The following is a 124,600-nucleotide window of genomic DNA, read 5'->3' as shown; positions in this document are numbered from 1 at the left end:
TCGGGTTTCGGAATTGAATTCATTATCAATTTAATTGAAGCCTTCAGTCAATAGAAAATTTCCTTCAAACATTGGCACTCAACTTCAAACTTCAACACTCAGCATCACAGCTTCCAATCCAAATACAGTGCTAGAACACTACTCTTCAATTCTCATTCTCAAAACTCAAAACTCTTGGAATTTTTAACGGCTAATTTACAACAATTATCTGACAATATCAACAATTTTCTGCTCAAGTTTCCGGTACACACAGAAAAACCTACACGTACATTAATTTTAAAAAGTCATTGTTTACGCTTTCTGAAACGTATTTTACGCTTGAAGTTGAAGCGTAAATTACACTCATTATCGCCGTAAATTACGATTACATAGACGTAATTTACAATTTCGCATTCGTAAATAACGATGATTATTTCCGTATTTTATACGTTTGCTTATCCGTAATTAACGACGAAGAAAAAAAAGTTATTTCAAGTATAAAATACCATGTTTTTTCGTAAATTAAATCGTAAAACACATTTCTATTAAGAAGACTCTACAATGAACGTAACAATCGAAAAACAGTTGAATGATTATGTTGAACAATTGCAAGCGCTGCGTTAAGCCTGCGTTGCGTTCATTGTAAAATCTTCTTTAAGATCGTAATTTACGATTTCTTGACCGTAAAATACGCTTAGTGAAATGTAAAACCCTTTGTGTGGGCGCAATTTATTTTACCGTAAAATACGCCTTTTTGAAGTCTACATTCCGATTTTTATGAGGGAAGAAAGCCACCAGATATCGAATTGGTGTTGAGCATAGATTACTTATAGCAAACCGTAATGTGATTTGATATTTGATAAAAATCTGTAAAATGAGGATAAAAAATCCAAAAAACATGTGGCATAATTAAATGAAATGGATAATTATTTTGCAGTACCAACAATTTATTGAAAAACAATTACACCTGGGTCAATTTGACCCAGTGTGCAGGTTATGGGTTAACCAATCAAGGTTACAATACCCCAATCCCAAGGAACAAGCGTCACCCCCGATTTTCCGTTCTAATGAACTCATCCCCCCTCCCCCGAAGTAAACACGAGAAACTCGCACTTTCCCCCACCCAGTAGTACAAGTCGATTGCGCACCGGCGAGTTCCCGGTGTTGTCCGCCGATCTCGTCGCTGCAATCGCATCAGCCCCATTTTACCCCACAACTTACATATCGCGCCCCCCACGGGGTGTGTGTGCGCAGTCGCTGGGGCTATCGATCTGGGGGATACCCCGGGTGACACCCTCCCGGCACCACGGCGAGCTTCACTGCTTCACCGGCAAACTAGTGAGTAGTACACGCACACGACATAGGTAAGTCGAACTGAACGGATCTCCTCCTCATCCCCAGTGTGAAAACCCGGTGTTGTCATTATTTTTCTCCCTCATCTCCATGAAAGTAGCATTGCAAAAATTTTTAAATCCCTGGAAAACAATTGCAAATAATTTTTAGTAATTAAAAAATATATTTTTACATTTTTTCAACCGGTTTTTACGGTTCTGTTTAAAAAATTTTGAACCAACATTTGCGCGATTTCGAACTCGCCGCAAAGACGCTGGCCATCATTGCTGGGGGGCAAGTGCGCAGGCCGACAACTCACAGCGACGCAGACGTATCGCGAGTACCAGTTTCACGTGATCGTTTCAACCCACTGTCGTCTCCGTCTTTTCCTCGAGCCATTCACAATTTTTTTCGTCGGTTTAAAAAGGGTGAAAGGTCAATTTTTCGAGAGAAATCATTGGGATCTTGTGGGGAATTTATTGAATCGGTGGGAGTTTGAGGTGTGGTTGTTGCTTTGGAGATTGTGAAGTATTCAGATGAGTTTTTGAGGAGTTTAGAGTGGGAGCGGATCGTGAAGGTAAGAATTTGGGAAAATGGGTGATTTCCTGAGGGCGTTTGGGGCTTTCAGAGGCTGTGAGAGGTGCATGAAATTTTTATGAGGTTCGCCGGTTTTTTTTAGATGGGGGTAACGAAGGGTTTGTGGGGCAATGGGTGTGACACCGGGGGAATATTTGTGTCAGGAGGGGAAGAATTTTTTTCCGTGGGGTTGGGTTTTTTGCAGGAGTTTTGGGGTTTGTTAATTTTTTGGCGAGGATTTTCAGGAATTCGGAGTGGGGGTTTTAGAGAGCTGAAGCATCTCGTAAGTGAGGGGATTTAAGAGAAAAAATTAGGGAGTAGTTTTGATGCTTATGAAGTTTTTTATCTTGATCTTTGATTTTGAACATCACTTATAATGAGTGATAACAGTTTTGAGAGAATTAAAAATCGACGGGTTTCCATTTTTTGGAGATTTTACAGCGGGAAACAAATCAACGAAAAATTACTATGTCATGTAGATAGTTTGATTATTGATCAGTTTTCAATTAATATCTCGGAAGCTAAGGGAAATAATCAAATTTTTGTTAAAAACTTTTTTGTAACCCTCAATTTGCTCTACAAAAATTGTGTTATCTCCCTTCCATTTGGGAAAATTTCTACATTTTCGATGAGAAAGCAAGAAAAAGATGAGTCTATTTTACGGGAGGTCCAGCGTGTTTTTACGGTACCGTTCGGTAATTTTTACTCTACTTGTCTCGTCATGTTTCGTTGATTTTTTTTCTAGTTTGGTTCAAACTCCAATTGACTTCTAGAATTGAATTACTGAGGATGCAAGCACAACTGAATTGATGAATTCAGGAAGGGAAGTCAGAAAATATTTTATAGATTATGAAATTCTCTGCAGCAAATATCCTCTGACTTTTCATTCAAAATTATTCATCGTTAAGATCATTTCATTTTTATAAAGAAAACTGGAATGATCTTCTAGACTGAGTAATTAAATCACTTGTGCCACGGAATCATTTTCTTGGGATAAGGATTCATTTTTTTGCATGACACCCTTCATTATTTTTCAATTTTTTCAAATTTGCTATTTTCTTACGTAAAATCATTTTGGAATAATTCAGCATAATTCGCTTCCAAAAAAATAAATTCTCCCAAGAAAACAATTCCTTGACAAAAGAATTTTTTTTTCTCAGTGTGCTCCTGAATTTTTAATATTGTTCCTAGGAAATATTCGCAGTAACTCTAGTTACGTGAGCTCTGATACCTCAGAAATTAATGGAGTTACGCAGGCACATGATGTTTCCCCTACAACTCGGCAGCGAAGAGATAAAACCGTTCAACTCGACTCAGCCTTTAGCTCAGTTTTCGAGAAATATCTCCTAATCTCAGGAAAATAACGAAATTTTTGTAATAACCTTTTTTGAAGAACGAATTGAGACCTGCAAAGAATGTGATGACAAAAAATTTGCTATCCCCCTTAGATTCCGAGATATTTAATGAAAACTGAGTAATATTCAAAAACGACTAAACCATTTTACCGCTTTGCTACCGGATTTTTATTTGAATAATTAAGTCTTTGAGGTTTTATCAACACTTTCATAACTTCATAATTTTTCCATCCACATTTCCCGTAAATTTATGAATTTTAATTGCTGAGGCTCTGGTTCCCCAGAAATGCATGGAGTTATTTCTCTCGCAGTTTTCCCTCGTGATCAAAGGATAATAATTTAAATTTCAATTACAAATTGCATCGAATTATGATAAATTTATCAATTTGAGCCCAAGTTAATTAACCTCTCATTAGCCCCATACCGTTATCGGTATTTTCTGCTGATTTTCACAATGACTGATGTTCCAGTTGTTGGTATCGCGTGTCCGCGTTATAAATGAAGTCATTAAAAATTAATCCAATGCTTGAGCTGAGTTTTGCGTACCTCCACCATCGATTTGATCCCGTAGAGGATAAGTAAATTCAATTTCGCGGATGTGCACATTCGTCTGGGTCCCTTCATCAGAAGACCCTCTGCATTTCTGTTTGATATATCCACGGAATTAATTGAATCTCTAATTGATTCCTCCATCTCCAGAACGTGAAACGGAACATCTGAACTATTTCTGAAATATTTGAAGACAATTTCTTCTTTCAAAGGCTTCACTTCAAAAAATTCGTGGCTTTTTTTATTTAGTGAGAGGAAAGTTTTGGACCCCTGGGCTTCACCAAAAGCGAACCAACTTTTCTGGAATAGAGTGAAAAATTCAGAACAAAAGTTGAGAGGGTACGAACTGGAGGAAGTTTGAAATTCGTCTCGGAATTTAATTCTTCATTTGATGATGAAGAAATATAGAATTTGTTGGAAAATGATATTTTCAATCTCAAATATATTTTACATTTCAGTAGCGCAGTGGTAAAACGGTACAAGTCAATTTTGACTATTGACCAGTTTTCAATGAATATCTCGGAATCTAGGGGAGATTGCTGAATATTTTTTAGAACCTTTTTTGCAGAGCCGATTGAGAGCTACAACAAATATAATTACGAAAATTTTGCCATCTCCCTTAGATTCGGAAATATTCCTCAAAAACTCACTCGGGAGATAAGTCGACTTAAACCGTTTTACCACTTCGCTACTGATTTGTATCCTTTAATTTGAAAAAAAACTTACGAAAAAACAACAGAATTTCAATCGAATTTTTCATTGAATGAGTCTTAAAATTTATTAGAACTAATGTTATTTTCCTTATCAATATTCTATTATGAATGACATTAACACAATTACATCATTATTAGGGTGTCTATTCGGGCGCCCGTTTCGGAATTTTTGACATGCCGTCCCCTCAAAAGACCCGAAATAAATTGAACAAAATCCTCTTAAAATTTCAGCTCTCTATCTCAATCCTAAAACGCCCCCAAGAGCCTTGTTTTCCCATAAGAATAATTGCACTATTGTATGATGTGAATGAAAGACGAAAAACTTTCGTCGAAGGTAGTTTTTTTTTCTTCTCGTATACCCTTTCGGGTCTTTACGATTTGTTCCCTAATGTCATCACTATTTTTCATTACTTTGCACCGAATTCTTTGGTTTTCATTGTGCGATAAACAAACAACTAAAATGCAATTAGAAGACATCTCTCCCCCAAAGACAATTGTCCCGACATTATGATGACATTTTAATCGCTGACCCCCCGTGCAACTGTTGATTTCTTCAACCACGATAACCACAGTGGAAATCACTGGAGTAGATATTCAGCTCAACGCAAATTGCGAACGAGTGAAACCTTGACTGCAAGCCAAAACTGTTGGGGGGAAAAAATGGCCCGAACAATTGCGAGTGAAATGCGGTAACGCATTCCCGTAATTTTCAATATTCCGGGATGAACTTCACAGGGTAAAATTGTATCATACCACAGTAGGAATGACAGGAAGAATATTTTCCCAATTTCTTATGCAGTCGTGAACCCCTGACATTTCGCTAAAGTTTGAAAGTTCCACCGGAATAGGTAAACGCTCCGTATACGGAATGAGGGGACAAGAAGGGGGGAATAAAAATGGGATGCTCGCAATATCTCAGATGCTCGGGATTTTAAATGTATGCAGATAAAGTTTGCGACCAATAAGTTTCATTCGATTGTGCGGAGATAGCTTTTGAACATACAGTCATCGTAAATCTTATGGGAAAATAAGTTTTAAATTTGATGCGAAGTTCAGAATAATTTTTGAATCCACAATCTTCAAGATTAACCCAATTTATTCATAACACTTGCTTTTCGAACGTAACAAATCCAATTCGCTTCATTTTTCTGACTTAATAATTCATTCATTTTTTTCAAATTTAAACTTAATTTCAATTCGTGTTTTTCACTAAAAAAAGTTGTTTTTCAGGGACATGTCACTGATTTTCAAGAATTTTCCAGGTGTCAATCAATTTTCATGAAATAATTGAACTGAAATGTACATTTTTCATTGACTTATTTATCAAATTCCAAAATATCAATGACAAAATTCCTAGAAATTCCAGTAGAACTGTCACCACGCATGAAAAAAATTAATAGAAAAACCTATCGAATTCGATTTTTCTATATAACTTACTCTTTTCATATATTTTCTGTAGAATTTGCTCGACTCGAATTTTCTAAGTTTCTTTCATTCTATTTTTCTTTTCTTCTCATCAAGAAATTCAAACGAAAAAACTTAGAAAATTTGAGCTGAGGAAATTCTATAGAAATTATCTCAATAGAATAAGTTATATAGAAAAATTGAATTTCATTGACTTTTTCTACTGAATATTTTCTATTGAACATTCCAATAGAATCGGCTCAAAAATAATAGAACAGTTCAATAGAAATTCAATAGAATTTCCTAACGAATTCGATAGGTTTTCCTATTAATTTTTTTTGTCCGTGACTTGATTAGACCTAAAAAATGTACACTGTCAGAAATTTCTTGAAATTTCAGTCACACTGTGATTTGAATTTTGAATGTTGTGAGTTTGAATTCAATTTCAAATGAACACCTTCATAAAATTTCCCATTCATCTTGAAACTTCAAGGAAATTGGGTTCTTCATGTTAAAGAATCATTGATTTTTCAATGAAAGCTCGAATTTCCAAATTCATCATGAAAATTGAACATCATATACAACTCAATTTTCAATAGATTGAAGATTCAGACGAGTTATTATCTGAATTTTCAAAATTTTCAAGGTTTTCATGGACCTGAAAATCGAGAATTACTTGAATATTCAAGAAATTAACTGATTCGTCCATGAAGAATTCTCCAGAAATTTCATGTAACTTTGTTGTTGTTAAAAATTTCAAGCGTGTTCACTTGAAATTTCAAGAGTAATTGTCCAACAGTGTACCAGAAATTTCAGCAAAAAATTTTCAACAAATTCATTTTCGATACACTGACAGACTAATAAATGCTTTATTACATCGAAAACTCTTCTCAAATGATGAATTTCACGTTAAACTTTAGACTTTCACTATTGAGCATGCAGCCATCGTAAATCTTATGGGAGAAGTTTTAAATTCCTTGCGGAATTCTGCATGATTTCTGAAACCACATTCTTCAAGATTCACCTGATTTAAACATTACCCCTGGTTTTCCACTTGAAAAAATTAATTCAATTAATTTTTTTAACTCGATAATTCATTTATTTCATTCAATCTGAAACTTTACTTCAAAAGAGAAAAAACGATTGTTTTTCAGGGACGTGTCACTGATTCTCAAGAATTTTCCAGATTTCTATTAAATTTTCTGCAATAATTGAACTGAACTGGATATTTTGACAAAATACCTGGCAATTCCAGTGGATCTGTCACCTGATCAAAATCTCAACAAATTTTCAGTAGTTTCGTTTCCGAGACACTTACAGAATAATAAATGCTTTATTCTACCGAAAACACTTTTTAAATGACATTTTCTCCATATTCCAACGAATTTCACTTTATTACCGTCTTCTCGAGTGACACAACAGCCCCCAAAGTTTCTCCAGCCTGATAAAACCCTCATTTTTTAGCTTCCATTCATTCTGGCGTTATTGCCAGTGACAACAGGCTTCGAGTTACCTAACGAACTTTTCCACCCGACCGAGCTTGCTGCACTGCGCCCCATTATGATAGTTTACAAACTCGTGGCTCACGTTTAACCTTTCAGTGAGGCAAAAAAGTGCAGAACACGCAGTACCTCTCGTCCCGTGGAAATTAAAACAAATACCCGAGTCCCTCTCTCCTACTTAACAATGCGGAATATCAATTAATTTCCGGGATTCTCATTCCACTTTTTGTGATAAACCTCGGGTGATAATGATTACGACGAAACCATTCGCTTGGAAATTATGCAGTGGAATTACCATATTTCAAGAATTGAATGAACAGATGATTTTTAATTAAATGAGTTCTTAATTTGAGGAAAATTCGCCTTTTCTGTGTAAGAAGATGTCGATAATTGAATAGAAAAGATTCAATGGATTTTTATTTTCCTGTAAAATTTGTTCTATTGAAATATTTTCTGTGGACATTTGTTGAAATTCGTAAAAGTTTCATTCGCTTCTGGTTTTTTATTCAATTTTTTCGTTTGTGTTTCATTCCACTTTTTTACAATAATACTCAGAAATGAATAAAATGGTTAAATGAAAATAAATATCTAAATGTAGTCATTTAAAAGGATGAACAAAACTAGAAAAGTTTAATAGAACTGTTTAACTTTAAATCACACAATAGAACGCAAATATTTTAAGAATTAAACAAACTGAGATTTTCAATTCAGTAGTTTCTCATTTGAAGAAAAAAAGTCATCCTCTCTCGTTTCAGAAGTTGAAAGAAATTGAACAGAAAAGAATTCATGAATTTAAATTTTTTTATTTAATTAATTCTCTGGGAAGATTTTTCATCAAAATCCCTCAGCGAATAAATTTCCCCGAGTTTTCACATTGAAAACTAATTTGTAAGACATTTTTCTTTCCGTCAAATCAAAACAAAATTAATATCTAGTAGGAGAGCAAAAGTCAAGTTTTCAAATTCAATGAAAACATTTTTTCCATCATGAGGAATTCTCATTTCCCCGGGTGAAATTCCGTAAGAGATACTACAAAATGCCTCCATTTCCAAATACCCACAGTGTCTTTTTACTCTGCGATATACCCAGATACATAAATCTTGGAGTAAGGCCATTGAAGTGCGTCCCGAAGTGGGAACCTCAATCCCAAGGGGGATTGATTTTTCCGTGGCAATAAGAGCCCCATACACTGCCATTTGTTCCGACCCAAGAACCCTTCGCCTTTTGTTTCCGACATTTTATTTCGCTATTGATCCCGAAAGATACAAAACAGCGCCGTAAAAATTCATAAAGCTTTTGGAATAGAAAATACCAATCCCGAGAATTTCAACGTGAAGAATGCAATTCTCTCATTCTTTCAATGTTTTTCTTATTTTAAAATCACACTGGATTGACGGAGAATAATGTCGGAGGATTTTTTTATTCTAAAAATTGTAATTCTCTGAATGTCTAGATAATTTTCCCTGAGCCTTTCCATGCCCGAGATATCCCGAAGATAATCTGCGTCCTAATATCTTCATCATTCATAATTAATTTCCTAATCATCTCGTTGAGGAATGATTTTACGATAAGAACCCCTTACACTGTCAATTTGTTCTGACCCAAGGACCCTTCTGGTTCCGACGTTTACTTCTGCCATTGATCCCGAAAGACACAAAACGGCGCCGTGAAAATTCATAAAGCTTCAGGAACAGAAAATTCCCACGTAAGAAATGCAATTCCCCCATTTCTTCATTGTTTTTCTTATTTTAAAATAATATTAGAGGATTTTTTTCTATAAATTTCAGTTCTCTTAATATCTAGATAATTTTCCCTGAGCCTTTCCATGCCCGAGATATCCCGAAGATAATCTGCGTCCTAATATCTTCATCATTCATAATTAATTTCCTAATCATCTCGTTGAGGAATGATTTTACGATAAGAACCCCTTACAGTGTTAATTTGTTCTGATCCAAGAACCCTTCGCCCTCTGTTTCCGCCATTTAATTCTGCCATTGATCCCACAAGACATAAAACAGTGCCGTAAAAATTCATAAAGCTTCAGGAACAGAAAATTCCCACGTAAGGAATGCAATTCCCTCATTCCTTCATTGTTTTTCTTATCTTAAAATAACAACCGAGGTTTTTCTTCTATAAATTTCAGTTCTAAAGAATAACGTCAGCGGATTTGAAAATAATTTCTTTATAATCTGTTATAATTTTTCTTGAGTTCTTCATTCCCAAGAGAACCCCACGATAATCTGCACCCTAATATCTTCATCATTTATAATTAATTTCCTAAAATTTTTAACAATGATGCTTTATACACTGTTAAAGAAATTTGACTGAAGTTTCCAGAAAAAGATTTTGAATTCGATTTAAGGGGAAGAAGTCAATGGAGTTCCAAGTTTCTCTGAAAATTCAAGTAAAATCCCATTTTTTCTGCGGCTGGAAGACAGAAATTTCACAATTTACATGAATTTTCAAGTGAAAATGAATATTTGCTGCCAAATCCCCTTGAATTTTCATGGAATTTCTTTAAAATTCTTGGAATTCAAGAATTTTTGAAGCAATTCCCCGAAAATTCACAGGAATCTGTATTGCAATGAGAAATTCCTCTGACGTTTCCTGATATTTCATCAATTTTCCCTGAATAATGAATGCTGAAATTTGCAGTTCCCACGGATTTTTCCATGAAATTATAAAATTTCAATGACAAAATTCAGTGGAAATGGTAGTTCTTAGAAATTTCGACGAGTCTTACCTGAGAATTCAGTGAAAAATTTACAACAAAGTAACACCTCCACCAAAATTTCCCAGTGGATCCCCCTGCTAATCAATTCCAAAAAAACTCGTCTGAAAGCCTCAAAAATGGACTCCGCCAAATCCCCATTATGCCTCCCCCAATCCTCCTAGAATAACCCCCAAACGACACATTGATCACCTGCACATCACCATCTCCTCCACGAATCCTCCAACCTCTGGCCCTCATCACGTAATACTCCCAATCCCCAACTCTCCCCGGGGATTTCCCAGATTACTTGAAAAGTTCGTTACCACCCTCATCAAGAACCCCCCTTTCTCCGCGTCCCAAAAACTTTAACCCCATTCCCCTCCCAAAAGGGACAAACCAAAAGGAAGAAAAAAGTTCAACTTTTGATCGTGTATTAATAGCTCTTCCTCCGGCAGCGGGCAATTTCGTGTAGTTCACAAGTCTTGGATTGTAAAAAAAAATCTCAAAGAAAAACATCACGTGATAGCTTGGGAATCTAGATGTGGCTTGAGGCGATTCATATCGAAATGCTGAAAGAGTGAGAAAGTCGCCGAGTGTGTGGGTCGATACGAGCCGGGGCAATTCCACGTGAGAAAGTGAGACAGAGTCCAATATATGCTTTTCAAAGGAATTGGAAGGGGGCCGAGGGATGGGGGTGAGTGAGGATTAGTGACGTTGCGGGCGTTGGCTTCTACCATTTCCGTGTCCTTTTTTCACTCTGAACTAGTGGCCCCTTGAAACGCTTACATTTCAACGTTACTATATACAACGAGGGTGGAGTTTTCACTTGGTCGGTACATTTGCTCCTTTATGTGTACAGTGTACATACCAGACATCGCGTTCTCCACCGCTACCTGAGTGCACTTACTGGTGCAATGAGGGTTGATGCACCCGAGGAGTCAAGGAGGAAGACGAAAGGGGGAGGTTCAAGATTTGGGGATAAATCTCGCGTGTGGGGGGAATTGGGGGGCGGAACCAAAACAAAATTCCACTGGGGTGTTGGTCGCTCGCTTCCATTGGGGGTGGGTTCAAGTGGGGGTGATCCATTACGCCTCGAACCAATAACTTCTCGACCAACTTTTGTTTTTGTGTTTATTAGAAACAGGGATCGTTCATCTTCCGACTCTTCTCTGTTTTGACTGAAATTTCCGGTACACCTTTCGGAAATTTTTGTCGAATTTAATTACCACTGAAATTTTAAGGAATGTCGCCATTGAAAATTCTGAATTTTGGGGAAAAATCAAAGAGATCCGTAAATTTCAGTTCCATTTTTCCCTGAAAATTAATAGAAAACCAGAAAATTCTGGTAAATGTATTCTTGAATTTTCAGGACAGTGATACTGAATGCGATTTAGAGGGAAAATAATTTGGCACTGAATATTCACTTGATTCATTTGATTGGAAATTCAAATAAGTTAAGGAATTCTCGCCCTTATGCTGCTTAAAATTCTGGAAGTTTACTGAATTTCCAGTAAAACCTGAAATTTCATGATTTTTTTTCCCCTAAATCGCATTCAGTGTCACTGTCCTGAAAATTAGTAGTCGACTGTCCATGAAATTTCATTTTTTAAATAGTATCCAATATGAAAAGAATTTCCGACTTACATTGATCAAGATTTAAATATACCAATCAAAATTTAAAAATACTAAAATAATTGATAATCTAAATTTCCAATTAATGGTGAGTAAAATATTTAATAATATGGATTTGTACATTTTCCATTGAGTTAATAATACTAAATTTCTCATAAGGGATTAATAAGTAATTCGGTATTTGAAGACTTAAATTGATGATGACTTCGATATTCAAAATTTAAGAGTGATATTAACTAATTGACTACCTAATAATTTAACCGTAATTATAATTTATGGATATGGCTATCCGTGATAGAAAAAAAAATGCAAATTTGAACTCAGTAATTATGTTTCAATTAAAACAATGTTAAAAAAACTTATTTTGTACTAAAATTCTCTACAAAAAATTCATGACATTTTCTCCAAAACCGCTCCCCTCAGGAGATCCCTCTAAATTAAAGAGCAAATTCAACGTAAACTCATCTACCTAAACCCAAATTGTTCACAATTTCATGATCTTTTTACTCGGAAACGTGAGATTGCATCATTGGAAAGAGTCCACAGGCATTGAAATTCTCGCCGCGGAAAATTTACTGCAATTTCTTTATTCCCGCAATAAATCCCAGGAAATTAAAGTAGAAGAGTTTAGTAGCACTTGGCTTGGTGGCTTCGTTTTATTGAGGACATTTGTCACAGACACTGCATACGGCAAAAAGGGTTGTTTGCTGTGGCCGCCCTCCACTCGACTGCGTTAACGAACCAGCGGGGCTTCTTCCTGGTTAAGTGAGCAGCCAAAGTTGTCAGAAATTATGGGTGGGTTTGTGAACAATCCGGGGGCTCGTGGAGGTGTTGATGCGTGAGAAAAATTGGCTCACCGGGGTTAAACGAAGGGGGTCGATGGCGAGAAAGAAGGGTGTAAGGAGCTCACATGCACATTCAGGACACGTAGGCTGCTGTTCCAATATCGAGTCAGCACAATCGAAAATAGAAATTCTCTTCTCAAAATAATAATCGTTATATTGAATGTTGCGGGCTTAGGTGGGATATCAAGTCGAAGGGCGGCGCTGGGATGCTGCGTGGAGAGAAAACTTTGATAAAAATTATCTGGAAAATCGTGGCAAATTTATAATACACATTAAAACCTAAATGTAAATTGCGTTCTAGTGAGCGTAGTTTACGGTTTCGTTAACGTAACTTACCCTTAACAGCAGTACGATGTCTGGCGGCTTTTTTCCGTCATGAAAATCATTAGTTATATCGTTATTTTTTACTTTGCTGTCAAAATAAAAACTAAAATTACGCCCAAACAACACAATAAGTAAAGGAACGTTCCGGAATTTATTCTTGATATACTCGAGGTGATACGTTTTCACAGAACGTTTTAAATATGTTCCAGGGATTATTTCCACAAATATGTATCGAAAATTCGTAGACGACCCATCTCAAAAATGTATAATAACAGAGCTATGGGATTATTCTCCTCAAGAACGTTCCATGAATAAAATTGAATAAAAACTGACATATTTTGCCATGTGTCAGGAAAAATTCACTATTCATCTCACGCTTTTTCCCCGATATCGAGTGAAAAAGTACTGAAAATCGAGTTCGGTGTTTAATTAAACTCCGACGAACTCGCGAACATAATGAAAATAATCTAATGAAATTTTCGTTGTCTTTCTGTTTCAGATTTCAAGTTGGATTATTTATTTTCTCCTTCTTCACCTCTCTTAGTTCACCCTTTGATTTACAGTTAATTTACGTTCAAGTTTATTCAACGACTTTTCAACGAGTATAAAAAATTCAGCAGCAACAAGAAACAAGTTGAAGTGTCAAACATCCGACGAACAAAAGTAACTCAGAGAAGACCGACGAAGCCAACATAAACTCAAAAGCTCCAGCAAGGGATAAAACAGGAGGGACCTAGTCAACATTGTAAAGCTAAAGAGCACTTTGAGAAATTTTCATTGGGACAACTGAGACATCCACCAGCAAGATTACCGGCCGCGGCGGCTGCGCCAAGTATTGTGGGACTGCTCCATCACCCGGCAACATTTCATTCTCCAGCTTCCGCCAATCCTTCACCACCAATGTCAACTACCTGAAACGGAGGTAAATTTTTATCTTGAAATCTTGTCACCTTATTCATAGAAATCCCTCGACTCCTCACAATCTCAGCGTGAATTCTCTCGATAATGAGTGATTTCGAGAGAAAAACTTGTCAGATATTTTTCGTCAGCCATTTCCTTCCGCAGATCGCTCGCTTCTGAAATAATTGCGTTATTTTATACACTTCACGTGACTGATGACTGGAGTTTTGAATGTCTTAAAATGAATGAATGAAGTTTTTCAGTCTAAAAGCAACACGTTTCATAGACAAGCCATTTTCACAATGTCTTGAATGAGAAGTCACCAAATTGAAGCCATTCTCTCTGCCTCAATTCATGACACTTGAAGACTATTCTTTCACTAGTCATTTGTGCCGGCCCTATGACAAGACATCGACCTCATTAAGAAGTAGAATCATTACAATAGACATTCGTGGTGACTTATCTCTTTTCTTCCAATTAATTGAAGTTCTGAATTCGTTTGTCTTACAGTTTTTATTTGAGACACTAAAAATGACTTAAATTTGAGGCCACAAACGTCTTCAAAAAGACGCAAAAGTGTCTTAATTTCAGACACTAGCTTTCCTAATGTACAAGTTGAATCGACTTCGCTCATACCATCAATTCATCACTCACCCAATTCAATTCCCGGGAACTGCTTTACCAAATTCATTTAACCTACCCCAGAAGATCTTCATGTGCCCTCGTCATTCCCAAAAAGCGGAATCAAAATCGGTGACTTATTTCTTTTCTTTCAATTATTTGAAGTTCTGAATTCGTTTGTCCTAACGTTCTTATTTGTGCAAGTTGAATCGACTTCGCTCATACCATCAACTAATCACTCACACAATTCAATTCCCGGGAACTACTTCACCAAATTCATTAGACCTACCCCAGAAGTTCTTAATGTGCCCTCGTCATCCCCAAAAAGGGGAATCCAAACTTCCTTTGAATCGCAAAAAATTCGATTCCTCAGAAACGACTGAAATATTTTTAATGAGCACCATTCCCATCAACCTCGACTCGCTTCAATTTTTCCCGATTCATCCGCTCGAAAAGAGCGTTTTGAGTCACGTCTCAAAACTCCCGGCAATGCTGTATATCCAAGATGCCGAGAATTCTTGAACTAGTTGGCGAACTGCCACAGAAATACTTCATGCAGAACGTACGATAGAGTCATCTCGACATTCATCAACGCTGTGTAATCTTATGAGGCGTGGATTAAAGTTTTTTCTTCCCATCTGTCTCCTATATAATGAAATTACAGAGCGATGACTGACGCTTGTTGGATAACGACTGACGCTTCTGAGCTAGCCTTGTCACATAATGGGGCTTTTGTTGTGCATTAAAGCCGGACTTTAAGCGAAAATGTCGATTACGAGAGAAATGTCGGCGTCGGAACTTCAGACGTGCACATGTCTTTCCCAAAATCCATAAGACGGTTTGTTGTCTTTCCTTTCATGAAGGAAATGGCCGTCTGTTGTGTTGGAATCTAATCCAACGATGAGTGCGAAGCGCCCGTTCGCTAGCGAATTCTTGAACAATTAAAGTAAAAAACAAGTTAAGGGGAGACTACTATGAGTTTTAAAAGTCGTGGGTTATTGGAGTGAGACTTTTCATACGTTGAAGATCAATTATACAGATCTGACCACGAATAATTAATGCAAAAAAACAATTTTTTTATTGTTCGTTTGCCCGAAAACGCTTCAAATGCCAAAAACAGTCCAGGGCCTCCAATTTTTGAGCTACGAAGAATTTTTTTTTCAAAATTCTCGGAAAAATATGCGGAATAACGATTACGCGTTAGTTTTTTTTTAATTCGCCTCTTACATGGTTGAATTCGATTTTTTTGTATTTTTTTTACACAAATAGTGAATTTTTTTATATGAAAAAACCGAAATCACCTGTGTAGGAGGTGAATTCCAAAAAAACTGACTCGTAATTGTTATTCCACCCATTTTTCCGAAAATTTTGAAAAAAAAATCTTTTTTAGCTTAAAATTTGAAGGCCCTTGACTGTTTTTAGCATTTCAAGCGTTTTCGGGCAAACGAACAATAAAAAAAATTATTTTTTGCACTAATTATTCGTTTTCAGATCTATATAATCGATCTTCAACGTAACGTTAACTTTAAAACTCATAGTAGTCTCCCCTTAAGCGAAATGACTTCCTGTCCTTTGATAAGATGATAGCATTCCTCCTCCATGATAGGTGTCGGCATGTAGCCGTTCCCCACCCCTTCCGCATTTCCGCTTGACCATAAATCCACGGAATTTCCACGAGACGAATACCAGAGCAAGCATCCACCAACCCATCAAACAGCACTGGATGTCTCGATTAAGGGCCTTTGAACTCTTGATCACTTAATCCGTAATCGATAGACCATCGTCATACCGCAGAGAAAGAGTTTCTGGCTTCCAGTGGCAGTTTCTGATTAAGTGGGCAACCTCCTCCCCTCTGGTCCCAAATTGTCACAAAGAGCAGAACCTCCGCTCCTCCTCAATCATGTGACGCAATATTTGAATGTCCACAACGATTCTTATTTTGAGAACCCACACTGATAGAAGAGGTGAGACGATTTACTTTCTGTTAAGAAGTCTTGTTAATAGCAACTAAATCCTTCTACGCTGAGAAAGAAAAACTTTCGTCAAGAGATATTGTACTTGTCCCAAAGACGAGGATAATTGGTTTATGACAGGAAGATGATTTATCAAACCAAGACTTGTTGAATCGATTTATTCCATAATTTTTCAGCCCCAAATCGAAACACACTGTAAAAAAAAGAATGAAATTTCTTAGACAGTTGACACTGAATACGATTTAGGGAAAAAAATCATGAAATTTCAGGTTTCACTGGAAATTCAGTAAAATTCCAGAATTTTCTGCGGCATAAAGACGAGAATTGCGTAATTTATTTGAATTTCCAATCTAATATGAATATTCAGTGTCAAATTACATTGAATTTTCAGTGAAATCTGAAATTTCATGATTTTTCCTCCCTAAATCGCATTCAGTGTCACTTTCCTAAAAATTCAAGAATGCATTTCTCAGAATTTTTTGATTTTCTATTCATTATCAGGGAAAAATGGGACGGCAATTTACAGTTCTCTTAGATTTTTCCTTGAAATTCTGGATTTGCAATGACAAAACTTCTTGAAATTTCTGTGGAACTTGAACACGATAAAAATTTCCGGAATTTAGCACGGAAAATTCAGACAACAATTTTCAAGTGTGTTTTGATGCAAAAACCACTTGACTTGGTTCGAGAAGTCCTTTTCTTGTTGTGAATAAATCGCCACTCATCTTTCGAATGAGTACAAAAACCATTGGTGAAAATTTTCTCATTTCAGTGTGAGATATTTTCTTCTTATCAATTTTCGAGTCATTAGTTTTTTGATAAAGGTAAAGACGAGATTTTCAAAAAAGTTTTTTCTCAGTGTATCAGTGCAGGATTCTTGATTTCGGTGCCCAACGGTTCTTGATTCCGGTACCGTGATGCTGGAATCCGGAAACTTTTTTCTCTGTGACCATGTTACATCCATTTCACTCGATCCCTTGGACACTTGATGCACAATATAACCCGAGGTCCAGTCGTCAGGATCACAGCAGCCACTGTAGTTTGCCTTCCAGGTTCTCCTCGGGGGACTTGAGCTCAGAGCTTGACGATGAGCCTAGCGTTGAGCCCGGGATGGCCTCCGTGGTCCGGCAGGACTCCAGTCAGCCGTATCAAGGGGCCCCTGATCGTCCACTCCAGTGTCAACCAGCGCCCATACCACCGCCATCGCAACCACCGGTTCCTGGGGCACCACCTGGAGGTGACCTGAGTCTCAATCTGAGGCCGAGCTCTAGGACTACAAGCGCCCCCTCGTCACCGGCGAAGACGAGGGAGAGTCTGCTGCAGAGAGTTCAGAGTCTCACGGGAGCTGCACGGGATCAGGTATGTTTGGTTCTGTATTTGTAGTTAATTATCAATTGGTGGAGGAACGGGGGAATTCATGGCAGATGAGACTAAAATTGTCAGTTGTAGTAGACGATTACCGCGCGACCTTCGAAATTATTGGATATTTCTGGAAAGCTTCGTTGTTAACCAATGAAGGTGGCGAGTTTTGCAGGATTTTTTATTATTTTTCTGCAAGACGGCAAAGGATGCAAATAAAAAACCATCTGAATTGAGTATAAAATATACTTAATTCACGTTTATTTTATACTCAATTGATGGGTGGGTATTTCAATTCGAAGATGATTCTTTTGTATCAGGGCGGGTTGTAGCAAGCCCTCTTAAGTGTAATATAAGGATCAGGCTGTAAGTGTCAGAATATAAGGGTCAAAAAGTGGGGGTTAAAAAATGAGGGCCAGAATATTAGGGTCAAAACTTTAGGGTCAGAATATAAAAGTGAAAAAAGTGGGTGTCAGGCGATGAGGGTCTAAATATAAGTCATATATTATGCTTGATCACCATTTTTAGCCCTTATATGACCCTCATTGCCTGACACCTACTTTTTTTACTTTTATATTCTGACCCTAATTCTTTGATCCTAATATGCTGACCCTTTTTTATTCTAACATTCTGACCCTCATTCCTTCATCTTTACATTCAGGCCCTCAGTTTTTGACTCTAATATTCCGACCCTCATTTTTTAACCTCCACTTTATGACCCTTATATTCTCACACTTAGTGTCTGACCCTTATATTACACTTGAGAGCGCTTGGTACAACCCGGACTGATACGAAATAATCAGCCTCGAATTGAAGCACCCATCTCCCATTCGAGTATAAAATATACTTGAATCAAGTTTTTTTTCCGTGTATTGGAATGCATCTATCAATTCATCAAATATTCTTCATCTTCACAACCAAATAAAAACACATACTTATTAGCACAGTAGTTATGACAAAATTGGCAGAAATTTTCGGTGCACTTCAGAAATTTTGATCCAGTAACAGTTTTACTGAAATTCTAAAGAATATCGTCTTTAGAAATTGATAATTTGATGAAAACATCAATGGAAACTACAAATTTTCGCTCAATTATTCTACGAAAATTAATTAGTTAATAATATAATGAATGATATTGACAGTATCCATCTCCAAAATTTATGAAATCAACCAGCTGTTCAAAGGAATTGCGGAGAAATAAGTACGCGACATCGATTAAATTATGAAGCCTCTAGAGGGGAGACTACTTAATTATCTGCACATAAACTGTCTACTCCTTTTCCTCTACCACTTGATGAGGTAATTGCACCCGATGTTCTTCTCTGATAGAAAAAGAAAACAGTGGAAAGCTGTAGAAATTCGCAGAATTCTGCAACAACAAACGAGTCAACATTCTGATAAGACTAGAACAAATAACCCATTCGTGTCAAGCTCCTCTCAATTTTTCACAGCTATACTAAAATTCGTAAACCCCTCTGATCATATCACTGATGATAGCCCTTTTAACTGCCCCCAACTGTTCACCTCCCCTGGAAGACACGCGATTCCTCAAACTGCCGAAGTTACGATGTTTACCGAGAACACAATCCTAGTCTCCATCGATCTGCCAAATACCTCTGTTTAGCTCGGTAATATCAACAGGACGGGCTTCAACACGGCAAAGGCGACAAGCGGTTATCGGAAACCATTGAAGCCCACACCTCCACTCATAAAAAAAAAGTCAAATCGGATAGAACAGGTCCATTAAAACTGAGATAAAATACCAAATAAATTTCCCTAGTTTATTTTCAAATTCTTTCAGCTCGCGCGTTATCATTATGGAAAATCTGAATAACGGGCGGGGGTGGAGATAAAGCTCAATAATTTTATTTATTCATTTATTTGTCCGAGACCAATAGCCCTCAAGCCAATTATAGGATTCCATGTATAATACTTGCACTACATGGAATTTCATGCACGGAGAAAAATTCTACTGCGAAATGCAATAACTTTCGGCTGTGAAGCCATGAAAAGTTGGGACAGTAGGCAGTAAAAATTATGGTGGTGGCACACGAAGTTTTCCAGCTCCATCAAAATGAACCATTTTCTGAATTTTCCGGAAAAAGGTTTTGCAATAAATTAAGTCATTTATGATTTTTCTAGAAAAAAATATAAATGATTTAATTTATCACATTCTCACGAGTTATTGAGTTTTTATATCCTCATATGTTATTGACGAAAGCAACAATAATTGTTTGAATTGAATACGAAATTATTTGTTAATTAACTGAATGAATCAAATAAAAAATGATTTCACGAAATTCCCATTTTTTACAGTTGAATATCGCAGAAACTGTGCTCTATAAGGGTTTACAAAATATTCACTATATTCGGGATTTATCAATCTATCACGGATTCGTTTTTTGAGAACCTTGTAAGAACCGTTTTCTCATAAGATGAAAAATTGAGCTAGTTGGAATTTTTTTCAATAGTTGAGGAATATTATAAACTTTTTTTTATGCAAAACATGGAGACAATCGTAAGAAAAACTATCGTCTTCTCTACGGATATCCATTAAGTGGAAAAAGTCAACGAAATTTCCACAATTTACATGAATTTTTAAGTGAAAATGAATATTCATTACCAAATTCCCTTGAACTTTCAGGGGATCCCTTTAAAATTCTCGGAATTCCAGAATTTTCCATTTTTTTCCTTAATTTTCCCGGAACAATTAAACTGAAATTTCCACTTCCCGCAGATTTTTCCACGAAATTATGAATTTTCAATAACAAAATTCCTTGGAATTTCAGTGGAGATGTTACTTGTTAGAAACTTCCAAGACTTCCCAGAAATTTCAGTGCAAAACTTTCCGTCTAGTCTTCAAGATTGTCAAGCCTCTGCCTTCAAAATTCTCGTATCCAACCATTTACCCCGAAATTAATCTCTCCCTGCATCAGCACGTCAAATTCTCCATATACTAAATTACCCCGTCATGCACTATTTCAATCCCGATATGCACAGACTAGCCGCTGAATACAGACACAAGTGTAATACGCTCGTTATGCGGCCACAAGAGTGTTTGCAGGAACCCTACCACCGGCTAAATCCCCGTTATGTCAAAGGAGTTTAATTATAAGTGAACCCATCAGCGAGAGCGAAATTCACTAACAAATCACATGAACCTCTAATCCATTCAATAATTCAGGAGTATTTTACCAAAACTATTGCACTACATACCCCCCTCCACTCGATCTCAACCAGTCCTATGCACCCATTTCTTTCATATTCATTTCAGTAGATAATCCTTCAAATTGGCGCAGTTTCAATAGACATGCACTTGTGTGATTTCCATTCCATCTTTTATTCGAAGTTTTTTCTCGTTCGCTTAATGAAGCAAAAAATTTCTGTTACTGAATCCAATAAGCTGCTGTTATAAAGAACTATTTGGGCATAGTGCTACATGGAAAAAATCACTTGGTGAATTTCCACAACTAGTTGTTGAATGTCAGCAACTAATTGGTGAATTTCAATAAATAGTCGGTGAAATTTAATAACTGTTTGCTTAAAATTCAGAAAAAGATATTTCAATTTCATTCGACAACGATTTGTTTAATTTTCAATAAACGTTGGGCGATTTATTTGATCCATCAAATTTAACAAGGAATTGTAGATTATGTCGAAAATATCTTCTAGGGGAGACATTGATCGTTTGTCAAGATATAAATGATTACGGGATTGTTCCAAATGTATACATGCCCTCACCAGCTAGTTTGCTGGCAAAATTGATTGAATGAAATGAAAAAATATTTTCTGAATTTTAATTAATTAGTGATTGAATTTCACCAACTAGTTGTACCATTATAACAGTCAAAGGGAAGAGGATTTTAAACCAATTATAAGGGTCAAATGGAAATGGAGACAATTATAAAATTCAAACGGGAAGCAAATCCACAGGGAGATTAAATATTGAAAACGACTAATAGGAATGTAGGTTTCAAAAATGTGTATTTTACAATGAAAATAAAAATGTAAATTACGCCTAAATAAAGCGTTTTTACGTTTCACTAAGCGTAATTCACGCTTAAGAAATCGAAAATGACAATCTCAATAGAAACGTATTTTACGATTTACTTATGCGTAATTTATGAAAAAAACTCCGTATTTTACGCTTGGAATAACTTTTTTTCTCTTCGTCGTTAATTACGGGTAAGTAAATGTAAAAGACGAAAAAAATCATCTCAATTTACGAATACGAGACCGTAAATTACGTTTATGTAATCGTAATTCACGGCAATGTTGAGCGCAATGTATTTCAACTTCAAGCCTAAAAGACGGCGTCTTAACCAGAATTTACGTTTCGGTTTTTCCGTATGAAGAATGGCCCAAATCGATCATAATCCTCAAACAAACGTATTTTACGATTCACTTATACGTAATTTACGAAGAAAACTTCATATTTTACGCTTGGAATAACTTTTTTTCTCTTCGTCGTTAATTACGGGTAAGTAAATGTAAAAGACGAAAAAAATCATCTCAATTTACGAATACGAAACCGTAAATTGCGCTTATGTAATCGTAATTCACGGCAATGTTGAGCACAATGTATTTCAACTTCAAGCCTAAAAGACGGCGTCTTAACCATAATTTACGTTTCGGTTTTCCCGTATGAAGAATAGCCCAAATCGATCATAAGGCTCAAACAAACGTATTTTACGATTCACTTATACGTAATTGACGAAGAAAACTTCGTATTTTACGCTTGGAATAACTTTTTTTCTCTTCGTCGTTAATTACGGATAAGTAAATGTAAAAGACGAAAAAAATCATCTCAATTTACGAATACGAGACCGTAAATTACGTTTATGTAATCGTAATTCACGGCAATGTTGAGCGCAATGTATTTCAGCTTCAAGCGTGAAAGACGACGTCTTAACCATAATTTACGTTTCGGTTTTTCCGTATGAAGAATGGCCCAAATCGATCATGTCTCAAACAAAAAATCCCCCACCGCATGTTATCAATCACCTAGACTGCATCACCCCATATTCTCAGTTATTTGACTATTCAACTGCCGAACAGTGCACCTCCACTCTCATTCTAAAATTTAACCCACCACACAACACACATGCCCCCTCAACCCATTTGTTGCGTATTCCCTCCGATAAATAATTCCCCAAATTGGTGCAGTTCCAATTCCCCTTCCAAAAACCCATAATAATACATTTGAACCTCTCTCTCCCCCTCAGGGCGCATCAATACTCGGTGCAGCTGTGGGCGGTGCAACTCGTGGCTCATCGTACAACAAGGATCGTTGTTTTACTCTACTAGTGATAGATGATCAGAATACAGACTGGAGCAAGTACTTCCGTGGACGTAGAATTCATGGTGATTACGAGATACGTGTTGAACAGGCTGAGTTCCGGGAGTTGTCTCTCACGGCTTGTGAGGCAGGCGCCACAGTGTCCATGGCTGTCTTCCGCAATGGGACCAAGGTCATCAGGTAAGAAGAGAGGAGTCTCGTTAGGGAGTTGTCTTATCGTTGTTGATGTTTTTTTGTGGCAATCGTATAAGGAATTTATTCACCGGATATTCTCGTTCGGGGGAAATACAACGAGATGAGAGATGAGATTATAGGGTGGGCAGGAGGCGGGGGGGAGAGGGGGGCAATGGTAAATTATTCATGGTTGTGACGCTAGTCAGTGGAGGCCTTTGTCGGGACACAAAANGGGGGGGGGGGCGGAGGCTTTTACCTGCGGTATAATTAATAATCGTAAAACGGAATGATGAGGGCGGGACCTACTCAACTTCCAGGTTCCGCTTCATTTTTCCGTGCGGAGAAGAAAAATACGGGAAGTTTTCTCTGCAAATCCGCACGAAAAGGTTTTTACTGCTTTTTTCATGATGGGGTAAATAGGCAGAATGAGATTAGTCAGGTGCAGGTGAAGGCAAAGAGGTTTTGATGAGACATTTTTTACTTTGAAAATACTGATGTTGGAGAGAGGTGAAAATGGAAAAAATGACGTTAGTTTTTTTTATTAGTAGGGGAGGGTGGGGTAAAATGGACACTTTAGACTCTTTTTTCATTATTCATAAGTCAGAAACAAATTTATCAATTGAGCTCAGTTTAGGCTCGTCACAAAGGGAAATAATTATTCTTTTTTTTTAAATGAAATAATTGTTCTTTGTATTAAGAAAAAAATTATTAACTTTTATCAACATTTCAACCCCTCATTAACATTTTAAAAAAAGTCAAAAGTGTCCGTTTTACCCCAATATCCCCTATTCCTGTCAGATTCGATATTCCGGTTTTCATCCGATTGCTTATTATTATTCTCATTGCAAAAAGCAATATGATGTTAAATCTTCATATTACAATAAATGATAATTACAATTGAATTCCTTCTGAAACACACTTTAGAGTGTGAATTTCTGGAATTCAATGTTTGTTGATACTCTAATAAAAGGGCGTGTCCACACTGTGATTGATTTTTAGTTAGTTCACACGGCAATTCAATTAATATGTTGTTCATCTCATCAATATAATTTCGTGCTTCGAATATTGTCGTCTCGTGTTTTCAGCACCAAATTAAAAATTAAAACGTCATTTGAAATATTGAGTCACAGCTTTTTTTATTCACATCAGAAATTTTGTATTTGAATATTAATGTTATTTGTTCAAAGTGACTAAATCGGTCGTCATTTTCATTATAGTGCATTCAGATTCTCCTATCCTTCTTGATGAATCATCGTAATTCAGTTGGCCATTTGCTCGTGTCTTATAATCTGTTCAATGCACTTGCTTATTCTCTAGCCTCTTGTCTTAATTTTTTTGCTTCATCTCTTGCTTTGTTTTATTTTACTGCTTCTTATATAAGTATGTAATTTTCAATGTAATCACTTTGTTCAATTATCCGAACAATAAACATCTAATCTAATCTAATCTAATCCTTAACGTAAAAAATGTGAGATAATCTCATAATACTAGCTATTAATTCTGATCAACTTTGTTCGAAGAAAACCTTAGTAAACGCAATATTAAGAAAGTAGAATTATTCTATTTTCCTCCGTCCTAAATTATAATTCGCAATTATAGCTCGTTCGCATTTTCAATTCGTTTACTCATGTGTGCGGGCTTTATGAAAATTCGACGCAAGACGATTGTTCTCATGAAAACCGCCTTTCTCCATTAGTTCGAGATATCCGCCATATTCGAGCTCTCACTGTCGATTCGAGACGTTGCCCGCGCTTTTTTTAGAAAGGATTATCTGTTTGTCAGATCCTTCAAGCCCGATTTTGCCCTGGTGCGGCAAAACCTCCGGGACGCTGGGGAAGACAATAGAAACCTCCTCCTTGGACTCATGTACGGCAGCATTCCGAGTGTTAATAATCTCACGGCGATATACAATTTCCAGGTAAGCAACCGCAAATGATACTTCATTATCTTGATATGCTGATCATTAATTTGAACGCTGCAGGACAAACCATGGGTATTTGCCCACCTGCTGGGTCTACAGCGTCGTCTCGGCAAGGATAATTTCCCCCTCATAGATCAGACGTACTATCCGAATCATCGGGAGATGGTGAGTCATATTTTTCACTGATTTCCTTACTGAAAATACTATTCTCTCCCAAGAATTTTCGAACTTTACGGACGTTAAAGAAGAAGCGTCTAAATGTTTGTCTCAAATTCTCATCTAAATGGGAATAAATGGGAATATTTAGGAAAAATGTCCTCAAGAAATAGATTAAAACGACATCAAATAATTCGGAACAAAAAAATTACTGAAAATTCATTTTAATTATCTCCATTAAATTACAAATTTCGGTCGTACAAAGTAAGATGATTTAAATAATTTTAAATTACATGAGTAATAGGAACTCCGACGTAACGTGGGAACATAAATATCGTGACACAACATTAAGATAATATTGAAGAACTAAAGTGAAGCGTTTGTATTCCACACAAAGGGAAAAAATTCTTCTCCTTTCTCAATGTTTTCTCTTGAAAAACTCCCCTTTACCTTCTCCTCTGAGTAGGATGTGGATTCTGAGTTGAACGCCTATCGGAAATCGAAGGGAAAGTCGCGGAGAATAGTGCAGAGTTGGGAGAAAAAACGAGGAGGTTGATGTCGTTGGATAATAAAAGAAGTTGGTGGGCGTCTTTGGAAGGGTGGTTTCATCAGAGGATAGCGCACAGAATATCTGTCATCCTCAGGGGCGACCCATTTCACTGGAATCATTCACGCGTCGCGAAATTCCACACGGAATAGAATGATAATACCACACGTGATCCACTAATCAATGTATTCGCATGATAATTCTGTTTTCAAATTCACGATTAATCATTTTGTTGAGGAAAATCGATGAAATTTTCTGTTCTACTGAAATTTCAAGGAATTTCACTACACGGAGAGAAATATTCAATAAAAATTACGTATCTTTTCTGTAATTCCGGAGGGAAATGGGGTTGTAGGAAATTTTACGGAACTGCCACGGAATTTTTCCGGAGCGTTTCGTAATTTTTCACAGGAGATTCGGATAAAAATTACGATACCGTCACTTAAATTTTTTGAGTCGATTCCGTAATCGGTGAGTGAATTGTGAGTTCCGTAATTTTTACTGAACAGTTGTCTCCGTGTAGCGAAGCGGTAAAAGAATTTCAGTCGACTTAGCTCTTCGCTGCGTTCTCGGAGAATATCTCCGAATCTAAGGGAAATAGATGAATTATCGTGATAACCTTTTTGTAAATCTCAATTCATGTAATTCTTACTCTATAAAAAAAGGTTTTAATACAAATTTTGCTATCTGCCTTAGATCTCGAGATATTTGTTGAAAACCGACCAATAGTCAAAATTAATTTGACCGTTTTACCGCTTCGTTATCGATTTCGTAATTGAAAATAAAAAATTTATGAAAAAATCAATGAAAACCGTAAATTTCTGTTCCATCATTCCGCGAAAATGAATAGAAACCAGGAAAATTTGGGTGAATAAAATGAAACGTCTGCGTAATTTGGTAGGGGAGGGTGGGGCAAAACGGCCCCCCTTCAATTGTCAATAACTTGTGAATGACATTGTGAAAATTCCCAGTTTCAACTTCATTTTGAAGATAATTTTTCATTCTTCAAAACGAGCTCTAACTCATCCCAATCGGATTATTGAATCGGAAAATATTGACAATTGAAGGGGGACCGTTTTGCCCCATCCTCCCCTATGAAATATTCGCGTTTAGATTGGAAATTGGAATTGGAAAAGTGATTTCGGTACCTCTCGTCCTCCTGCTGGTCAAAAATTCGAAATTTCATTGAATTTTCACTGAAATCTGACATTTTGATTTTTATCCCCCGTTGATAGAATTTGACGTCTCTCTTCTGAAAATTCTCCGTCAAATATCCATGAAATTTCAATTTCATTTTTCCAACGGTGCAATTGTACAAAATTGAAACTTTGAAATTGAAATTTTTTTGGTGTGTTCGAATATATGTCTGTTACCAACCCCCTCTAAAGCATCAAATTCTGAGACAAAATGTGAAAACCCTTTTTAAAATCATAAATTTCCCCTCATCAATCAAAACATTGAATTTTCACTCCTTCACTAAAAAACCAAACACCTCACGATTATTAATAACTTAAAACCTACTCGTTACCGGGTAGAATAATTTAAATACTCAATATACATCGAAAATAATAATAACCAAAAAAAAAAATCTTAAATATTTACAGTGCGAAATAAGCTGAGCTTTATTTCGCAGAAATACTTGTATGCATCACGCCTTCATCTCCCCAGATAATAGAACCTTGCGCTCTGATTACACTAATTCCCCATTCGTTCATGATTTTAACATTCAGTGAATATCTCCGAAACTGATGAATTCAAGAAAATTCTCGGGACATCTTTTCGTCTGTGGAATTTAACCGAAAAAGCTCTGTGATATTATTCTCAGAGGCAAGTAGTTTCCAGAGCTATCCAAAGAAAATGGGAACTTCATCAATGATCTGTGCAATTAATCAACTCTCCCGACTCCCCGCAGTAAAAAAATCTCTTCATTAAATAAAATAACGATCTTAAGCAGAATTAAGACAATTCCATTCACGATCCGTCGGTACATTAAGGCTCTCTAGCGAGTTGCTGGTCCCTGTCGCGTTGATGTTTGTCAACACACTTTTTGTATGCATAGCAAAGTTCCCATGAGCAGCCAGCTTTTCCCACCTTGCATATGCCATATCTCTCTTGGCAGTCTGTTGGTCCTGGTGCACTCTCCCACAGACATTCTTTACCACCGGTAGAATTGAAGACGGCGCCTTTGTTCCGCCATTCAGTATACAAGATCTAAAGACGAGCAGGAACAAAGAGAAAGTTCTTGTTTCGAGTGATTTTCATTAAGAAAATGGAAGATTAAAGGGGTAGTGGTATTGTTGAATTGAAGGTGATGATGGGAGTGATTGACTGAAAGTCGGAAAAAGTGGAATTTGGTAGGGAAGTGGTAAAACTTTGTCACTGGAGGCGTGCGAATATTCGTGAAGGATTTTATACGAATTATGACTTCATAAGAACAAAAATTCATAAATGATGTGAAGAATGGGTTTATTTTATGCTGTTCAAACGCATTGTTGGAAATCTTTTGACAATTGAGCAATAGCTGCGTTTGAATTCTCAATTTTGTGGACTTGAATTCAATTTAAGAACAAATTGTATTCAGCTTGGAAATTCAAGTAGACTCCGCGAATCGATTCAAATCGAATGAAAGAGTAGTCTTTTTCAGTGCAATGAGAGAAAAAATTAATTCTGCCGAAAAACGGTATCTGAATCTTGCCACTTGAATCATGCGTTTTTCGACTTGCATAAAGTCATTAATTTTTTGTAACGACTTGAGACATTTCTCCTTCAAATAACTCAATTTTCCGAGCAATTGAATTTGAAACAACTTCCATTTAACTATTCGATAAAAACATAGAAACCTTTTCCGCGTAAAAAAATTCTCCACATGTTTCCTAAAATTACTTCTGAACCCGACTCATTATCGACATAGTCCACCATCTAATTTGATGGCCAATCGATCCGCAACGTTTTACCGCTTCACTAGTGAATCAGAGTTTTGGGAATCGATTAAAATTTCCGATTAGATGGGGAAATTTGATGAGGGTAAATTATGGAAACTTTGTTGTGCCGATGTACTCACGTGGCAAACGCAGCCATGATTGTAGAACTGCCGGAAGCCTTTCCGTTGTCTGCCGGTAACTTCCGCCCAGCGCATTGCCAGGTTGCACAGTGAGATATGGGGCTTTCCACCACTCATCCTACCACCAACAACCCAAGTTTCCCCTGGCTCCATATTCACACGTCCACACAGACTGTCCACAGACGGTGTCCACAGCATTAGATGTTGCTTTAAAGCGTGTTCTGCTTTCGGAGTAGCCTGTGACATTGATGCATAAAAGATTTTTAGAGCTGTTGGGGTGAGGTGACCCTGCTTTCAAACGATTTTCGGATTAAAGGAATATGAGAGTGGTGGAATGAATTTTTTGTTGTCCTCCGAGGGCGACAGGTGGGAATTAAATTTTAAGGGAAAATCTGGGATTCAGAGTCGTATTTTACATTCCATTTTGGAGAAAGTGTCAGGGGAAAATGTGAAGCGAATTAACACGTACAGTTATTGTAGGATGAGAAGGGGAGAAAAATCATGAATATCACTCTCAAGTACTTTTGATCAGCACCAAGTATTCAATCCAAGTATGGAAAGTACTTTTACACGAAAATACTTTTAGTCTCCCTCCGCGAACTCTTCGTCCTGCGTCATGACTGCTTTTTCTAGCATAATCCGGGATATAAAAGCAAAAATGATTTTTCCTTTTTATGCAATAAAGCCAACTATTAGGATGGAGAATTGCATATTCGCAAAATTAAATGAGATATCGTGACTCCAAAACATGACTCCTAAAATTTCTTGAATGCATATTTTAATTTCAATACTATTTTTCGTTATGTATATGTTATGTATTTTTTTAATGTCTACTATCAATCGCCATTAATTAATATTTAATTCATCGATTGATTTTTTCAATTTTCGGGTTTTTTCGAAACCAACCCACGATAACTAAAAAAAATGTTCTGAACTGGTTGAATGATGGCTTAAAAAGTTTGCTGGGATGTCCTTTTGACCGAGTTCGAAGATAAAGGCGCTAACAACAATTCAGTAGCGAAGCGGTAAACCGGGTTAAGTCGATTTTTACATTTTGCTAGTTTTTGATGAATATCTCGGAATCTAAGAGAGATAGCAAAATTTTTTTTCCCCTCCATGATGGACCGACTCCAATTAAAAATTTTTTTTCCCGAGTCACGAACATTAGAAAACAAGTCCAAAGCATCCATTCTACCCCGGCCTCCCCACACACTCTTTCTTCGATTATAAAATCACTCATCAGCAAAACGCGTGCAAAAATAATGGGAAAAGTAACAAGCTTTTTCCCCATCCGGGGCATAGAAAATCTTCACTGTTTTATCATTTCCGAAGAAGAATTGAGTCAATCACCTAAACAATACGCAGCCCACGTCCTCATTGTGGGAACCCCCCGATTCTCTCCACCTAATACAATTCACGTTTGTAGTCCTTCCATAACGATTTGAAACCAATCTCGTTTGCTCTCACGGGAGTCGCTCGAGTACTCTCGTATCGTCGATAAATTCCAATGGTCCCATCGGTGGTACACGTATCAAAATCAAATGGGAACACACGACCATGGGTACGTACACTCTGGCAACTTTCACAAGACGGTATTCAAGCACAAAAAGAGAAGGTGGCAATGTACATATAACGCATCTGATAACCGATGAACGGAAGTTGCTGGACAGGGCCCCGAATATGTATTGAGGACATGATGCCATGTTTGAAGAGGTTCACCAGAGTCTGATTGCAATCAATGGAGAGACCTCATCCTATACTACTTTGAATGGAGTTGTATTCGAGAGTATTTCTCTGATGTTTGTATCAAGATGTTGCATTTGGAGAGATATTTGCGGGAAGAAAGTTTAGGCTCATGTTTTTCTTCTATTGTTGGATAGGGAGAACAAATGGGGAAAAAGTTGTTCAGACTATTTTGTATTTTGTGGTGTGAAGAAGTGGATTTAGGGGGGTGTGACAAATGGTTTTTTGCATTAAGAAGGTTTTGCCCCCGAATTGAAGTTATTCTATGAGGGGAAAAAGTTTTTGGTGTCCAGTAACAGCTTCTGAATTCCGACGAAATTTCTGAGAAAATGAATGAATGAATGATGAAGCTAACAATAAATTTAAATGAAATAATAATTAACTGTGGAGCTAATAATTACGCTCACTCAGGAAAATTGACGAGTAATATGAGATGATTGTTTATTTAGTATTAGGGGAGGGTGGGGCAAAACGGCCCCCCTTCAATTGTCAATAACTTGTGAATGACATTGTGAAAATTCCCAGTTTCAACTTCATTTTGAAGATAATTTTTCATTCTTCAAAACGAGCTCTAACTCATCCCAATCGGATTATTGAATCGGAAAATATTGACGATTGAAGGGGGACCGTTTTGCCCCATCCTCCCCTAATTTGGAGAGAATTGAAAGATTCATTCTCGCTTTCGTGATTAATAGCTTACAATTAGTTTTGTTATTATTCTTTAGTTGTTTTAAAGTAGCTCTACCCTTCGACCGGGCTACGCTGTACTTTTGGATATTTTCAGTTTTAAAATTTTTCAACTAAATTGCAGGGAAAAAATTTGAAAAAATTCGTACCCTGTCAGTATTATCTAAATTAAATTTCGCAAAATATTGGCATTTTTTCAAACATTTCCCCCTTATAAATAAATAATAAAACTTGTTTACAAAACGGTGGATTATTTTTACGAGGTGTCAAAAAAATTCTTGATTTTTTCACATCTAATGAACAAAAATTTAGATTTTAATCTTTGATTACAATGGAAATATTGATTTTCACATAAGACACTGGGTCAAATCCTGATTTTTAAACATTTCTTCTTTGAAAAACCAAAACCATAATTAAATTGAGAAAAAATTAGAATTCCGAATCTAATCGAGTTGTCTGCAATTTTTTTGCAGTTTTTAATAATCTTGGAATTTACCGTAGGGGTAGAGCTACTTTAAATAGTCATTTTAAGTTTGGAGTTCCAGTGAAAACTAGCGCGATAAATTGATTCAGTCACAATAATAATTTGGAATGCAACGACGCGGAATAAATGTTTGATATAAATTTGAGTTGAATTGAGGTTGACTCACTTGAATATTTACCGAGACCGAGCAATTGATTTAAATTTTAGATGGATTGAATGTTATGATGCGTCCACACTGATGGTCAACGTGAAGTGTCCTTTTCCCATGATATTTGTTGAAAATTAACAATTTGGAATATTTCGTGAATACTTCCAACATAATTAATTCACTATTCTGTCCATATGTGTTTACTTATTTATTTTTTACTTTTTCCTTTTTGTATATATTTCTTTTTCTGTAAACAGTCGCTAATTAACTCACTGTAGAGGCGACTGAATAGATTATTAAATAAAAAAAATATTACATGTCTTAAAGGGGTCGATGTCGTGAGACGCATTTTTTGGTCTTAATTCTCACAGTATTTACTCTGCTATTTATCCCATGGCTAGGCTCATCTCAAGATAAATTTTCAATTGAAGGGAGAGTGTATTTACCTTGAAAATCCTCTGAAGCTTGATCTTATAAGCAGCCTCATGATCATTGAACTCCACGAATTTGTTGATCCTGACAACAGCAACTGCAATAGACCGGAGAAATAGAATTTAATAATTGATTCCAGTGATATCCTTCATCTCTTGAAAATTACACATTACAAAGTCCCCCAACGTATTTCTTTCAGCTCCGAGGAAATAGAGGAGTTTACCGAGAAAAGAAATATCCTTCCGGAGATAGTAATCTCCGGTTCCAAGTGAAGCTCTTGAGAGCACTATAGAACTAAAAAAAAAATCTTCCATCTAGTTTTTCCAATGATTTTGTTTCTTTACTTTCCTCAACGCTCGAGTTTTTCCAACTGGAAATGTATTTATTTTCGGTTGTTACATAAATGCTCGGACTTGTTGAGGGGTAATAAATTCACCGATGGAGTTGGAAAGCAATTTCCGGTCAGCGATTCCGGTACGATAATTAGTCGAATCGCACTGGATTTCTTCGTGGGTAGTCGGAATTGATTGTAGTGCATTAATTTGGAGGTATCTCTGAAATTAGTTTCTTCGCAATTTTTATTTAGCTTTAATGGAAATTCTCTCGTCATTCTTTGCGTTCAAATTCTTTTCAACATTTGTAATAAAACTTCAGAACTCGTTTAGTTCTCATTTCATCCTGAGTTACTAGACATTTTACAGTCATGTTGTTAATTAAACCGCGACGTTTTCCACTCCATTATCTACTTTAAACTATTGAGAGGTATCTAAACTATCTGAAGAAATTGGACAGACTATTGAGATTATTTTTATTTTTATTTATAAAACAATAAAAAATAAACAATCAATTACCCATCAATTGTGCTAGAGTTTCAATTCAAATTTCTAATCCAAATTCAAATTAATGAAGCGTTTGAGAGCGTAAAAATTTTTTCTCTATTCATTTATTCTAAGGAAATGTTCATTCAGTGAATGTGATTTGAGAAGAGCTCATTAATCATGAATTTTTTTCACAATTTTTACAGGTAAATTAATTAAAAAGTGGTAATTATTGTGCAATTATCTCGAAAATGAACGGATTTGCGAGAAAATGTCTCGAAAGTGTTCCGTAAATCTTGAAATTTTCTGTAAAAAATATCTCAAATCACTTGTCCTCCAAATCCATCCTCAGAATAATCGAACGAACCATCTGCCTTGGCCAATGAAATTCGATACCAATTTCCGGCCAGCGATTCGTTACGATAATGACCCGATGCTTCTCGAATATCCCACTTTTCCGTTGATTCAATTATCGTATTTTCCGTATATCACGACCAGTGGCATCGTGAATCCAACAATAGACTCGAAATTACCATATTAGTTAGGTTTATCACTACGAGGAGTCATGGTCGTGCCAAGGAAACTCATTCATGACCTCCGGAGAGTTAGCAAACACTCGTGAACCTCTGGGCACATAATTCAAGGACGGCGCACAGCGAAAAAGGACTCTTGTGTCTTTTAATTTTTCACTTGTCCTCGAGAGGGATGGGAACGGAAGGCTCTTGCCTCTTTAACACAATTGGGTTGTTACAGGCATTTTTTTATCGAGGAAAATAATGATGAAACATGAAAAACGGATAAAAGATATGAGATAATGTTTTGTTTTATTTAGAAAGTTTCAGACACTTGAAAAAAATAAATCTACATTACGATGTCATATTGAAGACATTTTACAGCGTCTACACTTTATTTATTATTGATTATTTATCGGAATGAAAAAGCACGTCTCGAATTTTCTAATGCAATTTTCGTGCTTAGAAATAATTAAGGAGAGAAAATCATTGTGGAAATTTATTTCTGAAGTCTAAAAATTGTGAAGTGTATTGGCCTTGCAGCCATTTTTACAAACATTCTGGTGATAAAGTATTCCCAGGGGAGTGAAGCAATTTTCAAGTAAATAAAATTCTTTAATTCGAATTTTCTATTAAATGCAATTTAAAAAAAGCAAATTCTATTCATTTTAACAGTATTTGCATTGGAAATGGATAAAATCATGAATTTATTCCAAAGAGACTGTTTGAATTACATGAAATTAATAATCCGTTCATTCCAAATGAATGATTATTACGTGTTCATACATTCAATTCATCCGTTATTTGAGCAATTATTTTATTTTTACCTAGAAAACTTCATCTGGATTGACGAAACATTTATGGAAAAAGGAATATTTATTTGATGTGAATAGAAATGCAAATATAAATCAAATCCATTTAATTCAAATGAATAATTCCTCAGGGTTTAATTAGTCTAATAAAAATTATGATATTTCGGGTAAAAATTCTACAAAAATATTGCATTTTGTGTTATAATTCTGGAAAAAAATGCTGAAAGGTGATTTTAGGGGTAAATTTTCATAGACATTTTTCTCTTATATGAAAACCATTTTGAAATGGCCAAACGGAATGATTTTCATAATTACCCCAGTCTGATTGACAAAATTGGGTCTGTGGGTGGGACATTGTGCAGGAGCAGGCCTCAGCATCCTCGATCCTGTACGCTGATAAGAGGAGAATTATCAGGGGACTCCAAAAAGTTAACCGCCGCATCTGAAACCAAAACAATTCCGGAAATTACGAGAGATTTTCGACGAAAATGTAGAGTGTTGAAAATTCCGAGCGTTCTCAAAAAATTTAAAGCAATGCGGCATTACGGCTCTTCAAAAATACAGCGGCTTGCAGATTTTTATAGAAAATTTTCTGCTTCAACAGCAGTCTCTTGATATTTTACAAAACTAATAATACTTAATTAAATATTCACGGGTGATCTCAATTGTGTCATCACTCCACTGCTCGAGTAAATAGATACAGCGAGGATATAAAGCACATAAATGTCATTGAATATGTAAATTGGGAAACATGCAGCAGCATGAGTAAATATCAATTACCCCCGTTGATTTAGCAAGAGCAAATGTATTGATTCTTCCTTCTAAATGAATATTTATATGCGCTCATCTCCGGAACAAGGGATTTCAGTGGAAAATTGCCGACGAGCTTTGAAATTTTCTGCCGAAGCCACAGTCACAACAAATCAGAAATTATTTGAACAATTACAGACTGAAATTCGCTATTAGCAATGACTTTCAATCGGCAAGTTGAAAAAAACATCGCCAAGAACAAGTCCGTGAGTTGACAAAACAAAATAGATGAATAGGACTCCCCCTCGAATTGATAATCCGTCGTAAATCGACTCTCCCTCTCCATTCGGTAAAAAGACACATCGATTTTTCGCCCCAAATTTCATATGAACAGCTCCACAGTTTAAAGACCCAACGAATTCATCGCTCTCACGTTAGATATCCATGTTAATCCGTCCGAGTTTATTGACGCCAGCTGTTACATTCTCGCATCATCCTAAACATAGACCCATGAGAGTATAAACGAATTGAAAACCTCATGCTCCACTTACAACGGAACCCAGGGGATCGAATGCGCTGTCCCATTGATGCGTAACCACTGTTTTTGTTTTCTCAGTCGTGATAAATTACGCTTAAACAATGGAAAAATCGCGATTGGTCTTTTTGAAAGGTTTTTATTTGTTATGGATAATTAATTTAATAATGGCATTTTTAGCAGACATTGTTTTTTGTAGAAACAATATTACGAAAAGGTACACTGTTAAAAATTTTTGTTTGAATTTTCCGTGTCAAATCCCAGAAATTTTTATCGTGTTTAATTTTCACTGGAATTTATGGAAATCTTGTTATTGAAAAATCAAATATTCCATTGATTTTCTTTTTGAATTATCTGAAATCAATAAAATACTTGATTTTTCAGTCTAAGTATTATGTGAAAATTCAGGGAAAAATTACAAAATCATGTCATTTTGTTTCTGAATATTCATGTTCCCTTGAAAATTCAATCAAGTTATGATATTTTCAGCTCACTGCCACTGAAAACTAATGAATTTCCTTGAATTCTACCTAAAATTTGAAATTTCATAGCCATTTTCCCCCTGAATCAGATTCAATGTCCCTCTTACGAGAATTATTATCATATTTTCCATGAAATTTCGAAAAATTTCTAACGGTATATCAGTAGCGCAGCGATAAAACAGTTTAACGACATCTTTGGCTATTTTTTCTCCAGTGAAATACTTTTCTACTTTTGCAGTCGAACAAATTCTTGTCTGAAACAAATTCGATTGGCAGAATTATTTGTTACGCAATAATAATTGAAACAAAATTTCCATTAATATCACAATTGAATTGAAATACACGGAGAGAAATGTTCAGTAACAATTACGGAACTCACAGTTCCCTCACCGATTACGGAATCGACTCTGAAAATTTAAGTGACGGTATCATAATTTTCACAGGAAATTCCGGTAAAAATTACGGAACGCTCTGGAAAAATTCCGTGATTTTAGGTAAAAATTACGTGACAGTTTCGTAAAATTTCCTACAACCACATTGCATTCCGAAATTACGGGAGAGATGCGTAATTTTTATTGAATATTTCTCTCCATGTATCGATTAAAATTAAAATGATTGAAAGGACTTGGAAGAAAAATTTCATCAACACAATAGTTATGCCATTAAAGTAATTTATTGAAATCATTTTTATTGCAAACATCAAATGACTACATATAACATTAACATTCGTATTAATTCATGAATTAATAATCCGAAATTCATCACATGTATCGTACAACATTACACTGCACCGTTGAGAGTTTCATCAAATCTCCGATAGTAAAAAAAAAATCCGATCTCTAAGGACGAAAGACTGCGTAAATTTCCGTAAGCGTTATTAAGGATCGGCGCTTACCCACCGGTTAGCAGTATAAATAACGATAGTTCGGCCATAAATCCCGAGTGATATATCCAGGGAATCCGTTTGCACGCATGGGGTCGCTGTGAAGCACGAGGTGGAGATACTTCAGAAGAGGAGGAAGATTGAACCGATCGTTAAAGACGATTGGGTTCAGCATCCGTCTATAAATCGCGAGACTCAAAATGCTGTTTCGTTGCCTTATATACACCTGTGTTGTTATCTGTGCGTAAATAATAATACAAGATGAGGATCCGGAGTGTGATTATGGCGGTTGTAACCGATAATCATCATTTATTATATATATTCATACGGTTTTATCACCTGCTAGTATCGCAGCCTTGAATTATAAGCGGTAAAAACAAGTACGTGACGAGTGAAAATTATTCTGATGATTATGTTGGCTTTTTCGTTTTCTTTTTCTTTCCGGGGAGAATTATGGACTTCGTCGACTTGATTGGATTCTTTTTCATGATGTGTTTCATGGAGAAAAAATAATTGGTCAATGAATTTCCTGATTATTAGCTGAGGAAGTAGAGGAATCGGTGTCGTGACATTTTTCTGTTAGACTCAATTATAATATTGGAAATATTTGTGGAATGATTGGCCTGGAATTACTTCTGGTCAGTGAATACCGTGAACGTGACTGTTAGAGATCATTCGAATAATCATTTCACAATTTCAGATATGGGTACAAGCTTATAATTAAGTTTACTCAATTGGTGTTTGATGGAACACGAAAGTTATTTGGTGAATTCCAACTACTAGCTGTTGAAATTTGACTATTAATTTTGGATTGTTGCGAAACCATTCTCGAGGCGAGATTTTAATCGATTATCAAGATACAGATGATTGCGGGATTGGTAGGCAAACTTGATTGAATACGAACGTTTATTGAAGATTTAACGGATGGTTTTCGAATGGAATTGAAAAGGCTTTTCTGAATTTTAATTGATTAGTTTTTAAATTTCATCAACCAGTCGTTGAAATTCACCTAATAATTTTCTCCGTGAAGATCTGTATGATTTACAATTGAATTAGCTTCCTACATTTATTTTGATCATTCACGATTCGTCGGTTTGGTGTAAAGTACAATGTGAGATTTTTGTTGAATCGAAGAGAAGTATTTGTTCTTGTCAGGTTGAATTCCCAGTTTAAACTAACGTGACAAGTTGATTTGTAATAACAAATGAGAATTGGTTAATTAATTTTCTGATTATTATCTGAGGGAAATGGAGGCATGGGTGTCGAGACATAATTTTTCTAGAATCAATAATTTCAGAAATATTTGTTGAATCCCCTCCCTGAATTTTTAATGTTCTGTTTCTATTAATTTTGATGGGATAATTCAACTGAAATTCACAGATTCGATTGATTTTTCCGTAAAATTATTACGGAATTCTTTTTATTTTCTCAATGACGAATTTCCTCCGAATGTCATTGGAATTACAATCTAATAAAAATTCCAAAAAGCGAGTAAAAAAATCCAAAATTTGCCAAGAATGTTTCACAGTATAATACAAATTTTCAACAAATTCTCCAGAATAATTGAACCAATATTTAATTTTGCGAGAAAACAGAATGTTTCAAATCCATAACGTCGAACTTTCTGACATTTTCCAGATTAAACCGGAGAATTTATCAACTTTTATTGTGCTGGGAGAGAACAGTGAGAAATATTAAAATTGAGCATAGTTTTATAAAAAGTCTTTTATGCCCGAGATTGAATTTTTTTCTGCATTCGTTTTTTCCAAGCCCAACTAATCAGATTTTACATGCAAACCGTAAAAAACTCGGGCACTGCGTTGAATGATGAATGTTGAATTGTGAGCGTCCACAGACTGGGAGATTTGAGAATGCTTCCCTCATTCAGTCACGATTTTTCACTTGGTCGCTAACGTTTTTCCCTCTCCACTTCTGGCGCTTTTCATTCTCACCCAGCGGAGAAATAACTACGCTGAAAAGTTTTTCCACGTCATGAAAAAATCTATACCCTCGAATATGCGTCCGGTGTATAGGCTATTTTGTTTCCACAGTTCCGCGGCGGGGTGGGGGGGCCTGGACTCGCGCCGAATGGAAATGGTAAACAGTTTCATACTTTTCTTTTTCACCCATCAGGGAGTGAATAGACTCCTGGGAAATTTTTCCGCTATTCTGGGGAAATGGATTTCAAAACATTGAAACTTGTGGTGAAATAGGAGAAGGGGCATGGTTTCCTTGTGTACCTTTTTGTGAATATCTCGGAAACTAGTGGATTTATCGGAAAATGTCACACGATATTTTATGTAGTTGGACAGATTCTATACAGCAATCTTTTGTCCCCTTTTAATAGTTTTGTGTTAACAAATTTCAGTCATTTTTAGTGTTTTCGATGAAGACGTTATGGATATCCAAGCACTTTAGCTATTTTTTCTCCAGTGAAATGGTTTTCTACTTTTGTAATCGAACAACAGAGCTTTCATTTGAGCCCCAACTGATTCCCAGTATCCGGACATTTTATAATGATTTTAATATTTAAACTTTGGCCGTATGAATTTGAATCTCGATGTTGAACCGTTAGAAAACATTTTAAAGATCTGAATAAGAATGAGAAAGTTTACTTTTGGAGGAAAATTGATGAAATAATAAAAAAATTGCCATTTTTGATAATTAAGAGCTTTTCTATAAATAATTCATACGGAATCAATTTTCCCCTATAAAAATCATTTGTTTGAAACCGCAACAAATTTATTCGTACACGGTTAAATTTTTTTTTAAATTTCATGGAAGATATGATAGTAAATCTCATGAGAGTGATATTGAATCGGATTTAGGGAAAAAATGGCGATGAAATTCCAAGTTTTAAGTAGAATTCACGGAAGTTCATGAGTTTTCAGCGGCAGTAATATGGAAATTTCACAACTTGATTGAATCTTCAGTGGAACATGAATATTCATAAATAAAATGATATGAATTGTCAATTTATCCCTGAATTTTCCTAATTTTTCTGAATTTTCACGGAATAATTGAACTGAAAAATCAAGTATTTCATTCATTTCCAGATCGTTTGAACTGAAAATCAATGGAATAGTTGATTTTTCAATGACAAGATTTTCTCAAATTTCTGTGGAACCTGAACACGACAAAAATTTCCGGAATTCGATACGGAAAATTCAGACAAAAATTTTTAACTCAATAACATTCACTTGATAAAACCGGAGCCTCCCATAATTCTCTGTCTAACGAATGTATTTATCCGAACGACATGAATGTCTCACGAGAACAATTGCTCCTCCAAAAATTATCATGTGTTGGAAGAAACTTTCTGCTTTGTCAGTAAATTGATTTCACGCGCCAAAAGATCTCTTCACGGGACCATATACCTTTTCGCCGAACTAATTTCATCTCTCACTGCATTATCCCCATAATCCCAGAATTACCAACATCCGAAACGCCCCAACAAAAATCCAAAGCAAAACACCTTTCCAATCTCCTCAAAAGACCGGAAATGACGAAAAAACCGTTCAACTTCTGAGAAATAAAATGTCCCTCGGTCGGGCTTTTATCGTCACCGAAGTGAATTTCCTCCACTTAACTCAACCCAGTCTTCCCCAGCAATTTCTTCGTGTCCAAACGGAAGAGCCGAGGGAGTCGGAGGGAAAATATGGGTGGAGACTCAGTGTTATCGTCCGAGAATTATTCTCAGTATCGATTTCACGACTGCACGCAAGGGAAATCCTGCCCCACTATTTTTTCCTCTCCCCCCCTTTCTCTCTTTATCTTCACTCTCAATACCTCTTCTGCACCCTGAGATAAAGAATTTTAGTATTTCACGGTGGGTAAATTGCAGGAATTGAGTTGGCGGTCATCACACCGTGAAACTTATACCCGAGATGAACATTTAGGGAGTCCCGGGGAGTTGTAAGCCAAATAAGGGTCTACCGTTGGGCCTCAGTATGTCAGGGCTTATCTTTATTACACGTTCGTTCACAGTCTGGTATTATTGGACTACCGTCGGATGCTGTTATTTTCACCTCTCTTATTTTTATTTTCTCTCTTGTTCGGTTTTTTATTCATCCGCTTTTTTTATAACTCGCTTCTCTCTTTAACCCACGTACCACTTTTTTTTTAATAGCAGAGTGGTGTCTCGCTTGTTGCACACCTGGGAGTGCAAAATTACAGGAGCAATGGAGTCCCTGGTGGGTCCGGCCTGAGCGTGACGAACGTAACACGGTTTATCGGCGAGCAATGCAATGGAGTATTACTAGAGGTTACATTGACAGTATGACGGTCTTTTAGTGCAGCATTTTGTAGAGTTAAATGTCAGAAATTGGAGGTCGAGGGGAATGGACTTGTCACGGGAAATTTATCGTACTTTTTTTAGCGATTGGAGGATTTCGGAGTTGTGGATGTTTGTTCTGTTTTTGGAGGAAATGCTGAACACTTGAGAATTTTGCATTGAAATTTCCGGTCAGGATCTTGAAAATTTTAGACGAGTAACGGGTCCACTGGAATTTCCAGGGATTTTATCATTGAAAATTCATAATTTCGTGGAAAAATTAGTAGGAATTGTATATTTTAGGTTAATTATTTTACAACAATTAAGGAAAAATCAGGAAAATTCAGAGAAATTCCTCCTTGAATTCCAGATTACCCGGAAATTTCAGGGAGTTCCTTTAAATTTGGCAGAGAATATTCATTTTCAGTGGAAAATTCACGTATTATAAATTGGGGAATTTTAGTCTTTCTGCTAAAGAATTGGGACTTTACTTGAATTTTCAGAAAAATTTGAAATTCCATTGACTTTTTCTTCTTAAGTCGAATTCAAAGTTTTTTCCCGGAAAATTCAGCTAAATTTTTCCAACAGTAAAGGGTCTTTTGATATTTTGAAACGGAGGTTAAGAGATGTTTCCAAAGTATTTTTCCGTTGTGATTGTCACTTTTACGAGTTTGGAGATTGCCAGCAGCCCTTCTCTGAACTCGTAAAGGTGACAATCACTACGGAAAATATCGTTCACGACTATACTATTTCAAAGGGTTTTTATTTGCCAGCAAAAATTGAGTTGGGCGTATTCTTCTCTGGATGTAGTACGAGAAATCGTGTCTTAATCTGTGTATGACGTCTTAATTTAAGACATGAGATACAGAGATATGTCTTAATGATCAACTTTGGTATTGAATAATATTGAATTTGAGTTAGGGGCAGAGAAATAGCGAAATTTCAGATTTCAAGAAGACGAGAATTCCCCAAATTGCGCTGTACTTCCAACTAACTGAAAATTGTTGAAGAATGTATTTACCTGAATTTTCCGGATTTCTATTACTTTTCATGGAATAATTGAACTAAAATTGAAAGTTTCCATTGATTTTTCCATAGAATTTTGAATTTTCACTTACGGAATTCCTTGAAATTTCAGTGGGGCTATAAATTGATATTTTGCAAGAAGTGCATCAAAAATTTCAGTCAAACATTTTCAACAATGTTGGCCATGATTGAAATTGCGAATGTCTTACAATGAGTCATTTTTTTAGACAAGACTGGCATGTCTTGAAATTCAAGTCACCAAATTTAAGACATTCGTTCTCCAAAGATTCGAGATATTGAAGACTGATAAATCTCTCTCTCCACTTCCTTTCAGTCCTACTACACAACTGCTATTTCTTCCGTAAGAAAAATTCTGATTGCAAGGATGATTCATTTTTCCACGTAATAAAATCAACCACTGAGGGATAAAATTGAGTACTTGGAGAGATTTAAGTTAATGAAAATGTATTTTTCACTCTACTCTCATAAATCCAATATTTCTGAAAATTTCCATAAAAAATATCGCTATTTTGACTGGAGTTATGCAATGTTTCGTCCATTAAAAGTCAAACAAAACAATATTGTCAATAAAAATCGTAACAATATCTCCATCCGACAATTGTCAACCTCACGAGACAATGCGAGAAATCCGATCCAATCGATACCGTAACGTATCTCCGCTAATCGATACGTGGAATGCAGATGTATTGCTTGTGCACACATACATTTAACAACGTGAAATGCATCGACAATGAAAAACCCGTTGGGTACATGCACAAACTCGGCCAGTGATATCACGCTGACATGAGCGTTTGCTCCGCTCATTTATATTTCCAACCAATTCGCCCATTGGCGATGACAAACGTTTGGCATGTGTGCTTGAAAACGTGTACACAAACATTAGCATCGTACAAACTCCACTCCCTATATCTTCTCGTGACGCATCGACGAGTTCCTCTACCTTAGTGAACAATTTTCTACCGGGTATTTTGCTTTCGTTATTTTACTTTCGCATCGATGAGGTCATTTTGGATTTGTCAATTGTGCAGACGGGAAGATAAATAAATGGGGGTTCTATTTTCGTTGCATTGGGAATGATGAAAGGAATTGGAGAGGATTTTATTCATTAGTTTCTTTGGGGGAAATCAATTTTTAGTTTTTATTGATTGGAAATCTTTGTGATTTATAGTTGAATCAGTTTTCTATATTTGTTTCTATCATTCACAGTTCTTGGGTTTTTTGTCTAGTACAATTTGAGGTATTTTCTGAATCAAAGAAAGGGATTTGTTCTTGGAAGGTTGATTCTGCAGGTTAATTAACACGAAGTTGATTTGTCATCGCAAATGATAATTAGTCAATGAATTTTGTGGTCATTATCGGAGAGAAATGGGAAAATGGGTGTCGTGATATTTATCGTTGGATTATTGAGTCAAATTTATAGAATTTAACTAAGAAATGACGGTTCTAAAAACGAATCGACTTGGAGGGCACCAGAGTCGCCTAAGATTTTACATAAACATAAACAATAATTTCGTGGGGAGAAAGAACAGAGAGTTCTTTCATTAGGTGGTGAATATTCTTTTGGTCTTTGTGACTAGTATTTAGTCTCCTAAATAAATAAACGAAGTTAAAGTTCAATCCACTGCATTTAATATTTATTTATATATCCCATATGCAATATCAACGAAGTTCCAAATTTTTCACCGGCAAGAAGATGAGAATTCTCTAACTTTCTCGCATTTTTAATCAAAATATGAATATTCAGAACCAAATTACTCAGATTTTTCCTGATGTCTCTCAATTTTCAGGGAATAATTGCGCTGAAATTTGCAGTTTCGCAGAATTTCTGTATAAGAGATCTATGAAAAAGAAGTAAAATATCGCAACTATAAAAATAAATACTTTGTACACGGAGAGAAATATTCAGTAAAAATTACGGAACAATTCACGTAGCCCGGTGGCTTGGCGAAAGGTTCCAAATTCAAATCCCGGCCGGGTAGAATGGTGCGATCTAACCATTTAAAGTCTTGATCACACTGAGAGAAAAATATAATTCTTCTGACTATATTCCATCACCATCGAATTATAGTCAAAAAGTCCTCAACAATTTTTTATGGGTTACGGTAACTGTGGCCGGAGAAGTAATTACTACAATGGAATGTAGTCATTGCAACTATTTTATAGTTCTACTCACAATAGATTTGTCGTGGTTACTTTTGAACTTTGGTTAGTTTAACTGCATTTTGATTTGCAAAAATTACGCTTGTGAAGTTACTGTAATGTTATGAGCCGCATACAAAAAAAAATCGTATCGTTCACCAAAACTGCCTCAACTATTTTCTTATTGTAAATCGGACTTCAGATTTTTCTCTCAGTGCATCATCGCAGTATACCCTAACCGGGTCGAAGCGATGTAAAATAACGATAATAAAAAAAAAGGAACAATCCAAGTAATCCGCAGTGGGGAATCGTTTTCCGGCAATTTTTATAGGAATGGAAGAGAAGAAATCTGAAACGTTCACTGAATTTTCAAGTTTATCACAAAATAAAATAAAAAATTCTCACGTAATTTTTTCCGCAGAAGTAAAATTTTACAGAAACGTCCAAGCCTCAAAAATAAAAAATTCTTGAAATTCTTGAACGAAGCTGGTGAGTTATTTCTACGTTCCGTTCCGTAAAATTTGTCAATTGTTGGGGAAAAATTACGGAACGACCTGTTGTCCCCACAGCGCCGAGTCATCAGACAGGTGGTTAATTTTTACGGAACAAATTGTAGAATTTCCGTGGCGATTCGTACAATTTCAGTTCCGACTCACACTTTTTATTGAATTTTCTTCGCTCGCGGATTACATTTCGAAACGTAATTTTTACGTTTTTTTTTCTCGTAATTTTTATTGAATTTTTCTCTCCGTGTAAACCAATGAAAAGCAAATCAAATGATTCACTCATTCATATTGAATAAGTGACCCATTCATCATGTCATTACAATTGTCTCCAAAGAATAATTTTGCCCTCACAGCATCACAAATTCCAAAATACTCGCCAAACAATATTTTCATCAATTACCCTTCACCTTCGCTCCGCCAACCCATCTAGGCCTTTAACGCGAGTGCGTTAAATTTATGTTGATTCGTCTGTAGCATTTAGTCTGGAGGTAGCGCATACCGCATGACTGCACAAAGGGAAAGATCCGCCCGAATGAAGAAAACAAATCGAAAAAATGAAAAAAAAAAGAACATAAGACGGGTAACATTCAAAAGAGGATGCTACTCGAGATGATCTTGCAAGGATATTTCATGGGGTGTTGAGCATGAATGACGCAGGTGAAATTGCTTTGCATAAAAAGCCTCGAGTTTGAATATATCTGAAGTGAGTGCATGCCTCGGTCATATTGCGAGTCTCGAAATATCCTTGTACTCCATCAAATTTCAGGAATACCCAGGGTATTTCTCACAGTCTCGTGAATATGTTCCTCGAAGGCTGACGAAAAAACGAGAATAAAGAATTGAAATTCACTTTTATTTCCATTTCTTTCTTCTATTTTTACAGCAAAACACGAACATGGGAAATGAAAATTCATTTTTATTTCGATTTCTTTCTTCAGTTTTATTTTGAATACCAAGTGAAAGCTACAAAGTAAAGGGCCGAACATTGCACAGCACTGAGGGCTCATATTTATGCTAATGTGATGACTAGAATTTCAGAATGACAAATAACATTGGCAACACCTGCATTACCCGCATATTTTTTTTTTGCTGGTCGTGGGGGGAAAAAGAGTGTAAAGAAAATAAACTCTGCGTTTCGTTGATGTATTTTCTTTTTTGTTGACTGACAGAACAATGAACCATTGTCAGCGATTTTAATAAACGCGAGAAAGAATTTCCGTTAGTGACAAGTGAAGTTTTAACGCTTGAAGAGGAGAAAAAACGGAAAATAAAGAGTTGGGTATGAGTGGTGCATTTGTCGAGTCGAGCTGCGGTGGAAAAACTCGAGCGAATAGCACCACGGTGACCGAGCTGAGCATCATGACAACATGAAATTTATCACTCAGGGGCAGGGGGTAATGAGAAGAGGATAATTGTGTTCTTCGGTTGTTAGCATTGTTTTTTTTCCGGGGACCGGAATAAATCTTGTTTCGGATATTCCTGCCGATAGACAGGGAAACTACTGAGAAACATGACGTGACTATTTTTTTCAATCGATTGGTTCTGGAGATATCGGAGAAATCGATTTTCATCATGACGTTGGTCTTTAAAATTTGAAATCGGGCTTTTCACTTGCTTTTTCCTGTACCATATTTATTCTAATCTCAAAACATTATGTTTACACAATAAGGATGCCCATGAAGTTACATATGAGGACAAACCAGAGGGCTGAAACCATGTAAAATAGCTGTAGGTTAATAATATAAAATCTTTAAAAGTGAAAAAATCTCCAAAATATCTGAAGATGTGATTCTTGAAAGCAGGTCGTCATATTCAGTTTTCAAGTGTAATTTTCCTTGATCTTTTGATAATGTTTTCTAAGCCTAGAACAGGCGGAAATGCTTACCTTTATCGAATTGGCTGAGTAATATTATCATTTTTAATAATTTTTTTTATTAGTTGGGTATGAATGGTGCATTTGTTGAGTCGAGCTGCGGTGGAAAAACTCGGGCGAATAGCACCGAGGTGACCGGACTCGACGTCATAACAACATGAAATTTATCACTCACATCAGGGACGGGGGATAATGAGAAGAAGATAATTGTGTTCTTTGGTTGTTAGCATTGTTTTTTTTCCGGGGACCGGAATAAATTTTGTTTCGGATGTTCCCGCGGATAGACAGGGAAACTTCTCCTGAGAAATATGACGTGACGATATTTTTCAATCGATTGGTTCTGGAGATAGCGGAGAAATCGATTTTCATCATGACGTTGGTCATTAAAATTTGAAATCGGGCTTTTCACTTGTTTTTCTCTCTACCATATTTATTCCAATCTCAAAACCTTATGTTTACACTACCAATTTAGTATCCAAATTTGACGAAATTAGATTCATTCAAAAAGATCGTCATACTTTGTTTTCCAACGGTATTTTCCTAAATTAAATTTTTATAATATAAAAAGGCGGAAGTTTTTCAAATTTGCTGCATCACATTATTCTCAGCAATTTCACCGAACGGCGTTCAATTACATGGGCGTCGTGACATGAATTCAATTCTGGGTATTCGGTCGAATGGTCACAGAAATTTCACCTGATTTATTCACAAGATATCGAATAAATCGATTTCTATTATGAAATTTAGCATTCAGATATCCAGAAAATGGATTCATTCAAAAAGATCCTCACTTTATTTTCCAGCGGTAATTCTCCGTACTCTTCACTAACATTTTCACAATCTTACAAAGGCGGAAGCTTTCATTGCTCAAATTTGCAGCACCGTATGATTCTCAGCGATTTGATCGACCGGTGTTCAATTAGATGGGTGTCGTGACATGAATTGAATTCTGGGTATTCCATCGAATAGCCAGAGAAATTTCACTTGATTTATTCACAAGATATCGAATGAGTCGATTACTATTGTGAAAAATCGACGAATAAAATCTCAACACTCCGTTAATCGCGCCGTAAGCGCCGCACCAGCATAAATCGACATATAATGATAAATTTTAAAGCTCTAGGAAAAATTTAAAAAAAATCAAGAGTATCTAGATCCCACTTGAAGAACTCCCGTGAGGTTTTTTATGCTCAGTGCACTGATAGAATGATTCATTTATTCCAAACAAGATTCGTTAACTATTAACGAATGAACATTTGGTGGGACCGAATAGACCCTAACCTCCAATCAAAATCCATTCATTAACAATAACTAATCCGTTCTATCAGTGTGTTACCCTTAATTATATATTCAATCTCAAAGTTCCCACGTTTTTCTGAAAATTCGCCATATACACGTTGCACGACCCGGAGTTTCGGAATAAAAATTTAAAAACCCAACTACGTATGATATTTTTGACAGATATTTCCATTGATAGGGTTTCTAGGCAGTTCAAAATGAGCTGTCAAATTTTTTCAAATTTTTCCGAGGTTTTACCGCAGTGTCATTCAACAAATCGGAAAAAGCGCTCATGGCGCAAGCAACGAAGTGTTGAAAAGACGCATGTTTTCATTTTTCAAATTTGCAATTTGATCGAACGGTGTTCAATTACACGTTAATACACCCCGAGCCCATAAATTCGCTGCCCTATCTAATCAAGAATCTCCAGAATCTGAAATTCAAACGAGTTCCACGGAGGTGTGAACATATTACACTTTACGACTATCCAATCACGACTTAAATTCCGCTCTAGCAATCACCCGTGCGAATAAAACCCAATCACCACGTGCTATCGTAGACACTGAGCATATCTCAATGATTATAACTTAATTATCAATTAGCCCAGGGCGAGTCTCGCCGGTTCTAATGACCGCTTCAAACACGAGTGGGTGTTCCCAGAATAATCTCAGCAATCGAAGAAAATCGGATTTATAGCGCGAGTCGTTCCATAAATTGTCGTGAATTATTCCCCCGACTGAACGTGTCATTTTATTCGTACATTACATGGAAATACAATTGAGCGATAAATTCACACGGACCAATTGAGGTGTTAATGGTCGGGATCGTGATCGTAAGATATCACATATTTATCTCTCTCGGTTTATTCCGTGCGACGGAGGTGGGCGCGAGTGTTACGTGTAAGTGCATCTGGTAATTATCGCCCGATACGGGAAGTAACGCTTATCAGCTTACGACGCATATTCACCTGTTCCCGTAAGTTTAATTGGATTAGAATGATTAGAATGGTGATGGATTATCATGGGATGAATAAAACATGTTCCCCCCAAAAAAATTAGTATTTGAAATTAAGACGGTTTTGTCCCCTTTTAAGGAGTTTGTGTAACTGCGTTAAAGTCGTTTTTAGTATCTTCAATTTAAAACATTAAGGTATGCATTCCAGACATTCTAGGTTCACTCGAGGATTTCTATTCACAAACTTATGATGTCTCATTTGTTTTCCTAATAACTTCATTCATTTTTCTGAGTCATAATTAAGGACAAAAAACTTTTGTTATTAAACATATTAATACATTTTTGTGTGTACTGTCTTGAATTAAGACGTCCTGAAGACATTTTTTGTGTCTAGTGCTTTAACTTAAGACTAGCTCCTACAGTGCTGGCATATGAGAAAATTTTTCAATTAATTTTTCCTCAATTTTTTACGGCCTAATTTTTATTGAATAAGAATTGGTCCTAAACTGAAAATTAACTAAAAGTAAACTTTCAGTTTAGAATCAATTCTTTTTCAATAAACTCATGGCACCAAATTTTTTGTAGTTCATGAATTTTTCGGAGAAAAAACTCAAATCAGTCCCACAACAATGAAAACGGCCGATTTCATTGTAGACCTCAACCACTGATCGCATCAATTACCGGCGTCTGCAGCGGCCGATTAAATTCCCTTCCTCGAATCATCCGAAACAGATCAATGTCATCGTCTGACTGGCACTCAAGCACTCGAAAGTGCCCTCAAACGTTACGAAGTTACGTCAGAAAATTTTATCACGCCATGGACTATTCATTTAGGAACAGACCCCCTTTACCCCACATCCGCGGGCGCAACGTATAACAGTGAAAGCCCGAAGAAATTCTATTTCGAGAGTTGCGGATGTGCAGCTTGTGAAGTTTTGCGGTGATAATAGTAACGGCCTCGAGGTTAAATCGCAATCATCGTTGAATTGCCGCTGTGACATCACACGCGGTAATATCATCCTGGATATCCGAGATATTTTGAGTCATTCCTCCGTCACTTTTATCTGCACGTTTTATTACTTTCATTATGTAATACAACAATAAATTCATTCTTTTTTCAGTCATTGAATAATGATTTTTATATACTTTATTTCGTCGTATTTCGTCGAATATTGCATTAATTATCTTGAAAGAATTCACAAAATGTTACAATTGAGTATTTACCGTCTCCAACTCAAGAGAAAAATTATACCGTATCCTTCTGTTCGTGGAAATTGCTGCTAAAAACAGAAAACTTGAAAATGCGCCTGCAGTGAGACCCTTATACCCGGGTTCTACTACCTGAAGACTGTCCTGGCAATACGCAAAGAGAAAGGACATTTCACGTTGAGCCGTCAGTGCAGACGCATAACATTTAATCTATCCAAAATTTAAATTAATTGCTCGGTCTCGGTAAATACTCAAGTCAATCAACCTCAATTCAACTCAGATTTATATCAAGCATTTATTCTGCGTCATTGTATTCCAAACTATTATCGTTACTAAATCAAATTCAGTAGCGAAGCGGTAAACCGGGTCAAGTCGATTTTGACTTTTGGCCAGTTTTTGATGAAGATCTCCAAATCTAATACAGATAGCGAAATTTTTCTTCTGACCTTTTTTGTAGCCCTCAATTGGCTCTACAAAAAACGTTATAACAAAAAATTTTCTATCTCTTTTAGATTCCGAGATATTCGTCAAAAACTGGCCAGTAGTCAAAATCGGCTTGACCCGGTTTACCACTTCGTTACTAAATTGTCGCGCTAGTTTTCACTTGAAATTCAAACTTGAAATGATAAATATCCTCGTTCTTTTCATCAAATAATGCCTCAAATTATATTTAAAACAACTAAAGAATAGTAACAATATCAAACCACATTCAGATAATTAATCCAATTGAAAATTATATAAATCTTGAATTAAACAAGCTATTAATCACGGAAACAAGAATGAATCGTTCAATTTCTTCCAAGTTAATGATAAATAAACAATCATCTTATATTAGTCGTCAATTTTCCTGAGTGAGCTTAATCGTTAGCTCGGGAATATCGCCGGGTCGATGCCCATTTTGCGATGTTTTATTGTGAATTTTTTATTTTTCATCCATCAAAAATTAAAAACAGACATCATTTCATTGTTTAAAGGAAATAGTTGTGTTAAATATGCAGTAAAATTATCAGTAATACGCCAATTTATTGAGTAGTCTGAATTACTTCGATTAATATAAATAATACTATTTTAATCGACATTTATTTAAATGAATATAAATGATATAATCATATTCCAATAAATGATATAATCATAAATTATTTTGAATTTACTAAACATTTAATAGTCCTAGAAATTGATGTAACGTTAAATCTCATAAATTTTTTTCATGTTCCCCAGTAAATGTTATGAATATCTTCATGTCCATAAATATTACTGAAATATATTCTTCACCATGAAAATACACGATAAAGCGATAAATATTCTCGCAAATATGTTAAAGCGACGCTAAACGTGCGAATAGAGCCATCGAAATCAGTAGAGTTTTTGAAATAGCCTTTCCGATAAAAAACGATTCACGACGTTATCTCCGGATCGCATCAGCCACTGCATCTCCGATATCGCGTAGCATTACAAACGCGAGTGTCTGTCGTTCGCACATGTATATAAACACGCAAGTAATGGCTGGCAAACGCGCGAGTAAACACCTGTGGGTGCAATCCAGAATTGGATAGGCTTGAAGGCTCCTAATGTCAAGTGGTGGCACGATTTCCGATAAATCAATTTTACCGGCATTTCGTTCGTAACTGACGTGATCGCATTAACTCGTAGGAGGGATGTTCTTCACGATATTCAATTTGAGGAATTAGTTCTCGGGGCGGCGGAGAGAGGAACGGTGAGAGATGCATCGGAATGGGTAAAAAAAGAAATCAATTGCACTCAACGGTTGGAAATTTTTTGAGTTTTCCGGTACATTTCTTGGGAATTTTCATCACATGACAATGTGTCAGTGGACAGATGTTTATTTGTTTTCATCGCATGACATGTCAATGTTTTTTGGAAACTGTACTTTTATTTGATGATGAGAATGGGCATGGTTACAGTTTCACAGAAATTTTTAGGAATTTTCTCATCGAAAATTCAATGGAACTGCTCAGAAATTTGGAAATTCATTACATTTTCATTGAAATCTGATATTTTATGATTTTTTTTTCGTTAAATTGAATTTAATGTCACTATCCTGAAATTTACTAGTCAAATATGGATAGAACTTTAATGTTCTTTCACATTTTATTATTCGCTGGAAAAAATTTCAAAGAATTTCGTCGTAGAAAATTCAAAACTGTGAAAAATCGATGGAAGCTGTTAATTTCAATTCAATTATTTCATGGTAATTAATGAAAGTTTAATTAAGTTAGGGATGTCTCGTTTTTCTGCTGTTCGAAAACTTCGAATTTAATTGAGTTTTCATTGAACTCTAAAATTGCATGAATTTTTCCTGATCTAAATCGAATTCAATGTTACTCTCCCCAAAATTACTAGACAACTCTCCATGCGATTCAATGTTTTTTTACAGTATTTCAATTTTTCCGAATATGAGAATGGGATTTTTTTGGTTGAAATTTCCCTCATTAATATTGTTTTCCAAATGCCTCATTTTTGGATGCTTTATTTCACAAAATGTTTTATTCCACTCATTAAATTCTTCTTTATAAATAGTGATGACTTAATACAGAATTATCGGGATTACGAGTGCCTTTGGCACAAAATGTCAGAAGATATTTTTCACCCCAAATTTCAGATGACTCGATTTTTTTATCAGTCATTTTCGCGATTAATGCAATCAACTAAAATATCCAATTCCCCTCATTGCATTTTACTCCAGAAAAATTCTCATGGAATTATCGTAGACATATTTGCTTTCAGAATAAAATATCAAAAAACCTGTTTATAGCCAATAAAATATCCACCGCAACATGTTTTGCCTCGATTTGTTATGGAAATAATTTCCCATTTACCTGCATTTAAAAACTTATCGAAAGAAAACTTTCTTTTAGTTTTTACTCAACACAAAAACAAGAGTAAAATGGCAAACAATTTAGTTCAAATCTTGCAGAAAACCTTGACAACTCAAAAATAAGCCCCCCACAACTCACATTAAAATCCAAGAAAGTAATCCAAGGTCAGCGCATAAAAACTCCAAATAAATAACTGCACCAGAGCCCGGTTATATCACTGAATATGTAACAACTTTTCTCTCCGTTGGGGATTAGTCAGGTGGAGTAATGCCGCTGAGACGCGCGTCAAAGCAAGACTGGCCCAGTTCCATCGTATTACCCCGTGCTATTATATTCCGGGCCAGCACTAGCATCCCGGTCTGCCCGCGAGCCGACTGCGTGCACAATTCCACCTCTCTTTTTTTCGACGTTCGCATACATAAGTGAAGCTAAGACGCACACTTGCGTCCCATTGCACACCTCCGAGATTCTCCGAGTTGCCCTCCTCCCGGCAAATGCATAAATGAGAAATGCACGGAAGAGGAGAAACTGCGTTCTGGCGAGACGGGCTAAATAGTAACTGAATGGACCTCGGGCAATGTGACGTAACATCATTGACAGACATGTCGCTAATTAAAACATTAAGACGCACATGATGTCCCATTTATCTTTCCAAACGTTAAGACGAATATGGTATCTCATTTGTCTTTAAAAAAAGTGTTTAATTTCACTCTAGTATTGATGGCAGGAATAAAACTGGAAAGCTCCTTCTGTTATTACAAATGAGCAATTCTGTGCAGTGGCTTTTCCAGTTAATCGGGGAAAGCAATCCCAAAATTTCAGATCTTACTGCAAATTCAATGGAATTCCAAATTTTTGAGGAGGAAGACGAGATATTTATCTAAATTCTCTTGATTTCTACCCAATCCCATAGAATAATTGAACTGAAATCTATAGTTTCCATTGATTTTTATAATGTGATGAGAATTTCCAAGAATTCACCCATAAATTTCAGCCAAAATTTTTTAACAATGTATTATTTTTAATAAATGACCTGAGTGAATTAATGGAGAATGTTATCATTCACAATTTAATGTCATCATGACATTTATAAAATTTGAATTTTCAGAAAAATGACGTTGAATTCCATTTGAATATTCACTGAAATTCCAATTTTTCGAGAAGCAGAAAGAGGAAATCGTAAACTCGCTTCAATCTTCAATTAATAAAAAATTCAAGAATATATTTGCCTGAATTTTCTTTATTTCCATCAATTAGGTGCAATTATTGAGTTGAAATTTTCTAGGGGGAAAACAATCCCAAAATTTCAGTTTGAATTAAAATTTTCAGAAAAATGACGTTGAATTCCATTTGAAAATTCACTGAAATTCCAATTTTTCGAGAAGCAGAAAGAGGAAATCGTAAACTCGCTTCAATCTTCAATTAATTAAAAATTCAAGAAAACAATCGCCTGAATTTTCTTCATTTCCATCAATTTATGTGCAATTATTGAGCTGAAATTTACAGCTTTCATGGATTCCTCCACAAAATATCAAATGTTCACCGACTAGAATTCTCAAAAATTACTTTTCGTTTTCTATTTCGTCCATTTAATTTTACTTCCATACATCCCATTCATCACATTTCGCAAGAACAAAAATAAATGAAATTTATATCATCCATCATACATTTTATTACTCCTAGGCCACGAGATGATGATAAAACAAGAATCGCAAAACAAAAATAAATTGTAATGATTTAATGAATAGATTTGATGCTTATGCTTTTCACTGACTATTTGTTTTGCTGAATGAGCCACTTGAGTGTTTATGCGCTTGAGGTCTGAGGTCTATTATACACGTCCTCAACTCCGGTGGTCGACTCGTATTCATACCGATAATCACTGGGTTTAGGATCTAGGAGGCTGGCGATAGCAGCAAATAAAATAAGTAATGTCGGATGAATTTTAATCTGGTATCTGCCACTATTCATCATGTCATTCCTGACTCCATTGATCCCCCGACCATTTACTAGTTGAATGGAAGTATAGGGACGAGGGGGAGAGCTGTGGTGTGCCACACGTCAGTCACAATCGACCTCCACATCCGCTCGATTTAGGGTTTCGTTCATTTTTTTTTCTGTTTATCATGCATTTAGAACTTCAGTGGCGGGAGGGGCCGGGGGTTATTGGTGAGTCATGGGCCTGTGGAATTTTCCGATTGTTGAGTGATGGCGGGCGATAAAACGCTGTATTTTATTGGGGAAAGATGATTAATGAATAACGGGAGTCAAGAGCAGGAAATGGCTTGACAAATTCACGGGGATTGTGCTGGGGATGAATGAGAAGGAAATTCCGGAAATAAATCCGGTACACGGAGAGGAAGAATTAGTTCTGCCGAAAAATTGTGGGTTCCCCTGAAGAGATCTTTTGTCGTGTTGAATCAATTTACTTGTGGACAAAAAGAAAATTTCCAGCAAAACACGATAATTTTCGTGGTAGCAATTGTTCTCGTGAGACATTTACGTCTTTCGGTGGAATATATATCCGAAATAATGTAGATCCGCATGATTCATGATTCAATTTGTCTTGGACATTAGTTACAATTCTTAGATTTGTTGGCAAGTTTTATTCATCAAGAGAATTGTGATCTCCATCATGCGAAGAAGGTCGTGACCCGTCCGTGAGAGCTCTTATAAGGTCTTTCAGATACGATCAAACTGGAAATATGCAAGTTAATATGCGTTATTACTTCTTGGAACAGTGAATTGGTTTGGAAAATTGTTTTCCTCCAAACGTTTTCTCGAGTCGCAATATGGCATATATAAATGTTGTCATTAATGGGCTCGTTCCATTGAAAAATGCTTCATGAATTTCTGGGTGAATCAGTCTACCATGCACTATTTATTTCAGATTACGTCGCCTGACGGGCGCAGAAAAATTTCAGTGAATTCAAAGTTACAAGTAATTTTTCATTCATGAACGAATTATTTGACAAGAATATTCGATGAGAGCCAATCTTTGAGATGATTTAATAGAAAATCGTAACGCTCTCCCCTATTTTTTTAAATCCAAAATCCAAGAGAGAAAAATCAGCTATTGATTTGTTTCTATCAAATATCTATTTAAAAAAAAACACAAAGTTACAGAATTTGCTTACGACGCCGATTAAAAAAAATTTAATTTCGAATAGAATTTGTCGGAAAAAGCAATAATTTTTCTATTCAATTTATTGCAAAAACGTCGATGACCCTCAAGAAACCAATGGGATCATTTTCACTAACTCAGAAAATTCCCAACAAAATCCATCTCTTGACATTTCCCCCCAAATTCCCCCGATAACCCCCAATTACCAAGAATCACTCAAGAATTCAATTAATTCAGCTAGAACCTTGATTTAATTCAATTCGTCGATTACACGATAAAAAAAATGAATGAAAATATCCTCGCACTCTGGGAGGTCTTAATTAAAGTCTGATGGGTTTAGACACACCTTTGAGCGTGTCTGCGAACGACGGAAAAAGTCGCCAAGTGGAGGGGGAGAACTGGTGAAGCCGTAACGGCGTTACGGTTAACTCGCCCAGGGGGAAAATCGATATTTCGTTTCTAAAACAGGAACAGAGCCCCGGGGTTATGATCCACCTACGGTGTCCGACAGCTATCGCAGAGAGGTGAAATCACACTCGGGCGAATTGTGCGTTGCAACGTGTGGGCGACTCTGTTTATGCGTTTGTACGACCGGTAACACGAATTTTCGGATTGACGCACGCTGCGGATTTTACTCCGTGACCTCATCTCTCTCTTCCATTAGCATTTCGCTTGGTTCGTTGGACAATGCCGGGGTATCGACTATTTTTCGTGGGGAGAAAAAGTTTGGGGAATTTTTTTTATTCATGGTCGTGATGCGAAGGTAAACACGAGCTTTGATGTATTGACATTCCCCGGATTTTTTCATTTTTGTTATGACATGCGTTTATTTACGTAGGGCTTCGGGAGAAATTTAATTACAATGGCGGGGGAATTCTTTGATGTGGCACTTTGTTTCGGGACTTTTTTTTTCAGTGGTTCAGTTTTAGTTGAGTGTTCCTGGCTGATGGGTTGGGGGAGGAAAACTCAATTCCAGGGGTTTAATTTTTTTACCAAATTTAACTCTGGGAAAGGGTGAGGTAGCAGTTTTTTGAGGGATTTTTTGGGGTTTTTAAAAGGTAAAAATGTAAGACGAGAGATAGTGCAGTGATTTACCAAAAATCATGAAATTTTAAAATTCACTGAAAATTCTATAGAATTCCAAAATATTCCACAGCCGGAAGACGAGGGGTTTCTCAGTTGTTTGGATTTTCAAACAAAACATGAATATTTCGCTGCAAAATGCCCTAAATTATTGAAAATTCAATCATCTATTTACTTGAATTTCCTCATTTCTATTGAGCTCTGAGGAATGCATCAAGTGAAATTTACAGTTTTATTTGATTTTTCCATTAAGTTGTGGATTTGTAAGGAGGAAATGCCTTGAAATTTCAGTGGATTTATCACTTGATAACAATTCACAAAAAGTTTACTCGAAATTCCAGCAAAAATTTTCACCATTGCACGTGTAATTTCTAATAGAATGGCAGGATATATTAACGATCTCATAAACAGTCATAAAAAATAAGTATTCTATAAACACTTCAGTTATAGTTTTCAGAAAAGCGACATTAAATTTAAACGAATCTAAATTGCAAATTTGAGCAGCAAGAAGATGAAAATTGTTAAATTGGCTTGATACTTCAATAAAACCATAAATATTCAGTGGCAAAATAAATTCTATAAATTTTCATGGAATAATCGAAAGGAAACACACCATTTCCATTTATTATTTCATAAATCTGCGAATTATTAATGATAAAATTCTTTGAAATTTGAGTCTAACTGTCACTTGATGGAAATTAACAAAATAAATAAATAAGTAAATGAGTAAAAAATTTCATTTGAGACGTTTTAAGTGTAAAAAAAGTCTCCTGGCATTATCTCCGAAGCCCGCTACATCCCCATATTCATAAAACAATGAGCATTCACCGATAATAAAATCGAAATATGCACATTCAGCAAAATTTTCATTCATCCCACCATTGCGAATTACACTGCTCTCGTGAATGAAATAGTTTATCGCTGACTCACCCGTGGAAGTTGTGGTGGATCGTTGTATCTCCAGCTAGATCATATGGGACTTAAAAATACGTGGGTGGATAAAATTGTGGAATGCGAACAGAGTTTGATTCACGACCTCGAGACATACACCTAATATACACATGTAAATAAATTCCCGAGGGCTTTAACATCGCCGGCGAGGGAGTATCCACGAGAATTTACTCGTCTTCGAGACACTGACATTAAAACGCCTTCGATTTTTTTTCTCACAGATATCTGTTTATTTCTCCATTTCATTGCCGTGAATCGATGAATAAAAACGAGTCTTAACATCCACGTGGAGACCATAAAACACTCTGGATTACCAGTGATCATGTCAAGCATTAGAATTCTCGGAAGATTTCTATTATTGCATCATTATAAAACTATCATAGCATTTATTACAAAATAATAAGGGAAACGGTCAGGAAGAAAATTTTTCTAGAATTGTCAATATAAACACACATAAAATTATGAAATGAATTTGCAGATCATCCGACCAATGAAGAGATTATAGAGGAAAAGGTCAGAGAAACTTTTTTGTAAAAAAATGGAAGTTCGTGCGAAAAATGTCTGACCTTTTTTTCCAAATCTACTTGCTCCTAAAATACTGATAGAATATTCAGTGAGACTATTGCATTCATTAATGCTTCTTAAATTGGAATATTTTGCATTAGAATTCTTGAACGATTTCTATTATTGCACGATTATAAAATTATTATAATATTTATTACAAATTAATAGAGAAACAGGGGCGGAAGAAAATTTTGCTAAAGTTACGAAAATGAACAAACATGAAATTATGAAATGAATTCGCAGATCATCCTACTAGTGAAGAGATTTAGAAGAAAGAATCAGAGAAACTTTTTTGCCGAAAATTGAATTTTGTGGGAAAAATATTGTCTGACCTTTTCTTTCCAAATCTACTTGTTCCAAAAATCAGCGAAGATTTTAGTTCATTAGATTCATTGATGCTTATTAAATTAACATATTCAGCATTAGAATTCTTGAACGATTCTTATTATTACACTATTATAAATCTATCATGATATTTATTACAAATTAATAGAGAAATAGGGGCGGAAGAAAATTTTGATAAAGTTGCGAAAATGAACAAACATAAAATTATGAAATAAATTTGCAGATCATGCTACTAATGAAGAGATTTAGAGGAAAGAATCAGAGAAACTTTTTTGCTGAAAATTGAATTTTGTGGGAAAAATATTGTCTGACCTTTTCTTTCCAAATCTACTTGTTCCCAAAATCAGTGAATATTTTAGTTCATTAGATTCGTTGATGCTTATTAAATTAACATATTCAGCATTAGAATTCTTGAACGATTCTTATTATTACACTATTATAAATCTATCATGATATTTATTACAAATTAATAGAGAAATAGGGGCGGAAGAAAATTTTGCTAAAGTTACGAAAATGAACAAACATGAAATTATGAAATGAATTCGCAGATCATCCTACTAGTGAAGAGATTTAGAAGAAAGAATCAGAGAAACTTTTTTGCCGAAAATTGAATTTTGTGGGAAAAATATTGTCTGACCTTTTCTTTCCAAATCTACTTGTTCCAAAAATCAGTGAAGATTTTAGTTCATTAGATTCTTTGATGCTTATTAAATTAACATATTCAGGATTAGAATTCTTGAACGATTTTTATTATAGCACTATTATAAATCTATCATGATATTTATTACAAATTAATAGAGAAACAGGGGCGGAAGAAAATTTTGCTAAAGTTGCGAAAATGAACAAACATGAAATTATGAAATAAATTTGCAGATCATGCTACTAATGAAGAGATTTAGAGGAAAGAATCAGAGAAACTTTTTTGCTGAAAATTGAATTTTGTGGGAAAAATGTTGTCTGACCTTTTCTTTCCAAATCTACTTGTTCCAAAAATCAGTGAAGACCATTAGATTCGTTGATGTTTATTAAATTAACATATTCCGCATTGGAATTCTTGAACGATTTTTATTATTGCACTATTATAAATCTATCATAATATTTATTACAAATTAATAGAGAAATAGGGGCGAAAAAAAATTTTGCTAAAATTCCGAACATAAGCGAACATAAAATTTTGAAATCAATTTGCAGATCATTCGATCAACGCAGAGATTATAGAGGAAAAATCAGAGAAACTTTTTTGCCGAAAATTGAATTTTGTGGAAAATAGTTGTCTGACCTTTTTTTCCAAATCTACTTGCTCCGAAGATACTGCCGGAAAAATCAGTACATAACCTCATATTTGGTTCCTCAGTACTCATTTGGCAATTATTAAATTAGCTTATCAAGCATTAGACTTTTTAGAAAGGTTCTATCATTGCATCATTATAAATCTGTTATAATATTTGTCACAAAACAATAAAGGAAATGGTCTGAACGAAAATTCATTAAAAATTGAAAACATAAAATTATGGAATAGATTTACACACTATTCTCCCAACGATTTCAGAATGAATAGGTTCAAAGAAAAATGCCAATGAAATGTTCTCATATCATTTTTTTTGTGAAAAAAAAATTGTCTGACTTTTTTTTCTGTATCTACTTATTCCAAAGGTGCTGGCGGAATGGTGAGACAAGTATTTTCGGATTCATCTTTCTTCTCCTTATGAAATTATTTTCATAAATGTCGACTCCAGGATGATACATCAAAACACCTTTTAAGTAGAGAATTTAATAAACTACAATAAACATTTATTGACTTTTCTCATCATGACTTTTAAAATCCCGAGGAGACTATAAAAAATCTCGGTTACCGATGATCACACCAAGTAGCGAAATTCTGGGGAATATTTCCATCATTACATGAACTAAAATATAAACTTCTCGACATTTTTCAATCACGACACTTAAAACCACAGGGAAGAAACCATAAAAAAACTCTTGATTAGCACTGATCCAAGATATTTGAATTCCCAGGTAATTTCCATTAATTCATCACCATAAATCCCTGAGGATATTTATTATGAAGCAACGCCGTAGGAAAATCGGAGAAATTACTCAAACAAAAAATAAAATTGCAATAAACATTTGAATTGCAATGACGGCTGATTAAAAGCAGTACATAACGAAATACACATTTAAAGAAAGATGCCAGGAAAATTTTCTTGTAGAATTTTTTTCTGCAAAAAATTGTCTGACTTTTTGGTCTGTATCTACTTGTTCCAAAGGTGCGGACGGAATAATATCTTTCTTCTCATTATGAAATACATCGACTCTAGGAGGACACATCAAAACACCTTTTAAGTAGAGAATTTAATAAACCACAATAAAGATTTATTTACTTTTCTCATCGTGACTCTTAAAACCCCGAGGAGACTATAAAAAAACTCAAGTCACCAATGATCACACCAAGTATCGAAATTCTGAGAAATATTTCCATCATTTTATGAACTAAAATATAGACTTCTTGACATTTTTCAATCACGACACTTAAAACCACAGGGAAGAGACCATAAAAAAAACTCTTGATTAGCACTGATCCAAGACATTTGAATTCTCAGGTAATTTCCATTAATTCATCACCATAAATCCCTGAGGATATTTATTATGAAATAATGCCGCAGGAAAATCGGAGAAATTACTCAAATAAAGAATAAAATTGCAATAAACATTTGAATTGCAATGACGGATGATTAAAAGCGGTACATAACGAAATATACATTTTCCATAGTTTATTACGGTTTATTACAGATGCGGTTTATAGATGCGGCGAGCTCGGCGAAACACAACCGCTCTGTGGTTATAAATTTTAATACCAAGTACTGTAACTGCATCGTCTAAAGAACCTCGTTATTCGCATTCCCTCTTGTTTATTTTCTCTACACTTCTGGAGCAAAGTGATGAAGAGCGGGAGATAACTCCGAAAAATTCATACGGATTATGTCGCTGATAACTCGGGAAGTGATGGGTTTACAGGAAAATGTCAAATAAAACTTTTTGTAGGCCATGAAATTCTGCGCGGAAAAGTCTTATGATGTTTTCTGCTACGAACCGTCATTATTGGGATAATTACATTAGAGTTGAAATAAGGAGCATAAATTTGTGAGGAAATGTTTCGCGAATGCCTAGATAGCAAAAAGGTTTGGGGGAAAAAATATTGTAGAACCTTATTTGCAGAGAATTTAATATCCGATATAGAAAATTCATTTGAATAATTTTGAGGAAACCATTCTTGTAGAGAATTTAATTCTCTATAACAAAGATTTGTTTGTGAAATAATTAATTCAGAATAAAATATTCAACTTTTTTGTAGAGAATTCAATTTCCGCCAAAAAATGGTTCTTTGTAAGTTGCCCCGAATCTAATCATAACAAAGATATTCATGAAATACTCAATTAACATGTTCCCCTCACGTGTGACGACAAAATGTGGTTAAAAATTTCGAGCACCCGAGGAATTCCCGGCGCTTCCACAAACGCTCTGGCATTACGTAACGGGAGAAACCACAGAGGATCCTCAGGCTCAACAGACCCGTTCGCCTCTGCAATTTCGTAATCTCCGTCTCTCGTATTTCGTCGCTCTCATATTCACTCAAAATAAGAAATAAACCATTGAACGTTCGCGAAGGGAACTCCGTAAATTATTTGCGCCCGTTACTGAAATTATTTTGGCACAGACACGGTTATTTATTTTTCTGTCCCCGTTACTATTCCTATTTTCAGTCCTTCCCCTGCTTCATTTCACGATCGGATTGACCTCGGCCTTGGGAAACAAACGTCATTCGAATCACTGGAAATTGAGATCCGATATCGTGAGGTAAATAAATAAATTTCTGGTGATCGTCGGTAAATAAATCAGTTCGGTTAATGGGGGAATTTATTATTTTTGAATTTTTAGTGAAAATTTACGGTTTTTTGATAATTTCACTGCATATAAGTGGTTTTCAGTCGAGAAGAAACATATCCACAGATTATTTACTGGATAAGTTTCGAAAATAACAGGTCATTATTACTAGATTGACAATTGGACACTCAAAATTCACAATAAAAATTTCCAGAATTTGAAACGTCAAATTCTGGAAATTTTTATCATGTTTAATTTTTACTAAAATTTCAGGAAATCTCGTCATTGATAAATCAAATATTCCATTGATTTTATGTTTGAAGGATCAGAAAATCAATAAAATACTTGATTCTTCAGTTCAATTATTCCGTAACAATTTCGGAAAATGCAAGAAAATTCAGGGAAAAATTGAAAATTCATACCCTTTTGTTTCTGAATGTTCACTTCCATCTCATTCCCAATGAGAACCCATGAATTTCCTTGAATTCTACCTAATACTTGAAATCCCATAACTATTTTTTACGAAGGGTAGAAAGCAGAGCAATTATTCATGTATGAGACTTTCAAATTCGAACCAAACAGTTATTTTTTTGGTAATTTTCAACCAACTATTTTGTTCGCCCAAACAAGGTTTGTTTGAGAACTTGTTCGTTTTTGTCTCAGTGAAATGTAATAAACGAAATGCACCAAATTTTTTATTAAAGTCGCTGAGAACATTGTTGTTGACGCCACCTTGAATAAATAAGTAAAAAAAAACTCTGGAAGAAAGTGTTTTTACCTTTTTTAAAATAAAAATGATTATTAAATCATTGATAATGTCTTCGACCTTTCCTCAAATGAATTCCGATCAGGTTTCAGTAAACAAATCAATCCCCTGGACGGAGAAGTTAATCGTCGTTATTTTCTCCTAAAACGCAAATTCATACCCTTGAACTTCAACCCAATGACGCCGATGAGACGAAAATAATACGTAACCATAAAGAACCAAAATGATCAAGACGCGAAGGAAATTGGAGCGTAACAAATTTACGGTTGACCAACGCTGGAATCGTCGGAATGGAATTTGGCACGAATGTTCGGCACGTACTACCTTCAATTCGTGCTGTTGAATCGTCAAAAACTTCGTTGGATGTCAGTGCGGTGTATATGTGTGTGCAACGAGCCACTGGCACGGAGATGGGTTCAACGTATTATCCTGAGTGAGTCTTTGGGTTTGCCGGAAAGTTTTCGGGACTCCGTTGAGAGTGACGATAACGAGAAAGCCATTAGTCGCGGAGGGTAATCAAGATGAGAGGAATCGGTGAATTGTAATTGGTCCCGTTGACCTCTAACTGGGGACCTGGTCGGATCCATCGTCTTGGAGTCATTCAGATTTTAATTGAACACGAATATTCAGAAAAAAGAATTTTAATCGAAAATTTACACACGTAATCGTCAGGAAATGAGACCTGCTCTACACTGTAAAAACTAGTGTCTTCGAGACGTAATTTAAGACTCAATGTAAGACATTAGACATAAAAATTGGTCTCGTTGATCGTTAACTGGGGACCCGGCCGGATCCATCATCTTGGAGTCATTTACATTTTCATTGAACACGAATATTCAGAAAAAAGAATTTTAATCGAAAATTTGCACGCGTAATCGTCAGGAAATGAGACTAATGAGTTAATGAGTTAATAGTTAACGAATGTATATTTGAGGCGCCTTGTTTGACTTGACTTTCGCCATTCAAGTGAACCATTCGTTAACTATTAACGAATATTCTTTTGGTCATATTCAACTCTACCATTCGTTAATAGTTAACGAATCTCGTTTGGAATAAATGAATCATTCTATCAGTGCAATCTCCATAAATTATTTTTCCAGCAATTTAATTTCCATCAACTTAAGATGATTAAAATCCCTAATCTCGGAATTTTCCCGGAGCAAGTCACGTACACCATTTCAAATGAAATAACGCATACATTTATTCAGTTAAAAAAAAATCAGTGTTATGTACCCAGAAGAGGAGGTAAGAAAGGAAGAGGAGAACGGAGGGCGGTTGAATCTACACTTTGCTCTTCAGACTCTCTCTGTGTGGCGCCATAGAGTGCTTTCCACATGGGTATTAACCAACGGTAATATCACGTAAACGTAATATTATACGGGGATTCCATAACGCTGCTGAGTACATGAGATGACACTGACATTAATGCGTAAAATCTTCGACAGGAGAAAAAATATAAACCGGGAGCTCATCGATTTATTCGTTGGGAAAAGAAAGTTCAAGGAATGGGAAATTATCGTCAGGTCTCCGGTGTTTACGGATAAAAACACTCGTCTGCATTTGTAAATAGAGAATATTAAAGGCCAAGCGAGCGAGTGTAAATACAGAGAAGAAAAATAGCGGAGATGAGCGTAAGTTCTAGCAGTCGTAACTCATTTTTAAGCCCTCAGTATTTGTTTCCGAGGATTTTGAATTTGAGATGCTGTTGCAACATAAAAATTAGGGCCCTCATAATGGCTGAATTCGGAAAAAAATGAGGCGTTATAAGTCTGACTAAAGGATCCTCGATAAGACAGAATAATCCTCGATAAGTCTAGAGTGCATGTCTGAACACACTGTTAGAATTTTTTTGAAATTTCGTTGAAAATATGATAGAAATGCTCGTGAGCGACATTGAATAGGATTTGGGGAAAAATGGTTATGAAATTTCAAGTTTTAGGTAGAATTAAAAGAAATTCATGCACTGTTGGAAATTTTTTGAAATTCCATGGAAGACATAGTGTAATTTCATGGGAGTGACATTGAATCGAATTTAGGGACAAAATGGTTATGAAATTTCAAGGTTTAAGTAGAATTCACGGAAATTCATGAGTTTTCAGTTGGAGTGAGATGGAAATTTCACAACTTCATTGAAGTTTCAATTGAACATGAATATTCAGAAACAAATGATATGAACTTTTAATTTTTCCGTGAGGTTTCCTGATTTTTCAGAATTTTCTCGGAATAATTTAACTGAAAAATCAAGTATTTTATTGATTTCCAGATCATTTGAACAGAAAATTAATGGAATATTTGATTTTTCCCAACTTGATTGAAATTTCACAACCTGATTGAATATGCAATGGAACATGAATATGCAGAAACAAAATGATATGAATTTTTCATTGTTCCCTGAAGTTTCCTGATTTTCCTGAATCTTCACAGAATAATTGAACTGAAAGATCAAGTATTTTATATTGATTTTCAGACCATTTGAACCGAAAATTAACGGAATATTTGATTTTTCAATGACAAGATTTCCTGAAACGTCAGTGGAAATTAAACACGATAAAAGTTGCCGGTATTTGGCACGGAAAATTCAAAAGAATATTTTTAACAGCGTATCTCAATTTGAGACACTAAAAAGAACTTAAATTTGGGAACACGAACTTCTTTAAAAAAGGGGACAAAAGTACCCTAATTTCTAGAAAATTGTTCAACAGTCGAGTGCTGCTGATAGTTCTTGTGCAGCTAATTAACTCGCCGGATGTTGTGTACGAGGGGAGGAAGGGATGTGCGTCCTTCCCTCGGGTCAGATCGATCATTGCGTCCGTTCGTTGGTAATTTCAGTTGGGAGGGTGTCAGTCATAATTATTTGATGCTTTGTTTCATGCAACAATTGTCTCCGCGATATTTGCAATATAGTCTTCATAGCGCTGAGACTTCCGATTTTTCCAAGTTTTCTGTTCGATTTTTTCAATGAAGAGAGATGAACAATAAAATAGAAAAAACTTAGAAAATACGTATCACCGAATTTCTACAGAAAATGTCTCAATTTTAAAAAGTTTTATTGAAAGATAAAATTTCGTCGATTTTTTCTATGAAAAAACACACTAAAAACCCATATAGTATTTTCAAAACAGTTCAATAAAAATCCCGTAGAATTTTCGAACGAAATTGCGACATTTTTCGATGAAAGTTTTTCGTTCGTGCGTGAACCGGAAGTCTTAGTCGAACATTTCTAACAGTGTTCTTTCACTCAGGGACAGCCAGACCCACAAATTATAATTACTGTTAAATTATCAAGTAGTCAATTAGTTGATATCACTCTTTAATTTTAATTATTGACGTAACAGCAATTTAAATAGTAAAATTTTGAATTATTCATTAATCAGTAATTGAGTTGGGAATATTGACGATTATTTGGGCAACCGGAAATCCCTTATAATAATTTTAGTATCATTTACTTAATAGAAAAATTATAGATCAATATGTTAAAATATTTAATTTATCATCAATTGGAAAATTCGATTATCAATTATTTTACTTTTTTAAAATTTCGATTAGTATATTTAAACTTTGATCAATGTAACGCGGAAATTCCTTTATGTATTTTAATTGAAGAATCGGATCATTCAAATACACGAATCGATTGCACCGGTTCAGCTTGAATAATGTTAAAAATAAATTTTGAATGATTGTTCAATGTTCTCCAGCCAAACGGATGTTTATACCCAGTAAATACTGTTGTGGTTTCTCCCACTGGTCTACGTGATTTCTCGGTAATGCCACCGAAAAATTCCAGGTTCGTGATTCTCGAGCTTATTTGAGTGTAGCACACAAGCCACTTCTGCCAAATAATTTTCACTCGCGGTTCACGTGGATTCTTGGAAAGCCCTCGTAGACGAGGCAAAACGACTAGACCCCTCCCCCCCCCCTCCCCCGCCCGCGCGTTTCGCCGTATTGTACATATACGTATGAAAAGCGACGAGACATCCCAGTGAAAATCTTGGGGAAAGTTTATTGCGCACTGACGTATATTTTCGGTGGTGAAGTAGCGGAGGTTTATACGTCGAGTCTCATATATGGAATACCCGTTTGCTCAGTCGCTTTGTGGGAGGAAATTATTTCACAAATATGAACTAAGTAAATTCAACTCCACTCTGTAAACCTGACTGGGTAACTACGGGATTTTGCGGATATTACGTTCATAAACACGGGAACGTTTTCTGGAATTTCCCGCAGATCAAAGAGTTCTCTAGGCGCTTTGCATTGAGGGAAATGAAAATGTGAGGAAAATTCAGATGACGGAGTTCTTGGGAATTGTTTTTAGCATCGGGACATGTGGAATGGTTTGTAACGTTTATTGACAAAGAGTTGTTCAGATGAAACTCCTCAATTGTTGGAAAATTACTGGTGTTATTTCATGTGAATTTTCAAGGTGAGTAAGAAATTCTGAATTGAATATTCTGAATTTCTTATTTAATGGTTGAATGAGGACTTTCAAATTGAACATTTTTTGAGAATGTTAGATTCATACAGACAAAAACGTTTTCGAATATTTCGCTCAGATCAAATTGAGAAGTGTTTTCTAGAAGTTTCACATTGAGGGAAATTAAAAAAGGAGGGAAATTCATATAAGAGAATTCTTGAGATTTGCTTCTATCATCAGGACATATTAAATAGTTTATAAAGTTCTTTGAGAAAGAATTTAGTAGTTAAAACTTCTCAACTGTTAGAAAATAATTGTTGTTATTTCATGTGAATTTTTAAGATAAGAAATTTTGAATTGAACATTCAGAATTTTTTATGCAGTGGTTGCATAAGGAATTCCAAATTGAACATTTTTTGCGAATATTACATTCATAAATACAAAAACGTTTTCTAAAATCTTTTCTAACGTTTTTTCTAGAAGCTCTAGTTTAAGGAAAATTAAAATGTGAGGAAAAATCATATACGATAATTTTCGAGAATGGTTTCTATTGTCAGGACATACGGAATTGTTAGTAAAGTTTATTGACCCAAACTTTTACAGATAAAACTCCTCAACTGTTGGAAAATTATTGCTGTTACCTCGTGTAAATTTTCACAATGCGCTTGAAAATCCAAATTGTCATTAAAATATATCAATGATCGGCGGAACGCGAGGAATGTAATCTCGTTAAATTTCCAATGTGAATAAGTAATTCTGAGTTTAATACTCAGAATTCCTCACTGAATGGTTGCACGAGGAATTTTGAATTGAATATTCGAATGCAGCTGTCACTTGCATGCCAAAAAGAGTAAAAAATAAACAAACTCTGAAATCGAATGGATTGACATAAAAACAGCGCACGAGGTCTCTCAATAACTCTCGACCGAACAAAATGAAACAGTTGATTGGAAGCGTGATATCAACTCAAATAATTTAATTCCAAAGCGAATATTCGCAAAAAACTAGAAAATTTGGATCCATCAGCATTACGAAAATAAAACCTGTTCCAGTGAATAACCGGAGAAATTTGTGTTTCAAAAACAAAATTACCCCAACATTTTATCTCATGGAGCAGTTTTTTGCTGTATATTTCAATAGTGAGAAAAGCATTTCAATTTAACCTTTATTAATATAAGAATAAACTCCTAAAGTTTTCTGGAGAGAAATGTAAAGTTGAATAATTCTCTTGTTTTATTAAATCTTTAGTCAACTGTCGTCAAGAGTGAATACTCAATTTTTCACAAAATCGAAAACTGAAATAAAACAGTTTAATGGGAGCGTGATACCTCCTCAAATGAAAAATAATCAATAATTTTCATAAAAAGAAACATCTGAAACACAATCATTTCTCTTTCATCCGTCGTACAAACGCAATTGAATTACGTTCAACCGAATACATTAGAACATTTTCGTACCTCTCGTCTGCACTCCAAAGCACTCACGACTTTCACGGAAAAAATTCGTGAAAATGGAACACAATATTGAGAGGGGAGTGAAATGCCAGAGACAAGAGGGATTATTCTATTTATTAAAATGTAGAATGATAGAAAAATCGCGGGGATTATTCCACTGAAAAGCGAGGAGAATCTTCACTTCAAAGTACCCATTTCACCTCTGGAGTCTACGATAAAAATTCAGGTTTGAGTATCCCGAGAGCTATTCGAGATATTCAGCCAATTGATTTGTATTCCGAATCGGAAATTCCTTTCCAATGAAGTTTTCCAATGAACGAATTTCCTATTTCCAATTCCCTACACAGAAGCCCTTGATAAACTCTCATAAATCCTTTGTCTCAAATTATTCCGCAACTTCCTAAAAAAAACTGAAGAGTTTAGAAATCTCATGTGAATCACTTTACTAATATCTCTGTAACTACCAGGTTTAGAGAGAAAAATCAAAGGACCTTTTTTGTGGCCGATGAAATTCGAGCAAGAAATCTCTTGATAAATTCGCCTAAACCCCTCCCGTTCCAAGGCATCCACAAAGTAATCAACAAACTCATTTCAAAGTTTCAAGACTTCCCTCTCTTCAAATATACTCGGAAGAATTGAATTAAAAAAAATCGCTTCTGTGCTGATTTTTACTCCTGACCACAAATTATTTTCTAGAACAGATTTTTAATCCTCAGCTTTTCTCAAAATTTTCTTGAATGAATGCATCAAATCTCCTCAATTAATTAAGTAATTATCTCAGCAATGAAGCATTCTCCGAAACGCTGTCAAAAGAATTATTTTGTACTCCCCGAATTTCTCTGCAAAAATCTCTTGTGACGAATGTCCTTAAATCAACGATATCTCCGAAATGAGAAAACGGGAAAATAAATGAAATGTGAATTAAACAGCCTAGAGAAATTCTCCGCTCATTATCTCGATTCGCAGAAGCTGAATTTAATTCCATAATCATCGGATTAATCAACTCAGAGACATACCCAGAGATAACGCATCTGCGGTGTTAAACATCCGTTAGAGAGCGTGCGAGAAAGTGCAGGCGAGAGGAGTCCAAGCCCCCCACCAACAATATCCATAATGTCCCACCGGAACTAATGAGAGCGATGATAATAACAAGCATAAGCGGCTTCCTGAATTTTCGAGAGTTCCTTGCACACCCGGGGACATGCTTTATTTCAATTCAATAAACTTGATTCGAGTGACATGAATGGGTTTATTCAATAGCTCGTTGTGAAATTCTTTTTCAAGTCTAAACTTAGCTGCTATTTGCATTTTTATTCACATAAAATAAATAGCTTTTCAAGTATAAACGAATGTTTTTTTATTGTAAATGAATAATTTAATAGTGAAAAAATGAAAATATTGTTTGGAAGGCCGAGAGAACGAATTTATTTATTTATTTTTATTAATGCTGTAGAAAACCATTTTCGGTTTAATTGGAGCGAGCATACGGACGGAAATGAAGAATAGAAATTTACTAAATGGTAAATTAATAATTCTTCGTGTCATTTTCAAGGAACGAAATGGAAAAGGAATGAAGAAGAGAGAAGAATTTATCTTTTATTCTACATTCCTCACTCTTTCCTAGACTCACTGTTAGAACATAAAAAAATGAAATTTCATGAATAGTTGACTAATAGTTTCCAAAAAAGTGACGTAGAATCTGATTTAAGAACAAAAAGTAATGTAATTACCCATTTCATTGAAAATTCAATGAAATTCCAAAATTTTGAGCAGTAAGAAGAGGAATTTTCAATTTAAACATGAATGTCCAGTACCAAATTCCACAGAATTTCTATTTAATTCAAATTACAAGAAAATATTTGCCTAAATAGTTTCATTTTTTTGCAAAATAATTGGATTGAAATTACAGTTTCATTGAATTTTCCATGAAATGTTGAAATTTCAATAACGAAATTTCTTCAAATTTCAGCCAAAATATTAAACAGCATTAGTAGTTTCCAAGGGAGTGACAGTGAATCTAATTTAAATGAAAAAAGATCATTAAATTCCACACTTCACTCAAAATTCAATGAAATTTCGAAATTTTCGGCAGTAGGAAGAGGAATTTTTAATTAAAACCTGAATATTCAGTACCAAATTACACAGAATTTTCAATTAATTTAACCTACAAGAATATATTTACCTAAATTGTCCCATTTTTTACGGAACAATTGGACCGAAATTCACAGTTTCAGACGAAATTCCGTGAAATATCAGTCGAAATGATAAAAAGCGTTAAAAATTGCTCAAAAACGCATTCAGTCCCACGTTTGCCAACCGCATGAAGTTAATTTTTACTACATTTTCCTCTCCATGCATTAGAACCGAGAATAAAGCACTCCAAGCCCATTAAACAGTTGTCTGCCTCTGAAATACTTGGCTACTCAACGAATACCTCGAATACCACACTTTGAACTCTTCGTTTTTCCGCAGAAATCCGAGTGATGAGATAATACGGTCCACAAAAGCAGAAGATCAATATTATCCATCTCGTCAAATTCCTAGAATTTCATTGATGTTCCAGATGTAAAGTGCCTCATTACTCCAATGATAATTAAGTGAGGCGGTAAACATAGAATTACATCATCACGAACACTTCTCGCGGGACAAATCTCTCCAAGTCAACGGCATTATAATAAACATGAAAGTAGAAATAAAAATTGCGGGAGAAGTGAGGGAGTCGCTCTCGTAAAAACGGTGTCACGTACCTAATAAAATCCTTTCGGCGAAAAGCTGTTAAAGCGACAAATTGCCAGCCAAGATCATTGGAGAATTCCGAAGCCATTCGTTCACGTATGAAAACAAAATCCCTATCGTATTACGTGATCGTTGGATCATACCCCTATTATGACTTCATGAAAACAAGACGAATGAAATATGAAACATGTTTTATGATGACTCTCCGAAAATGAAGAAATTCGTGGGAAAATTAATGTAATCAACGACAAAGAAGTGATGAAAATAGAGAAAATAACAAAATTGAAGTAATAAATTGTAGATAATAAAATCTGCAGCTATTTTTTTAAATTTTCATAGGTTTAATTGAATCGACTCAATCAAGTTTTCTATGTAAAAAACTGGTAAACAATCGAAAACTTCTGAAACTCTTTCATTTAAAAAAATTTTTCAGGTTTCTTAAATTTATCTCAAAGCGTAACACAAAATTTGAGGCAATTTTAAAAATTTGTTAAGTCTTTCTGATATGACATTCATAGTGTCTACAATAAAATGAAATGAATCGACTAACATTTGAAAAGAATAAATGAAAATATATTTGATCCTCGCCGGTATCTCTTTTTCTCAAGCTTTTTAGCAAATGTTTTTCCAACACTTTAAAAAAACCTTCACCTCAACTCCAATTCTCATTTTATCGTAAATAATCCATTTACAATACAAAAATCAAGTTCCAAAACAAAATAATAAATTCACAAAGAAAATCTACGGCAAATTAAAAAAATTTTCAGAAATAAAATTGAACTGAATCAATCAATTCCCAATTTGTATTTTTCACAAATTAATAAACAATTTAATATCGTTGCAGAAAAACCCCGAAACTCATCAATTTTAACTACTCTGCAATATTAATTCCGATAGGAATCGAGGAAATAAAAAAGCGAATAAAATCAATGAGAAAATACAACAATCAACCACCAAAACAGAATAATAAATTCACAATCAAAAACCTGCAATAATTTTTAAAAATTTTCACAAATTGATGAACAAGTAAATATCGTGGCACAGAAAACCCCGAAACTCATCAAGTTTGTTTACTCTGCAATATTAATTACGATAGAACCCGAATAAATAAAAAAGCGAATAAAATAAAAAAAAAATACCTTTGATCCTACACGATCTCTCCCTCAACCTATGTATCAGCTGTTTTTCCGACGCTCCAAAAAATCCTTTACCGTAACTCCAATTCCCACTTTATCTCTAATAATCCATCAACAATCCAAAAATCAACCAATAAAACAGATTAATAAATTCACAATCAAAAACCTGCAATAATTTTTAAAAATTTTCACAAATTGATGAACAAGTAAATATCGTGGCACAGAAAACCCCGAAACTCATCAATTTTCTTTACTCTGCAATATTAATTACGATAGAACCCGAACAAATAAAAAAGCGAATAAAATCAAAAAAAAAATACCTTTGATCCTACACGATCTCTCCCTCAACCTATGTATCAGCTGTTTTTCCGACGCTCCAAAAAATCCTTTACCGTAACTCCAATTCCCACTTTATCTCTAATAATCCATCAACAATCCAAAAATCAACCAATAAAACAGATTAATAAATTCACAATCAAAAACCTGCAATAATTTTTAAAAATTTTCACAAATTGATGAACAAGTAAATATCGTGGCACAGAAAACCCCGAAACTCATCAATTTTCTTTACTCTGCAATATTAATTACGATAGAACCCGAACAAATAAAAAAGCGAATAAAATCAAAGAAAAAATACCTTTGATCCTACACGATCTCTCCCTCAACCTATGTATCAGCTGTTTTTCCGACGCTCCAAAAAATCCTTTACCGTAACTCCAATTCCCACTTTATCTCTAATAATCCATCAACAATCCAAAAATCAACCAACAAAACAGATTAATAAATTCACAACAAAAAACCTGCAACAATTTCTAAAATTTTTTACAAATAAAATTGAACCGAATCATTCAATTCTCCCGTGTTTTTCACAAATTAAAGAACACCTAAACCGCGCCGATTTCTTTTCAACTCTGCGACTTCTTGAAACGTCCGCCGAGACGTAATACAAAGAGAATAACCGTTCGCGCGCGAGCTTCGAAAAGCAATGGCCAGAGTCAGAGACGGACACTGGTGCGGTTGTTCCTTCCCTCACCGGGTTATGCTGACTCGGGGGCATACACTCTCGTGTGCCGAGCAAGAGCCACACACGATATCTTATTATCGCTCTTTCACTTCTCCTCCCGCGCGAACGTAGACGACAGCCTCCTTGTCCAACCGGTGCGTCTTATCTCTCACCGTCGAGTGCCACCCGGGATCCCTCCGTCTCGCTCCCTCGGAGCGGTTCAAGTCAGCGCCACGCGTCCGCACCGGTGATCAGAAGCCCGAAGGTCCACTACACCCACGTGCCCCAGGAACTTGAGAACCGAGTAATGGGAATTATAGGCGGTTTTATAGGGAGATATTGAAAACCGGTATGTGGAGCGATGTTAATCGGCCACTGCGCCACCCGTGATCTATGATATTCTGCACGAAGGACGAACGGAAAAACCGCGGTGAAGGAGGGGAGAGGGTTTTTGGGGCTGATGGAGAGACGATATCTCATTATCACACCTTTAAGGATGTTCGACACCCTTTTAGCCAAAATTGACGTTGTTTTCATTTTTCTGGCAAATTATCGATGGGAGTGACGTGAAAAAGTATAACGATTTTGTGGTTTGTCATTCTTTAATGGCTCACGAAGTTGCGTAGTGGTGCGATAATTTTCATGCGTTTTTTCTACGGTTTTGTGATTCTTTTTAAAAGTTTAGAGAAATCGCAGGAAAATGTTCGCACCAACTTAAAATTTCGTCAGTCATTAAATAATGACAAAACGCAAAAACGTTATATTTTTTCACGTCAATTTCATCATAAGTTTGCCAGAAAAATTAAAAAAACGTGAATTTTGGAAGAAAGGGTGTAGAACATCCTTAAGGATTTCCCACCAACTAGTTATTGAAATTCACCAAATAATCATCTCCGTGTGAATAATCACTCATATCGGGGGTTAACAAACGCCTCTCGATCCGAGGCACTCCGAAAAAAACTGGAGCGAAGTAAAACTTGATGCGAAGCCTTTTAATGCTCACAATTAGGGCACTATTAACCCATGATATCTACCCCCAGGGCACATCAAACAATGGACTCGTAGTTGAACTAATGTCAGAATCGTGTTGTCACAACAGAGGTGTGCAAAATTATCTTATCCACATTTAGGTCACGTATCTCAGCTGTGTTACATGATTGGTGTATATTTGTGGGCAGAGTCATTACGGAGCTGATGGAACATGCATTAGGTATTGCTCTTTGATGTCGTGTGCAGGCGTCGATAATGGGCTCGAGACATTTATGAAATTGTAATTGATTTACGATCAATGCAATCAAAGAACGATCAGATTTCCGAATTGTTAAACAGTTTTCGTTGCAATTCCCGGTACACATCCTGGAAATTTTTATCAAGTGACATTTCCACTGAAATTTCGTGCAATTTTGGGGAGTGGGGTTTCTACGATGATGTATTTTAAACAATTATTCTGTGTATTCAATTTAGAAAAAAAAGAAAATTCTGGGAAAAATGGAAAATTTATGTCATTTTGTTTCTGAATATTCCTGTTCCACTGAAAATGCAATCAAATTGTAAAATTTCAATCTCACTTCCATTGAATTAGTTGATAGTTGATAATTTTCATCAACTACTTGTTGACATTCACCAAATAATTTTCTTCGTGCACATGTTTATTGACTTGTCATGATGTTGATTCGCGGATTACAAGACATCGGAATTGACAATGTAAGGAGGAAGCTGAATTGAATTGCAGATTAAGAATTTCAACAGTTTTATTCAGATTAAGAGGCGGTGTGTTGTGGGGGGGGGGGCGACATTTGTGGGGTCTTTATGGATATTCAAGACTCACGCAATTGAACAGATTTGGCCGCAGACTCGGGCTCCCAGCGGTGGCAGTTCAATTCGCTTCAATTAGAATGGAGAGAAAAAAATCGGACGACTATCGGGACTTTCTCGCGTGCCACTGAACCATGAATCATGTCATGCCTAGACACATTTATAGCGACCAAACACATTTTTAACTCGGGTGAAACACGGCGCCACGTATTGTATAATGCAAACTCCATTGATGGATTGCATTTGGAAAATGTAAATTTTTTCATGGGAGACTGTTTGAATCTGCATGTGGGACGGAGTTGAGTGAATGACGGGAGATAAATGAAGTTAATTTTTTTTGTTTTTGTACTTTTTTTGGAACAAGGGAGTTTGGAGGTGAATTGAAAATAATTAGAGTTTTTCATGTTGAGTGATTGAAAAACTTTCAGGGAATTCTCTATTTTTTGTTGGAAATTCGAGACAATTTTAGCTTTCAAACGCCCGAGATTTCATTAAACAAAATTCCATTATAAATTTCCAACAATAACTTCTTTTATAATTGATAAAATCCTATGCAAAAAGAATTTTTTTGGAACAAGTGAGTTTGAAGGTGAATTGAAAACAATTAGTGTGGAAGTGTTTTTCATGGTTGAGTGATTAAAAAACTTTGCGGGAATTCTACAGCTTTTTATTGGAAATTCGAGGCAATTTTTGCTTTGAAACTTCCAGCGAGAGATTTTAATTTCATTTTAAAAATTTGCCATCGTTAATTTTCAACAACTTTGTCCATAATTACAGAAATTTAAGAAAAGTATATTTTGACAAATTCTCCAAAACCCCTTACTTCCAGAAATATTAACAAAACACTCTGCAACTTCTCATAAATTTCATGCAAATTATTCTCCAAATATCTTCGAAACTACTATAGTTAGAGAAAAATATCAGAAGACTTCTTCATAGGCCATGAAATTTCCCACAAAAAAGTATTTAAAATAATTTCTAAACCTCCTACCTTCCAAAGATATTCACAAAACACTTAATTGTACAAATATCTTCTAAATTAACCCTAAAAAATCTCTCAAAAATTTTTCCTCAGTTCCTCCCGGCTCCACATATCCGCGAAATAATCAACCACAAACTCATTTCAAAGATTTAAGACTCCTCTCTCCTCAAATATAAATTCCGAAGGGAATTTATTCCGAGGGAATAAATTCCGAAAAAATCGCTTCTGTGCTGAGTTCTACTCCCGACAAAATACCCTGCGATTTCGTAACACAAGATGAACTTTAACAAATTTCATGCCGATTATTCTTCAAATATCAGAGAAAATAGAGAAAAATATCACTTCTTTTATAGCCAATGAAATTTCCCACGAAAAAGTATTTAAAATAATTTCCAAAAGCCCCTTCCTACCAAAGATATTCACAAAACATTTAATTTTACAATTATCTCTAAATTTACCCTAAAGAATCTCTCAAAAACTTTTCCTAAGCCCCTTGTGGCTCCACATGTCCGCGAAATAATCAACCATAACGATTTAAGACTCCCCTCTCCTCAACTATAAATCCAACCGAGAGAATAAATTCCACAAAAATCGTTTCTGTGCCGAGTTTTGCTCCCGACAACCTGGGCGTTCTCATCCATAATCACCCGAAGGAGGTAGCATTCCCCAGGTGAAGTCCCATTGAATCATCCACTTACCCTCTTTTTACATGCCCACCCACGCACAGCATCATTCCACTGCATTTTCCCCCGTAATTCTCTCTCTTTTCTTTGAAAACCAAATGAAACGAATTTGTCCCGAACACGTACTCCCTATTCTTCGATGGATTTCTCCATTGAGAAACCTGAAGAGCCACCAACCAAATGATGTGGCTCCAGTTCCTGTGGTTGAATGCACAATGCCCCTTTCCCCTTTTCGGTTTCATCACGTGAAACGAGCCGGAGGGTTCGGGGGGCGATTGTGGCATACTCACGCGCATCATCAGCAGACCTAGGTGCCCGGGTGGGTTCGCTATAATTCCAACCAGAAATCAACCTGAATGGCTGCTGACACGAAACACGACATAATACATATATCCCGAGAGAATTGAGATATACCGCAATTGGATCTGCGCTCCAAATGGATTGGAACTTCTACGACGGTTCAGAGGTATTTCTCGGGATAATTTGAGTGGATGGAAATGTTTTGATGAAAACAAAACGAAATTGATAAGGAGTTGATGCTGCGCTATTACTCTTAGAAGATTGAAAAAGAAAACTGAAGAGTTCACGGAGAAACAAATTTTTTGTGAGTTCAGTTCACTGAGAAAAAAATTTACTTGTGCCAAGGAATCATTTTCTTAGGAGAAGAATTAATTTTTTTGGGAGCGGATTTCTCCAGACCAGTCGGTCCCAGGTGGTTCATGTCCATCACCAAACATTACAGTTATGTTGAGTTATAAGATGATTACGCTAGATGTTACCTTGAATAAAGACCCTTCATTATGTTTAAATTTTTTCAAATGTTTGATTTTCTTACGTAACATAATTTGGAATAATTCTAAATGTTAATAATTGTCAATAGAATTCATTGAGGGTCATATGTAGCATTATCATTCCACAACTCAACATAATTGTAATATTTGGAGATGGACTTGCACCACCTGGGAATGATTGCCCTGGAGAAAAACGCTATTAAAAAATAAATTCTTCTCCCAAGAAAATAATTCCTTGGCAAAAATAATTTTCCTTCTCAGTGTTGAAATTTCAAGTGAAAAAGTTTGAAATTTTTAACAGCGAGAAAGTTACATAAAATTTCTGCATTTCTTCGGTGACGAATCAGTTAATTTCTTGAATATTCAAGTGTTCTCAATTTTCAAGTCCATATGGCACTGAAAAGCTTTGAAAATGTTGACAATTCAGGTGCTGCAAAATTTATGGGGAGTTGATGCAACACGGTTACGAAAAAAGCGAATTTTCGTGGAGAATTTACGGGTAATCTATCGGAGATCGAGATTAAATTCGATTCAAGGGAAAAAATGATGGAATTTCACATTTTACAAGAAATTCAATGGAATTCAAAATTAGTTTCAACAGCATAAAGATGGAAATTCCTGAATTCATTTGAATTTTCCGGATTTAATTGAATTTAGAAATTTTTATGGAATAATTGATCTGAAATTCAGTTTTTATTGATTTTCCCATTCAATTGTGAATTCCCAATGACGAAATTAATTGAAATTTCAGCCAAGAATTCAATAATTATGAATTCTATTAGAATTCTATCGAAAATTTCATTCATTTTTCATTTCAACAAAAATGTTTAACAGAAAATATTATACGTTATTTTAAAAAATCCACAGAATTTTGTCATTCCCTAAAACCTATTTTATTTAGATTTGTTCTATAGTAATCTTACATGTTTTTCTAGTTGATTTTTCTCCGATAAGAGAAATAAAATGCAGTAGGAACAACTATGAAAATTTGTATCAAAAAATTTCTAAAGGAACTATTAATGAATAAGTTGTATATATTAATTTTAATCCATCAAGATCTTGAAATTTGTCATAATATTATGCACTCTGTCGTAAACATCTTAAAAAATACGAGATTCAGAGGAAAACATCGTAATTCCAGTGACATTTGCTGAATAAATCAGCTGAAATTTCACATTTGGCTACAAATTTTATCCTTCTCCTCCATTCACATCCATAAAATAAAAAAACTCTCATATTTTATGGCTAGACAAGACACTGCCTCGATACTTTACCAATCTTCCCACATTTTCCCATCATTCAGTTCCACCGCAAAATTTATAGTCTCTTTAAAAAAAACCTACAGACAGCGTTTTTCCCCCCGGGATTTACTATTTTTCAAAAAAACCCAGTGTGTCACGCTGATTTGAAATTCATGGTACAGAGTTCAGCTAGAAGGCTTTGCAATTGGAGAGGGCTTCCTCGAGTAATCAAACCACGAGGCCAGAATATACGATCGTTTTATAGTTGCGATGCAACGAGTGAGTGTTCACCATTCAGTTTAACGTTGGAATACTCCACTGCTTCTGTGTCATGTAAATCGCAGTGGGAGCTCCTCCAATCCTTTCCAGAGGTAGTCAAAATGCAAGAGGCGGAGCTCGGGGTTTTTGTGGGGAATCTTTCACACGTAATCCCGGAAAACAAAAGGAGTAGTCGTGTTCTTTTATCATTTAATCTGCCGGTTCATGAAGAATTGAGTATTTTTCGTGGTGCATTCAAGTTGAGTTGGAAATTCATAGCCAAAGTTATTGTTGGGGAGTATCTCTGGAATGGAGGTGTATCGAACAAGCGATATTCCGCAAAATTTACGACTAATATGGGATGATTGTTTATTTATTATTAATTTGGAAAGAATGAAAAGATTCATTCTTTGTTTTGTGATAAATGGCTTCAATTTCAATTCGATTTATTATTTGAATTTGGTTTGATTTTGTTATTATTCTTCATTCGTTTTAAATATACTTTGAGGCATTATTTGATGAGAAGAACGAGGATACTTGTCATTTTAAGTTTGGATTTCCAGTGAAAACTAGGGCGATAATTTGATTTAGTAACAACAATAGTTTAGAATACAATGACGCGGAATAAATGTTTGATATGTGAGGATCTCACAAATTACAGAATTGAAGAATAAATAATTTATTACGAAAAGTTCGAAAATTGATGAAAATACAAGTTGAGAATCGTAAAGGAAGAAAATTTACGAAAAATAAGTTTTGGAAAATAATTTAATAAGTTTAAAATTTAAAAAGTTCGTTACAAATATAAATTTTAGTTGAATTGAGGTTGATTCACTTGAGTATTTACCGAGACCGAGCAATTAATTTAAATTTAGGATAGATTGAATGTTTTGATGCGTCCACACTGACGGCTCAACGTAAAGTGTCCTTTTCTCTTTGCGTATGGCTGCGACAGCCTTCAGGTAGTAGGACCCGGGTATAAGGGTCTCATTGCGGACGCATTTTCAATTTTCTGTTTTTAGCTGTAGTTTCCAGGAATATAAGAATACACTACAGTTTTCCTCTTGAGTTGGAGGCGGTAAATACTCAAATGTAACATTTGAGTAATTTTACTGGGTTTAGACAGTTTAGAGAAACAACATCAAAGATGCTTTTTTAACCGATGAAATTCTCTGCAAGAAATCTCTTGATAAATTTCCTAAACTCCTTTTGTCTCAAGATATCCGCAAGATAATCAATAAGCTAATTTCAACGTTTTGAAACTCCTCGCGCGTCAAATACATTCACATGAAGGACAAAATTCGCCTTTGTGCTGAATATTACTCTCCCGATGATCCTAGCGTTCTCATCCATAATCGCTCGAAGGAGGTAACGTTTTTCGAAGGAAATATTATCCAACAAACTTCAAACTTTCGGTTTTTAATTACTTAATTCTCTCAGAACTGAGGGAATTAAGTAATTGAAAACCGAGAGAACTGAATATCTAAAAATCTTTCTTGTACTTCATAAAATTCTCGACAAAAAATGTTCTTTGATAAGTTTAGATGAACCCTTTCTTTGCAACGTATTCACAGAACGCTCTGCAAGGCCGTAACACCAGATGAGTTCACGAATTTCATGCAAATTATTCTCCAAATATCTTTGAAACTACTACGAAAAAAATATCAAATATCAAAGAACCTCTTTTACATGAAGTTCCCCACAAAAAATTTGTTTTGACAAATTTCCCAATTTACCCCTTGCTTTCAAAGATATTCATAAAACACTTTGCAACTTCCGGAATAGAAATGGAAGAATTTAGTAATTTCAGGCTAATTATTTCGCAAACACCTCTAAAACTAGTGAATTCCGAGGAAAACATTGAAAAATTTTCACAGCCGACGAAATTCTACACAAAATGACCACAAAATGGCCAACAAAACTCATTTAAAATGAGACAATGCATTTTAAAACACCGCCTGTGTGCTGAATGTTGAGCTTTTTCCACTGTAGATGAATTTTACGGTACCACAAACCGTATCATAAAACTCCATGATATTGATATGTACAAAGCTAATAGACAGGCAGAATGAAAGCTTCAAAAAACGTTACGCCGGTATTTCAAAAGGGTAAAATACCAGCAATATTCCACAAATAAAAAAATGATTTGTGGTAAATGGAGCCATTCATTAAATCGCAAAACCTCTCCCGACATTTGTTAACAATTCTCGATAATTGAATTTGTCAGAGTTAATTGGCCAGAAAATAAAACGCTCGTTCGCTACTACATATGATCACCCAACTGCCTACACATTCCACCATTACACGATGTTCAACAGATCGCAACACTGATAGTTCCTGTCAGGTGACAATTTTATCGTGTCAATCTCAGGTAATTATCCGTCAACTGCGCGAGCCATCAATCTCCCCTCGACTGATTTTTATAATTTCCCTGGAACTGAGGAGTAAAAGACAATTTGAAGAAAAAAAATTGAACACGCGATTTTCTTGGAGCGATATACACTGAGTACGCCCATCATACTTTCCACAGCAGTTGAAGACATCGGTGAGTAAGAGCTATGGAAGGCCATGGCCCTGTGGCCTACGGGGTTTTTCTGGAGAGATATACGACGCGGTCGAGTTGAACGTTACGACATTTTTTATGTTCCTGCGTGTACTGAGATTGTGTGTAAGATTCTTGGCTCAAGATATTTCTTTTGTGTTTTCTGTTTTAACAGGAGTGGAAGAGAGAAAAAATTTATATTATTTTGCGGACGGGAATATTTGATAGAAAAACAAAGACATTTCGCTAAAAAGTTATGTAGAAAGTATTCGAGAAAATTCTATGTAGATCTTGATCTTTTGTAGAATTTATTTTGGAATTTTTCTGCAAGAATTTTTGGACAAGAGTTTTTTCCTTTTTGTGAATTTTATAATGCGAGAATAGAAAGCGGAAAAAGGGGAGGTTGAGGAATTTTTATAATGAAAAATCTTGAGAGAATAATAGAATTCATGCCAAGAAGTCCAATTTTCAGTAGCAATCTATTCAAAAACATAGAATTTTAGAACTCCAATAGAATTTATGATAAGTTCTTTTAAATTACCTCTTTCACTAAATATGTGACAGAAAATAATCAATGAATTATGATTTTTTTAGATACTTTATTTCGCTAGCATTTTCCTATAATAATCCTCGGGTGTGGATTTTTCAAGTTTTTTTATTAGATTTTTTAATAGACAATAAAAGCAAGTGGGAAATAAATTAGCAATACGCTTCCAAATGCTTATTTTGCACATTATTTCTCTCTATCACATATAATTCATTGCTTACTTCATATTATTAAATTGAAAAAGATTTCTTTTCAACTATTCATCATCATTATTCTTATCATCCCTTTTTTCGATACAACCGACTGACTTTTGTCTCAGCCCTTCGATAAAATGTTAATAGAAAAATTTTATCTACGCATAATTGAATGAATTTGAAACATGACATTTGAAGAAACCACCAGAAAGCTTCCATTCAGGGAAATTCATGAAAAACTCAAAATTTTCAACAATCATCATGAAAATCAAATCAACCAATATATTTACCAACCAATATATGTTTTTTAGTTATCGTGAGACAACTGATCTTCGAAAAGATTCGAAAATGGAAAAAACTAATCGATGAATTGAATTTCAATTAATGACGATCGATAGGACTCGACAATACCTACATTAAAAAAAGAGATTCAATTCCATCCATTCATTAGGGAACAATTGAAGAAAAACTTCGTTACATTCGTACACACGTACGGACGAGGTCTAAAAGTGGCATTTTCAGACTTTTTGAATCACAGTGGGTCGATGTAAGATAAAAAATTCAAAACCTAAATTTGAACGGTTATAAAAATTCTATTCGGAAGTAACAACAATACTGAAAATCAGGTTCGTTCCACGATTACTCGACTTGTTCGGTAATTTCTCTCAAACTTTTTCCTCCGCTTACGCGCCAACAATAAAAATCATCAACCTCTCGACATTCAATAATAACCCTCCTTTCACCGCAAGCCACAATCTCCCTGATCCAGGACCTAGATGAGCCAATTACGGTAACTCCTCGATGCTCTCCACGTACTCCTCCGCATCATCGTCAAGTAGCTTATTAAGTCCTCATAGCTGATCGATGAGAGTCACGACTATTGTTGCCACGAGAGGAGTTAAAAAAATGTCAGTTTACAACAAAGCGCGTGGGACTGACGCCGTGAGCCAGTCAATGCCATTCTTGAGGAAGTGTTAGACTCCAGAGTGGAGGGCTTCAGCCAGCCTCTAAGTGGCTAGAATCGTTCCAGTAGCTTATGCGCTAGCGGAAAGTGGTTCGTGTAGGCGCACACTCGGGGCAGACTAACGAGTTTCTAGAAGCCGAGATAGTGCCTCTCGATAATATTGGGTGTATTGATAGGTGGTAACGAGAGTGAGAATCGTAGGCAATCCAACGAGACCACAACGTTCACTTGTCACTCTGCTGGTGCTATTATGTGCCCTCCTGTCTTGATAACTTGTTGTTAAGACGTGGAAACGGTTAAGTGCTCATAAATGGCCGATGTTTGAATATCATTAGAGGGAGACATTCGTCTTGGAGGGTGACAACTAAATTGAGGGGAGAAACGTGAATTATTACATGTATTGAAAAATTCCATTGAAAAATCTCACGTTTAATTTTCTAAGAGGTTTTACCGGTCTTCAGTCAGAATTGTTAGACAATTATATTTTTTGTGTCCATTTTTGGAAAGATACGCAACTCTATTCGGCGTGTTTTGAGTCAATAGATGTTGTTTTTTCTGTATAAATTATCCTGTTGTTTTCTTGTTTTGCATTTTGTTGAGAGAAACAAATACACTGTTACAAAAATTTGGTTGCATTTTCCGGAGAAAGATCTTGAAGTCGATTTAAGGGGGAAAAGTCGATGGGATTTCACGTTTTTCTGAAAATTTAGACGAAGATTCGACAATTTAGATAAATTTTTGAGTGAAAATGAATATTCACTACCGAAATTCTTTGATTCCGAGAATTTTAAAGGAATTCCACGAATTTTTGGAAGAATTCACTGGAAATTCAGAGCAATGTGGAATTCAAGGACAGATTTGTCTCAATTTTCCTAATTTTTATAATTCTCGCAGAATAATTTACTTGAAATTTGCAGTTTCCCCGGATGATTCTGTGAAATTTTGAATTTTCAATTACAAAATTGCTTGAAATTTCAGTGGACAATTTTTAAGCGTAAAAATAAAGCGGAAAAAACTCGCGAATGCCGTTAATTTTTATATAAAAAATCTCAGGAGAACAAGTTACATAGAAAAATCTATGGACAGATTTATAGAAAATATTTTGATTATCAATTGACCTTTTTGTATCAAATATCTATTGAAAATAGAACGGCAAAACAAAAAGAGAATTCTTCAATGCAATTCTAATAGAACGGCAATAGGATTCCATAAAGGAAGCGCTACGTTCTTCTGTTAAATTTGCTACATACTAATAAAAAACTACTTTTCTTGGTATTTTACCAACACATCTTTTTTTTAGAAAATTGAGGAGTTAATTTACTCATTATTATTGCGCGGTTCATTCGTATTTGTTTATGATTACATTTATCAATAATTGCTATTGGATATTCGTTTCGCAGTATCAGCAAACGAAAATATCATCCTCCAGATTGATTATATCAAGAAATGACTGCAAAAATGAAATTTTCCAATCTATTTTCATTAATTGGGTCAATTTTTGCACTGGAAAAGTGAGGAGTTATTTTACGAACGGTAAAAAATAATAAAATAAACACAGCGCATTCGTCCAGAAAAAAACACTGGAAATTCCCCCAGTTTTCCGCGCATTTTTCCAGTGGAAATATCGAATAAAAGGAAATTGATAGATTTTCATTTTTCCATTTGAGTTACTCCACTGAGGTCTCTTCCGTATTTTTTCGTATTCTTCCATGCATCATCAATATTTGATATCGGATATTCGTTTCGCAGGATTCCAGAAAGAAAATATGAGTTGGTAATATCATCCAGTTTGATTACATCAATAATTGATGGAGAAAATGAAATGCGATATTTCCTTTCCCTTTTTTTCTCTTCATTATAACAGAGGAGAGAGGTTTTAACAAGGGGCTTACCCCCTTTGTTCTTTCTCTATCCTCAATGCTCCTCTCGCCTGCATTATCTATGATCATGTTTAAAAGTCTCGTTCGCTCGTAAAAGTACCATCATTTATTCGAACGTTAAAAAGCCTTTCAGAGGATCAAAACATAAAAAGGGACTGTACCATCTATTTCACTCTCATGTTTATATCCTCTTAACGGTATGTGGAATAATGAATGATGCGATTTTCGGGGCCTAATTCTTACGATTCAGAGTGCAGGCAGACCAATTGATTTATGAATTATGAGAGCTGAATTTTTAAATATTTCTCGCAGACTGCTGGATGGATATTGTTTTGAATATTTGGCCGACATTTCAGATTCACTTTTTAAAAAATTTATAAAGTGAAATATTTACTGAATTTTTAGAATTTCGTCATTGAGAATCCCCGATTTGATGGGATTAATCAATGGAAGATGTAAATTTTAATTCATTTACTCCACGAAAATTGATAGAAATCAGGAAAATTTAACGAATTGAATATTCAGTGAAATTTGGAATTTTATGAATCTTTTCCCCTCGAATCGAATTAAATATCGCTCTCCTGAAAATTACTCTAACAATATGAAGAGAATTTGTTAAATCCTTTTCCATTGAAGATATTCAATATATTAAATGAAATTTCAATATAACATAAAATATCGAGCAGTCTCTTTCTATTTTCAAAGCCAGTTCCAATTAATTGCGAAGGGGTAAAACGGTTCAAGTCGATTTTTGGCTGAATAATTTGAAATTTGAATATTTAATTGATGATTAATTTCGGTTTAAATGTTTGGCCGGCATTTCAGATTCACTTTTAAAAAAATTTATGAAGTGAAATATTTACTGAATTTTTAAAATTTCATCAATGAGAATTCACGATTTGATGAGATTAATTAATGGAAGATGTAAATTTTAATTCATTTACTCCACGAAAATTGACAGAAATCAGGAAAATTCAACGAATTGAATATTCAGTGAAATTTGGAATTTTATGAATGTTTTCTCCTCGAATCGAATTAAATATCGCTCTCCTGAAAATGACTATAACAATATCAAGAGAATTTGTTAAACCCCTTTCCTTTGAAAATATTCAATATATTAAACGAAATTTTCCTACAACATAAAATATATAGAGCAGTCTCTTTCTATTTTGAAAGCAGGATTTAATTAATTGCGAAGCGGTAAACCAATTTAAGTTGACTTTGGGCTGAATAATTTGAAATTTGAATATTCAATTGATGATTAAATTTATAATTAAAAAATTGTTGGGTAATATTAACCGATTAACTAATTAAAAATTCAACGCAATTAAAAATTTATGATTATACCGATGTCTACATAGATGCGTGGAATACCGTACGTTTCAATTTTGCACGGATATTCTTCTCAACAATTTCCTATATACTATTTCGAAATATCTCCCAAGGTGCTCGGTTTAGTGGAAAATGAAAAAAAAATACTTCGTCAATTTTTTTGTTGACGGAATTAAATAAAACTTCAACATAAAATTAAATCTATGCAGCACTTTCCTTCCACTTCTGCTCTCAATTTATTTCTCCTCATATATGTCCCTACTTTGTTTGAAACTAAAGGATGGAAGCAGGAACTACTACATTTCAATTCTACATGCACATTCCCGGGTAGCAATTGGAACTGAAATGCAATTAGAATTTCAAAGAGTCCTGTTTGTACAATATTTCCACCAAACAGAACAATTGATTTATTATTGGTGGAAATTCAATAGTAGACGGTGCCCTGTGTCACTGTTAATTAACTTTGTCGCTTGCACGTTCGTAGCAAAGTGAATTCTTCGTTTACAACGCGCACCAATCGATGTGCAACAATGGATGAGTTATAAACGAAGTTGAAGAGCAGCGGATTGGAGTACATAATTTTCCGGAAAACAATTAACTTTGATTATTGAAGTGGAAGGAAAGAGAATTGAAGATTAAATGGAATTCAAAGGGGGAATCAATTTGCTTCGTACGGTTGGGAGAGACGAGCGGAGGTAGGATAATAATAATTCACACGACCACACGTCACAGATCAATACCGGGTAACATTCAAATGGTAAAACTTTCTGTTGGCCGAATGCGTGACTGGCGCAAGTGATCAAGATAATTGGCTTAAAAATGTATTTTTATTGGGTTCGATAGCTCCCCGGGCACGATTTCGCGAATTGTCATCCACTGGTATCGATGCTATTGTACTCGTGGGGAACAATCAAATGGATAACATTTTTTTTAAGAATTAACGGAGTTGGAGAGCTTTTAGTGGATTAAAATTTTAAAATGGGTCTTCTGATTTCATCTTAAAATTATGTCTCTTTGTATTATAAAAATTTAAATTGACTTCTGGTGATGAAAATTTTGTACTCGAAATTAAGACTCGAAAATTAAGGGTTACAAGGGTCAAAATAAGGGTCACAGGAGTCAACATCATGGTCATGAGAGTGAGAATAGAGGTCATACGGGTTACAAGGGTCAAAATTAGGATCATGAGGATCACGAGGGTAAGATTAAGGGTCACAAGGGTCACAAGGATCACATTAACCGTTAAGATTATGGGGGTTGGCGAGCGGAGCGAGCAGAGGGCGCAGCGTAATTTTAAATAAGTGAATAGAATTCAATAAAAAAAAATCTATTCGTTTTACCGTGCAATCATTCTCTTGAGACTTTTCTCTATCAAAATTCCCGGGTATTCACTTTCCATTTTTTTCGCTGTGTTTCATTCACTCTTCATTACGAAATCGAAGGAGAAGAAATGTAAAATTCATGCCCAAGAATTCTCGTAAAATGCCAACAAAGTTATATGAAAAAAGGGGTGCAAGAAGACTTAAATTTTCCGCAGTCTTTCGATAGAATTGTAAAAAAAACCGTCAGATTTTTCTCTTAAATTTTTTGTTCCGCGAAACCCACTGGTTCCAGAGACACGTTCAAAATAATGTTAATCAAATTTATGAACTTCTTTCGGATTCCCATGCCGCATGCAACAATGAAGAAATGTGATAAATCTTTTATGGATGATGAAAGAATCCTTTTATCTTATGCTTCAGGTCTCAGCACCTCGTTACCCGGCAGTCGTAAAACTTGGTCATGCACACGGTGGGGTTGGCAAAGCTCGTGCCGAGAACAACCAGGAATTCCAAGATTTAGCATCGCTTGCAGCCCTAACAACTACATACTGCACATCGGAGCCTTACATCGACACCAAATACGATGTTCACGTGCAAAAGATCGGAAACAATTACAAAGCATTCATGTGAGTAGTTTCGGAAATATCATTTGCAGTTCAATTGCTCGATTTCATTATCGGCGAATCTTAATCCCTAATTGTTTCCTAATTATTGTAATTAATTCCACTAGGCGAAAGAGTATCAGTGGTAATTGGAAATCCAACACGGGCTCGGCTATGCTGGAGCAAGCGTCGATGACGGAGAGATATCGAGCCTGGGTCGACCATGTTTCTAATTTATTCGGGGGTCTTGATATTTGTGCGATTGAGTTATTGGTGGGGAAGGATGGCAGGGAATATATCATTGAGGTTAATGATAGTGCATTGTCGTTGATGGGAGACTCGCAGGAAGAGGACAGACGTCAAATTGCTGATCTGGTTACTGCCAAGATGCAAGTGAGTGACAAATTTAACGAAATTATGCAAAATTTAGTGCGAACAATCTAGTGGTCGCTCTAATAGTACAGAATTCTACTGAATTTCTATTGGAACTTTACAAGAATTCGCAGTGAATTCTATTGGACCTTAAAATTGAAATCTCCCTCATTCCAGGCCATACTGCGGTCATAATTGCAATAAACTAACATTAATTCAGGCGGGAGAAGCCTTATGTTTACGTTAAAAACTCAATGTAGTTAACAATTGATAGGGAAATCAAACTATTGGGATAGTTGAGTAATCGGGATGGTTTGTTCAATGAACTATAGGGATAGTTGAACTATTATTTATATTTTTTCAATACCCGGAATCGAATAATTGGACCTGGCAAGTTCTACCTTTCTATCTCGGGTTATGTCCCATTTCAGCACTCGTTAAGTGTAAGCAGGACTTGTATTCAGACTTTCCAAATCCTTGCCGGTCCCCTTGATTCTATGGGCCTATATTAAGTCCGGGTTCATATCCCTCTTTACGCATGCATTATTGAAATAAAAAATGAAATTATTACATTTTTTTTTAATCTCGAAAATCGACATTTTACGAGAGGGTGGAGGGGAGACGCATGTATGCGGAGGCTTGAAATTTTTACTCAACAAGGGGAGAAGGTTGCAGAATCGATTCTAGCCACCCTTGTCCCTCCGCTTGCATGCGTTGTCTAAATAAAAAATTTCTAGCGTCTCCGAGGGTTTCATTGGCATTAGGGGGGCCAATAAATACAGAATCAACCTTCACTTGGCGAAAAAATTCGACTTTGGCGAAAGTCGACTTTCCCCCTGGAAAAATCCAAGATCTGACACTTTGGCCCCCGGTCAAAACATTTTTTTTTCAGTTTTCACTTTATCCACATACTTTTGAGAGTTCTGAATAGCTCAACGCTTAAATAGTTGGAATCAACGTTCACTTGGCCAAAAAATTCGATTTTGGCGAAAGTCGACTTTCCCCCTGGAAAAACGAAAAATCTGACTCTTTGAAAATTTGAAAAAAAAAACTTTTTCAGATTTCACTTTTTCCACATACTTTTGAGAGTTCTGAATAGCTCAACGCTTAAATAGTTGGAATCAACGTTCACTTGGCCAAAAAATTCGATTTTGGCGAAAGTCGACTTTCCCCCTGGAAAAACGAAAAATCTGACTCTTTGAAAATTTGAAAAAAAAAACTTTTTCAGTTTTCACTTTTTCCACATACTTTTGAGAGTTCTGAATAGCTCGTCGCTTAAATAGTAGGAATCAACGTTCACTCGGTTAAAAAATTTGATTTTGGCGAAAGTCGACTTTCTCCCTGGAAAAACGAAAAATCTGACTCTTTGCAAATTTGAAAAAAAAAACTTTTTCAGTTTCCACTTTTTCCACATACTTTTGAGAGTTCTGAATAGCTCGTCGCTTAAATAGTTGGAATCAACGTTCACTTGGCCAAAAAATTCGATTTTGGCGAAAGTCGACTTTCTCCCTGGAAAAACGAAAAATCTGACTCTTTGCAAATTTGAAAAAAAAAACTTTTTCAGATTTCACTTTTTCCACATACTTTTGAGAGTTCTGAATAGCCCGTCGCTTAAATAGTAGGAATCAACGTTCACTCGGCTAAAAAATTTGATTTTGGCGAAAGTCGACTTTCCCCCTAGAAAAATCCAAGATCTGACACTTTGGCCCTCGTGACCCTTGTGACCCTTTGACCGACTTTCCCCCGGAAAAAATCGAAGATCTGACACTTTGGCCCCCGGTGAAAATTTTTTTTTTCAGTTTTCAGTTTTTCCACATACTTTTGAGAGTTCTGAAAAGCCCGTCGCTTAAATATTTGGAATCAACGTTCACCTGGCTGAAAAATTCGATTTTGGGGAAAGTTGATTTTCCCCTGGAAAACGGAAAATCTGACCCTTTGAAAATTTCTATCGAATTTTTTCATGTTTAATTAAAAATATCCAAGTACTTTATTTTTTTCTTTGCAATTCCCCTCAACATTTGCAGTGGAATCAGTTGAAGGTTTAAATTGAATGTCTGAAAATTCATCGAGACAAATAGAATGGCTTTTACTCAAGTCTCCACGCCTTGCAATTCAGACAAAAATGTCAGAACATTAATGTCACAATTCGCCGGAGGAAAGTCTCCCAATGCATTTGGTAAACGCATTTTATTTATTCTCAAAGGCTTGCTGTAGACCGCACAGTGTCTTAACCAAGACAGCATCCAGAGGATCAATGTCAGGTGCGAGTCAAGCAACGAGTCCTGCGGAGGAGCGTGGACCACCATCTGGGCCGCCGCCTGGACCGGCGCCAGTGTTGGGTGCTCATCCACCCATTGGCTCAATGGGCTCCATAAGTAGCATAGGCTCGAGCATGGGTGCGACCACCGGCGCTGATGTTACGAAATCTGATAGCCATGGACAACTCGTACGACGGGATTCCCAAGGTAGAGATGATCTTTATCCTTTCGAAACTGACAATGAGAAAAAAATCGATGATACTGTTACGAAGTATTAATTTTCACCTCATTATCACCTGCATTTTCCCTCATTTTTGTGAAAATTTCTCGGTGCTTTTGTTCAAGTAATTGTATAGGTTTGACTCGCGAGGAATATTTTACTCACAGACCGAAAAAACGCATGTAAATAAAGAAAATGTCAAAATTGTATTCAATTTTTATTAACAATTCGCTTTCTTTCCACGTCAAATTTTTATTGCAAATAGGGCGCCTTTGTCATGAACTTTTTAAGAGATTATTTATTGAAAAAGTCGAAAGATGTTGGTTTTTCATTGTTTATTCTTTTCGCCATGAGAAACAAAAAAAATATAGAAGGAAGGACTTCAAACATTTATTTCTATGTATTTCTACAGAAAAAGTTTTAAGAGAATAACTCATATAAAGGATCAAAATCTATCGGTTTTTCTTCTATCACAAATTGGTAAAAAATAGACACAAAAAACAAATAGCCAATTTTAACAGAATTATTATAGAATTCTAACAGTGATGACATTCATCTGAATTGATGACATTCACGTCTATAATTATGGTTGGATTATCTATATTTTTTTTCGAATTTTTCCACATTTCCTCGATTTCTACAAAATCGCGATAACATTCGATGTACAAGGAATTAAATTGGTTGTGAATAATTTGTAACAAAATCTACAAAAACTCTAAAAAAAATACGCATTACCTAACTACGCTGAACGTTCTATAAAAATTTCAAATCAATGTCATCATTTTTTTCAGAGATAAGACACCTTAAGTAGAATTTTTTTAAACGCGCCTGCATATAAATCCTTTTACGAAATCTTATAAAACTTCATTTTTACAGCCGTCACCCCTAAAGTCACATCTGCTATAAAAACTGTAGCATTGAGCTTTCTAACCGGATTTTCCCCAGAGAATCTCATAAAAAAATTCCTCTGAAACTTCGCCATTGCCATGCATTTTCCTTCATAATTATAAGAGAAGGAGTCCTTTGATCAGTGATTTCACCCTCGAATATTATAAGTTTGAACGCGAAATCTCAAGCCAAATTGACTTAAACATTAGCCGGGAAATGCAGCCCGGTAAATCCCACCGGTTTACATCAAGCACACCAACTCGTTCTGATTCAATAAACAGGACACAGAAGTCTGCAGCCGCAGTTTGTTAGTAATTGACTATCGACCACACCGATAGTTCTTCAAACTATCCCCACACATATTCATAACTGAATCCACGATGGACATGAGCCGTCCTGTCTGAATTGGGCGTGTCCTGCAGACAATTACCCACGAGTAATTGCCCAGGTTTCTCCCCCTCTTCTGGGTGGCTGTTGCCAGGAGTTATGTTGCTCGCTTATCAAGCACTGGCCAACGGGTTTTTCCTACATGAATAGTTTGATCTTTGCGAGATTATTCAAATCCGGTGGAGTAAAAAATGCATTAAATCCGCGCGAATTTAATCCTTTTAATAGAGTCTTTTCATGATTTTTTTAGCATGATTCCTCAGATAAGAGTAGGGGTTGTGCACCATGTGTTCAATCCACTTAAGCCGGAATTTGATTGATATTGCTGATGATTTTTTCAGTAATCATGAAAAAATGGATTTTTCATCACTTGTGCATAAAGTGAAATTTTATGCACTTTTGAGAAGGTATCGCCAAAAACACTTTTATGATACTAGGAACGAAAACCACGATTCTTACTTCGCTTTGCTCGCTTGAATCGCGTTTTTCGGGCCTAGTTACATAAAATATTGTATGTCAGACGGCGATAAAAGTATTTTTCAGCCCTTGTACGAAATTTGAAATTCCAGTTTCCACATATCGTGATGAAAAATAGGATTCGATACTCGTGGGAAAATTGTACTTTGTACGACCCTTGGGAGGGTAGCACTCCCAAGCGCTACACATTTTTCACGCGTCAAAAAATACTTTTTCGCCACGGTGGACGGAAAGGACACATTTTCCTCCCGCTTCGCGGGGGGGAAATCTGCTTTTTCGCCTACGCCGTGACGAAAAATAACGTTCTCACCACGGAAGGTAAAATAAAGGACCCTTACCCACATGCTCACCCTCACCTTCGGCTCGGGTGGTAATTCTGCACGTAGGCACGACTCCTTTCTTTTTCTGTTCCGGCGGGAGCAAAGTTCCCGCTTCACGGGAGGGAAATCTGACTTTGCTCCTACGCCGGAACAGAAAAATCGCGTTCTAACGGAAGTCCACGGAAGGTAAAATAAAAGACCCTTGCCCACGTGCAGAATTATCAGCCGAGCCGAAGGCGAGGTTGATAAGCACCTGGGCAAGGGTCTTTTATTTTATGCCTCTAGGGACGGAAAACCGCGATTCTAACCTCGCTTCGCTCGGTTAAGTCGCGGTTTCCAGTCCTCGAGGCATAAAATATCGTGTGCCACACGGCAGTAAAAGTATTTTCTGACTCATGTGATTATAACCCTCGCCTTCGGCTTGGGTTATAACATCACATTCGTCAAAAAATACTTTTACTCCCTAGGGGCACAATATACTATTACCTCCCTAGGTTAGAAATATACTATTCCCTCCCTTGGTAGAAAATATACTTTTCCGTCCCGGCGGGAGGAAAGTTACATTTCCCTCCCGCTTCGCGGGAGGGAACTCTGACTTTGCGCCTACGCCGAGACGGAAAATCGCGTTCTAACCACGGGAAGTAAAATAAAGGACCCTCAGCCGCCAGTGCAATTACCAGAAGAGCCGAAGGCGAGGTCCTTTATTTTCCTTTATTTTCCCTCCCTAGGTTAGAAATATACTATTTCCCGTACAGAAATATACTATTATGACACAAGCCCTGAAAACCGCGATTCTAACTTCGCTTTGCTCGTTTGAATCGCGGTTTTCGGGCCCAGTGACATAAAATATTGTATGTCAGACGGCCATAAAAGTATTTTTCAGCATTTGTGCGTAATCCAATTTAAACACGTAAACACATTGAATTTGAACTGGTGGTAATGGATAGAGCATATTGAAGTCTACATTCAGGAAAAAATTAACGAATGTAGCTATATTTTGTTCTGGTTTGCATTACAAGATGTAAGTGACAATGACTTAGAATATTCATACCCAAGTAGTTTTATATAAAAAATTCCAAGAGAATATTCATGTAGAAAAATCAAAATCTACTAACTTTGTCTTATGAAATATCTCACAGAATGAGCGCAAAAAAATAAATAGAATTTTGACGAGAATTCCCTACAATTTTAATAGAATCCCAATAGAGTTTCTAGAGAATTCCGATAGAATTTTCTAGCGAATTCGCTCAGCCCAGTTTTTTTATTGCATTTTTTAATATCTGTTGCCACGATGGTCGACGTAATTTTTATCCAACTTTTCTCTCCGTATACTCGCCAAATAATCCGCATGAGGCTTCCCCTAATACCGTATTTCCCTGTTTTTAATTACAGCATCTCAATCGAGCACAGTGAGCAGTGCCCCGTCAACAGGACGTCGTAGCGACGAGCCACCGCCCCTTCCCCCATCCCGAGTGCCATTTCATCGTCAAGGAAGTCAATCGCAGCCGTCGACTGGGGAAGACAGCGAGGACACCATGAAAAATCTCCGGAAGACATTTGCCGGTATATTCGGAGAAATGTAGAATGGGTAAAAAAAACTTTAAATTATTCATAATCCTGGCTGATGCGACGATAAAGCTAAGTATTGGGCATTAAAATATAATGAAGAGATAATTAAAAACGAGAGGAAGAATGAAAAATAATAATTAAACCGGTATTCTAATGAGGGGCAATGAGAATGAGAGAAAGAATCATGGCGTCTGGGCGAGTTGCGATCAGCTCGACGTGAAACATTAAACCCTGGGAGATTAAAGCTCACTCGTCCGACAGTACTTACTTATACATTCGCAGATTATACCGGAATTGTTAATGGCCATTCAGTTTTCACGTATGAAAATATTTTGATGGAAAAATTAATGCACTCGGTAGAAAATCATGGTGGATTCATAGACGTTCATTTTTCTATGCAATTTATTCTGTTGAAATTTTTTATAGAAAAACTCTAGGGGATATGTTCTCTAATTTTTAAGAATACTTGGGAAATTTAGGGCCAAGAGTTTTGTAGAATAAATTGAAATAGGCAAAAGACCAATTGAATTTCAATACGAAAAATTTTCTTCATACGTCAATTCGTCATCGGACAGAGTGAAAAATCTACTGGAAATTACCTCTGAATTTTGTAAATCTAGTAAATCCAGTGAAAATTCGAAATTTTTATGAAAAATTTCACAAACATATTGTAATTTTTACCAGAGTTCTGATAAAAATTATCTAAACGCCCGATTACTAAAATCCGAGTGTAATTTTCAACATATTCTTTCCTCCCTAAATATTGCCATAACGTTTGATGGCAATGACATGGCTATTTCAGCGAGATTGATTCCTATAGAAATTCTATTGAATTTTCTCCTGCAACTTTTAAATGAATTGATTCAAAAAAGTTAATCGATGTTAATTTCTCTACACAATTTATTCTGTGGCAACGTTTTCCTATGAAAATTCTTGGGAATTGATCCTCTAAATTTCTGGAATTCTCATTTCTAAGAGTTTTTGTAGAAAAAATGTCTTGCGAATAGGTCCCAGAGAAATGGAGATCTGTTTTCCGTACTGACCTTCACTTTTCTTCCTCCGGGGATTGGCATGAGCCGTTCCCGAAACTCGTGGAAGTGAAAATCACTATGGAAAAATATCTTTTATGACTAATGCCGTGGGGTTTTTCTACTGACGCGGTTGGCTAGTCCTCGCCCTCGGCTCAGACGCCAACTCCACACGAGTAAAAACCCCGCGGCACTCGCTCTGAAATACCCTATTACTTGATACAGGCAAACAATGAATGAATTTCTGACAAAAATCAATAAAATCGATTTTCCTATTGATCCATCATCGAACCGAGTGAACCTGTTATAAATTACCCTAGAATTTCAGTAATCGTGCAGCCTTTCAGCAATTTCCACCAAAATTCTGGTAAAGAAGGCAGAACAATTGCAAAAATATTTTAATTTGCGCCCAAAAAACATTCTAATTTTCACTAGAATTCTGATAAAAATTGTATCAACGCCCGATTGCTAAAATACAAGAGTAATTTTCGACGTATTTTTTCCTCCGTAAATATTACGATAACATTTAATGGCAATAGCACGTGTATTTCACCGCGATTCGGCCGTCGCCTCAATACACCGGAAATTCTGGATAAGATCGTGATGATGAATTGAATCCAATGAGCAATGATAAACACGATCGATGCAAGTCATTGTCCCCGTTATTTTGTAAAATACCAATATTATCGGATATATTAGGAAGTACTGACGAGGAGGTACTGCAAACGCACAAGTAGTTGTTAAGCACTTTTGGATACCAAAAATGTCAAAATTCGCATTGCCATTGAAATAATAAATAAATCACCCGAGCAACTTGAAACAACAATTGGCGAATTTTAATCGTATTCTTTAATCACAATCGATATGATCTGCGGATTGCATGATAAGTGGTACACAGGACGGTACAAAAGAATAATATCAGTAATAAATAGTGAAACACTTTGGCCTATGCACAATAATTGGATTTAAAAATAAAACCAAAGTGAATTGGAAGGAAATGAACGGAGATGAGTCGAGATAATCAAAATGAATGGAGAGGAAATTCGAGGAGGTTGTTGAAAATGAGGATGAAGGATCGATGAATGCAAGCGCGCAGCCTCGGTTAATGATAAGAAAAATCTCAGGGGTGCTATTCAATGCACTAGGTAAAACGTTAAGAAAATAAACACAAAAAAAAAAAATTCTAAAAAAAAGAACAGATGATTAAAATAGACCAGCCAATTGTGTTGTAGTTGAATGAGATCTTTCTACGTAATAGAGGCCGATAAGACAAAAAAGAGATTAACAAACGCAAAAGGAGCGCTGAATAGAAGTCATTAAGAACCTGATGAAAATTTCCCTTCGAACCAAAAAAAAAATACAAAGAATTAGCAGAATGAAGTGCGAATAAAAGTGACCTAAGAAGACATATAAAAATAGTTGAAGTATCAAAAAAGAGGAACATATAAAACAGAAAAAAACTTAAAGGAAAAAAAAATACAAAAAGCCCACAGTGCCATGTTGCTTAGATGAATGAAAAATTGTTAACTCCTCCAAATTCTCGTGTTACGTGCTACAATCATTTATCCACTAAATGATTAACAACAAATCTACCTGAATAATCACTAGACACAAAGGGAAGAGCACAAGCACGCGGAGTTGGATTTATAAATGGCTGAAGTTTGAAGGCATGGAGTTGAAATAACTCTAGTGTTACCATAATTCATAACTTAATGAGAAAAGTTGTTGAAAAAAAATCGTGTATCACAATTTTTATAAATAATTTCGTTAAGTTTACTCCCAAAGCCGCATTTAGCAACACTTCAACAATTGTTTCCTCACCCCAATAGACCGAAAAAAAGATGAAAAAATGAAATATTGGTAACAATAATAAAACTTAGCAATATCGTTGACACATACTCAATTATAATAATTGTTAATTATCGAATAGTAAAAGTTTTCTACGCGTCGCGGCTCTAATACGAATAATTGTTACAGTTACCTTGTGATCATTTTCATGAATAACTCATGAATATTTTGCTCATTTCTCCCTCTTGAGATTATTTTCACCTTCATTATTAATTCTTATCTATGATCGTGATGTCAAATATAATTAATTTAAACCTCCTTCTCCCAATCCCCCACCCTGATATCCTCGAAACTAATTTTCCCTGGTAATTAAGGGTGCTTGTGAAGTATATAATGATTTTATGAGCCTCATATACATAGAAATTAGATTACCTGAGAATGGAGGTGAGGGAGGTTGCCGCGACACAGATTTCATTATCTGTGGTCTCTCCATCTTTATTTTCAATTTATTCATCATCTTCTCCAGTACTTCGTCCTGCAACGAAACTACTTATAGAGAAAAAACGAAGAATTTAGGGATAGACTTTCAATGTCGACTGAATAATCTCATCTGTTACTGCATTTAATGATACTCGAGGGATGAATCTCTTGTGGCACGACGCATCTGAAGTACTGCACAATTGTCGGAAGACGTTCAATCCCCGAGTTAATAGATTCTAACTTCTTGTGCATGTATCTCAACGCTATAATAATCTTACGATTATTAGTTTCTACGTGGAAACTAATGAAATTTCAAAAAGACAAATAACAAATAGTAACAGTAGACGGATTTGGGCGTGATACATTGCGCACAATAACCGTGAAATGTTACCCTCTTGATTTCAAGCGCGTGCTAGTCACATACATATATTAACAATAAAACACGATATGAGAATGGTTATTGCATTGTAAAGCGCCATTCTCATTTATTATCATGATATATGTGTCATATGTGTGTTATTTAATCTAGTAGCTACGTGTCGATCGTTCAAATGCGCCGATTAAATTGAAATTTTAAAAATTGAACGCATAAAAAATCACAAAATTATCGTTTGCCGATTGAAAATTGATACTGCATATTCATGAAAAGGAAATATCAAAAAAATTAAAATTGCGGTGTTGCTGGCGCGGCAGGCATGACTCCCAAATAATTTCACCATTCAGCATTAATTCAGTGTAAAATTAACAACGAAATTTGCATCACAGGATGCTGTTCAATAATCAACTAGACGATGGGAGATGAGATTGGGGGAAAAAATCGTGGAAATGGATTCAATCGATTGATATTGGCCAGCAGCCTGTTTATTAATCGTTCACATAGCTTATCAGCGATACAAAACTCTTAATTATGTGATTATTGATAAATACAGTAGCTGCAGGCACACTAATTACTTAATAACCCAGAATAACCACTGACTAACTGATTAAAAAACGAAAATACCAAAGAAGAAAAATATAGTTAAGAGGAACGTAAGTTGAGGGAAGGATTAAATCATACTTAAAATGCGAGTTCTATCTGTCATCGTTATTATTAAGAATTATCGGAGTTTGGAAAAACTCTAAAATTAGGATTAATTAAGTGCTAGGAGCATAAACATTTAGCGTGGGGGCGTAGAACAATACTTATGGATAGTGAAAAGAGAAATTCGATAACAAAAATGGGTGTAACTGAATAAAGGACTATGTAATGGGCCCAGTAGAGATATTTCAAGGTGCTTGATACTTGGACTTTCTGATGAATGACCAAATTTCCCTGTTTGGCATACCAACGGATTCTGGTGAATTAGGCTTGGAGATTAATCTCCCCCGGGGGCACAACCTCGAGTGTCACAATTACGGCCAAACTCCAGCGCATCATCAGAAACGTGAAATTGTTCATTTGTGATTTCAATCTCACGTGGGCATGAGCCACTGGAAGTCTGATAAATCGTTGATATCCTCAATTTGGAGAGACACTCGAGTCATCAGATAGATATGTTGAAGCACGCTCGTGCGCTCCAGTTCTCATCTCATGGGGAAATTGATGATTTATTTGCTGTCGCGATACTGTCCACGATTATCACCTTGCAATTACGTTAGAAATTAAAATGATTATAAAAGGAAAAAAAAACACTGAGGAAAAATAGATGTGGAGAAAAATAATTCATCAAACACGACGGAGGAAAGTCTATTATTTACGAATCGACGTTAAATTTTAAACCCAAGAAATAAATAGATACTTAATGGTCATTGGTAAATCGATATGTATTGTATAATTACCGAAATTATGGGGGAATTTTAACTGTTGGTAATCAGTCTACGTTGATTAGATGAAAAATGAAAGAAGTATTATTTGAAACGGGTGTTTCGCATACGGTATACTTACTGAAAAATGAATAATTAAAACTCACGAATGTGTATTATTTTTATCAATTTTGAGGAAAGACAAAAATGATAAGTAATTATTAATCAAATTAATGACGTTACCGGCTGTCGTAATAATAAACAAATATATATAATGCTATCTATAGACGATTAACATACGTTTACATATTGATAAACGATTTATTTGTAAAAAACTCACTGTAATGGCAAGATACTTGAAGTGTAATTTAAACGGTCATTTCTGTGTACGATGAGAGAGGTTGTGCCACTCTGATCTCCTTCGGTATATCGCTGAGAAAAAAATCGAGAGATTATTGGGATTATCGGGGGGTTTGCGAGTGGGGCATCCTCAGACCGAATTTAGAGTCGGCACGTTATATATTAAGATGCCCATTAGATTGATCTGTTAAATTATTATTGATATATTAATATACCATAAGGTAATGTGTAACAGCAGAATAAAAAACATGGGGTCGCAACAATATCAGATGTGTAATTACTTTTCCTTGGTTGTTTGATTACATGAGAATGAGGGGTGATTAGGTCTTGTTGATTGGAATCACTCGCTTTGGCGCTTTGGAAAGTTCATTTGGAGTTTGTTGTGTTGATATCGCTGGGCGTTCACGGGATTTTCCATCAGAAAAATGTCTTATCGAGCTCGGTGTTCAGGGAACAGTTGCGATACATCCCACCGCGACTTAGTTGATTGCTGAAGGTGGTGTTGCGTGGGTAGAAGGTCGTTGGAACCGTGTGAATTGTTGGGGTGTACCAGCCGTAGTCCATTGATGTACTGCGGTAGCAGGGGTGGGGTTTGGATGTTTCTGTTTGTCGGTAGCCTTTGAAAACACCTGAAATTTAATGGGGAAATTTAGATGAGTTGAGTTTAATTGGAGTTCAACCATTCAACGGGGCTCTTTCGTTTGAAAGCGCATTGTGTGCTTCATACCTCTCAAATTTGATCATTTCTGATGAACGGGGAATTGTAAAAACGATATGCAAGTGAGAGTAAAGTACCCCGCTTCCGATGTTCATAGTGATTATACTATTCCTCATGGTTAATGTGCTAGTGGTTAAGCCATAGGTCGGTAGGACATACCGAGCGCGTCCCTGAGGGCTTATATTTTGTATCTTCGAGTGGAAGAGAAAACTCCACTGGGAATTCTATTACTTTCTTCCGATGATTGCTATTGGGAATTACGCGGCCTCACCGTGTGTTTTTTAATAGATATTTGAGTCCAAAAAGTTGATTAATGCTGTTGTTTTTTATATCTTTAGTGGGTTAGAATATTTCTTTTAAGAATTCTTCGGCATGAATTTTTGAAGTTTTCTGCTTGGATTTGGTAATGAACTCATGTTTCTTTTATGAAATGTCTATCACAAAATCGCTCGGTAAAGTTGCATAATTTTCAGTGGAAATTGATACTTTTCTGAAAGAAGACGCTATATTTTTTTCCGTCCCGGCGGGCGCAAAGTTACTTTTCCCTCCCGCTTCGCGGGAGGGAACTCTGACTTTGCGCCTACGCCGAGACGGAAAATCACGTTCTAACTACGGGAAGTAAAATAAAGGACCCTCAGCCGCTGGTAATTGCACTGGCGGCTGAGGATCCTTTATTTTCCCTCCATAGGTTAGAGATATACTATTACTAAATTCTTCCAACGTGCACTGGTTTAAGGAAAATGTATTCATGCCACTCAAGATTTAGGATTTAAAGATTTATTGCTTCCACAGTTGAGGTTTATACTTTTTATAGCCACCCACTCCTTAAAACCCTCCCGTAGCAATACGCAAAGGGAAAAGGACACTTCACGTTGAGCCGTCTGTGTGGACGCATCATAACATTCACTCTACACAAAATTTAAATCAATTGCTCGGTCTCGATAAATATTCAAGTGAATCAACCCCAATTCAACTGAAATTTATTCCAAACATTTATTCCGCGTCATTGCATTCCAAAATTATTATTGCTACTAAATCAATTTATCGCGCTAGTTTTCACTGAAAATCCACGCTTTAAATGACAAGTATCCTCGTTCTTTTCATCAAATAATGCCTCACATTATATTTGAAACAACTAATGAAGAATAATAAAATTTAATCAAATTCAAATAATAAATCCCATTGAAAATGATATAAATCTTGAATTCAACCACGCTATTTATCACAAAAACCGTAATGAATCTTTCTCCCAAATTTCTCCCAAATTAATAATGAATAAACAATCATCTCATATTAGTCGTAAATTTTCCTGAGTGAGTTTAATTGTTAGTTCGGGAGTATCGCCTGTTCGATACACAACTATAGGGGAGGGTGTGCCTGTACCGCTCAGCGGGTAATACCGCTCACCCGATTTTCTCCACAACCATCAACTTGAAAATTTCTTCTTGTTCCTGATCATGAAGAATGTGATGATAGGATGCGATTGTCGGAAAAATTTCACTTTATTTACCACTTTAAATATGAAAAAACACGTAACGAAGTTTTGAGGTCTTTACAGTGCAAAATTTGTGGACTTGATTCCCCGTCATTGCATTCCAAAACGATTACTGCTACTAAATCAATTTATCATGCTAGTTTTCAAATCGTACTTAAAACAACTAAAGAAGAATAAAAAAGTTAAATCCAATTGAAATAATAAATCGAATTGAAAATTATATAAATCTTGAATTAAACCACGTTATTTATCACAAAAACCATAATGAATCTTTCAATTCCTTCCAAATTAGTAATGAATAAACAATAATCTCATATTAGTCGCAAATTTCCCTGAGTGAATTTAATAGTTATCTCGGAAGTGCCGCCTGTTTGATACAGTACCTAAAAACACATCAATTCCCACCGATTAAACTTCTTCACAGCTGTAAGGCTCCTCACACCCGGTGCTCTCACACCTCACCATTCCCTTGACAACCGTCAAATTAACACTCAAAGTTCCGTCAATGATAAACCCGGGCTCAATCGAAACTTTCCTCATCATCTCGAAAATTGACATATCAACAGACTCAAGTTCATTTCCACTGAGAAACAGGAACGACAAACACTCGAGTCCATCGAAGCATCCAGTCTGAAGTGAAGCAATGCGATTTGCATTGAGCCACAATGAATGCAATGAAGCCATATTCCGGAAGAGTCCGCTGGGAATCGTGACAATACGATTCCTGGATAAATCGAGTTCATTGAGCTCTGTCAGCCCGCGAAATACGTCCTGATGGAGCGAGACTATCTCATTTCGGGAGAGATAGAGGAGATCCATGTGTGGAAGACCGTTGAAAGTGCCAGTGGGTACTTCGGCAATCTCATTAGCATCTAGGGCCAATGTCTCCAGTTGTCTCAGACCTCTGAATATATTTTTCCTCAGGACAATTGAGTTATTGGTGGCGTAGAGCTCCCTCAGGGATGTCAATCCCTTCCAGACAGTCGGACCCAATCTCGTTATGCGATTGCCATCGAGAAGAAGTGTCTCGAGGCTCGACAGTCTCACAAATGCGCCGTCCTCAATTTCATTGATATCATTGTTTTTGAGATCGAGATACGTCAGTTGATCGAGTGCATGGAAATAGTACTTTCTGATGACTCGCAGCTGATTGTCAGACATGTAGAGGGCTGTGGAATTTCTCACGTCGTAGAATGATCTCTCTGACGTATCAGCGATATCGAGGGACTCGATGTGCAACTCGATGTCGTCGATTGTTTGCACTGCATTGGCGTCCTCGAATGCCAGGTTTTGGAGGTGATTGAGGTCGTTCAGGCAGACGTAGAGGTGATTGTGAACACGACAGTCTGTTGTGCCTACTGGGTTCGGTGAGACGGCGGTGAGGATGCGGAGGAGAATGAGGAGAATTGCCGAGAGATTCATGACGCGGTAATCACTTCGGACACACTGATTCTGCACTGGGGGAACTTAATGACTTGAGATGGAATAAGTCATCGAAGTGGGAGAGGGATATCACAATGTTGGCTGTGGCGGATTGATAATTTCAGAGTTGAGGTCGGCAATTGGGGGACCGACGAGAGGGGGTCTAGGGTTTGATGGGATTCAGGGGTAGTGCATTACATATTTTGAGAATTGTGAGTTTATTTAGTGGGCGTCGATAAATTCAAGAGAATAGCTTTGTTTTTCTTAAGAAATTGTTTTGTAGCGAGAGAAAAGTCAATTGAACTTTATTTTACTATAGAATTGTTCCTGCTTGAATTTTTCAACATTTTTCTTAGATTTCATAATGAAACATGAAAAATATAGTAAACACCGCTGAAAAAATCAACTTCTATTGCCTCTTCTAGTAAATATTGAGTGAAAGAGAGAATAGGAAAATTGCACAGAGAGAAACTGGAAATTTTATTGAGTAGCACATGAATTTTTCCAGTTTTTTCAATGGAAATCCTTAGAAATTTTACCCTAACAGCACTAGAATCTAAAGAATTCTCCTTGTAGGTTTAGAGACAAATGTGAGGAGAGGGTAATTATCGGCCGTTGGAACCCGATGAACATTCAATTGAAGTTCGATTATAATTCTCCTCAAAATCAATCGAAAATTCTACTCATTTGTTAACTTCGCCTTGCGCTGTTTTGACAGATATTCACTAGAAAAAAGTCAGTAGATGAATTATTCCCTTGGGATTTTATCTGCATAAATGCTTGCGCTGAAATTTCCCATGTATTTTATTTTCCCCTATTTTATTTTGCTTCTCACAACAAAGTTGAAGAAAAAAACACGAAATCTCACCATTAATTCTTGTCTGAAGCAAATTCGATTAGTAGAATTATATTCCTTTCTCAGTGTAATGGTGTATCGAATATTATGAGAAAAATTAATACTCAATTGATTAGATAATTTCAAATTCCTCATTGTTGATATTTGTTTTACTTACAAGACTTATAATTAGATAAAAAAATTATGAGAGCGGATAAGAGTCGGGGCATTGCTCGTTACGCTCCCGTGCATACCACTATCACTGAAAAACGCGAAAAAAGTGATAGAGCACATGGAAATTATAGAACACAGTGCAGTTAACACTTTCCACAAATTATAGGGAGTACGTGGAGGGGGGGGGGAGTTTCCATATTCATGGGAAACTGTGACAACTTACGTGGATACATAAATCTCAGTGGGAGATTGGTTGTGCGATAAGTCTCGTCTGTACGTGGACCCGGAGGCTGATAACTTTCTTCGCTCGTGTATGCTGTCTTGGTTTCACCACATGAGCACGGAATCTCAAGCATTTTTTTTTATGTACACGAGTTCAACTGAAATTGTTTATTCTTTTGGATGGGAATTCTGGGGAGGTGCTGCGTGGGAATTGTCGAAATGTGTTTGTTTCGTTTCCATGGAAATCATCGCGGGCTTTCGAATGCTCGCGTTTGTTCTGGCATATACCAGAAGAATTCTTCTCGAAATAATTCTTTCGCCGCAGTTCTTAGGCAGATTTGTTTATTGTTGAATGAGAGAAATGCGGAAAATTTATTATTGAAGTTGGAAACATTCATTTCATTTCACTTCATTTTTATTTTATACTGACCCAATATTTTATTGATGAAATTAATGAAATGAACAGTTCAAAGTTATACTCATGACGGAAAGGACTATTCATGTTGGTTATATTATGAAATTACTAGACTACCTAATCTATTTTAATGTCTTAGGAATACATAAACTCAATTCTTTTTTGTTTTGCTTTTTTTTCAGTTAATTACACCAGTTACTTTTAGTATTTTTTATGAATTGATAAATGTATAAGGAAATCGAATGGAAGAATCTAGCGCTTTTTTTTACACTGATGGAAAAGGTTTGAGACATAGAATTTTGGTTTTCACCTGAATGTCTTCAACAGGTTTTTTATTTTAGCAAAAAAATGGGGGTAGAGAATACAAACTCAAAAATTATTCTATGAATTTTATTGCTCGTATTCGGACAGATCTTGTCTTTAGAAAAATTGAGGTGATATGATGATTAGAATTCAAGATTCATCAAATTCAAGATTTATACAATTAGCAAGATTTGTTTACTATTGGACGAGAAAATGGTGGAACATTGATGATTAAATTTTCCGAAAAGCATTCAGCATTTGTTATAAATTGATACTTTTATAGAAATGCCATGGAATTTCTCTCGGAACTCTACGAGAACTTTATTGGAATTCTCTTGAAAGTCCTTTTTTCGAGTTTTTGTACAAAAATTCTTGCTCATTAATTTTTCATGATTTTTCCACTGGATTGATTTTGTTTTTCATTGCAAAATCCGACATTTGTATGGAAGAATCCCAATAAAATAAATTCCATACGAAGATCAAATATAATGACGTCTATATTTTTCATTAAACACTTCTATTTCAAAAAATGCACAAGAAAGTTGCAGTATTTTCCGATAAAAATTTTAAACACCAGAATTTCCACGAGGAATCGAATAGAATTTCGAAGAACATGCCCTATTCCACGGCTTCCTCGTTTCTCATTCATTTTGAGAATTCATTAATGCATTATTTATTTAAACACAAGGAGTTTCCAAAATAATTATTTTATCATCACCCCTACGGGGCTAGCGCGCTGCGGTGGCGGGAAAGTTTACCTTTGAAAAATTAAGTAGTGCTGAGCGCGGTCACTAGATGGATGGGTGACCGCGCGGGAACACCTCAGAAAAGAAACATTACCTGGATAAACTCGAAATCTGGAAGAACTGGAAGCATTGGGAAAAACAAATATGCGGCAGAAGCGGGTTTTGAAGGAATGAGAAACCGTAAAAACCGAAAGGTACTATTCTATCATCGAAGACTATTGAAAAAAATAGTAAAAAAATCCCCACAATGATTTCTAGTTTGGATTTTAGACAAATTCAAATTGTCCTTTTACCATGAGAAAAAATATGGGAAAAGTTCTCCAAAGCTCCGCGAGATTTCACTCCCATTCAATCCAACTCGTGCCCCCATCTCTCGTAAATCCCCCGTACCACGACTCCACAAAAGGTTAAAGAATTCCTGGATCGAATGTTTACATTCTGAGCTATTTCATCAGCAGGCCTACATCGACTACTCCAAAAGTTGCCCAACGAAAGCCCTCGGTTTCCCTCAACATTTTCCGAAAAAAACTCGACAAAAACCCAGTAAGCATCGTCTCTACGATGTCGTGTCACGATAACGGTGTGAAAAGTGTCGAGGAGACTTGTTACGGATGTTTACACACGCCGAGTTAAGAATTAAATACAACACAGTGTTGATTGTGTGCCCATTGCGCTTTGGAAAGGAGTAAATAATTTTTCTGCGTTGAATAACAACATCAGGAGAGTTAACAATTGGCAGGATGCAACAGGAGGGAACACCTAAGTTCCTGAAGTATCATCAGGGCAGCGTGAGGAGCGTCGCATTCAGTCCAAGGGTATTTTAAGAAATGAAAATGTTTATTTTTAGAATTATTAAGAAAAAAACAAGTTCCAGGTGGAGTGGATAAACCAGTAACCAGTTTATTTTTTTATGTTTCGGTGGAAGTCTAATTATTTCGATAATTACTGACTCTGCGGTAAAATGACAGAAGATGTTTTTTACTCATAATTTTATCAGTCGCAAAAAAGTCTTGACATTTTCTCCTGAAATGAGCGGTTCTCAAGATGATTGTATGGCTGCACTGGAAGATAAAATTTACATTTTAGGAAAATTCAGTAGAATTTCATATTTTTAAGCGCGAGAAGACGAGAATTCTTTAATTTGCTTGAATTTGTAATAACACAATCAATATTCATTTGCAAATTACGATGAATTGTCAATTAGGTAAAAATTAAAAAATGTAATTACCTGTATTCTCTAATTTCCATTAATTTGCATGGAATAATTTAACTGAAATTTACACTTTGAATTGATTTTTTTTAATCAATTTGCTATCAGTAAATATCTATTGAAGAACGCAGACCAAAGTTGAATTTTCCATGCAAATTCAAGAGAATTTTAATAGAACTTCAATTGATTTCTCATAGAGTTCCAGCAAAAAACCATCAAATTTCTTGGAAAAAATGTTATTTGTTTCTCTTAACTATTCCCATACGTGGGAAGAAACCTGGAAAATTTATTCATGAGAATTTCTTTCGAATTACTAGAGAAGTGTTATATTCAATTTAAGAAAAAAAACAATGAACTTTTAAACTTTAGTAGAACTTCAATGGCATTCCAAATTTGTCAGTAGCAAGAAGACAATGCTTCTCCAAATTACGTGAATTTGCAATCAAAACATCAATACTCATTAAAAAATTACGCTGTATTTTAAATTAATTAAAAATTTAAGAATATATTTACCTAAATTCTCTCATTTCAATTAAATAATCTCTATTAAAATAATTGAACTGAAGTACACACTTGTAATTGATCTATTTAACGACTTGTGAATATTCTATCAGAAAATAACTATTCCATAGGATTTCAAAAGAATTCTAATAGAAATCCAATAGACTTCTTATGGACTTCCAGTACAAAATCAATAGAAATTCTTAGAGATAGCAATAGGTTCCTCTCTAAAAAATATTTTCATACACTTTATTTAAAAAATCTCAATAGAATAATTCTCACGTGATACGTGATTTATTACTGTTTGAATTCCTCCAGGAGAGATACCTATTTTGCTCCGGAGGTTACGATGGAAAAATTATCTTCTACTCTGCCCTGCGAATGGAGTCACTCATGCACTATCAGATAACACCGCATTACATCACGCAGGCCAAGAATGTTAATGCTGTTAAATTCACCTCAGATGGATCCAAAGTACGAATTCCTGGTTATTTCCCAAAAGAAATTGCACATTTACCCACTACTAATGTATTTTCACTCAATCATTAGGTAATTGCAGTTACCAATGCTCGTAGATTAGTGGTGATTGATGTGGAGAGAGGGGCACAACTGTTGAGCTACGACAATTGTGCATTCGGGGGGAAGGATCGCACTGGATTGGCCACTGATCCTGCTAGACCGAATTTAGCTATTTCTGTTGCTGTTAATGGAAAGGGATTGACACTGGTTGATCTCAGGATGCCTCTACCATTAGATTTTATTTATGACGTAAGGTTCATGCTTTTGAAAGGCTATTTGTGGAAGACTTTAAAAACTTCCTAAAATTTATTTTGACCTCTTCAAGGGTTGAGAGAAATTTGAAAACTCACTTCAGAATTTGATGAATTAATCTCTGAGGAAAATTTCCATGTTTTGTTTTATTCATTTTAAAAATATTCAATCGTCTGAATAGCGAGTGATTCTAGAAGAAAATGTCAAGGATCGTATTTTACTGGAAATTTCGTCTGCTTTAAAAAATCTGACATGTTCACTCCTTCAAGTTCACTCCTTCTTGAAATAATGTTTAATTAACGAATATGGAGTGTTCGATTCTTCATTTTCACAGGAATTTGTAACAATAACTTCTTTATAGCCCTTGATATGTCCATCACAAGGATATTTGTGAAACAGTGAATGAGGAATTTTTAATTTTTTTCATTAGTCTGTTCAGTTTTTTAATTTGTTTGAATGGCTTGATTTTACGAGTGTCTGTCCTTCGCAGCTACATGGCTCTGTCATAAGGGACATATGTTTTTTGCCATCCTCATGGCCATGGCAAAATTCAATATTGACGGGCGGTACCGATGGTACGTGTAAAGTGTCATCCCCCGATGGACGGGTGTTGCATTCTTTCCAGCCTGGACACAGCGTCAACACTGTGTGTGTCACACCAGAGCCTTTCAGCAGAACCGCTGAAGATGGATACTACAGTATGTTTGCTAATCAATATTAACTTGACATGTGACAGGGAAATTGCATACAAATTCCGATATTTTTATGGTTTAACAATATTCATTTGTCAAATGAAATTTACTAATTTAATAACGTATTTAATCCATGAATTTGATTAAATTTTCCATTCATTAGGATTTTCCATTCATTAATTCTACTTGACCACTTTGATAGACAACTAGGGGAGGGTCGGGCAAAACGGCCCCCCTTCAATTGTCAATAACTTGTGAATGACATTGTGAAAATTCCCAGTTTCAACTTCATTTTGAAGATAATTTTTCATTCTTCAAAACGAGCTCTAACTCATCCCAATCGGATTATTGAATCGGAAAATATTGACGATTGAAGGGGGACCGTTTTGCCCCATCCTCCCCTATTTGCATTAAACATTCAATTATTCAATACAAAATTAAATGAATTGTGTCCGCGTAATTATTTGATATTTTATCTTCTCAAAATCCAAATGATCTCAGTAACGAATGATTTTGCGGGAAATATTTTCTTTAGAATTTTCTCGGCTTGAAAAATGCATGACATTGAGTGTAAGCTCTTCATAAATTGTAAAATTTATCATAAAATCTCTTGAGAAAGTAATTGAACTAATTTCCTTTCCTAAGAATACCTCATGAAAATGAATAACATTTTGTTCTTCTCCTTTCAGGTTTGATAATGAGTGGCGGTGATCTAGTATCTGCTTACGTACCAAACACTGGTATCCAGCAATTGCTCAAGGAACACAAAGATTCACCAGTGTGGAAGTTGCGTTATACTTCCAATGGAAGTACTTTATATTCTGTCTGTGACGGAGGAATTCTGAGGCGTTACAGGAGGTATCCTGATCACCACGAGCACATTGGCGAGGTTTATCGTCACAAGGGGGATATCCAGGATCTCGATGTCTCTGCCTGGGACGAATGTATCCTTTCGAAAGCATTAAAATCTCTATTTACATTGAAAAAGATACACGTATTGTTATTTTCATGAATACTAAAGAATTAATGGAATGAACTTTGTTGGATTTTCATTATTTCCTGATCCAATGGCGCAAAAACTATTTTGTACTATGTCCCAGTGAGAATTCTAGTAGAATTTTCATAGAATCTCAATAAATTTTCTAAGAAAAACCCATTTCTTTCAAAATAACAAAATGGAAAATTTTACTCTGTCGTGATCAAGTTATTGACTATTCTATGAATCGAATGAATTTACACCGATTTTTCCTTAACAATAGAAATTAGATGTGATTACAGCTTCCAAAGATCGCAGCGTCGGAATTCTCCTGCTTGGCTCGCCGAATCACGGCTTCACAGAGTACACTGAACTCACCTGATGTCCAAGAACAATAAATTCCGTCCTATTCACCGATGTCGGCCTAACAAGCCCGGAATTAATATTAAGGATATTATTCATGTTGAATATAAATTTTTGTAACTTAATATTAAAGATAAGACGTTGTTATTTTGGTATATAAGGAATTTATTGAGACATTGTACAGTAACGGGAATTGGAAGGAAATAAAAGGGGAGATGAGTCCAGAAGGGCGGGTTTTTATTATTCTTGGAATATCTCCGGAGGCAAGACATGCACGAAGAAATGTCAAAACACTTTGTGGAGAATTTCGGGAGCAAAAAGCAAAAAGGTCTGCCGTCTTCTCCTGAACTTCATAATTTCAGAGATATCTACGGGATGATCTGAATCTAATTTTTGAATTCATCTCCTCCTAAACTAATATTTTATTGTTGATTATTAAATTATTCCAGAAAGCATTGAATGATAATAATGATAAGTATGAGTGGAAAATGAAAAAAAATTGAGAATTTCATGTGCAGTTTTTTTTACAAATATATCCTAAATATGTATGAAGTTCTTGAGAATATCAAGAACTCAGCCATGAGACCGTTATTTTTATAACTTTGTAAATTGAATAGTTTTTTTTTTCATAGAAAAAACTATTGTGACCTGAATTGCAAAAGTAAATTGCAGAATTTTCGATAGAATTGACGGAAAAACACATCCAATTTTTACCGGATTTGAATAGAACTTCATTACACAAGGAATCATTTTCGTACAGAATTTTATGTACCAAAACAATCTCTTATCATTCATTCCCTCCTTTATTTTCATCTTCTTCCCTATATTAATAAGAAGAAATTGATGACAACTGAAGACAGTCTAAGTTCTTGTTTTCACTGTATTTTTCTTTGTTTCTTATAATAAAATTTAAGGAAACCTTTAAATTTTATGGCCCAAAATTCTTATAGAAAAATCCCTACTTCAGTTCCTCCACTCCTTTATTTTCGTTTCTGTTCCCTATATCAATAAACGAAATTGTTTACAATTGAAGGCAGCCTAAGTTTTTGTTTTCTTAGACCAAAAAATTTTTAGACTGTTCAATCAAAAACAAATGCAATTGTTACTAGAATTTTAATAAAATTTCTGCAAGAAAGCGCTAGGCTTCTCTATTTAATTTTTTCATACGTATAACTCCAGTACCCACTCGTCAATTATTGACCATCTCGATCACGAGGAATTCTCTGAGAAAACATCGAACAAGAAATAATTTTCGTAAAGAATTTTATGAGCCAAAAAAAAGTTTCTTATCATTCATTTTTATCGCAAACGACTTTAGTTTCTCCACTTCTTTATTTTCATTTATATTCCCTATATCAACAAAAGAAATTGTTGATAATTGAAGGCAGTTAATCACTCCACCACAAAAGTAAAAAACGTTTACGAGTGTCCCCGAGTGGTTATCGCATTCGAAATAAGAAATGTGTTAGATACGGGTTGCCTTCCTTTTCCTTGCCGATCCAAAAGGGGTCAATGAGCCAATGGTAACGAGCGAACCGCTGTTGACTATTGTACCACCTGCATAGAAGTTTTGGTAGGTGACAATTGTCAGTGTGCCAACACGAGGTGTTCACGTTCGATTAAACTCCAAAACCATTTTGAAAAATTTCATTGGGTGAGCATAACACATGCGAACACATGTGATATCAATTTTAAACCCATTTTCACTGATCCGCCTTCATTTGACAGTGGAAATTAAGTGTTTGTTCGGAGGTGAGTGTTGTTCTTATTTTTTCTTCAAGCCTCCCCACTACTTGTTCAACAGCACAACGTGTGTGTAAGGCTTAATCAAATGTATTATTATCAACGCGTCCAGTTGCGGTCTGGACACTAAGAAAGAATTCATTGTTTCGTACTGTGAGAGTTTAACAATTTTCATTTTCAACTTGTGGTAATTCAATAGTGAGAAAATGATTTAATAATTATGGAAATTGTTAGTGCATGGGTGTTCATTTTTTAAGCTAATTTCGGATGAAAAGATGTTTGAAAACATGTCAAAATGCATTTTTGTGGTCAATTCCATGAGGGAAGAAATAGAATTTGATATTTTCCTCTAAACGCAGGGTTTTTGGGAATAGTTTGTGAATATTTTTTCTAATTGCGTCGTTTCGCCGCGGAAACAACGAAATAACGAATCATAATAAGACTTCCAACCAGTTCTGTTTCAATTTGCGTTCTCAAAAAGTGAAGAGAATCGAATAATAATAAAAATCATTCGTCAACTGATAGATAAAGACAATTCAGAAATTAATGGTCAGATCTTCACGCAAATATTTTCCGAAAGAAAAGATTGAGAAAATGAAGAACATCTCTCGACGTGTTATAAATTACGACGTGTTATAGATTTTTTCTACCTGCTTCATTTTACAATTTTGCCAGAGTAATAATTAAACAATTAAAATATTCATCGGGGAATAATCAATTATCCCGAGTTATGGCAGACTTTCAATGATTATTATTTGAATGTGTCTTTGAAAATTTGAAAAACAAGAGATAATAATGATAATCAGTAATGAACTCGTGGAAAAAGGCGATTGTAGAATTCTTGTGCAGTTTTTCCCCCCAAATATCTTTTGAAAGAAGAGATGCAAAAAATAATGTCACTAGAAATTTTTTGTCGCAAATTTCGTGAGGTACAAAAAACATTTTATAACATTTTTCGCTGAATCCAATACTTCCCGAAGATATTTAAGAAATAAGACGCTTAACCATTTCTGTATAAATTTCCGTTCTTACAAAGTAAAGAGAATTGAATAATTATAAAAATCATTCGTCAACTGACAAAAGCAGACAATTCAGAAATTAATGTTTAGATATTTATGGAAATATGTTCCGTAAAAAAAGATTGAGGGAACGAAGAACATCTTTCAATGTTTTATATTTTTTTCCGCTTCCTTCATTTTACAATTTGGCCAGAGCAATAATTAAACAATAAAATTATACGGGAATAATTAATTATCCCGAGTTTTTGCAGACTTTTGATGATTATTATTTGAATGTGTCTTTGAGAATTTAAAAAACATGAGATAATAATGATAATCAGTAATGAACTAGTGGAAAAAGACAGTTGTACAATTCGTGTGCAGTATTTCCTACCAAATATCTTTTGAAAGAAGAGATGCAAAAAATAATGTCACAAGAAATTTTTTGTCGCAAATTTCGTGAGGTACAAAAAATAATTTATGACATTTTCCTCTCAATCTACTATTTCTCTAAATATTTACGGAATAACCCCTGAGAAATATCTATAAACATTTCCCTAGAAAGTATTAAAATACAACAAAGTTATAAAGATATTTTTTCTTCTTGTCTCCAGTGATTCACAACGATGAATAATTCAATGTTATATGTAACAAGTGCATAATTCTGGTTTATGTTCCCGTATGCAGGGCAAACCGATCGTAAAACTTCATTAAATTGTTCCAGCAGATAAAATTCATACTCTATAATTTTTTGTTCGAAATAAATCCAATCACCTGGGATTTTTACACTCCTGATAAATCAGTGGAACAATAGGGGGGAACGAGACTCGTAAATGCGCTAGGAGGGTTGATGTTTCAGTATGATGGACGATCATAAAGTAAATGCAATGATGAAGTGAAAGATCAAGGTTTCATCCTGCAGCATATCAAGTTCATCGGAGTGGGTGGCGTTTCCGTTTGATCTTCACTGTTTACTGTCTCATCAACTTATTCAATTAACACCTCTCGGGTGGAAGATAATGTCAATTACAATAATCAACGGTTTATTTCTGGGTTCAGGATACTACGTCATTTGTTTTTAGCCACGTGTCAGAAGGACGTTTGATACTAAGTGGTTATTAATGTTTGATGGCTTTTTTTCCTTGAAATAAACCGAAATAAAATCCATAGAAAATCGGTACGTCTTTATGAGCTACGGAATCAGTGCGTGGAAGTGGAAAAATTAATGGTTTATATTGTTTAATATTAATTTATTATTGATTAAAAACAGACAAATAGTGAAGAGTGAAGATATCAGTCAACGTGATATAATAAATATTTTTACGAATTTAAAACATTGCATTGTAAATTTTCCGCGTACGGAATAGATTAAAATAAAATAAAAATTATCTAAATATTTTTATGAACTGAGAAAACTTTTTTATGCATTAAAAATAATTATCCCTAGCTGTGGTAATTTTATAAAACTTTCCTCGTTCGGAATTAACTAAAATAAATCAATAAAACGGATTTAACTATCTTTGCGAACTGCGGAGGGTGTGCGGTGCATTGAAAAATATTGAAATTCATCCGAACTATAAAAGAATAATAAAAATGATCCAGTGGGTTTTACGTATTCAAAACATTTTTCATTTCGACAAAATTTGAAAAATAGTGTTTATCAGTGTTCAATTGCGTAAATGCGATTGCAGCTGAGAACAGGAAACATTCAATGGTGATGATGATTCAGAAGGAGGACATTTTAATATAGTTTTAATTGTCTGAATACAAAATAAAAAAGTAATGAAAAGTGAAACTTTACTCGCTTAAAATTAATTAAAATTCCCCAATAAAGCGGACTTAACTATCTTTACAAACTCAGGAGAGTGTGCGGTGCATTAAAAAAATATTGAAATTCATCCAAACGGTGAGAGAATAATAAAAATAATCCAGAGGTTTTTATGCATTATGTAATACAAAATGAAACAGTTCTCGTTCAGAATTAATTAAAATACACCATTAAAACGGAATTAACTATCTTAACAAACTCAGGAGGGTGTGTGCTACATTAAAAAAATATTGAAATTCATCCAAACGATAAAAGAATAATGAAAATAATCCAAAGTTTTTCGTGCATTCAAAACCTTTTCATTGCGACAAAAATTTTTAAAATTCAAATAAAAAAATTCAATCATGATAACGATCCAGAAAAGAGCCACTTTAATTCAATTTCAATTACCTAAATAAAAAATAAAGAAGGTAATTTAAAATGAGACTGTTCACGTTCAGAATTAATTAAAATAAACCACTAAAACTGACTTAACAATCTTTACAAACTCAGAATGCCGCACCGTGCCCTGGAAAAATATTGCAATTCGCCCATTTTACCTTATTAAAACCATTTTTTACTGTGAAAAAGATTACATCAAATTGCATTTGTCAGTTACCCACTGCGTAAATGCAGTTGCAACTAGTGAAACGTCAAAATTCAATAGTGATAATGCCTCAGAAACGGGACGTTGAACTGACATACAGAATGAAATGTTACACAGTGGAGAATGAGAAACTGTTCGGTGACATAATTGTGACCCATCAGACAGTGGATCGTATCTGTCTACCAGAAAATTGGCGAAGTACGGCTGTTTATAAACGCCGACGACGCAACTTGACGCAAGAAACACTAGAGACGCCAGACTTCATGGCACTCAACAGAAAAACCGGGAGAAATAGTCAGACGTGCAGAGCTGCTGAGGGCGAAGCCGATTTTTACGCTATTGAGTACGAGAAGAAGGATTGTCATCGGGATGAGGAGGCGGATGGTGTGCGGAAGCTGAGGGTAATGATTTAATCGTCCACTCTGGGCTTTTTTCCTTTTTTCCGGGGTTTATTGGGGGTAATTGATACTTTGCAGAGCTACCCCTTGCCCATGGTGAGGGAGTTGACTCAGGAAGGAGCAATTTCATCGTTAGTTGATCAATTACTTCTGGACATCTACGGGTTCCCCCGGGGCGATCGCTCTAGGTCTGAGAGCGAGTCCACTGTGTCGTCCTTTAGGCCTAGACCGCAGCATCGATATCTGCAGAGGGCTCGGTTGCAGCTGAAGAGTGAGTGCAGTAATTGGTTCATGTTAAAACTAATAACACATGTGCACAAAAAAAAAATCGTAAAAGAATAGCGAATTCGCTAGGAAATTCTTTTTAATTTTTGTTGAAATTTTATGTTTTTGGCTGATACAATTTATTTATTTATTTATGTATTTAGTTATTTATTTATTTAATAGGGAGCTACGCTCCCTGCTTGTTCCGCTCGCCAACCCCCATATGACCCCCATCATTCTTATTCTGACCCTTGTGACCCTTAATCTGACCCTTGTAACCCTCATTATACCCCTCGTAACCCTTAATTTGATGCTTGCGACCCTTAATCGTCCCTTGTAACCCTTAATCTGGCCCTTGTGACCCTTATTTTGACTCTCATGACCCTTAATCGGACACCTGTGACCATTAATCTGACCCTGGTGATCCCTTTCTGACCCTCACGACCATTATTTTGAACCTTGTGACCTTTAATTGTGGAGTCTTAATTTCGAGCACCAAATTTTTATCACCAGCAGTCGATTTCGATTTTTATAATATAGAGAGAGCATAGCAATTATTTATTGTATATGAACTCTACAGGATGGAGCCAATCACAAGGTTAAATTAAACACATTAAACCAGTCCTCATTTTATCCAGAATAAAAGAATCTTATTAAGAAACCTAGTGCATACACTGGGAACTTTCATTGGAATTTTATTGATTCTCCGTGGAATCTATCTGTTGAACAATTCCGCACGTTTTCCTAATAAAAATATTCAAAAAATTTGTAGATTTGAATTTTTCTATTCAACTCATTCTATCCTCATATTTTTCGTAGCACTTTCTCAGCATAATTTTCCCAATTTTTTTCATCAGGACATCGAATATTTTATTTTTTTATCATTAATAGTTCTAGAGAAATAATTGTAATGAGAAAATAACGCAACGTAGAAATGATTCACATCTCAAGGGTTATCTCAGTCATATTTATTCTCAATATGTCAGATCTATTTTTACTGTATTTTCAAGAGATATTGGAAGACCAAAATGTCGATCATGCCTCGTATTTTCGCCATTTCTGACCTAGTTCATTGAAAGCCCCCCGATAATTCATGCAGAAGAATATTTTGGATAAAATTTAATTGTGAAAACAGTTCACTGAGAAAAAAAATATAATTCTGCTGATGAAAATTGGTTTCAGACGAGGAGTTATATCGAAATTTTCATGGGAATTACAGGTATTTGCTTCTCTGAAACAAATTGGATTGGCAGAATCATATTTTTCTCTCAGTAAGTCATAAACGAGATGAAATCCACTGTTTTAGGGCTATAACTCACCCTTGACCTTCTTAGCTCCCGCAAAATGTATTCCCACGCTCTTTCTGGTAGCTTTGAAAATTCCCGACACTAACTCACAGCCAACGGAAGCCAGCCTCTGGCTTATCAAGCCACACAGACATGTATCACCTCCTCAATTTCCGCTACCAATCTCTCCCTCGGAAATTGAGAGTCACCTTGATTGAAATAATAATCCATACTTCGCGAAAATATAATCGAAAATTCATTGATTAATTTTCTTTGGAGAGCAGTTAACTTTCTCCTGCACTGAGAGAAAAATATAATTCTTCTGACTATATTTCATCACCATCGAATTATAGTCAAAAAGTCCTCAACAATTTTTCATGGGTTATGGTAACTATGGCCGGAAAAGTAATTACTACAATGGAATGTAGTCATTGCAACTATTTTATAGTTCTCCTCACGATAGATTTGTCGTGGTTACTTTTGAACATTGGTTAGTTTAACTGCATTTTGATTTGAAAAAATTACGCTTGTGAAGTTACTATAATGTTATGTGCCGCATACAAAAAAAATCGTATCGTTCACCAAAATGCCTCAACTATTTTCTTATTGTAAATCGAACTTCAGATTTTTCTCTCAGTGTGCGTACGCGCCACGGGTACTTGATGTCTGCAGGAGGAAAGATTATGCATTGAGCGCCCACGGGCATCTACGCGAGTTGATAATGCCCTGTCAAGCTCATTCAACGATATTGTTATTACTGCGTCTACGTGACGCACGTTTTCACCTCGTGCACGTAAATGTAAAACTATAAATTTCACCTTTTCTTCGAGAAATAAAAATGACTGTTTCATTTTATGATGGAGTTCTTGTGTACTGAGATAAATCAAATTCACTGAGAAATTTTTTATATTCTTGAGTTATGAGAGGAGAAATTGGGGGAATGAGCAGCTGTGGAATTAGGTTGGGGGGGGAAATATTGCGATTATCTGATGAGATTATTGATTTTTCTCTGGGAATTATTGGCTTCGAAATTTTTTCTGGGGAAGTTCCTGAATTTCTATAGATTTCTAGATTGTTCTTCGCAGTTTTTTTTTGTTTCTCATAATGAAATCCAAGAGATAGAACTTGGAAAATTCATGGTCGAGATTTGGGAATAGAAATTCATCAACTAGAAGAACTTTCCTCAAATTTTGTAGTAAAATGATTGATTTCTCCTATGAATTCTTATTGGCACTCCTTTAGAATTCTTATTTGTCGTATGTTTCGCCGATTCATAGGCGAAACATACGACAAATTAATAGGTTCTGATGCTTCAATAGAGTTAACTTTATTGGGATATTTCCAAAATTGTTAAAAACTTTAACTGGAATTTGTCCATTGAACGTGTCCACTGAAAATTTCAAGGAATTTCGTCATTGAAAATTCATAATTTCATAGAACAATCCGTGGAAACTGTGAATTTCAGTTTAATTATTCTATGAAAATTCGAAAAATCAGGAAAAAGCAGGGAAAAATTAAAAATTTACTTCATTTTGTTTCTGAATATTCATGTTCTATTGAAAATGCAATTCCAAAGTGTGAAATTTCCGTCTCACTCCCACTGAAAACTCATGAATCTCCTTGAATTTTATCTAAAACTTGAAATCGTAAAATTTCTAACAGTGTATCTCTGAAATTGAATTATTTTTTCCAACAGTGTATGCAAATTCCTCGACTTTAATTTTCCATTAGAAAAAATCTCAATAGAATGCATTGTATCGAAAAATAAAAATTGCTCTTCTGTGGAGTACGACAACCTCTGAGACTTATCTCCTCTTCCACCTGTCCTCATTTTATCGAGAATAAAAAACCCAAATAAAAGGTAGAAACCCGATACCTTTAAAGTCACAATGCATCTCCACGTGTTTCAGGTACTGAAGAACTGACCATAGTGCTGGAAACCCTACGCTCTCACGTTAATCACGCCGGTGGTCTGCTCATTCGTCAGCTCCGGAGGAGAGATTATCTTCACACTAAACGCGACAGACAGTACGACGTAATTACAGCTCATCTTCAGGCTCACAGCAACAAAAGAAGTATGTCACCAACAGAAGTAAAGCTTTTCACATTTCCCCCGTCTATTTATCCTCAGGTTGTCCCCAGTGTTTCGAGCATCCACTATTTTCCTTTATTTCTTCTTACCTCTTTTATTTTTCCCGGGGAAATAAAAGTGGAGGGGGTCGTTTAGTTAGTATTAATAATTAAACGGAGCCAATACGTGTGTTTGGAGCGAGTGCGGCTGTATCAATACACTGTGAGCCCTCATTTTTATGCAACGACTGCAGCCAGGAGCTCGAGACTAATCCACTCAATACTTTGATCATGAAATCGACAGGAGGTGCTACACTTTTTATTCTCGTCTTCTTGACAGTTTCGGTGAATTTCAAATTTTATCGTTGATCTTTCTCCCGATATGCTGTTTTATTCAGGCGTTCGTACTCCATCTGCATGAGGTGATGTTATTATTAAGGGGTCTACTCAGTAGGGCAAAATGGCGTCAAGTATTTTTATTATTAAATGGCGCCAATCACACACGAAAAAATTTAATAGAAAAACCTATCGAATTCGTTAGAAAATTCTATTGAATTTCTATTGAACTCTCTATTAGTTTTTGACTGATTCTATTAACATGTTCAATAGAAAACATTCAATAGAAAAAATCAACAGAATTCGATTTTTCTATATAATTTATTCTTTTCATATATTTTCTATAGAATTTGCTCAACTCAAATTTTCTTATTTTATTTCTTTCTCTTTTTCTTTTTTTCTCATCAAGAAAATCAAATGAAAAAACTTGGAAAATTTGAGCCGAGGAAATTCTATAGAAAATATCTCAATAAAATATGTTATGTAGAAAAATTTACATGAAATGTGCGCTTAAATCACTGTTCTCAGGAAAAAAATGCAAAAAACTTCTTTTACATTATAAAATTCCTGACAAAAATTGTCTCGCATATGTCTCTTCCTCTCGAAGCTATTTACAAAATACTGAACTTATATCTAAATTGGTCCATCTCATAAACGACTGTTTTCATTTTTTATAATGTCAAAAAACGTCAATTCAATTTTTCTCAAATTTCCTTCCCTCAAATTATTTCCTCTTTCCATTATTAGTCCTTTCCATCCAAGTTTCCACCATCATCTTCATCAGACTTCATTACCATTAATCCCTCCGTCTTAAGACCCTCTCCGAATACTCTTAATTTCTCCTTTTCAATTTTTCCGGATTATTTCATGCAAGAAAAATGGAGACAAATCCTCGAGCGTTTTAGTGTCATTTAAAAGTCTAAGATCGTCTCAGTGAATTGCCCCAGTTCCCCAAGTTTTTGATCTCGCCTAGTCCTAAGAAGAGTTCTTTACTCCGTTTTAGTGCCGAAGATCAATGGCCTCTGCATTGCGGAGGCGAGTTTGCCGTTCCAAATAAATTTCGCAAATAGTGGATACAAAAAATTGTTGTCCAGAGTAAATGGTCTCCTTCTAATTGTGAGGGGCAATATTTGTTCTCCCAGAAAGTGCACTCGTCTTTATCACAACAAGATTCATTCGTAAAAGAACAGCGTGTGAACTGGCACGCGATGCGGAGCCTCGTAGAATGATGATTCTAGTGAGACGCTGCACTGATCAATAATTACGCTTTGGACGATCGACCATCACGCATGCCCCGGTATATTTCCTATCGAAGAGTATGTGGTTTATTTCTCTTTATAAGAAAATAAGAAATGTTATCATTTCTTATTTTCTTTCATTTTTCATGGCATTTTCAAGGCCACGAGACCAACGCTTCGTAATGATTCGTCACACTGAGGGAATTATTACTATTATTAAAAGCAATTTATTGTTTCTCTGAGATACAAAATATCCCCTGGAGGAAAACCAAAGTAAAAATCGTTTTTTTTACATAAATTCTTCTAAAAAAATCGTTACTTCTCGTTATTTGGTTTTTCTTGTTTTGTTTCATTTATTTATTTTCAATTGTTGGCGGACTGAGGGATTTTTTTTATTGGTTTGAGGCTTATTTTTGTCATTTGAGAAGTTGATAATGTGCACGGGGTGTTATTGATAATAAAAGTAATTTCTTTTTGAATAAAGAAATTAGGAGATGCAGAAGAAAAACATTCTACTTGATGAAATTAATTTCTATTGAATCGTTGAAACTATTGGGGAAAACGGGGCACTTTGTTATGGATAAAGCCACGAACGATTCTGAACCTCACTGGGATCTCGAAGGAAAATTATTCTCCAATTCCGAATTTTTCAGTTAAACATTTTGTTAATTATGAAATTGTTCCTCATTTGGGGATGATTTTGCGAGATGTAAGGGTATTGCTAAGACAGACAAATTTTATCCTGAATTTAAGAACAGACTAATTTAATAGAATAGCTTTGAGATGAAGATGAAAAAAATTCAGTTGATGTCATTTTCTTCTGTGGGATTTTGAAAAATACTGGGATAAAAGGGTTTATTTCATTTTAATAAGACTATTAACAATTATCGATTTTCAATTGTTAAATTTCATAAAGACGATTGTCAATTTAATTTAATTTAACAATTTTGTTCATTATGAAATTGAGAAATCGGTGCTGAAATAGCTTAATTGTTCTTAATTGAGGATTATTCGTATGGTTTGCGGATTTGATGATTTTGGCGGATGCAAGCTGAATTTAAGAAAAGCCATATAATTTTGATTGAGAATTGAAAAAAATACTGAAACAAAAGGATGATTTTAATGGAACAATTTCC

At 35.5% G+C, this 124,600-nt stretch overlaps 4 protein-coding genes across 7 annotated transcripts; 2 read left to right on the top strand and 2 right to left on the bottom strand.

Annotated features, from left to right (window-relative positions):
- Positions 1–13,701: 13,701 nt before the first annotated feature.
- LOC107040093 (synapsin) lies at positions 13,702–102,139 on the top strand. Of its 2 annotated transcripts, none has more exons than XM_015260033.2 (9): positions 13,702–13,846; positions 17,471–17,777; positions 23,003–23,256; positions 25,033–25,168; positions 25,232–25,336; positions 89,764–89,969; positions 90,074–90,338; positions 92,521–92,782; positions 96,260–102,139. In XM_015260033.2, the coding sequence occupies exons 2-9, from the start codon at positions 17,529–17,531 to the stop codon at positions 96,448–96,450; spliced, it is 1,668 nt and encodes a 555-aa protein (XP_015115519.1). In that variant the 5' UTR covers positions 13,702–13,846; positions 17,471–17,528; the 3' UTR covers positions 96,451–102,139. The 2 variants fall into 2 exon arrangements, with proteins under 2 accessions (XP_015115519.1, XP_015115518.1); XM_015260032.2 differs by having other exon boundaries at positions 17,459–17,777.
- On the bottom strand, positions 26,896–74,818 carry LOC107040094 (tissue inhibitor of metalloproteinase). Of its 3 annotated transcripts, XM_015260035.1 has the most exons (7): positions 74,427–74,818; positions 74,110–74,206; positions 73,793–73,889; positions 34,887–35,013; positions 32,444–32,526; positions 28,936–29,172; positions 26,896–28,085 (listed from the first exon to the last, which is right to left on the bottom strand). In XM_015260035.1, exons 4-7 carry the CDS (start codon positions 35,011–35,013, stop codon positions 27,864–27,866), a joined length of 669 nt encoding a protein of 222 aa, XP_015115521.1. In that variant the 5' UTR covers positions 73,793–73,889; positions 74,110–74,206; positions 74,427–74,818; the 3' UTR covers positions 26,896–27,863. The 3 variants fall into 3 exon arrangements, with proteins under 3 accessions (XP_015115521.1, XP_015115522.1, XP_015115520.1); XM_015260036.1 differs by lacking the exons at positions 73,793–73,889; positions 74,110–74,206 and having other exon boundaries at positions 74,427–74,440; XM_015260034.1 differs by lacking the exons at positions 73,793–73,889; positions 74,110–74,206; positions 74,427–74,818 and adding an exon at positions 53,476–53,696.
- A 2,356-nt stretch (positions 102,140–104,495) lies between the features above and the next one.
- Positions 104,496–105,509, bottom strand: LOC107040092 (leucine-rich repeat transmembrane neuronal protein 2-like). Its single transcript, XM_015260031.1, has one exon. The coding sequence runs from the start codon at positions 105,507–105,509 to the stop codon at positions 104,496–104,498; it is 1,014 nt and encodes a 337-aa protein (XP_015115517.1).
- Positions 105,510–108,616: 3,107 nt separating this feature from the next.
- Positions 108,617–113,643, top strand: LOC107040086. Its single transcript, XM_015260023.1, has 6 exons — positions 108,617–109,019; positions 110,234–110,389; positions 110,465–110,683; positions 111,177–111,384; positions 112,068–112,322; positions 112,645–113,643. Exons 1-6 carry the CDS (start codon positions 108,945–108,947, stop codon positions 112,734–112,736), a joined length of 1,005 nt encoding a protein of 334 aa, XP_015115509.1. The 5' UTR covers positions 108,617–108,944; the 3' UTR covers positions 112,737–113,643.
- Positions 113,644–124,600: the final 10,957 nt, after the last annotated feature.

This window comes from Diachasma alloeum, unplaced genomic scaffold, assembly GCF_001412515.2.
Source record: "Diachasma alloeum isolate Michigan unplaced genomic scaffold, Dall2.0 Dall_scaffold_00316, whole genome shotgun sequence".
NCBI classification, from domain to species: domain Eukaryota; kingdom Metazoa; phylum Arthropoda; class Insecta; order Hymenoptera; family Braconidae; genus Diachasma; species Diachasma alloeum.
Note: the sequence above shows the minus strand (reverse complement) of the source record. Positions and strands in the feature narration are given on the sequence as shown.

Bases quoted from the DNA above. Each gene is read 5' to 3' on its own strand.
- LOC107040093 (XM_015260033.2), top strand. From the start codon at position 17,529: ATGGCCTCCGTGGTCCGGCAGGACTCCAGTCAGCCGTATCAAGGGGCC. The intron at 25,337-89,763 runs GTGAGTCATATT...CTTATGCTTCAG, and splicing joins ATCCGAATCATCGGGAGATG to GTCTCAGCACCTCGTTACCC. The intron at 92,783-96,259 runs GTAGAGATGATC...TTTTAATTACAG, and splicing joins CGTACGACGGGATTCCCAAG to CATCTCAATCGAGCACAGTG.
- LOC107040094 (XM_015260035.1), bottom strand. From the start codon at position 35,013: ATGCGGCGGTTAACTTTTTGGAGTCCCCTGATAATTCTCCTCTTATCA. The intron at 29,173-32,443 runs GTAAATACACTC...TCAATGTCACAG, and splicing joins AGCTTCAGAGGATTTTCAAG to GCTACTCCGAAAGCAGAACA. The intron at 28,086-28,935 runs GTGAGTACATCG...GCTCGTCTTTAG, and splicing joins ATCATGGCTGCGTTTGCCAC to ATCTTGTATACTGAATGGCG.
- LOC107040092 (XM_015260031.1), bottom strand. From the start codon at position 105,509: ATGAATCTCTCGGCAATTCTCCTCATTCTCCTCCGCATCCTCACCGCC.
- LOC107040086 (XM_015260023.1), top strand. From the start codon at position 108,945: ATGCAACAGGAGGGAACACCTAAGTTCCTGAAGTATCATCAGGGCAGC. The intron at 109,020-110,233 runs GTATTTTAAGAA...GAATTCCTCCAG, and splicing joins GCGTCGCATTCAGTCCAAGG to GAGAGATACCTATTTTGCTC. The intron at 112,323-112,644 runs GTATCCTTTCGA...AATAGAAATTAG, and splicing joins TGTCTCTGCCTGGGACGAAT to ATGTGATTACAGCTTCCAAA.